General features: G+C 48.7%; 1 protein-coding gene across 2 annotated transcripts; it reads left to right on the forward strand.

Annotated features, from left to right (window-relative positions):
* Positions 1–20,390: 20,390 nt before the first annotated feature.
* On the forward strand, positions 20,391–80,176 carry ICE1 (interactor of little elongation complex ELL subunit 1). 2 transcript variants are annotated; one of them, XM_065905236.1, is made up of 19 exons: positions 20,391–20,691; positions 31,801–31,859; positions 32,545–32,579; positions 35,920–35,938; positions 36,717–36,828; positions 38,738–38,814; positions 39,747–39,784; positions 41,761–41,843; positions 42,057–42,096; positions 42,174–42,230; positions 48,971–49,057; positions 51,154–51,527; positions 53,944–58,554; positions 59,744–59,912; positions 65,115–65,275; positions 68,074–68,264; positions 70,060–70,166; positions 76,485–76,583; positions 78,944–80,176. In XM_065905236.1, the coding sequence occupies exons 1-19, from the start codon at positions 20,608–20,610 to the stop codon at positions 79,123–79,125; spliced, it is 6,585 nt and encodes a 2,194-aa protein (XP_065761308.1). In that variant the 5' UTR covers positions 20,391–20,607; the 3' UTR covers positions 79,126–80,176. The 2 variants fall into 2 exon arrangements, with proteins under 2 accessions (XP_065761308.1, XP_065761309.1); XM_065905237.1 differs by lacking the exons at positions 68,074–68,264; positions 70,060–70,166; positions 76,485–76,583; positions 78,944–80,176 and having other exon boundaries at positions 53,944–58,553; positions 59,742–59,912; positions 65,115–65,269.
* The last annotated feature ends 62,894 nt before the right edge of the window (positions 80,177–143,070 follow it).

A 143,070-nucleotide genomic window follows, 5' to 3' on the forward strand; every position in this document is an offset into this window, starting at 1 on the left:
CAAGGACTAAACCCGGGCCCCCTGCGTTGGGAGTATGGAGTCTTAGTCACTGGACCACCAGGAAGTGCCCAAGAATCACTGGGTATTTTAAACGAAAAGGGATTTAGTGCCACGGATCGTGTGCTTCCAGGAAGGTCAAAAGGAGAAAGGGTCTGTACACCGACTGGGCCCCCGGAATAACTCAAAGTCCTTTCTGTCTTGCAGTTCTGCTACAAAGAGGACTGGGGCAATTGCGATGGAATCGGCGGCTTCAGGAACCTGTGGCCTTCGCTGCGTTCCGGGCACCCTGGAACACCAGAAGACTCACCCTGCAGGAGCAGGAAGTGAGCGTCTAGACAGTGGACCAGGGCTGCAGAAGCCCGCATCGTGGTCCCGAGTGTCAGCTGACGTGGCCACGGCGGCGGCAAGGCAAGCTCTCTGCCCTCTGCCTGCCTTCTTCCTGGGAAGACAGCTGCTTCTCAGAAGCCAGTTTCACCCAGACCGTAACTGGAGAGGAGGCAGAGAAACGCCGTCCCAACCTCGGCCCCCTGGGAAGGCACAGCTGGGGTTCGGAATGGACGTTGAGAGCGGCACCCCGAAACGTGCCATGGCAACCCATTCCGGCAACCCTGGACCTGCGCCCACCACCCCACAATGAAACTTCTCAGCCACTGGAAGGACAAGAAAGCTCCTGCCCAACATAATGGGTTTATTCCTCATACAAATGAAAACTAACTCCATCTTCTCTGCACAAAAGGAGAGATCCACACTCTTGTCCATCAGCACGCCGGTCACAGGACCATGTCCTCAGCAGTCACAGTCGCCCCTTCTGCAACCGGAGGCTGAGACGCTGCCCATGGCCAACACAGCACGTGCAAAATAAAAAGAGAAGGGTCAGCAACAGAAAAGGGGCTCGGCTAAGCCACCTTTACAGAATAGGAAAGAAACATCGGCCATCGCCAAGGCGCTCACTCACGCAGGTGGGCACAAAGCCATAGATATTATACAATTATTTACAAATGACTTCCTTTTCTCCACTCAGAAAATACTGCAGCTATTTACCTGGTCAATCAAACCTTTACTCTTAGCAGACTTGAGCCCCTTGGGGTCCTGTTTCGGTCGGTCGATTGAATTTTCCGTTAGCCTTTGCCACTGGCTCAGCAGTTTTAAGAGCTATCTCTGAGGATAACTGGGTTTCAGCATTTCTTACCTGGGAGTGAAAACCTTTAAACAAGGAAACCTGAAAGTTGGGGGAGCAGGAAGCAATTTTGTGCGATGGTCATTATGGATAATAACAAAAGGACCCCGCCCTACCTCCAAGGGTCTGGGGTACCTGTATTTTTGCCTTTGGGGAAATAGCACCAAATATCAGTCAGCGTTTCAAAGCAAACACTGCATTCTACAGGGTATCACCCACTCTCACATTACTCCCGCTTCAGTAATGCCCCCTGATGGATGTCTTGTCTGGGTACTCAATAGACTATTCCAGCATTTTGAACATCCAGCTGCATGTGGATGTTTGGGTAGGAAGGGAAGACCACATAACCCCACAGGGATGCTGAAGTCAAATCTCGCCTCTGCACCCCAACACAGAAGTAAATCTTGGAGACAGAGATTTGGGAGAAATAGAAAATATAGCTTTATTGCTTTACCAGACAAAGGGGGTCACAGGGGACTAAAGCCCTGAAAACGGTGTGTCCCCACCAGAGGGGTGAGTGTGGGGTTTTATAGTAATGCTCCAAACAGGACAGGATCAGCTTGTGAGCATTCTTCTGATTGGCTGATGGTGAGGTAAGGATGAGTCAGCATCATCAACCTTCAGGTTCCAGCTGGTCTGGGGTCTGTGTACTTGTGGGCAGCATACCACAGTTAACTGTTAACTTCTCCCCCCTGAAGGGGTTTCCAGGTTATATAGAAGTTTTACAACAAGGGGCAGGCAGTCTGAACATCAGAAGCTTATTGTTAATTAAAGGAAACCAGACGTCTCAGGTTAAGGAAGTCAGAGCTTTTCTCTGTATGGGAAGATGCAAGAGTCTGGGCTCACTGAAACCAGTCCTTTGATCTGCACCTCAGCGATCCGGGGCCAAAACCCCATCCCGAGTTCCCTCAGGACTCCCTGTGGGGGTGGCAGCAATCACTGATGGCTCTTACATCCTTTGCTTTCTGATACTGCGGGCAAAACTTCATTTCTCACTCCCCATGGAATGACACTGTCTCTGACACTCAGCCCCGTCAGCTCTTGGCCGGCCAAGCCCACGGCAGGCTGACAGATCAGCTTTGTGAAAGAAAGCCCAGGCTATTATTCATCTTCATCCATGACACCACGGCCAACTTGCTGGTGGAAAACCAAGGTGGTGTGGGGAGAGGGTAACTGATCGTCACAGGTAGGTCATCTCGGCTACCTGGTTACTGAAAACTTTTGGGGAGCACTTATAAGAAGTAGATTCTGGAGAAGTGCCTCTGCTCCAGACCGCTTGTCACCAGGCCTCCAATCTTATTCCTTCCAAGTCCCTGAGCAGCCAAACTCCCGCGCCTTCCCATGGATCAGTTAAGGTCTACACCTGCGGCCATAGCTCCTTCCAATAAAAATGAGACGTTGCATGAGCTGCTTGATTTCCACCCCAGGGAGAAACTCCCTCTACCACACATCAACATGAACAAACCTGAGCGGAGATGTCATTCTGCAAAGATCTATCCCGGGCTGTTCCTGGCAGACCATGCCTGACCTTCTGTCAATTAGGCTTAATGTTTGTGCAATTTTAATTGACTTTCAAGGCCTGCTAATGCTCAAGCTCTCCAGTGTCATTTCCCTTTGACCCAGGGCTGCTCCGGAAGCCACACTTCATGACCGAATCAGTTAGATCATAAGGACATGCAGTGTCCCAGGATCTTTTCCGGGATCCTGTAGCAATGAAGAGATATTTTAGAAAAAAACATTGTGCTGAATCTCCTATGCTTTGACCACCTGATGTGATGAGCAATGAAAAAGACCCTGATGCTGGGAAAGATTGAGGGCAGGAGGAAAGGGGGGTGCAGAGGATGAGATGGTCGGATGGCATCACTGACTCAGTGGACATGTGTTTGAGCAAACTCCGGGAGATAGTGAGGGACAGGGAAGCCTGGCGTGCCGCCGTCCATGGGGTCACAAAGGGTCAGATACGACTCAGGGAGTGAACAACAATTTCCATAAAAGGCATTATGTTTTGTGCCAAAAGTCTAAGGGCGTCACCAGTTCCTCTAGGAAGTTCTGTGGTAGGTTTGACGACACATTTGGTCAGTCCTGCGTCTGCTAGGAAGCCAGGTATCAGAGCATCTTGCCTTCTCCCGCTTTGCATTCCTCTAAAGCTGGTGGTCTTTCAGATTTCTCAAATAAATGGGTCAAGGCTGCATTGAGGGGCCAAGGGGTCTGAAGCAGAGGCAATGACACAGAATATAAGGGAATCTACTCCTTACAAGTGCTCCCCAAAATACCCACATGTACTGTATTCTTCCTCAAAAAAAAAAAAAAAAAAAAAAAAAGAGTCTGACCAAGCCCTGAGCTGCTTTCTCCGTGGTAGAGTCTCAAACACCCACAAATCGTGCTCTACCCTCCCAAGTCGGGCTGTGTGTGGACCTGCGTTCACTGCTGGTGATGACCCCTGGAGCTTTTCATCAGGTCTATCTTGCCTGCTCTTACACTGGATAGGATATTTCTGGCTCCCCATGTTCAATGAGCACAATGCCATCAACAAATTGAATAAATATGGTACCCTAAGGGATGATGGCGGTGGTGGTGGTTTGGTTGCTAAGTCATGTCCAACTCATTGCGACCCCAAGGACTGTAGCCTGCCAGGCTCCTCTGTCCCTATAGGATGGTAAGACTCAAATTTCCTATGACTAACTGTCAACGTTTACACAGATCAAAAGTGAGAGACTAGAACATCTTATACATTTTGCTCAAACCAAAGATAAATTCCTTTTACTCTAGTTTATTTAGCATGTTGCCAAACTATTCCAGAACATACTACCCAGGCTTCTCATGTAATTAAATACAATCCTTCCTAGATATGTAACCCTTCCCTTCCCTTTACCTCTGGCTCAGACTGTAAAGAATCTGCCCGCAATGCAGGAGACACGGGGTTTGATCCCTGGGTTGGGAAGATCCCCTGGAAAAGGGAGTGGCAACCCACTCAAGCATTCTCACCTGGGGAATTCCATGGACAAAGGAGCCTGGAGAGCTATAGTCCATGGGGTCACAAAGAGTCCAACATGATTGAGTGACTAACACTTCCTAGATATCCAATAGGGATTGGCTCCAAGACCCCTCCCAGGATACAGGAGCACCTATGGATGTTCAAATCTCCTATGTAAAATGGTGTCGTGTTTGTCATATAAGCTCCAGACATCTTCCAGCATACTTTAAATCATCTCTAGATGTAATACTTAATACAATGTAAATAATTGTAAGTATAATGTAAATTCTATGCAACGAGCTCTAAACACAATGCAGATACTATGTACATAGCTCCCAGTGAATGGCACAAGTTTTGCTCTTTGGTAATTTCTAAAATTCTTTTCCAAATATTTTCAATTTGTGGTTGGTTGAATGCATGGATGTGAAACCCACAGATACAGAAGGCTGACTGTATAAACAAACGATAATTCTTTTGATCAGTATGTCTTCTCTTCCTGAGTCAGATTCTATTCTTTGCCTCTGAAGCATGTGGGGATCTGATTCTAATTACAAGTCTAGGGGTGATGAGGAGGTAGGAACAGGCAAGGAGAGACCCAGCATTCCCTTCCAGGAAACTATGTCAGATGTTGATAGATTGACCTCATCAGACAAAGACGAGAAAGTTCTCTTAGCAAGGAAATCTCTCAACCGATGTTCTCCAGTTCCTGTATTTCAAAGGAGCCCTGGCCAGGCTTTAAATTCAGCTGAATCTGCAAGTCAGCAATGAGAGTGATCATTCTGGCCATGTCCACGACTACCAGGAAGAAGCTCTATCTGTCAGACTTAGGAGCTCCTGGACGGCTGTGCCTACAGCCGAGAATGTAGAAACCCGGGCTTAACACTTTGTTTCTCTGAAATCTTCAGTGTAGCCACAAGCTGCCAGCGCACCCACCCACCTTATGCTCCTCATTTTGCCACGAGGTTGTAGCAGCCGCCTGGTCCACCCGTGTCTTGCTTTCAACAGGCTCTTGACTCCTGGACACTTTGGGTGAGAATTTATGTAGCTTTTCCTACTGTCTGCCACACAGGTCCAGTTTCTGTCACGGTGACTGAGTCCTCACTGCCCTCAAATTCCACTGACAGATCATCTCACCATCTCAGCCCCCCAGGGTCTGTTGCCTACGACGCTGGCTGCCCGCTTCTGGATGAGTGAGAATTAAATTGCAAGGAATGAAAGACACCACAACTATTTTAAGCGTGAAAGGATTTAAAACAACGAATCCATGGAGCTGTTGCCCACGAAATTGGAAAAGTGTCTCCAGGCTGGGTGGGCCTCCAGGAATGGCCCAGAGCACTGCAGGCCCAGACTCACCAGGAGCGGCCCCCGGGGCCCCGTGGGGAAGGTGCAGGGTCAGAGGGACCATGTCAGCCTGGCGTATCCCAAGACCTCTTATCCTAGCGGTCCAAAGATGTTCCAGCTGTCACTGCCGCAAAGGGTTCTCAACAGCTAAGAAACTAGTCATAGCATCCTGGAATACTGCTGGAGAAAAACAACAAAAACCTTACCCGGTCACAGCAGCAGAAACATGACCTCCCCTTTGCTTCCTTCTTCTGAAACACTTGTGACCACTTTTAACTGGCAGATGCTAACTCACATCCATCAGCCTAGCTGCAAGGATGTGCACACACAGTCGTATTAGCTTTCTAGACCCTCTAATCTGCGAAAGACACGCCAGGGAGATCAGGAGTGGGTTAGATTGCCAATCACCTCTTTCTATCACGTGAAGTCACCTTCAAGCAAACGGCAGCTACTCTCATTTTACGCAATCCATTTCCTTGCATGTGATTTAAATTTATTTACTATATGTATCATTTTTCTCTCCACTCCAGACAAAGATTTGCAAATGTGGGACCACTGGAGCATTTTGCTGTTTTCTTCTGTACTACTTCGTCTACAGTCTGATTAAAATCGCCATGATGTAATTTTGGTGTCCTGGTTTTATAGCTTCTTAATCTGAACAACTAATCATTGTTGGGCAGTCAGCTAAACAAGTGCTGAGCAAGCATTTTTGCTTATCCTTTAAAAATAATTGCCTGTAAAGGGCCAAGCCCTTGGTTTTTATTTGATGGTCATATAAGTCTCTTGAAATAAATATCCACGTATAACTCAATTTCCCAATGCTATTTGACCACTGGGCTTTTTCAGGACTTCCTTCTTTTTCTAGTATGGTTTCAATGACAGACACTCTTACCTCTTAACTCTCAATTACTTGAGCTCCTGGGACAAGGTAAGATGAGCCTGCATCTCCTTATCCCAGCACAGCACACAGTGTCTGCCACAGAGGAGGGTGGTGTCCCCTAAAATATAGCCAGTAAATGAACAGATGAAAAAAAATCTGCTTTCATAATCACCCTTTCAAATCTGGTTTCCTTTTACTAAAGTCCCTGCTATGTTAGTCACCTGAGGAATAAGAGGAGTCACTGCCCACCCAGGAGGGTACCTCCCAGTCCTGCCCACAAAGTAGGAACCCACAGAGGACAGTGCAGTCAGACAGAGTCCCCCGGAATCGCCACTTCTGCCGGAGGGGTGGACAGCCAGCATCCAGGCTTCTCAAATGCATAGAAGCACCTGAGTCCATTTCAGTATCTGGCCCCACACGCCATGGTCACTCGTTGGAAAAGACCCTGATGCTGGGAAAGACTGAGGGCGGGAGGAGAAGAAGCAACAGAGGGTGAGCTGGTTGGATGGCATCACTGACTCGATGGACATGAGTCTGAGCAAGCTCCAGGAGATGGTGAAGGACACGGAGGCCTGGTGGGCTGCCGTCCATGGGGTTGCAGAGTTGGACATGACTAGCGACTGAACACCACCACTCCCCAGGGGTGGGCGGCTGCCCGGCTGTCCAGCAAGGCGTGTGACCCGGACCTAAGCTTCTCCCAGCCACCGAGGCTGGTTCAGGTATGTGCACCTGACCTTAGGGAGCCAAGGTTTCGTCTGTAGGAGCAGGAACTTCACTCCTAGTGGAGGAGAATCCTGAGGACACATCCTACCGTGTGGCTGGGCGGGGAGGGCCTGTCTAATCACTGACGGAGTTAAAAGGTCGGATCTGCCAACCCTGGATCAGACCAGTTAACAGGAGCCAAGACATTCCTTTAAAAGTCAGATGAGATTACATTTTCTGTTCCTTACAACTGGATCATTCCTGAGTGGCAGAGCTACCTGGCTTTAGCAAGGCCTTGAATCATTTGGCTCAGATGGTAATGAATCTGCCTATTATGCAGGGGACCTGGTTTCCATCCCTGTGTTGGGAAGATCCTCTGGAAAAGGAAATGGCACCCCACTCCAGTATTGTTGCCCGGAGAATCCCATGGACAGAGGAGCCTGGCGGGCTACAGTCCATGCGGTTGGAAAGAGTCATACAGGACTGAGTGACTAATACTTTCAACACTTTCACTGAATCACTTTGCCTACTTGATTGTTTGTTTACTGTTGTTGAGTCGATAACTTGTGTCTGACTCTTTGCGACCCCATGGACTGCAGCACGCCAGGCTTTTGTCTTTCACTCTCTGAGTTTACTCAAACTCATGCCTACTGAGTCGGTGATGCCATCCAATCACCTCATCCTCTGTTGCCCCCCAACTCCTCCTGCCTTCAATCTTACCCAGCAATAGGGTCTTTTCAAGTGAGTCAGTTCTTCGTATCACATGGCCAAAGTATTGGAGCTTCAGCTTCAACATCAGTCCTTCCAATGAATATTCAGGGTTGATTTCCTTTAGGGTTCACTGGTGCAAGCTCCAGGAGTTGGTGATGGACAGGGAAACCTGGTGTGCTGCAGTCCATGGGGTCACAAAGAATCAGACACAGCTGAGAGACTGAATTGAACTGACTGGTTTGATCTCCTCGTAGTCCAAGAGATTGTTCACATTTTCTGCAAAGAAAAAGGAAGCATCATCCGTCTCCTTGCCTCTTGCCTTCCACAAAAACTGGACGTCCTAGTTCTTGAGAACAAAGATGGACTTGACAGCCTGCAACTTCTACTTCCAGAGTCAGATAGGATGTAATCTGTCTTCACAACAGCCCTTCTCAGATCTTACTTTTGAATTTTCAAATAAATTTCAACCTACACTTAAACAGATATTTAAATTTTTTCCTCAAAAGCTATAAAGTTCCTTACTGGCTACAAAAGTTCTTTTTTAACTAGCAATTGAAAATACAACAACCAATTCAATAGGATATGTCCTAGAGGCATTTGGAGTTCACTCTTTCCTATTTTTTTAAGGAAGAACATGTAGCTATTTTTTCACTCTAGTATATGTTGAATGATTATCTCCAAGACTTGGAGCATCTACCATATATCTGGAATGTATTGTTAAAGTTAGCAACATTTTTCTTTATGTCAGGGCTTGAGGATGAGGCCAAAGGAAAATTTCTGGCCAAAGAAGTTTGGTATCATTTTATCTAAAATTCAAACAATTGCTCAACACTTATTCTAAATGAAATATATATATATATACATATATATATATATATATTTTTTTTTTTTTTTCCCCTCCTTGGCAATCCTTTCCTGGATGGATAAATTACGGAATGTGCTATATTCTCATGATCTTAGAATAAAACCATCCCAAATCACAATCTGGACCCTCAGGTTCAGAAATAAGAAAGTTTTGAGAATCATGGCTTCTTAAGGCCAGTTTGTTGTAGCTGTTTAGTCGCCAAGTCGTGTTTGGCTCTTGGCGACTGACCCCACGAACTGTAGCCCACCAGGCTCCTCTGTCCACAGGATTTCCCAGACAAGAGTACTGGAGGGGGTAGCCATTTCCTTCTCCAGATCTTCCTAACCCAGGGATTAAACCCACGTCTCCTGCATGGGCAGGTGGATTCTTTATTGCTCAGCCACCAGGGAAGCCACTTAAAGGCCAGTAAGAAACTCAAAATATTACTTCTCAAAATCATTTTTGTCATTCAGGGGCCCAGATAATTTTATTGTGTGATCTCTCTTGTGAAAGCCATAAACAACTTCTTAAGTTACACGTGTCTTTAGAGGAACACATACTTGATTCTCTGCCCAAAGCTGATTACTCTTTCCCAAGTCAGGAAAGGATACCCAGTCTCCTAGGCTATTTCCATATGACAGCCAGAATGAAATGTTTTTAATGTAAATCTTATCAGGCCACTCCATTTCTTAAAACCTCTAATGGCTGCCTACTCAAAGCTATGGTTTTTCCAGTAGTCACAGGGGCGGGGGGGTGTGTGAGGGTTGGACCAAAAGAAAGTTGAGTGCTGAAGAATTGATACTTTTGGACTGTGGTGTTGGAGAAGGCTCTTGAGAGTCCCTTGGACTGCAAGGAGATCAAACCAGTCCAAACTAAAGGAGATCAGTCCTGAATATTCATTGGAAGGACTGATGCTGAAGCTGAAGCTCTAATACTTTGGCCACCTGATGTGAAGAACTCATTGGAAAAGACCCTGATCCTGGGAAAGATTGAAGGTGGGAGGAGAACGGGTTGACAGAGGATGAGACAGTTGGACGGCATCACCGACTTGATGGACTTGAGTTTGAGCAAGCTCTTGGAGTTGGTGGAGGACAGGGAGGCCTGGCGTGCTGCAGTCCATGGGGTTGCAAAGAGTCGGACACAACTGAACTGAATGACTGCCCATGGAGTGGGCTGCCATTCCCCACTCCAGGGGATCTTCCCCACCCAGGGATTGAATACGTGTCTTCTGAATTCCAGGCAGACTCTTTACCATCTGTGTTTTAAGAGGGCTTCTCAGGTGGGACAAGTGGTAAAGAGATCGCCTGCCAATGCAGGGGACCTAGGAGATGCAGGTTTGATCCCTGGGGTGGGAAAAACCCCTGGAGGACGGCATGGCAACCCACTCCAATATTCTTGCCTGGAGAATCCCATGGACAGATGAGCCTGGCAAGCTATAATCCACAGGGTCGCAAACAGTCGGACACAACTGACGCGACTTGATGGCTTTACCATCTGAGACACCAGGGAAGCCCAGTGGGTGACCACTGCACTTCAAATCTGACGCACTTCTGCCCTGGCTTACCAGACTCCGTATGGTCTGGTCTGGGCCCCTGCCCTCACTTCAGTTAAACAGTATTGCTGGCCCCGGCTCACTGCACTCCAGAGTCCCTGACTCGGAGACTTATTGTGAGTCCCACTGCCTGAAACTTCTTGCACATATATATACATATATATGTATATGTATACACACACATATATATGTTAAATTTTAACTTTTAGACATTTTAGGTTCTCTGCAAAATAGAGTGGTAAGTACAGATATATCCCCTGCCCCCCTGCCCCGCCCCCACACAGCCTCCCCCATTGCCAACATCTCCCTCCATGTGGTGCATTTGTTATAACTGATGAAGTCACAGTGATGAATCACCATCACCAAAAGTCCATAGTTCACATGAGTGTTCACTCTTGGTGATGAACAGTCTATGGATTTGGACAAACATAAGACATCTGACCATTATTATCCTATAACACAGAAAAATATTCTCACTGCTCTAAAAATTCTCTGTGCTCCACCTATTCACCTCCCCTCTCCCCAAGCCCCAGAAACACAATCTTTTCACTGTCTCCATGCATACAGGCTAAGTCACTTCTGTAGTGTCTCTTTGTGATCCTATGGCCATAACCAGCTGGGTTCCTCTGTTCATGGGATTCTCCAGGTAAGAATACTGGAGTGGGTTGCTATGCCCTCTTCCAGGGGATCTTCCCGACCCAGGGATCAACCCAGCATGTCTTAAGTTTCCTACATTGGCAGGATGGTTCTTTACCACTAGCACCACCTGGGAAGCCTTTATTGTCTGCATAGTTTGCCTTTTCTGGAATGTCGTAAGAGTCAGAATCATACAGGATTTAGCCCACTAATATTGGCTTATTTCACTTCGTAATGTGCACTTGTTTCCTCCATGTCTTTTCATAGACCCTGGTGCTGGGGAAGATTGAAGGCAAGAGGAGAAGGGGATGACAGAGGATGACATGGCTAGATGGCATCACTGACCTGATGGACATGAGTTTGAGCAAAGTCTAAGAGTTGGTGATGGGCAGGGAGGCCTGGTGTGCTGCAGTCCATGGGGTCTCAAAGAGTCGGACATGCCTGAGCAACTGAACTGAACTGATGTCTTTTCATGGCTTAAGGCACATTTTTTAGTACTGGATAGTATTCCATTGACTGGATGGAGCGCAGTTTATCTATTTGTGCACCTACTGAAGGTCATCTGAGTTGCTCTCCAGTCTCAGCAATTATGAACAAAGCTGTTACAAACACCCACATGCTGACATGCATTTTTCAGCTCATGTAGCTGAGTGTCATGGAGAACAACTGTGGAGTTCCTGGTTTTTAATCTGACTCACCTATATTTTTTAATCCAGATATTTGTTATTAGTTACTCATTTGTTAATTAGTGATTAGTTAACTGTTAACTGATCTCTTATTAATTCCTTCCACAACGAGACCTGTTGAATAACTGCACAAGCAAGGCATGCTCTAGGTGCTAGGGTCCCAGAATGAATACAAAGAGCTTCTCCTCCACGGCACGCCAGTTCCAGCCGACTGAACCCATCAGCACACAGGCAGGTCATGCCAGGTGGGGACGAGAGCTCGGAAGACTGTCAGCCACGCTGGTCTGGACAGCCTCCCCAGGCAGACCCTCTGCTTGGGGGAGCGGGGCTGCAGCAGAGAAGTGAATGAGGTAGGGGAGGGGGCCCACGGATGTTGAGGGGAAGAGCCTCTTGAAGGGGGTTGGAGGTGCCTGGAGCCGGTCGGGGCACGCCTGGGAGGGGCGGGGGACAGTGAGAACACAGACGCAGCAAGGTCGCCCGTGACTTCACTCTTTCCTGGTCCGCTGGGGAATCTGAGACGACTCTTGTGTCAAAGCACTGCTGGGATGAGCAAACAGGGACAGACGTGAGGGAGGGCGGAGGGCGCGACGGGAGCCTGGGATGCACACGCTTGGACTGCCCGGCTGCCCGCGAGCTGGACGTGCGGGAGAGAGGAGAGCAGGGAAGGGACTCCCCAGCTCTGGGCCTGTAAGTGAACACGCGGCAGGTAACCCGGCGGGATGGTCAGGACGCCTCTTCCCTGCTGCGGGAGAGCGCACAGAGCCGGGGGACCTGCTCCTGTGGAGTCCAGGCCAGTGGACCAGGCTGCGTGGAGCCAGCTGAGACTGGGAGCCAGCCAGACGGAGGGGTTCACCGCGCCGGGAGTGAACACAGAGGGAGGGGAGGAGGCGGACCGCTCCAGGTCTGCCCACACTGACCCTGCAAGGGGCAGCCCGGGGGGCCAGCGAGAGACTGCGGGGGAGCAGCCTATGGGCATCCAGGGGAGAGGGTGTCTGGACCCCGGTAAGACCCCAGGGAAGGGGGAAGGGAGACTGGGGGGGAGCGTCCAGGGGAGAGGGTGTCTGGGCCCCGGTAAGACGCCAGTGAAGGGGGAAACAGTGACAGTAGCTGCATTAAGGAAAGCAGTGCAGGCTGAGGACGCTGAGCTGAGACGCGCATCCTCTGTCTTAAAGAACTCGCTCCCTCACCTCCACGTTTTCCCTTCCAGCCACCAAGAAAATTAAAGATGCAACTTCCGTGAGGGAATGCAGCGGTTCTCAAAGAGGAGTGGTTTTGTACCTCCCACCTCCACCCGGGGGATGTGAGCAAGGTCTGGAGAGAGAGAGGTTTGGTTTTCCCAACAGCGACACAGGGTGAGGGGCTGCTGGCATCCGGAATACAGCCTGGGGGCTGCTCTTTAACATCCTGAGGTGCACAGGAAGGCCCCCACCGCCGCTCTCACAAATTACGCAGTCCCAGGGGTGCTGAAGTCAAAGCTCCAATACTTCGGCCACTTGATGCGAAGAGCCGACTCACTGGAAAAGACCCTGATGCTGGGAAAGAGTGAGGGCGGGAGGAGAAGGGAACGACAGAGGATGAGATGGTTGGATGGCATCACTGGCTCAATGGGCATGAGTTTGAGCGAACTCTGGGAGATGGTGATGGACAGGGAGGCCTGGTGTGCTGCAGTCCATAGGGTCACAGAGAGTTGGACACGACTCAGCAACTACACAAGAGAGCAGCTGGTGAGGCTGGAACCCCTGACATGGAGGGGAACTTGCAGCGTGTGAGGTTGGAGCCCAGGGCTCCTCAGAGCAGGGCCCCGGTGGGACCCAGGCCTAGAGGCAGGTTCACAGGGGCGTGAAGACACTTCCCAGGATGGGACCGAGGACAGCAAGGGGCAGTGTCATGTCAAACCTCGAGTGGGGCTCACCAGGCCTCATATTTAACAACCAACATGATGGTGAAGCAGTGTTGAACGCACATGCCAGTTTAGGAGAGGCTCCGGTTGTATTAGCAGGAATGGTCCCTTTAAATGGTGGCAAGGAAGGTGCTAAGAACACGGGGGTCACGGGCATCACAGGCATGACAGAAACAGGTCATTCCCAGAGTCGGTCCTCCGAGCGCTCAAGGATATAGGCCAGGCTGGCAGGGACCGTGAGGACCAAACCTCAGCTCAGAGCACAGGCTCCGAAGAGGGCGGGAGGGAAGGTGAGGCCCTAGGGAAGGCACCATCACTGTCTCCATAAACCAGTGGAACATGGTTTGCAGCAAATACTGGGGCAGAGGGTTTTATGTACCTGCTGGACCTACGGAGGTGCCGGCACGACTCCAGGGTGAGGACTGAGCCAGCAGCGGAGCTGTGAAGGGCCAGGGGGAGAAGGGAGGCGCCCGGCAGCACGTCCAGCTGGCAGGACAGCCTCCCTGGGCCCTGGGGATGCTGCGTCTCCGCACCAGCTTTGATTCCCATGAAGCTGAAAAAGGAAGCCTGTCTCAAAAGGAGCACCGCTACCCGCAGACCCTGTCCACCAGAGACCCTTCCCTGCTTCGGATCTGCCTGAAAGGATCAGGGGTCAGAAGGTGCCACGGGTGACCTGCAGTGACCTCTGTCTCCCTTTCTCACCGGGGGCCAGCCTTCTGTCACCGGAGCTGGGACCCGCCGGCAGCCTTGAAGGCCCAACAGGGAAGGCTATTCTTATCCAGAAATGCCCTGGTGGGCTTGCCCTGGTGACTCAGGTGGCAAAGAATCTGCCTGCAGTGCAGGAGACGCGGGTTCGACCCCCGGGCGGGGAAGATCCCCTGGAGGAGGAAATGGCACCCACTCCAGTGTTCCTGCCTGGAGAATCCCATGGACAGAGGAGCCTGGAGGGCTACAGTCCAGGGGGTCGCAGAGAATCGGACACGACTGAGCGACTAGCATGACAGAGAACGGCCTCAACAGAGCTCCCTCGCTCTTGGACTGAGCGGTGGCTCTGAGACAGATAGGTCCCCAGGCTTCTTCCAGGAGAGAGCGCTTTGCTTCAGGTGACACGTGGAGGGGCGGGCGGAGCAGAGCCCGGGGAAACAGCTGCCGCAGTCTGCCAGGTCTCCCCTCCACAGGCCTCCTCCGAGCCGTCCTCTCAGTGTGGCCCGGACCCCCGGGCTTCAGGGTTCATCTCTGCCGGGTCGGATTTGAGCCAGAGTCCTGTTCAGTCACTTGGACCAGGAGGCCCCACCCTGGGTATGGGACCCTGGAGACTTCCGGTCATGTTCCCCATCTTCCATGCCCCCTACGCGAGGTCTGACCACCCTGCCTGCCTGCAGCAAGAGTCCTGCCTGGATGGTTTAGCCAGGACCCTCGCCCCCACCCCCCGAGGCTGGATATTTTCTCTTAGAAACATTCCACCCCCTGACCACCCCCTCCCGCACCGCCCTGCACCGTGGCTGCAAATCTCCACCTTCCCTTGTGGTCGCTGGCGCGGAGCCCAAGCCCTCTCTCCCCCCGCAAAACCCCGGCAGGGCTCCCTACAGCTGTCACCAGGGCATAAATAAAGGCTTTGCTGTTCTTTGTCAAGTGTCGGAAATAAGTTTCTTTTCTTCGACAGTTAGAACAACATTTTGAGCCGTCCTTCAGAATTTTCCTGGGGTCACCGTGCAGTTATTCCAGGGCTCCGTGGACTCCTACAATCACAGCCATAGGAGACAGGAGTGACCCACAACATGGGTGGCTGAGACCATGTGCAACCAGGATCACGAAGGGCCTAGACAGACGGACGGACAGACAGGGAGGAGAGACCCCAGGCCTAGGATGAGAGTGTTTGGTGAAGCAAGAGGTCCACCCACAATGTCTCTGGACTGGTTGGACTCTGGTGTCTCTTAGCACAGGAGGGAGGACCACCTGGTGCGCTGAGTCTGGGAGCGGGAGGACACAGTTCTGCGCTCCAGGCTTGGGAGAAGGTGGACCACGGGGCAGGGAGGGGAGCTGGGGGCAGGTCTGGTTCGGGACAGGGAGGGGGCGGCCACTTTCTCAGCGTGCAACCCATGGTCAGACTGAGCCTCGTGCACAAGAGGCCCGCCCCTGTTTGAGGCTTTGCTGTTGCATCTTATAATTCATCAGAAGTTCTCAACAAGGGGTCTGGCATTTTCATCTTCTATCTGGTCCCCCAAACTGTGTAGATGATTCTGGGGCTGGAAGGGGCCAGAAGTTACTGGGTCTGCAGGGTAGGAACTTTCAGGAAGCAAATCCTGGAGACCACAGAAGAGTCCGCGGTGACCAGGCGTTACAGCTGCCAGATGTTCACAGAATACCCCACCCTCCCCTGGAGAGGGCTTTAGCAACCAGGAAGTCCTTTAAATTGCGCTTCATCTGTATCAGCTGTATCAGTTTTGCCTTCTATTCCAAATCACGCTTGTTTTAAAGCAAAAACCAGTTCTTCAGGTTTCTGTGTAAACTCGGTCTTCCAGGTTGATGCTCAGTGGCTCAGTCGTGTCTGACTCTGTGACCCCATGGACCGCACCACGCCAGGCCTCCCAGTCCTTCACCAACTCCCAGAGCTTGCTCAAACTCTTGTCCATCCCATCTCGTCCTCTGTCCCCTCCTCCTCCCACCTTCAATCTTTCCCAGCCTCAGGGTGTCTTCCAAAAACTGGTTCTTCAGGTTTCTGAGTAAACTCAATCTTCCGGGTCACACCCCTTGATTAAGGAGCTGGCGCTTTGGGACTTCTCTGGTCGTCCAAAGGTTACGAATCTGCCTTACAATGCAGGGGACACAGGTTTGCTCCCCGTCGGGAAGCTGACCCCACGTGCTGCAAAGCAAAGTAAATCTGCACACCAAAACTAAAGAATCTCTGCCCTGCAACAAAAGATCCTGCATGATGCAACAAAGATCTCCTGTGCTGCAATTAAGACCCAATGCTGCCAAATACATAAATAATTTAAAAAGAGAAGCAAAGGCATAAAGCCCACCACTGACCCCCAGGGAAAACTCAAACATCTCTCCCCTCCCCGAAGGGATTGTTCCAGAAGGGATTGTTGTTGTTCAATCATTCAGTCCTGTTTGACTCTCTACAACCCCATGGACTGCAGTACTGCTACCCGTTCTTTACCGTCTCCCCGAGTTTGCTCAACCCATATCCATTGAGTTGCTGATGCCGTCCAACCATCTCATCCTCTGTCGTCCCCTTCTCCTCCCGCCTTCAATCTTTCCCAGCATCAGGGTCTTTTCTGATGAGTCGGCTCTTTGCATCAGGTGGCCAGAGTATTGCGAGTAAGTCATAAACATGACTGGAAATTCCATTTGGGTCTAAAACACATACAGGGAAAGACAGACATCTTGTGGGCTTATGTCAGCATTACATCACAGATGCAGAAACTAACACAACTTAATTAGATAACACCACTGAACTGTAGACTGCTAGAGTTGCACATTATTCCATAACACACCTCTCAGGATTTTAAAAGACAGAAGAAATATAGTCTATTTTGCTTATGGGTAAATGCAGCAGGTGAAAAGAATAGCTCTCCATAAAGCAAAATATCAGAATATTCAAAGAACAAACAGCTTTCCATTTTGAGTTCTTGTATATAAGAACTTGAGTTCTTGATATAAGCCTTGACTTCTGGACAAAACCTGTTAGCCATTTCAGTGGAATCATGTTAATAAATTAAATAATCAACTTAATTAACCTTTAAATTATGTTATTCTTCAAGGCATTAACTTTGAGAAGTTACCAAGGATGTGGGGGGTGATGATGAGGGTGTGGGGCAAGAATTGAGATTATAGCTGGATTCTCTAAACAGCTGCCTGGACTCCAGGCACAGGGGTCCCCAAAATCAGAACCAGAATCTAGACATCACTTCAGGTCTTAGGACAGTCTGACAGAAAAACAATTTTCCTTGGAAGTGTGATCAAAATTTTTAAATTGCTTAAAAAAAAAAACCAAACCAAACCTCTTCTTTTTTTTTAAATTATTTTTTTAATGTGGGTTGGATGGAGATATCTATTCTCCAAACTAGGTAACACCATCAATAAACTGTGAATACCTCTTCACTGTATGGTAGAGCCTATGGGCTTGGCCCTGTCCTTTTCGTTTTACCCTTAAATTACAGCTACTCCTCTGCAAGGAAATAGCAGCTCAAACAGATCACTTGCTTGAGAGTTTAAAGCCGGGTGTGTGGTTCCAAAGCCATTGCTCCTCGTTTTCTGCAACGCAGACACATGCTCGTTTGTGTCCATCATAATGCTGCTGTTGCTCAGTCGCTAAGTCATGTCCGACTCTTTGCGACCCCTGGACTGCATCACGCTAGGCTTCCCTGTCCTTCACTATCTCCCCGAGTTTGCTCAAACTCATGTCTATTGAGTTGGTGATGCCATCCTACCATCTCATCCTCTGCTGCCCACTTCTCCTCCCGCCTTCAATCTTTCCGAGCATCAGGGTCTTTTCCAATGAGTGGACTCTTCACATCAGGTGGCTAAAGTATAACACAGTAGGTGTGGCCATTCTTATGGGAGAGGAAAAATGTCATTTCCAGCATTCTCTAACCAGTGGCCAACACCAATTTCCATTATGAACTACAACTACACTTGTTTTTGCACAGCCTGCCAGGTAAGAATGATTTTTACATCTGCAGATGGTTCCTCAAAAATAAAGAAAATAACATACGCAGTAAAGACCTGTATATTTCCAAAATCCTAAAATATTTACTGTGTGGTCATTTATGGAAAGTTTGCCCACACATTATACAAAACAGACTGCTGCTGTTTTTTGGGGTTTTTTTGTTTGTTTGTTTGTTTTTGCTGGTTTATTTTTTTGTTTATTCCCCCCACCACCTTTGACAATCTTATGAGAAAGGCAGAAGATGGAACAAATGCACTTCCACTTCTGAACGGAAGTACTCATTATTTTTCACTTTCAATTAGATGCAGCAAATCTGACTCACCCTGACATTCATGAAGCACCTACTGTGTACAGCACTTTGCAGCGTTTAAAAGGAAAACTCACGTCTAAGACATAAAGAACACCATTATCCAAGACAAAACGTGGCATTAATTTAAAAAAAAAGTGCTAAGGGACAAAAAGGGGCTTCCCTGATGGCTCAGCGATAAAGAATCTGCTTGCCAATGCAGGAGACACAGTTTCAACCCCTGGGTCAGGAGGATCCCCTGGAGAAGGAAACGACAACCCACTCCAGTACTCTTGCCTGGGCAACCCCATGGACAGAGGAGCCCGGTGGGCTACAGTCCATGGAATCACAAAGGAGTTAGGACACGACACAGTAAGTAAACAACAAGGGGACAAAACGGGGCACATATATTGTGGTCGTGGAGGTAAAACGAGCGGCCTGGAAGGACAGTAGGATTACCGAACGCCAAGCTGGGAGGAAGGGCGTCCAGGCAGCTGCAGGGGACAGGATGGCGACAGTGAGTTCCCAGTTCCAGCAAGGGTGGGGATGTCCTGCGGGCGGGTGGACAGTGCAGAGGGAGCCAAGGCTGGAGCATAAGCTGGTGCCTCCCCGACTAACGAAACCTGGGGGAAAAAAAAACAAACACCCTCATTTGGGGAACCTTAGGTAAAAAGTTACTGTTAAGACCCGTTTGGCCGAGGTTGGAAGGCAGACATGGAAAGTCATCAGGACCACAGGGGCTCCTCTGCCCTTTCTCGCTTCTCCTTTCACTTTTAACCCTGCTCCTGTTTTCTGCACATCCCACACTAGCCTCTCGGACGAGCACAGACGTGTCTTCAGTGCCAAGGACAGCCGATCTAGGCGACTGCTGGACACCCTGTCCCTGCACTTCACAGCCGGCTTCAACCGCTGAGCGTGTACACGCAAGGCCAGGGATGCCGGTGTTTGGAGAGGAACACAGACTGCTTTCTTGGAAGTGGCCGGGGTCGAGCTGGGGGCGGGGGGAGGTTCAGTTGCAATTTCCATCCTGAAGATTTAGGAAGGAGCTGGTAGGGTCTGGGACGCTTCCTTTAATGCATGCAGTTCTTGTATGGGACGCTAAGAATTCGGACTTCCTAACCAGACGTCGAGAAGCGACGTCTGAGGCTTCCGAGCAAGGTAACCGATGGCAACAAGCAGGGATTATCAAAAAGATTCTGGTGGCAGCGGATATTCGAGAAAACTTTGGTTCAAACAAGAGGATGAGGACTTGAGTGTATCCGGGAATTGCTGTAAAGTGAAGATTTTCTCTTTTTTTTTCCCCCCTTTTCATGAGATTTTAAAAAGATTTGGTAGTAGCCGGCCACTGACGGGAGGCGGGGTCGCCCAGGATTCGGCCATGCGCTGTGCTTGGCAGGGGGAAAAAAGAGGCCAAGGAGCGCGGGGCCCGACGGCACGTGGACACGGAAGGCGGGTGAGCTGCGGAGAAGACACGTCTAGGAAGAAGGACTGGTCAGCAGCGACGACAACAACGGACGAGGCGAACCATCCCCTCAGGCACGCCCGCGGCGGCCGGAAGAACTGCTCGGGGTCCGCCCGGCGCGCGGGGGCCGCCGGGAGATGTAGTCCCCGGGTCTGCGCCTGGGCCCGGGCGCACTCTGACCGAGCGCGCCGCTCCAGTTAAAACTCGTGCACCGGCCCGTCAGGGTGCGGGGTCCTTCAGGGCCGGGAGGCGCCTGCAGTGACGTCACCTCAGGTCACCTCCCCCTCGGCGACGGTTTTAGGTGTCTATGGAAAGCCGGCTACACAGCAAGCCGGCAAAGGAAGACTAAACCCTACACGGCGGAAGAAGGAGTCCGTCCGACGCCTCTCCGCCCTGCGCCGTTTCCTCGGGCCGTGTCCCCCCGCCGCCGCAGCGCGCCTCAGCGCCCCGTTTTCCCTCAGGCGGCGCGGTGGGCAGCCCAGCGCCGCGGCGAGGGGGCGGGGCGAGCTGAGGCGGGGCGGGGTCCTGGCTGGGCGGTGTCGCACGCTCGGGGGGCCGCGCCGGGTGTACCGTCCCTCTCTCCAGCGCCTGAGGTGGCTCTGGCTCGGAGAGCCGTTCGCCAGGCTCCACGGGGACCTCGGTGCACGGATGGACCCGCCCGGACCCGGAGGGAAGCGGCCCGGTAGGGCCGGGCGGCCCCGGCGGCGACAGCAGAGGCAGGACGGGGCCGAGGCCGCCGGCCCCTGAGGCGCGCGGGCTCCGCGGGCCCGGCGGCGGCACCATGATGCCGGGCGAGACCCACTCAGCGGCGCCGGGGACGGCGGCGGACCTCTCGCGCTGTCAGGGCTGCGCGTCCCTGCAGCAGGTGCGGTGTCTGTCCCTCAGGCCGAGGGCGCGGAGGGGCTGGGCCGGGCCGTGTGGGGCGCGGGGCGGGGGTGGGGGCAGAGGTAGGGCGGAAGCCCCCCTCCCCCTCCCAGTATTGGGAACGGCTAGGGCTTCCCTGGTGGTTCAGCTGGTGAAGAATCCGCCTGCAATGCAGGGGAAAGAGTCCCTGGTTCGATTCCTGGGTCGGGAAGATCCGCTGAAGGAGGGAAAGGCTACCCACTCCAGTATTCTTGGACTGCCCTGGTGGCTCAGCTGGTAAAGAATCCGCCTGCAATGCGGGAGACCTGGGTTCGATCCCTGGGTCGGGAAGATCCCCTGGAGAAGGGAAAGGCTACCCATTACTGTATTCTGGCCTGGAGGATCCCATGGACACAGGAGCCTGGCAGGCTACAGTCCATGGGCTTGCAACAGTTGGACACGTCTTAGCGACTTTCCGCTGCGTTCTTCAGGCTTAGAATCCGGGATTCATTTCCTAGGTGCAGCGCAAGTGGAGGGTTGGGGGGCCCTCCGGGGTTCCCTTCTCCAATCCCGATGTTTCCCCCAAGGCTGACTCCGAGAGAGATGAGTGGTGGCCAGAATGCCAAGGGAAGCTAATCTCTTCCAGGAGAAGGTGGTGGTGTTTTTTTTTTTTTTTTAACTGTGCAGGCCAGTCCTTCCGTATTTCTTGCTTGTGGGGGCGGGTGCTCATGTAGCCTGCGGGTTGGCCAGGAGGGTCATTCGTTCCCCGAAGGCACGCGGGCACTGCAGGTCTCTGAAGTGTGGCGTGAAGTGTGCGAGCCCCAGGCAGAAGAGGAGCCGCTGCCAGCGTCTGCCTCATGTCCTGCGGGGTGCTCCTCTCCAGCTGGACTTATCGCGGCCCTCTCGTGTCAGGAGTCTCTCTTTTTGCTGCTGTCGTCAGTATTTTTCAGTGGTAAAGTGGGGCCGTCCACCGCGTGCGCCTGTGTGCTCAGTGGCTCTGTCGCCTCCAACTCTTTGCGACTCCATGGGCTGTATGTATAGTCCTCCAGTCTCCTCTCTCTGTCCCTGGGATTTTTTTTCCAGGCAGGAATATACTGGAGCGGGTTGCCGTTTCTTTCTCCAGGGAATCTTCCCAACCCAGGGACCGAAGTTGAGTCTCCTGAGTTTGGCAGGTGGATTCTTTACCATCTGAGCCACCAGGGGAGCTCGTCCTCGTCCCGCACAGCACTGATGTGTGATTAAATCAGTCCTATCCTACCAGGTGTTCTGGGCACTGGGGAGCTAGTGGTGAATAGAGTAGTGAACTAAGCATCTTGTAGATCAGGTATATGTGTGCACGTAAGACTTTAGGAGGTTTGAAGTGTTAGGAAAATAAAGGAGTTGGAGTGGTGGTTTTGTCCCCACTGGGGCTGCCTGGAGGGCCGGTTGTCCTTGAGCTGGTGATATTCGGACATGTGAATGATGAGAAGCAAGACTGGAACAGGTGTGGGAGGAGCTTCCTAGGTAGAGGTTTGACAGGTGATTGGATTTTGGGGTGAAAAGGAGCGAGGTGTCTGAGGAGCTGGAGAAGCTTCAGTTGGTACAGAGGCAGAGCTCTGTGAAGCCACGAAGGAGTGTAGGCCCCGAGGCTGGCAGAGAAGCTGAGGGTTTGGGGTTTTGTCTTTTTATCAGCATCATCTATGAACTGATCCCAGACATTTTAAGGGCTGGGAGCAGGGAGGGAGAGAAGAAAGTCCTACTCTGGCACTCTGAAGTAGAGGGGGAACTAATGGAAAAGTCACTGTCTGAGCTGAGTTGTCTCATGGAGGTATTTGTAATGTGCTTTTGTTTTCCCCTCAAAACCCAGGTCCATGATTGAAGTTCTCTTGAATCTTTTGTAAGTTGTATTTATTTTTTGGGCTCTTTATTCATTCAGAAAATATTTTTTGATCCCCTGCTGTGTTTTAGGAAGTGCAGTTACAGCAGTGGGTGAAAAGGCAAGTATTCTTCATCTCTTAGAGCCTCTATGTTAGGAGGTCGGAGGAGGAGACAGTCAACAAGTTAGGTGAGAAGGTAATAAATGTGTTGGAAATAAATTGAACAGAGAAAGGAGGGAGGGGAATAAAAGGCTGAGGAAAGGGCCAGTGTCTGGTAGAATTTAAGTAGGGAGTCCTGGAGGCCTCAGGGAGGTTGTCTTTGGGCAGAGAGGGTGAGGATAAGCTCTGTAGACGTCTTTGGAGAGGAGCACCCCAGATGGCAGAGAGGTCAGCTGTGGTGGCCAGAGTCGCCCATGTGCTTGGGACGACATGGTGGAGGCATGGTAGCTGGGGTGGAGTGCGCGCTGGGGTCTTGGTCGGTTTTGGGCCGCCCTGGCTGGGTGACTTATAAGTGACAGGGATTCACTCCTCGCAGTCACAGTGGCCGGGAAGTTCAGGATCCAGGAACTGGCGGATTTGCTCTCTGATGAGAGCGGCATTCCTGGTTCGTGATCCTTCCTGCTGTGCCCTCACTTGGCAGTGCTCTGGGGTCTCCTTCCTAAGAGCACAGATTGCAGCCTGAAGGCTGTGCCGTTTTGACCTGTTCACCCAGCAGAGAGCCACCCTGCGGGTGCCTGTCCTGTTGCTAATTATATGTCAGCGCACGGATTTGGTGGGGGGCACAATGACCTATGGAATCTGGTGAAGTTAGAAGAGAGGCTGCCCGTGGGCACCTTTGGAGACCGTCGTAAGGATGTTGGCTCTTCTTCTGAAAGGACAGTGAGTCACAGGAGGCTTTTGTGTAGGAGGACGATGAGTGTAAATAACGCTGTCCAGCCGTGGGTCCAATTCTCCTTCAAAGAGCTGGTCTTCCTTCAGAGCAGCAACTGCATCCTCCTGGTGGCTTGGCCAGAAACTCGATGTCCCCCTTGGTTCCTCGCTTTTCTCTCTCACCCTGCATCCACCCCGTCAGCTTACTGTCTTCTCCTCCTGATCCCCCTGTTTCTCCCCGTCCCCACCGCTTCCACCCTCGTGTGAACCCCTGTGATCTCTGCCCCAGAGGCTGTTGCAGTCTCCTCCTGGGCACTTCCCTCCTTCCTGCCACACCGCATTCTTCTGTTGGTTCTCAAGCCAGCCAGCAGCCGTAGGGGTCGTCCTGTGAGGTCTCTAAGTACAGGAGTCTGCAGGCCTTTTCCGAAAGGGGCAGGATCATAAATAGTTAGGTGTTGTGGTCTCCTTCACTGACGTTCAGCTCAGCCTGTGTAGCGTAGAGACAGCCACGGGTAGCACCGGAGGGATGGGTGTGGCTGTGCTCAGGGGAACCCTTGTTTGCGGGATGGGACAGACACTGGTAGTGTGGACTGGAGCCCTGAGGGGTTTCAGCTGTGTTCACGTCTGGTTGTGGAGCCAGGCGCCTCCAGGTGCCACAGTCCCCTCTGGGGAAAAGCGAAGCGGCCAGGTCAGATGGGCTCTGAGTTCACTGTGAGAATCTTACTTGGGGAGAGGTGGGGACGGGAGAGGGGAGGAGCGTGTTCTGTCCACGTCTGCTGGTCACTAAGGTGGGTATGGAGTCATGAAACCAGGAGAAGCAGGCAGACGGAAGTACAAGAGGTCGCGTGTGGGAAATCAGGAGGGCTGAGAGCAGGCGTTTGCCAGTCAGTAGGCCCACGGTCGGCCCTGCGGAAAAGCAGCTTCTGCAGGATTGCGCAGTACCACAGCACGTGTGTGTCTCAGCTGCAGTTGTCTCAAAGAGGGGGTCTGTCGAGAGCACACCCTGCTGTGAGCTCTGATGCACCAAGGTCCTGGGTCTTGCAGAAGTTTACCGCGCACATCAGGGGTGTCTGCCTGCAGGAGCCCCTGAGCCAGCGCCGTGGCTCCCTCCGGAGCCCCGTGGAGGCCCGCGCTCTGTCCCCATGGGGCAGTGCTCTGCGTGGGCTGCACGTCCTCCTCCCCGTCTCACCCCTCCCGGCCCCTCTCTCTCTCTCTCTCTCTCTCTCTCTCTCTCTCTCTCTCTCTCTCTCTCTCTCTCTCTCTCTCTCTCTCTCGCCATGCCTCTGGCTTGCAGGATCTTAGTTCCCTGACCAGGAATTGACCCTGAGCCCTCAGCAGTGAAAGCCTGGAGTCTTAACCACTGGACTGCCAGGGAATTCCCTGTCCTCTTTCTCTTTCGCGGTGCAGAGATACACTGCTTTTGCTGCTTGATTTAGAAGTTTATAGATTGACCACGTTTTCCCCTAGTCTCTCACATCACCTCATCTGTTTTCTCATCCTTATTGGTTACAATGATTGATCACTGATCTGGAGCCCAGTGTTCATATGGGTTGTCGAACTTAGGAAATCCTAAACCTGTGTGGATCCCCACACTGGTGATAATTATGTACCGTTAAACAGATCTTAAGCTGAGAGGTTTTAAGTCAAGCTGGCATAAGCCCCTTTATTCTGGTAAAGGAGAGGGCCTCTCCACCCCCACCGCTTTTTTTTTTTTTTTAACCAATTTTAGTTATTGTAGAGCAAAACATTTTAACTCTCTGGAGAATCAAGATGAGAGTTTGAAGCACATAGTCATACTATTTAGCTTATGTAACTAGAATAGATTCAGAATAAATGGCGTCTGGCTGTCCTTGGAGCAGGTTTGAGCCAATTATTTATATAAATTTTTGTTGGACTTCCATTGATTATCACCAGTGGTTTCAGCTTCCGTTCTTTGCAACTTGAAACATACTTACCCCTAGACACACCGACATGTAAGTGGTTATCACGAATGCCCACGGAGTTAAAATTCATGCTGAGTGTTTTTGAGTGCCACCGTGTTTGTGATCCTGTGGTGTGTGTTGGAACAATGACCGTGAACAGAAAAGGCAAGGAGCGTGTGTTGTGGTTGAGGTTACAGATGAATCAGACAGCAATCACAGTGTTTGTGTCTTACAGTGAGTACTTACTGAGAAAATCTGAGTAAAAGGTGGAACCCACACAGTTCAGACCGTGTTGGTCAGAGGTCACCTGTCCTTTTCTAGGGGCCAGTCAGAGTACGCACCCTGGGAGCATCCAGGAGGGGAAGCTGAAGACTTCGCGGAGGAAGTGGCTCTAGGCCAGAAGAACCATTTGTGATAAACGAGAGGGAAGAGACGGAAGGGGAGCGGTGTGGGCAGAGGAGGTGTCACGGGCAGAGACTGGCAGCGGAGCGGAGTCTCTGAGTGATCAAGCCCAGAGCAGAGGGACGGGGAGGAAGAGGCCCGCGAGGCTGGAGTCTGCCCTCCCCGGAGCCAGGGTCACTCAGCGGTCCCGGCGGGTGCTCGCAGGTGGATGGGTAGGCCTTCCCACTGTGCTAGGGGGCATCACCTGGGGCCCTGGCTGACTGCTCAGGGGACACGCTCAGCCCTCATGGAGCTCGACCAGACTCCATTCAGCTGCAGACAGGAGGAGGAAACGGCTCGTCGGAGAGGATCTGAGCTGTTCATGTAACCAACTCACCCACAGCACAGCAATCAGAGAGATTTGTGGTTTTTAAAAAGAGTTTATTTTGAAATAGTTTAGAACTTCCAGGAAAGTCGCCAGAACAGTGCAGAGGAGGCTGATACTCTGTTCACCCCATTCACAGCTGGTCAAGATGTTTGCGTTCAGGTCCTTGTTGGCCTGCACACACTCACAGACACACTCCACACTCCGTGTGCTTCCTCGAGATCTGAGCGCTTTCCAGCAGAGCCTCAGCTCTCCCATCGGGCTGGAAGCCTTCGTGCCGCACTTCCCTCTTGCCTCTCTCTCTGGGTACGATTTCCCCCGGGTCAGTATCTGTAGACCCATCCGACGGGCCTACAATATGGCCAGGTGTAGCTTCCCCTTCCTGGTGCGAGATCCGGTCAGGGAGATGTCTTGTATGTCGTTTTTGTGTCTCTTCAGCCTTTTTCCTTTAGTCTCTCTCTCGTGTGTGGGGAAGTTCCAGTACAGCCTTGTATTCTCTGCGGAACACTTGGCCAGGTCTGGAGAGGCTTTGCTGGTTACCCTGTAGTAGCGATCCCCACCACCCCCCGGGTTTGGTGATCCCCAGGGAGGGCTGATCCAGGGCTAGGTTAGTGGTTTATTGCATTGAGAGCAGACCCAGGGAAGGCGAGCGAGGTGCCACGTGGAGGAAGCCAGCTGAGTGCTTGACTGGAGTTCCTGTAGCCCTGTGTTGTGATGGTGTCAAGTATTGTCCTGCAGGGCGGCTCCTTAGAGATTCCCAGCCCAGGGGCTGCTGTGGGCTGGCCACGTGGTCGCGCCTGCCTACGTGCCCAGGCCCCGGCTCCCGGGAGGAAAGCAGCTTTCAGCAGCACCCCTGTCGCACCGTTGGGCCACCGGGTGCCACTCTTACAGGTTCCGGGCATGGCGGGAACCCTCCAGAAAGCCTGGTTCCAGCCCTTGCGAGCAGGCCTTTCTGAGGACGGCAGCCTCAGGCCTTCCCTGTGGGCTCTGGTCTGCACCAGCTCCGTGGTGGACAGCCTCCTGCCGCGGGGTGAGGAGTGACCGCGGAAGTGGCAGGCCTCCACGGCGGGAAGGACGGCTCCGGAGTCAGACGAGAACCTTCCCGCCCCGAGAACGTCAGTGCTCACAGGCAGGTTCCTTAGCCCGCTGTCATTGGGTCTTTGCCTATTTGCTGGCTGTCCGCGTGTTGTACTTGGCGCGTTAGGAGGACCGCTTCCCTAACTCGGGGGCGGTCCGCTCTGCCCACCTCCCGCCCGGGCCCGCCCCGCGCTGTGTGCGCAGCCGCTGTGCTGAGGGAAGGCGGGGATCGGAGCTTGCTTCTCTTCCCTCCTCCTCGGCGGCTGTGGCCTGGCTGGCGTGAACCGCGGGGCTGTGGAGCACGGGGCTGCTCTGGGGCTGGCTCCGCGAGCGCGGGGCGAGCATGGAAGCAGAGGAAACGCAGGGGGAGTTAGGACGGCCGAGGGGACTGCGGGCAAGTGAGGTTTCCAGGGGTCGCCGTGGCAGAAGCCCCCGAAGGAGAGGAAGCTGTGCTGGGACAGAGAAGTGGGACAGAGACAGCGGGAATGGGGTTCCAGAAGGAGAGCAGGGCCGCGGAGGAAGAGCGGCTTCGGGACACCCCCGCCATCATCTCCCGGGAAGGGAGAGCTGCCGGGACCGCGTCCTGCCTGGAGGCTGGGCAGCCCGGGAGGGCCCGGCGTGCGCACGCGAGCGCGGGTCAGCCGGGGCCTGCGCCCTCCGCGCCACAGCACGGTCACGGTCCCAGACGCGTCAGCTAGAGGCCTTGGCCGCGGCCAGGGTCGGAGAAGCACCGGAGACTGTTCCATTAGGACACCGCAGAGACAGCAGCCAGCCGGGCCAGAGGAGGAGTTAGGGGCTGGGGCGCTGTGGCCACCGCGGCGCTGTCCTCACCCGGTGGGGGTGCTCCTTCCCCGGGTGGCGCTGTGTACTGTGGTTTTAGAGCGTGGTTTAGAAAGACAGCTAGACACACCGGATTTGTTAAGCCCCCAGCCCGCCTGTCCGCGTTCTCGAGAGACACCAGTTTTGTTCGCACCTTTGCATATTGTTAAATAATCGTGTGTATTGCTACTTTTTGTTTTTCAGTTTCAGACATATTTTTCCATTTCTGCCTTTAGAGGGTGAGGCTTGAGCTGTCTTTCTGCCTTGTACCCTCTATCCGGCTGCCGCGGCCCCCCCCCCACAGTGAAAAAAATCAATCGTCTCAGTGTAGTCGCCATGACCCTTAGGTCACTATTCAGAGTTGACATCATTATGACTGTCAGAGCCAAACTCTGGAGTAAATTGCAGTTATTTTTCCTTATCTGTGTGTTTTCTAATGGTTCTTCTGATTAATAGCTATATCCTTACTTAATTCAGTGGATTAATCTTGAAAATGTTAATACATCAGAGATGAACTTAAACGCTTTACATGGCTCCTTCTGTTTAATCCTGATAGCAAGCCAGATACATAACCTGCCCCAACCCCAAACACATACACGAAGTGTTTCAGTCTCCTTGTCTGTAAAATTGGAAATAGTACTGAGGCAGGGAAAGTTAAGTTGTCTTGCCCAATGCACCCTTCTGGAAAGTGGTGGAAGAGGAATTTAAACCTACCTGTGTCTCTCCAGAGAGCCTGAGGTTTCTGGAATGTGTCTGGCACAGTTCTGGACATTACAGAATGGCACTTGGAAGCAAGGCCGGGAAGATGAGATTGACTTGCAAAGAACTTGAAAGAGAATTGGGGGTGGGTGGGACGAGGTTATTTAAAAAATAATCCATCTCAGTGTGTGATGACGCCACGTTCCCTTGCAGCTCTCTGTCAGTTAGCTCATCTTGATGCCTTCGTCCCACCGGGTCTCCTGTGGTTTCATCCTCGGGAAAACCCCCTCTGAGCCCTCGGGCCTGCCCCAGCCAGCGCGCAGCTCCCTGCTGAGCTCTCCGGGACTCTGTTCCGTGCCTGCCTGGTCCTCTCCGTCATTTCATGGTTAGGGTGGGCTCTCTTCATGTCCTTGGCTGCCTCCCTGAGCAGGGGCGTCTGGGGAGTAAGTTTGAGGAGACTGCAAGTGTTAGAATGTCTGTTTTCCATCATGATTGATTGATAGCTTGTGCGGAATTTTACCTTGGAATTCATTTTCCCCCAACATGCTAAAGGCTTCCTTCCTCAGGTCTCTGGATGATTGTCGGAGTCGGAAGATATTCTGAGTCCAGGTTCTTTGTTTGTGACTTGTGTCATTTTGGTTTTCTCTCTCTCATGACTCTGACAGGATCCTTATTTTGCCTCAGGCTCTGAAATTCTGTGCTTCTGTTTCCTGCTTTGGATCCAGTTTGGATTTGTGTGCTAGGCCCTTTTAGTTTGGCAACTCTGGCTGCAGTTCTGGGTTTTTCTTCTTGAATTTCAGCGTTTAATGTTCTCCCTATCTTTTCCATTCTTTCCTGAGACTCTTACCAGGCAAGTGAGACCTCTTGCACTGAAACACTGATTGCTTTTACTTTTCTGAATTCTTTCCCATGTCTCTGCTTTTTGGGGGCAGAGGTTTGGAGGACATTTTTTTTCAGCTTTACCACCATATCTTTTGAGTCTTTTACTTTGCTTTCCTGTTTTTAATTTAGCTGTAACCGTTTTGTTGAAGTATAATTCACATACCCTGAGGTTCGTCCTTTTAATATGTACAGTTAGGTGGTTTTTAATATATTCACAGTTACGGAAACCCGGTTACCACTTGTTAAACACGTTTTTCCTGCACCTGTGCTCTCTCCAAGAGCCCATGAAGCATTAGCAGTCATCCCGCTTCCCCAGCCCCCAAGTCCCTGGTGATCTCTAGTCTACTTTCTGGCTTTGCCTGTTATGGACAGTTCACATGAATGAAGCATACAGCATTAGCCTTTTATAACTGGCTTCTTTCACTTAGCAGGTTTTCAGTGTTCATCCATGCTGTAGCGTGTGCCATTCATTTCTGCTCATTGTCAGATACTCATGTTGTATGACTGTGCCACATTTTATTTTTTACTTCATCAGATGATGGTTCATCCATTTATCAATTGATGTTTAGTTTATTTCTACGTTTTGGCTATTGTGAATAAATGCTGCTTTAAATGCCAACTTGTTTCAGTCGTGTCCAACTCTTTTGTGACCCTATGGATTGTAACATGCCAGGCTTCTCTGTCCATGGGATTCTCCAGGCAAGAATACTGGAGGGGGTTGCCATGTCCTCCTCTAGGATACGTTCTCTATCCAGGGATCAAACCATCAAACCCGAGTCTCCTGCATTAGTAGGCAAGTTCTTTACACCTAGCGCTACCTGGGAAGCACTTTAAATAAGAGTGTACAAACTTGGCATGGACATATGTTTTCACTTCTGGGTGTATACCTTGAAGTGGAATTGCTTAGTCATATAGTTACCTGTTCAACATTTTGAGGAGCTGTGAAATTATTTTCCACAGCAGCTGTACATTTCCTGTTCCACCAGCAGTGTTAGGAGAGTCCCAGCTTCTCTGCATGCTCACCAGCACTTGTTATTATCTGTCATTTTGATTTTAGCCATCCTAGTGGGTGTCTGTTTTTAACTGTTAATAGCTTTTAAAATTTTTTCTAAGAATGGCCAGAAGAAATAAGGGCAATTTCTCAACTTCACTCGTGAAGAAATATAAATGAAAAACACGGCTCTGAGATGATCGAGCTTCCAGCTATCACTAATGCAGGGAGCCTGTTTGGATTTGAAGATAGGTGTGTCTCCCAGTAAACTGGGCAAGAAAATATATTGCCCAGTGTATTGTTAACAATATGGTAAAGACTGAAAAGGACCCAACCTGGTCTTCAGTGGAGAATTGGTGAATTGAGTACATCCAAAGATCTTTTAAATATACATTGACAGTTCTGAAAGGATATATACAAAAAGTAAGAGTGACTTTTGACAGGTGGTGTGATTATAAGATGATACATACTTTTTGTTTTGATGTGTAGATTTTTTTCAATAAATGTTACGTGTATGACTGCAAAGAAAATGCACATGTTAGTATGAAGGGAAATTGTTCTGTAATTCTCAAAAGAAGATTAGATAGAAAAAGACATTTTGTGGATAACATGAAAAATAAGTTCTTATTACTGAAATCTTTATCAGTGAAAAAAGGAGACATTAAAGGAAAAAGTCACTTAAGAAAAATCTGTTCAATTTTAGGTATTAGGAGCATTTTGAACAGTCAATTTTTTCCATCAAATTGATAGCAATAATTTAGAGCCAAATTTGTAGCTGTCCCTAAAGTATAAAATAGATCCTTGTAAAAAGAAACTTCACTGACTTTTGGCCCTGTTTTAATATTCCTATTTGCCTTTGCCATGTTATTTTTCATTGTTTGGTGTTTTTAAGAATTTACATGTATTTTTGGATTAAGTCCTTTTGGAAATAACGCGGAGTGAAGTGTAGGCTGGTGGTTAATAGTAGTGAGTGAACTAAAACAGTGACTGCTTATTGAGCTGTCACAGTGAGAAAGCATGCAGTCAGAGCATCTTGCTCTCAGAGCGCTGCCATCCAGGCAGAGAAGGCGCTTCTGCGCGGTGCAGCGGGCCCGGGTCACACACAGTACCCCTGGGGCTCATATACAGCGTAGACATGTTTCTGTGTTTGTGTAATATAGTGAGCCATCTGTTTATATTTTATCATAAATGTTATAGAAAAGCTTATATTATAAAAACAAATAGCTAACTGCAGCTTTTTTTCTTCCAGAATTTGAATGAATACGTTGACGCATTAATTACCTTGAAGCAAAAAATTATTAACACAGAGTGAGTATGTTTTCATGCGTTTGGCCGAACTCCACGCACCTGACGTACACGCTGGAGCAGGTGGTGGTGGTAGCGCCCTGGGCTGAGGGTGGACCTGGGGTTGCTTGCCCGGGGCCTGAGTGCTGCTGCGGGGAGCGTGAGGTCCTCGGGCCTGGCCTGGCCTCTGGGGGGTCCGGGCGTGCATGCTTCTCTGGTGTGTGGCCACAGTGTGTGGCTTGCAGGGTCTTAGCTCGCTGGACCACCGGGCACTCCCAGTGCTCTCAGACCTTTCCGACAAAGCTCAGGGGCTAGCTAGGACATCATTTCTGCTCGGCTGGAAATGTTCAAAATTCTAAGAGCTTTAAAAATTCTTGAAAGCCTTCATAGCTTTAGGACTGGATAGATTTCCTTGTGGTAGTTCATGGTCACAGTGTGAGATTGTTTTTTTAATCCTTTAAAAATCACAGGAAGTTTTGGGCGAAGATAGTATTTACATCAAAGGAATTTTAAATTAAAAACTCAAATATATGCAGTGCTTTTACGGAATTTAAGGTGCTGTATCTGCATATGCACATGTATAATAGATTAAACATAAGTTTGTTGTAGGAAACCTAGGAAGGAGAGTTCCTTGTACATTTTCAAATATGTTTGAAACATAGTATGTTTTCCAGTTTGAAAAGTAACATAACTCTTTTCTTTGTTGCAGTAATTTGTTAACAGAATATCAGAAGAAATGTGATGATATCCTTTTACTGGCTTTTTCCTTTGAATTTTTAAGAATGTAAAAAATGTGAGAATTTTCATGATTATCCTTTGGGAAGTGGTATTTACAGATTCAAAGCAGGAAGTGCCTCTAATAAGTGCAGTGAGCAGCTGTCTTCTCCTCTAGACACATGCTAAATCAAGGCTGCTCGTCTCCTTGTTGTAGAATTTTTTTTTTTGAATGTTTTGTTTTTGTCATTAATTCTGATTCTCTGAAGTTTTGTAAGCTTTATCAAGAGTCGGTCTTTGTCATTTGCACTGAGGACAGCCCTGTGCTCTTTAGGTTTAGGAGTAACATGAAGCTGAGATGATGCTGTGAGATTTGGGAGTTTCTGTAAGAAGTGTACTATAGGAGTATCAGAGTGTTGGAAGGGTAGCTTTGGTTCCTTAGCTTTGTGATTTGTGGAGAGTAATAAATACCTGCCGAGGCATGGTGGACTTCTGTATCCCCTGGACAGTCCTGGGCTCTGAGTGCCCGCTTGTCTGGGAGCCGTCTGGCGCAAAGCGGCCTCTGTGTTTTCTTGAAAGGGGGGACTGTGCCCCGTTGCTCTGCCACAGCGTGTGCTAATACTTAAGCCTCTCCTATGACAAGGCACATCCGTGTTTTTAGGGATTCGCTGACCTGCAGCTCCAGCGTCAGTGTTGGGGCAAGCGCTGCGATTTAGGTTTTGCACTAACCCGAGACTGGTTTCAGTTTTGTTTCTGGCATTCCTAAACTCACATGTGATCATCAGTTACTGGTTTGTGTTGGCACCACCATACCTGATTTGTATCATTGGAGTAATAAAATCAAGGCATAGCATTCAATCTCTTTAGTATCTGAATTTTTACATTTAAAACAACAGGCCTCTGAAAATCTCCTCTTGTGTTTTATTTATAGAAACTGTCCGTCTATTTAACTATAAATCTATGTTACTTAAAGAGTAATATCTTTGGTTTTGAAAGCTGTGTGGAAACCATAAACACCTTTAATTAGCAAAATAGGGAAATAGGCAGTTAATTCCAGTCTGAGGCAAATATGTGCTCTTTGTATCCTTTCTGGAAGAAATGGTATCAACTTTTTGAGGTAATAACAAATGTCATCCAGCAGGGAAATTATTGAGCTAGTTTCCTAAACTTTATGAAATTTATTAGAATAGTCTATTAAAAATTGATAAAACTTATTCTTGAATTTCCCCTATAATGGGGTGATCTGCTTCAGCCTCAACTACGGGTAAATAGAGATTAAAAAATAAATAAGTAAACACACCTGACATTTGCTCACAGTGTGTATTCATTGTACCTCAAGTATGCGGTTGTTTACTCTGCAACCTGAGGTGCCAGTGCTGTAGGTTTAATATGGCATCTTATGTGACTTGATTCTGCGCTCTTTTTTTTTTTTTTAATTATTTTTTATTGAAGGATACTTGCTTTACAGAATTTTGCTGTTTTCTGTCATGCCTTTAATGTGAATCAGCCATAGGTGCACATGTATCCCCGCCCTTCTGAACCTCCCTCCCATCTCCCTCCCCATCCCACCCCTCTAGGTTGATACTGAGCCGCTGTTTGAGTTTCCTGAGCCTCATAGCAAACTCCCGCTGGCTGTCTATTTTACGTATGGTAATGTAGGTTTCCGTGTTACTCTTTCCATGCGTCTCGCCCTCTCCTCCCCTCTCCCCACGTCCATAAGTATTCTCTGTCTGATTCTCCATTGTTGCCCTGTAAATAACAATTCTTCAGTACTGTTTTTCTAGATTCCGTATATATGTTTTAGAATACAGTATTTATCTTTCTCTTTCTGACTCTACTTCACGCTGTATAATAGGTTCTAGGTTTATCCACCTCATTAGAACTCAGATGTGTTCCTTTTTATGGCTGAGTAATATTCCATTGCGTGTGTGTTCCACAACTTCTTTATCCATTCATCTGTCGACGGACATCTAAGTTGCTTCCATGTTCTAGCTATTGTAAATAGTGCTGCAGTGAACAGTGGGATACATGTGTCTCTTCCAATTTTGGTTTCCTCAGGGTATATGCCTAGGAGTGGGATTGCTGGGTCATGTCACCGTATGACCGAGTTTTTATTCCTAGTTTTTTAAGGAATCTCCATACCATCTTCCATAGTGGCTGTATCAATTTACATTCCCACCAGTAGTGCAAGAGTGTTCCCTCTTCTCCATATCCTCTCCAGCATTTATCGTTTGTAGACTTTTTGGTGATGGCCACTCTGACCAGTGTGAGGTGATATCTCATTGTAGTTTTGACTTGCATTTCTCTGATAATGAGCAATGTTGAGCATCTTTTCATGTGTTTGTTAGCCATCTGTATGTCTTCTTTAGAGAAACATCTGTTTAGGTCTTTCTCCCACGTTTTGATTGGCTTGTTTGTTTTTCTGGTATTGAGTTATATGAGCTGCTTGTATATTTTGCAGATTAGTCCTCTGTCAGTTGTTTGATTTGCTGTTATTTTCTCCCATTCTGAGGGTCGTCTTTTCACCTTGCTTAGTTTCCTTTCTGTACTCTTTTGTGTCATTCTTGTTTATTAGTTTCTCTTTTATAGGACAGAGGGTATATTTTATTTCATCGGAAATTTTTGTGAATTTTTCTTTCTTGCAAAGATTGCAGTAATTTAGGATGAATAAAATACACTTGGTTAGAAGTTTATGTTATCATAGAGGAGGGTAAAGACATGTTATGACCCACAGGTATTTCTGTATTGTGATATGAGAGTAGGGTTTTACAGGAGATGAAACTGCTGTCTTCGGTAATATTTTACTGGCAGCGTGATGGGAAATGAAGTTATCAAATTGTGCAGATTGTAAAAGTGAAAGGTTTTTTAGATTTTATGTTCTCCCTGTATTTCTCTTCTCAGATCCCCCACATTGTAGGCTGATTACCATCTGAGCCACCTGTGTTCATTAAACATATAGATACATGCATGTGTACGATTTTAGTAAGTATGTACCTCTTGTTTGCTGGAACTGTGCTCTGGACTCTGAGAAAGGAAAGGCAGGATGTGTGGGGATTCAGAGTCATTTTCATTAGTTGTTTATTCCTTTGTCTTTGCTTTTGTCTGGAATTTCATATTAATCATACAATTAATCAAGAATCTTTTAATTTAGAGAAGTATATGGTTTGACGGTAATGTTGTAAATTAGGAGTAGCTCAGTAAAAAGCTTTTTATTGTATGTTATAGGTGGAACTTTGGATCTTGTATTCTAGGAATTATGATCTTACCTGTATGTGTATTGAACACAGATTATTACAGTTTTAAAGGGAGTTTTATCTTCAGACCGGTACCTGTAGATAAAGTTTTCACAGTTTTCTTTAACAAGTTTTACAGCTGCAGTTTGCAAGAAGGTAAGCTACCTCTTTTCACAGTCAATTTGGGGTAGACATTTACTGGACTAGATTTCTACACAAATTCAACAAAGTGCCACATAGAATTGACCCATTATGTAGGCTTTTTTGAGTGCTCATAATAAAAGATGTACATTTTCCTTCCTGTTGTCTAAATGAATTCTTACTGAGGTCTCAAATTACGGCCTAAGGTTTGGTTTTTCAGTTACTTTTACTGACCGTGTGGCTTGAGATGAAGCTTATTGCTATCAGCTATTGTCTCTGTGAATTGGACAATTTAATGTGGTTGTTTACTGTGTATATTTTAAATAATTTAAAATAGCCTTACTTAGAATTTAGTAGTGTTGTATGCAACACTATTGATTACTCTTACCAATTAGAAGAAGGCAAACTGTGGTTATAAAATGAATCACAAAGCTGCTTGTCATTTAATTTAAATCAGTGGTGATACATTTATTATTGGAAGAGCCACATCACTTGACAGACAGTCCCAGTATTCTTGTGTTCTTCAAGGGATTGAGGGCCTCTGGTGTTTGCTTCTCAGATAGCTTTTGCTGTACTTTTATTAGAAATAGAGTCATGTCAAAGAAATATAAAGTGATATGTAAGTAATTTTCGTATTTTAAAATACCAAAATAAATAGAATGCATTTAAAAAGAGATTCTTACTTTCTTTTTTGTTTTTAGAAAAAAAGTTTGAAACTCACCAGTAGATATATTTAATAATTCTCCATAGGTACTTCTCATAATAACTTTAATAATATATTGTCCATTTTTAGAGAGAATAGTACTCTGCATCACCAAGTGGAGCAGATGCTTCAAAAAATTTCTCCTCTGCAAAAGTGTCAGGAAGAACTGGGATTTTTAAAAGCCGAATTAGAAGAGAAAAAGGTACCTAAACTAATTTTCCTACAAAGGTTTATCTTGAATAAAGTAAGATCTGCTTATTTACTATCATTGGGATAAGGGGACGTCATATATCTTAACAAAGGAGAGAGAAATGATAGTCAGGACTCTTAGGTGTACTGCTGTCCTTAGAGAACGTTGAACTAGTTGACTGATGCCTCATTCCTTCACAGTAATTATTAGTGATTAATGGAATGCTGTATTAGTTGCTTGTGCTTTTGGAGAGATTTAGTAGAAGAACCTTTTAGCTGTGAATTTGTATGACTTTGTGCCCTGCATTGCTTGCTTCTTCTGTTTTTCTTTCTGTCATTGTGGTGGCTCAGACAGTAAACAATCTACCTGCAATGTGGAAGACGTGGGTTTGATCCCTGGCTTGGTAAGATCCCCTGGAGGAGGGCATGGCAATCCACTCCAGTATTCTTGCCTGGAGAATCGTCATGGAGAAAGGAGCCTGGCGGGCTGCAGTCCATGGGGTCGCAAAGAGTCGGATACAACTGAGCGACTAAGCACAGCATATAAGTGTAAAATAGCATGCCAAAGTGCAGACTTAAACTTAGAAAAATGAGGTAAAAATAAGGTTCTCCGTTTCAAAACCCAGCTGCAATAAAACAATTTTAAGTGCTATAAACTTATTTTTTAATATAAAATTCATGTTACTCTTGCTGGAGCTCTAGAAGACAATTTATGGCTTTTACAGATTAAAAACTCTGAAGCTGATAGTTAGGTGTTTAGCATGAGACAAGTGGTAGCCACGCTGGTTCCTGTCTCGACCTGATAGCACTTGGCCTCTTGGTCTTCATGTTGTTCCATAAGGAAAACCGAGGTTTTCCTACTTCAACAGTGATTGATTTCCTGTTTGTTTAGAAAGTATTATATATTTATCTGTGTGGTGAAAGGTAAACAATCATGCTGAATTTTGTCTGTCTGATGACAAAGTAATGTCATCAGCCATTCCTGAGAAGAAACGTTAATACTGGAGTCTGAGTTGAATAATAAACCCTCAACAGTCAATTCTTCACTTTGACTTTCAAAGAATTCCTCAGCTTCTGAATCCTCAGGCCCCTTATCTGTAAACAGGGGTCATAAAGACTGTCTCTCTGAGCTCTGGCAGTTGAGGAACTGTGTGTATAGGTGAACTGTGTAATCAGGCTCAGTATGTTTCTTTCCCATTCCATGATGCCTGTAGGTATGCCTGTTGATTGGTGTGAACATACTCCCCCCAGTTATCAGTAAGTGTCATGATGGATATTTTTGCACAGTGGTAATAATTGTTGTTGTTGTTTAGTTGCTCAGTTGTATCTGACTCTTTGCAACCCCATAGACTGTTGCCAGGTTCCTCTATCCCTGGGATTTTACAGGCAAAAATACTGGAGTGTGTTGTCATTTCCTACTCCAGGGCATCTTCCTGACCCAGGGATCGAACCTGCATCTCCTGCATTGGCAGGTGAATTCTTTACCACTGAGCCACCTGGGGAAGCCCAGGGGTAATAGTAGTTTACATTTATTAAGCTCAAAGATTGCTCTAGGGTTGTTGAATTCTAATTGGTTGAGACAAAAATACTAACTATTCGATGTTATGAAGATTTGGATTTACCTTAAAATTAGCATATTTTAAATTTCATAGCTCTGTTTGACTAAACTGTTAATCATGTTACCTCTGTTGAGAGTTTGGTTATATCTGTTAATGTGTTCAATGAATTGTACTTTGGTTTCCTGCCTAAACATATTTATTCATTTGGTTAATTTCATACTATTAAATGATAATGATTTAGCTTATCAAGGTCAAAATGAGTTATCACTGATAGTCAGTGACTTTCACATTGGTGAATGTCAATCAATATGTAAATTTCAATATATTAAAAAAAATTTTCAATATATAAAATTTCTTTTCCAGAGTTCTCTAAAGTTGTATCAGGACACTCATTGGGAATATGCTCGTGTGAAAGAAGAATGCTTAAAAACTGATGCTCAGTATGTATTTAAAAATTACTGTGAAAATAAGGTGTTCAGCCTTGAAGCTGTCTAATGTTATATGAGTGGTGTTGTCTTCTTTCTGTCTTGGGTTTATTGGCCATAATTAGTTAATTAGCCTCTCAACCCTGGTTTCCACATGTCTGGAAATTTTATGTTGAAGGATTAATAGGACCAAATACCCCATCGTATGTTAAGCGCTTGCACAAAGAAGAAACTCCATAGCAGTTTTTTTGTCTGTCTGTATGTGTGTGTGTGCGTTACGTTTTCACAGAGAAAACATAATTGTCGTCTCCTTTTTTTGTACAAGTCCTTTAACACGTATTATGTGGAATGAGTGTCTTGGTCCATTAAGGCAAAGGGCTCTTCCAAAATGTCAGTTAACTGTTTTGAAGTCTAATACTATGTTCATATCATTTACAAAACTTGTGAACTATACATAAAGTTATTTCACAGTAACTCAAGAGACTTTCTCAGAGGGTTTCCTACCTTCTCTGACTCAGAAATCTTTCCTAAAACTGAAAAATGTAGTTTTCTAGCCACCGTCTCCTATAAAATGGTGGTATGACTGTTCCTACCAGACATGCTCCTTAAAGCAACCTCGCCTGATCAGGATGCCACCTGGACTCATCAGCTTGGCTTATGTGTCCACGCTCATCTAAGCGTCCCAGGCGTGGCGCTGCCTGAAAATCAGAATTTTAAATCCGTTTTCCACAGACTGCATGGAAACAACATACTGTTGTTTCTGTGGTTTGCTCTGCCTTTTGAACAGTTGGTGTTTTTAGTGGTTGGTGTGTGATGCTTGTCGTGGCTAACGGTTTGTTACATAAATCTTAGTACTTAAAAAAAAGTATCACAAATTGTGAAGTTGTAATATACTTTTTCCATTATAACTTTCCTACCCATGTTAATGTGTACAATTGTGTTATCAGGAAGAAGAAACTAGAAGCCAAAGTGAAGAAGCTGGAAGGTAATTGGCACCCTGTTACCCCACTAATGGAGGTCATCATCCTCGTAGAGGTGATTGGTGTCTATACAGGGCTGTAGTTCTCGGTCAGGCAGTCCAGTCCTGGTTTTTGACGACTTATCCCTGGGAGAGTGCGTGAAGGGTACCCTTAGGAAGAAGCGTGAGCACCGCGCTCCTCTCAGTTCCTGGACAGTCGTGGCCTGGAACGTACAGGTCCTTGACGTGTTCACCCAGAACATGGCCCACATGTTCTGTGTAAGCAGCAGCAGTCAGTCAAGGACTTAATTTTGAAAGTTGAATCTCACGGGGCCCTCTCATTTTTTTGGTGATGAAATCAGTGGTTAGTGGGGAAGGACACTCCTCTTAGTACTCAGGAAAGAGTATGTGGATGATCGTGACTCCCGTGGTGGAGAGATCTCTGTGAGGTCCCTGCATCGGAGCCCTGCAGACCCTCGCTGCCCCGGTCCTCCGCTCAGCCAGGCGTGGGCCTGGGCCGCCCTCTCCCTGCGGCCTCGCCGGCCCGCGTGGGCCCTGCTCCCACAGCGCTAGTGCTCCGCCGCAGAGAACGGCTGGTTTTAATTTATTTTTTTATTGAAGTATAGTTGATTTATAGCATTGTGTCAATCTCTGCCACACAGCACAGTGACTCACATAATATAAACATGCTTTTAGAAAGAAGATCCTTTATCTTCTTTTCCATTACGGGCCACACAGCAGGTTGAGTTTAGTCCCCTGTGCTGTGTGGTAGGACCTTGCTGGTGTCCATTCTGTGATATACCATTTGGCATTGCTAACCCCACACTCCCACTGCCTCTCTCTCCTCCCCCTTGGCAACCGGGAGTCCGTCAGAGAACAGTTTATTTTCATTTTTGAGTGTGAACTGAGAATTTGAATAGACGTTGCTGAATATGTTTCCAGTTGTTAACTTGCCTAAATTGAGCCCAGTTTTTCAGACTTAAGCTCTAAATATTTTGGTAACAACTTTTCCCCTGATTTGGTTGTTGCAAAAGCATTGTGGCAGTAAGTACAACATCAGTGTTCTTCCCAGTGTGACCTTCTGTTGCTAGTGTGTGGGGATACGTGTCTGTTTAAGGACGTGTTTTAAAGGGATCCAAAGTGCCTGTGAGAGTGTATGAAGCTATTACAACAAACTTCTTTTGAATCAAAAATATATTTTCCATGTGACAGAAACATGTTTCTAGTAAGTGATAGGACATAGAAATCAGGTGAAAAAATAGACAAGTTTGTTAGAGGAGTCAGGAGGGGACTGTCTCTATGGTGTTTATAGGATTTTACTTCTCATAGCAATTGTATGTGCACATATTCAGATGCAGTCAGTACTGGCCAGCTTCTTCATAGTGTAGTTGAACCCTTCGGTGCTTCAGAGCCTAAAACTCGAGTTAAGAATTTGCTCTCGGTCCACAGGGGAGCTGCACAAACATGTTAGAAGTACTTCTGTGATAAAGTTACGGCACTTGGGGTGAGTTGACTTGAGGCAGGGTGACTCCGGGCAGGCACGCACAGCGGTGTAGTAGACGCCAGGAAGGCTGTCCCTGCCCCTGGATGAAGAGCAGGGTCTGAACCACTGCTCAGCAGAACCTCACTTTCGAGTCTCTGGCGCTGGAGTGTTGCTGGCTGCTGAAGAGTGAGCACAGCACAGGCTCTCCTCTGTAGGTCTTGTGTGGTGGCCTTTTGCCTGACTGAAGGGTCTGGGTTGGCTTGTTTGGGGATTGGAAAGGTTTCTTAAGGCCTATGACAGTTCTTCATTTTTGTAGATAATAGTTTAATCAAAAGTGTTTCTGCCTTTATTCCTGACTCCGACAGAATACTGAAAGAACGGTAACTTTACAAAATCTGTTTCAAATTTGGGGAAAAATTGAGAAAAGCTCTCAGTAGGTTTTTTGAGTATTTCATCAACGGTACTTATAAATTTGGTAAATTATTTTTCTCTTTTACTTCACTGTACTCTTTAAATAAAGAGGCTGCTGTCAAGCAAACTCAGGACTTCAAGCAACTAAGGAATGAAAAGAAAATACTTGAAAAGGAATTTAAGAAGACACAGGTAATAGGTCACAGCAGTGCCGCCTATGTTCAGCTCTTCTCTCCGGCCTGTTCGTGTCCTCTCTCAGCGCGTGGGTCCCCATCATGCAGAGTTAGATGCTCCCAGAGACGTGGGGGCCGTGAGGGGCGCCTCTGGGCCGCCCCTGTACATCCCGTCCTACATAGCTGCCCTCCTGTATCCACTGTGATCCCTGCTTCTGTTTTGTTTTCACAGGAAAGACTTGACGAATTTTCTAAACAGAGAAATGAAAGGGGTGAGTATTCAGTTAATGCTTACTTAAAAATGCTGTTTCGACACACATTATTCTAACTGTTTTCCCCCACGTTTTAGAATTGAGACATATTGGAACACAAATTTCAAGTGATTCTTGCGGAAGCATCGATAAAAGTGAGTATATTACAAATTTAGTTTTAATCTCCGTGTATTTCTTTTAGTGGTTTGGGAGGTTGCTTGTTACTCTTACCTATGGGGTAAGGGATTCCAGGGCGTGTAAGTGATTTTTATTAGAAGAAACCATCTCCTGTTTCCTGTCATCATTAGATCTGTAACCTTGCTGTCTGGTAAAATAATCCAGTGAATGAAAGAGTCAAAAGGCTGGGAGAGGTATACTTTCCACACTTTGCAATAAATAAGTAGAGTTTCCTCGTTAGGTTACAGTCTATCAAGTTAATGCTTGGTTTCTTAGGTGCCAGTTACATAGATGTGGTTAAAGGCAGGCAGGGAGCCCATGGAGTCCGAGCCCCACAGGGTGTTTTTGGCAGACAGAAGACCTGGGGAAGCCTGGACGTCCCACGGAGGGTGCGGTGGTCCTCCGGGAGCAGGGTGCCCCGCGCCCCACTCGTTGCACGCTGGACCCGCTGCCGCATGACTGGAGGCGAGATACGAGAAGTGGGGCCCCCGGGGATCACATCACCACTTCCACCTGTTGCAGGACCTTTGGCCGTATGCTTCCCTTCTTTGTGGTTTCATTCTCAGTTCAGAAAAAGTTATGAATTTCTGCTCTGCTATCTCATACTTTTTTGGTAGAGATAAGTTCAAAATGGTAAGTAAATAATGGTATTTTCATGTCACCCATGTTTTTTCCAAATGGAAATCATTAAAAACACATTGTTTTGTTCAGGTATGTAGTATCTCTTCAGAAGTCTCCTTTACCTTTATTCCTTCCTTTAATTTTTTTTTATTTTTTTAGTCCACAGTTCAAGGCTTCAGGCTAGACTAACAGTTGACATGTTTCAGCTGCCTGGGGCCTGATTCCGTTTGTCACTATCACTGATATGTGATTCCATGTGTCTTTGGCTCCTCCTGCTCCGAGGTGTGGAGACTTTTGCATACTGTGCTGCTGAGGGAAAGCGAGGGCTGGGCAGCGCTTGGCTTTGCCCGCTGACGGCCAGCCCTTGAGTTTGGCCGTCTCAGTTTTAGGAGTCGGCCGTTATCAGGCCTTACTGTTTAAAATAGAACCCTCACCCCCTTCCGTCGTTGCTCGCTAGTCTCACGTTCTGATTTTTCGTCAAAGAGCTACTTACTAGTTTTACTAGAACTAGTAAAATCTTTTTTTTTTTTGTAACTATATCCTCTCTGTGAGGGAAAGGATATTGTTTATTTTACTTTTTCCAAATAAATGAAGTCTTTAGGAATCTGCTGATTATTGCGCTGTGGAGCTTGATGGGTTTAATTCCCAGTGCTTAAGTATGTCTTTAATACTTCCCTCTGTTAATACTGGACTTCTGAAGGACATTATGAGTTAGAAAGAGCATTGGGCCGGCTTCACTTTTGAAAAGACTGCCTGAGTTCTGTGTTGGCCTGGCTTTCTTTCACATTCCTTATCTAAAGATGGCAGAAGATTAAAAAAAAGAATAGTTAAAAAGTGCTAACAATGATTGAGGAAGGTATAAAGCAGATGGTGGCAATTGGTGATGAAATCCCAAGTCGCAGAGGAAGTAGCAGCCCTCCAAAAGCAGGCTTTGACTGCAGGAGCCTGGTGTCCCCAGCGGGCGTGGTGTGGGGCGAGGAGGCGCCGCGTGACTGACGGGTGGGAGGTCTGCCGCCGTCCGGCTGCACGCTGTCACGGGCTGTGACCCAGACTGGCCGCAGGCCGCGGCCCGAGTTTGGTCTTCTGGTGAGTTAGGAGACGCAGGACCCGGGACGGCTGTGGCTGTCAGAACACAGGGTTAATGGTGCCGCTTGGAAGGCTAGCTCCCCCCGTTTGCAGAAAGTGAGGCATGTGTACGCCATGCGGGTCCTCGCCATTCCCGCTCTGCTTGCCCTCCTGGTGGAGGCGTGTCCTGTAGGTTCATGACACGAGCACCTGCGTTTGTTGCCGGAGGAACAGCCCTGGGGATGGAGGCTGAAGAGATGTGCCCTGGCTGTGAGAGGTGCTCCTGTCCTGAGGAGGAGCAGGGACAGGAGAGAAAGACCCCAGGCACGAGGAGAGCAGTCCCTGAGGGAGCAGTGGTCGGCCGTGAACAGGGAGAGGACGCCTCCAGCTGAAGTCGTGTCCTCAGAGGCCACGGCTGTGACGTCTGAGGCAGAGTTCTCTGATACTAAAAACACGATCGTAGGAGTGAACCTGCTGGAAAGGCTGGGTTGCTGAGTGGGCAAATAGAAGATCGCTTTGATGAGCCGAGGGATTTAATCGTGGATATCTCTGAGTATGTGGTGTAAAAAGATAAGGAAATAAAAGGTGTTAGGGGAAATCTGAGACTTTGGAGCGTAGAGCCAGATGTTGTGATAGTCACCTAGGACTTCTCAGAGCGGAGAACAGAGCTACTCTTTCCAGAGAGAGTGTGATCAGGAAATGATAGACAAGTTCTAAGATCAGGACCTTGATGTGATAGTTACAGTAGAAAAGCCTGCCAACTGTAGAGCATGATTTTTATGTACAGTCTCCATCCCTGACTTGTTCAAAGGAAATACATTTAAAAACAAATGACACTGAAAGATTGAATAGAGGGGGGTGGATGTAGAAATTTCAGTTGAAGCAAATTCTGATTTGAAAGCAGTCATATAACACAAAGGGCTTCCCTCGTATTTCAGTTGGTAAAGAATCTGCCAGCAATGCAGGGGGCCTGGGTTCGATCCCTGGGTCAGGAAGATCCCCTGGAGAAGGAAATGGCAACCCACTCCAATATTCTTGCCTGGAGAATCCCATGGACACAGAGCCTGATGGGCTACAGTCCATGGAGTTGCGAGAGTTGGACATGGCTTAAAATGAAAAAGAATAATTCACACCTAGGAATGAATTTACTTGGATTAAAAGGAACTATCTAGAATGATCAGCAGTACAATTCATCAAGAAGATACTGCTCTTTTGATCTTTAGGCATAAAACTGCATTAGGTGAAACGCTTGGATATTCTAGGGGGAAGAGCCAAATCGGTCTACATAAGAGACTTCATTGTGTTTGTTAGAAATAGAGAGTAAAAGCAAGCAAAATGGGAGATGGAATGGGAATCATGATTGCAGGATGGATGATTTACATTTAACTCTTAAACCACATCCTGGGGATTCTTTAAACTACTTGTCAAAAATACCTAAAAGCTGACTATTTATTGAATAAAAAGCTACAATCTGAGATTAGGTTATAGATATTTCAAAAGATATTAATAAAAATCTTTCCTTCCTCCTTCCTGAAAAACTGATAACTGAATACACATAATAAACTGCTCTTGGATAACAGAAAAGATAAAAGCTGAAATACTAAACTGTTTTGGAAATAAAAATAAGGCAACATTTATTAAAATCTTTGAGATAGTGCCAGTGTTCAGTGAGTGATCCGTGGTCTTAAGCGATGTGGTGAGGATGTGTGAGGATAGACACAGGGCAGCCTCAGAGGAAGAGTCCCTGACACGCACCCTGGTGTGCCGCATTGCTTCAGCCTGTCTGCCTCTACCACCCCATGGGCTGTAGCTTGCCAGGCTCCTCTGTCTGTGGGATCTCCAGGCAAGAGGACTGGAGTGGCTTGCCGTGCCCTTTTCCAGGGTAGCTTCACCACACAGGGATCGAACCCACAGCCTTTTTAGGTCTCCTGCTTTCCCAGGTAAATTCTTTGCCGCTAGCGCCACTGGTAAGTGAAGTTAGGACGCAGGAATTACAGAAAATGAAGCAAGAATTCCAGAAAATGAATGATTTAAGAAGGTAGGAAAATACAACAGAAACGCAAGGAAAATAGAAGGAAGGAATTGATGAAGATGGAAACATGCGTGAATGAAACGGAAAACAGAGCGGTTACTTTGGGACCACTAAAATGAGTGGCTGGGTCTCTGCAACGCTGCTGAAGCTGACCACTCTGGCGAAGCTGATCAAGAAAGGAAGGCAGAAAAACCTAGTAGTACCAGGACTGAGAAACCTGTCGATTTGGAGAATTTCTGAATTTATAAATTTCAGATTTTGTCATGTTTATAAAATGGAGTGTTTTGTAGGCAAACACACTCAGGTTGACATAGACCAGTTGTTGGAATATCCTGAACAGAGAAATAAGCCATAAGAAAATTAAAAGTTAAAGATCTAATACTATGGAAGATCTAGATGGCTCACAGGTGAGCAGGTCTTCAGTGAAAACCTGATGTCTTTATTATTATTTTTGCTTTAGGGCTTAAAAACTACGGACTGCTTCCTATCTCATTGTTTTAGACTAGCATAACCGTGTACCAAAACTATATATGTGAAGATATGCTCACATATCTTTAAGACTCAGAGTTCTGTAACTTAGGAATAAAGCTGTGAAAATACTAAAATTTTAGGAACTCACATCTATTAGTAATTTAGAATATGGACAAATTATGACTTAGGATTTATCTCAGGACTACCACAACTGGATAAGAGGGACATGGTAGGATCATCTCAATTCAGCATCCATTCCTCATTTGAAAAACAAAAGACAAGATAATAGTAGGAGAAACACGCTGAGCTTGAGGAAGGTGAAGCAGAGAGCACAGGCGCTGCCGCCAGCACAGGCCAGCCTGCTCGTCGCCCGCGCGCTGCGCACCGAGCAGACTGGGCGCAGGCGCCGTCCGCGCTCCTGAGAGGTCGGGCTGCTCTCATTTTGGGTGAGGTGACGACTGTGTAGGGGCAGGAAAATCGTGTTGGAGCTCGGGCAGGCGCTGGCGCGCACCGTGAGGACGCGCGGTGGGCCGTCACTCGTCTGTCAGAGCAGGTGGGGTAACAGTGCGTCCTCAGATGGCCGCAGATCGGTCAGACGCGCGGGGAAGTGCCTGGAGGCCGCGTGCCTGCCTTTGTGAAGACAGCTCTAAAATGGCTGAACATGCACACAAATGCTGTGTTCCTGGATCCAAACAGTGAAGGCATAGAGATGGGGATTTTCCCCACATGAATTTATAAATGTACACTCTAACACTGGATGGGGAAGGCTTACCAGAAGGAATAGACCCCATATAGTAAATTAACCGAGCCAGAGTCATGCCAGCACAGATGCTAAAATACAGTTGCAAGGGTGTGTGCCGTTCGTGTGGACACTGACGAGTCAGTGGAGTAGGCAGGTCTAGAAAGCTGTCCTCAGAGGTGCCTGGCGTTTGATAAAGGAGACATTATCAGAAGGTCAGGGGAAGGTGTGTGGTTGAGCCAGATGGGGTTTTCACGAGTAAGTCCCGGTGCCACAGTGAAGGCTGTTTTCTGCTTGCTGGTTTTGGATAGCTCTCGTGTCAGACTGGAAGTAATGAAGGAGTGCCCAGTTGGAATAGGCACAGCTCTGGTTAATAGCTTCTAAGAATAGAGAAGGACCTTTTTTGTTTTTTTAAGGTTCCTTGTTTGCTGCTTTGGGTATTTGTAAAGCAGGGATTCTCGTCAGGTCGTTTAAGCAAAGGGGGGGTCACAGTATTTTGAAGCAGGCTTTTAGGTAGGTTAATCGCAATGTAGATAAACTACTTGATCATAGAATTTTGAAACTTAAATATGGATGCACGTCACACAGTGACTGGCTAGTTTGGGTCAGGAAAGGTCGGAAATGCCCAAATTTTCCAAGTTCTGTAAGTTTGCCCCATTTGTCCTGGTCCTCTTTCTGTGGACTTCATTAATAGAGTGATGCAGTTTGCCGTTAAATAGGGCTGTCCTGTTCCAAAATTTGTGATTCCTTGGAGATATTTTTATTATTGATCTTTTTAGCCTCTCTAGAACTAGTTTAAAGATTTCAGTGTTTTCAAGAAATGATTCTGTTTAATAATTTCTGTGACCTGAAATTATAAGTATTTAATACTATTTTCAGTTAAATTTTAAGTAGTGTGGCTTGTCTTTTTATGTGTATTTGACACAGACTATACATGTTTATATTTTGATGAATGCTTTTTGCTTGGAACATTTTGGGGAATTTGTATTTTTAGTGTCAAATTCACTTTAAAACCACAGTGTGATATTCTTAATGTTATATGACTTTCATTTAGTTACAATTGTCCTTTGCCTTTCAAATTGAACCAGTGATTCTTAACCACTTTAGGAATTCAGACCCTCTGAAAGAAATTTCCAGAAATCCCAAAGCCCTCGCTTCCCTTGCAGATGTGGAGGCTGCTTTCTGTGTGTCTAGGCGTGTGGGTGACTCTCTCTGCCTCTCCGTGTGTTTATACCCACGTTTGTCTCCTCTCATTTCCCTTTAAGACCGTTAAAGAATTTCCCAAGACCCGTGAAGCCGCTAAGTTAATTACTGCCTGGTCACCTCTGGTGGCTTTTCTGATGACCTCATGGAACTGAGCGGATACTGTTTCTTCTTTGTAGAATCCATGGAGCGGTGATACGTACTGGTCATTCTAGCTGGGCTTCCCCCCTGCGGTCCCCAATCACATGGCACTGTCTGTGGGAAATGCAGAGACCAGAGATTTATTTATCCTGTGCCTGCATTACGGTGGTGACGACCTTTACCAACAAGCACATCGGGTTTTCTGAGTCCCGCCCTGTGTGCACCGCATCCTCCAAACAAAACCCAGGCTTGTGTTCAGGCTTCAGTCAATAGGCCTTCGTATCGGTAGCCGGCTGAACTGTGTTCAGTGGTTGACGGAGGGGAAGGTGGTTTAAGTTAACTAGTTCTCTAATTCCCTGATAAATCCCGATTTCCCAGGAGTGTGTTTTGGCCTTGGGTCGAATGAGCTGAATGACATGACTCTAACACTTGACTCTCTTCCACAGGGAAGGTAAAGCTGCTTCTGAAGGAGCTCTGGCTGTGCATCAACACCACACACAGGCTCCCTGGTGAGGGCGGCAGATGCATCCCAGGTGAGGGGGAAGCTTCCAGAGCTTCATTTCATGCATCAGCAGTGGTGTTTACTGTGGACGTTGTACCGCTTTAGTTTTCAATCTCTGTAGACTCTCGCATCAAAAGAGTGTAATAAACTAAGGTGGACACTTGTAATCATACAAAGCTCTGTTCCTTGCATCGTGACTTCTGGTCTCACTGAATGCATCTGGCTTTGGATTTTGTAATAGCTGCTTCATCAGGGAACATCCATGGAAACTGGGAAGGACTCGTAGAGGGAGTGTGTGTGACTGGTTGCAGATGGAGACTGATTTTCCCCGTTTCCCTGCTCATGTCACCTTCCCTGGGTTCCTTTAATTGGGCTTCCTTGGTGGCTCAGATGGTAAAGAATCTGTCTGCAATGTACGAGACCTGGGTTTGATCCCTGGGTCAGGAAGATCCCCAGGAGAAGGGATTGGCTACCCGCTCCAGAATTCTTGCCAGGAGAATTCCATGGACGGAGGAGCGTGGTGGGCCCCAGTCCCTGGGGTTGCAAAGAGCTGGACATGACTGAGCGATGCTCCCCCTTTCTTTCTGCCTTTAGTTGCCCCTGGTCTGACAGTTACCTGTCCTGTCTCCTGAGCCTTCTGGAGGCTGCAGGTCGTTGGGCAGGAAGCCTGTGGGTGTGGCACACACTCCTGTGTTAGAGTGAGGCTGCGTGTTTGCCACCAGAGCTTGTAGTGTGTGCTGGGGAGAGGGCGCGTGGTCTGCCTTGTCCTGGGGCTGTTGACCTTGACCTCTTGTGGCAGCGGTGTCGGCCCAGTTCCTCCTGTGAGATTGCTGTTGCTGCTGCTCTCAGTGGCCACGCTGAGGGAGATGCCGCGCCGTGCCGCGCCCAGCGTCCCCTGCAGCCCTGGCCCCTGGTGTGAGCTCTGCTGACGCAGCTTGTGGGCTGCCGTTACTGCTTTGTTGAGTAGTGGTTTTTGTAATTCCCTCATTGTCCTGAAGGTATTAATTGCAATTTTTCTGTAAGAAAGAACTGTCATTTTTCTCCACTTACTCATTGATTCACTTATTTCTATCAATATGGTCTCATAGACACTTGTTTTATCCTGTGCGTTTTAATCCAGTACTTGTATTATTCCTCTTATTGCTCAGATTGCCCCAGGTGCAGTCACTGGGACCATCTGGGCCTCTTAGGCATGTTCATCTTTACATCTGGTTCTGCAAGCTGTCTCGGGCTCAGCTTTTTTCCCCCTCCCCAGCCCTGTAATCAGCCACTGCTCCACAGAGCCCTGAGGCTTTCTATGAAAGGTGTGTTTGTAGCTTTCATATATTTTTACAGCTTTCAAATATGACAAGTGGTTGTTTCCAGTTAATTTCCAGGACACAGTATTTTTCCTACAGTTAGCATTGCTGCGACTTACCAATATGAAAACCCACAGAGAACTGGCCTTTTATGGTAGCTCCCTGTTGTGTGACAGTGCAGAGCGTTTCTGTGACACAGTCAGGCTCCTTAGAGTGTTGTACAGATACTTCCATGGGGTGAAGGTGAAAGTCACTCTGTCATGTCCGACTCTGGGAATCCATGAACTATAGAGTCCATGGCATTCTCCAGGCCAGAACACTGGACTGGGTAGCCTTTCCCTTCTCCAGGGGATCTTCCCAACCCAGGGATCGAACCCAGGTCTCCTGCATTGTAGGCGGATTATTAACCAGCTGAGCCACAAGGGAAGCCCTACATGGAGTAGGCCTGGTATAAGTTGATTTTAGAAGAAGAAATGTTTCCTGTCGCCTTGTTGCAGAAGGCTGTTTCTCCCCAGGAGAAGGAGTGTGTCATCGAGGCCCGTCACCATGGCCACAGACAGAAGCCTTGGCGGGCACGCACTGCTGCCCGCTGACAAAGGCATCTCACCCCTCGCCCCGCCAGTCGTCTTTTTGTTGAGGGAAGCGTACTTTTGTGGAGTGTGTTTTAAGTCTTATAGGATATTCTTTAGACAGGGATCGTTGGCTTTTAAAAATGTTTCTACTTGGATTTAACACAAGCATTTTGAACTGTTAAAATAGGTGTTTGGTTTTTTTTTTCTTTTATTGATAACTGTAAATAATTTGATACTCACTTTTTTGTCCCCCGCAGGAAAGCCTGCCCAAGAAAACCTCAGATCCATCGAGTCCGGGGAAGATGGGATGCTCCCTGCAGCAGGTGGCAGCCCCGTCCGAACCTCTGCTATGCAGACATGCCTGGCAGAACTGTCCATGGAGATCGAGGGCGACTTCTCTGCCTGTGAGGACTTGGGCGGAGCAGCGGGTTGTGACAGCAGCCTCTCTGGGGAGGATCCGGCTCCTGAGGCTGTGGCATGGAGGGGCGCGGCTCAGGGACATGGTTTCGACGAGGACCTCCAGGCTGCAGTCGACTTCTTCAGGCGGCCCCCGCCCCTCCTGTCCCCGGTGCCCTCCCCGCCGCCCGTGTCGCCACCTCGTCTGGGCGGCTCACCTTCTCTGCTTGCACCTGTGAGTAGGCACTTTGTATGGGCCTCGCCAGGTGGCCACCTTGTCCACCCTGACGTGAGCGCCTTCCAGATAGTGTCAGGGCGGAACCCCAGGAGTTCTCGAGGCACGCCAGTGCCCCGGGGTCTGTATCTTACACATGCGCGCGTACACACACACACACACACACACACACACACACACACACACACACACACACACACACACACACACACACACACACACACACACACACACACACACACGTCATGGTCTTCGTTTTGTACTGGGGGTGCATTGTTACTGTTATCATCTGCAGCATATTTTAAGTCTCCTGTGGGGGACTGTGTGTTAGTTGCTTACTCTTACCTTTAGTTTTGGACACGTAACGGGCATGGAATGAGTGAGTTACACAGGTGTTTGTAGGCCTGAAGTGTTTCAGAGATGAAAAGTCCATGTATGGCATGCACGCCTGTTAACTTAGGTTGATGCATTCTCCACCTTCATGCAATGAATTCATCTCTTTGAGTACTTGCAGAGTGGTTTATGTGATTTCTTAGGAAGTTAATCTTTTTTTCTCTCTTTCCTTTTTATTGTTTAAATTGTGAAAGTGATAGGGATTGCAAAGAGTTGGACATGACTGAGCAACCTTCACTTCGCAACACACTCACTAGGAGACTAGGAAAAGACAGAACCAAATTCCATATAGAGGAAGTTAGTCTTGAGAGCAGATTTGTATACTTTTTGGCTTAAGGAAGAAAGAGATAAATGGCTCCTTTGAGTCACTTCATTTAGGAACCGTGATGCTTGTCTGTTACGTTCTGGACATGGTGCTAGACACCAGGAGCCCAGAGGTGACCAAGTCTGGTCACCCTTGCTTGGGTCTTGGGGGGTTGCCCATGAGGGGGCTGTGGTGGAATCTGCGTTGCTGGGGCTGGGCTGGGCGCTCACCCTGGCAGGAGGCCGGCGGAGGGCTGGTGGGAGAGGCCCCCAGATGCTGGCGTCCAGCCTGGCGTGGAGGCGGCATCGGGTGGAGGTGCTGTTCACAGAGGTGTGGAACTTGGGCCAACCTGACGCGGGGAGTGTTCACCCAGACCAGGGCCCAGGCCCATGTGTGTCTTAAGGGCTTCACGTGTTCTGACAGCAGTGGGGAGTTGTCGATGGGTCCAGAGAAGTGGACCCTAAAGGTGAAGTTCCACGTGAAAGTTTCCGTTGAGTCGCAGTGGGGATGGGGAGAAAATGGGGGAGTCCGGGGACAGGCAGGACCATGGACTGGAGTCTTGGGATCACCAGTGTTCTGCGTTCTTGACCCCTGGATCCAGTAGCTGCACTGGAGTTAACTGGTAGGCACTGGTTTAGAAAAGGTCTCCAGGCTGAGCGAGCAGCGAACCTGGTGAGATTTGCAGTGTGGCTGTGAGAGGAGCGGTCAGGCACGGTGTGGAAATAGCGCAGAGAACAAGAGCCTCGGCAGGAAGGCAGCGGAGGAAATGCTCCACAAGGGGTGGGAGGGCCTCCACCTCCCCCTCCCCCGGGGCGCCTGTGAGCCGGGGGTCCCGTCTGGGGCGTGGAGTGGGGCAGGCTGGGTGCAGCGGCCTGTGTGCAGCGGAGGCCTGGGGCCGGCGGCGTCTCCCTCAGCATGGGGAAGGGGAGGGCCGCGTCCTGGCAGAGTGCCGGTGAGGCCGGAAGGAAGAGGACAGAGGCTGGACGCGACGCCTGCAGTAGAGGAGAAGCAGGACGGGAGGGTGCCCTGGCACCCTCGGGAGGATGGGCTTTTCTGGCCGGAGCCCGTTTGGGTCGGGGTTGGTTACTCATCATCAGTCCGTCTGCCACGCAGGACCAAGGGCAGGCTCTCTGGGGCTGGGTGACGGAGGCAGGTCTAGACGAGGGGCTGGTCGGGGGTCGTGGAGAGCTTCTGGAGCAGATGTGGAGGTCATGGGCCACAGGGAAGGGGAGTGGTTCCTACACGGAGGGGAGCTTGAGGGTCCGGGGATAACTGCAGCTGGGGTGCAGCCTCGGTGAGAGGCGTGGGCATACGGGCCTGCAGAGCGGCCCCCAGAGCGCGAGCCGGGCCTGGGGGGGCGGGAGGGGCGAGTGGGGGCAGAGAGGACAGCTGGGCGGCTGCAGGCAGTGGGCCTTGCGAGTTGAGGAGGAGGACGGTTCAGAGTCAGCACAGAGCGAACCCTCAGCCGCGAGTGCATAACGCCTGGACGCCTCTCGGGGGGACGCGGTGTGCATGCGGGGAGCATGGGGGGCTTCTCTGAGGAGAGACGGGGAAGGCGCTGGCTCTCCAACCCCTGCCCACGCACCTGTGGAGCACCCGGGGTGGCCTGCCTTCCTCAAACGCCTCCGGAGCTTGTCCGCGTCCAGTGCGTAATCGGTAACTGTGTGTAGTTAGTTGAAGTTGTATTTAACTGACAGATACAATTCCTTTGTTTTTAAGGAGCCCTTCTTTGGAGAGGGTGCCGACTCCAGCGATTATGACTCGGCCCCACATAGGAATCCTGAGCCTGTGTCAGAAGACGATCCGCCTAAGGCCCAGGACCGCTGTGGCTCATCTGGAGAGAGGGAAGGAGCTGGAGCCTGGGAGGAGCGGTCCCATGCCTGCGAGGCTGCCCCGGCCCTCAGCGCGGGGACCACGCTTGGCTTTGGGACCTTCGCAACAACCCTGTGGGAGCCCACGGCCTCGTTTGCCTTCGCTCGCGAGCAGCTCTGGACCGTGTCCTCTGAGCTCAGGGCTGGGAGAGAGAAGGGCGTTGTGGACGAGCCGGGCAGACACAGAGAGGTCGGGGAGAAGGCCAGGTTGGTGCACGGCGCGTGGATACGTCCCAGAGCCACGGGCGGCGAGGCTGCCGAGACGCTGTCGGGCAGCCTGGCGCGAGAGGAGGGCGCGGCTCACGGTCGGTCAGACCAGCCTCCCCCTCCCCCAGACCTGCGGCCGCTCAGTGAGCCCAGGGCACCTGATGGGAAGACCCTGCTGTCCCCAGTGCTTGAATCACCTGAATCAGAGCTGGCCAGGTGGACGCTTAATGATGGAACTGCGTCTGAATCGGGGTGGCGGTCAACTTCTGGTCATTTCCAGGGACAGCCCAGAGCCTTGGAGAAGGAAAGAGGAGCCATGCAGAGGTGCGTTTCAGGAGCACCCCCTGCCCCGGGAGCTGCGGGACTCTGCCTGGGAGACGCGTGGTCTTGCTCCTTGGCCTCGGGCTCCTCCCCTCGCTGCGGCCGCCCCCCATCTCCCTCGGGACTGGAGGGTACCGCCATTCCCCCTGCCATTGGCCTTCCCCGCCCGCCTGGCTCAGAGCAGACGGCGCCCGCTGTCGCGGTGACCACGCTGGAGGTGCCCCGCGAGTCCCCAGGGTGCCCCTCGGAAGGGGGCCGTCTGGAGAGCAGCTTCCCCGCTCTGAGCCCCGTGTTGGGGGCGTCTGGTCCTTCTGGTCAGAGGAGCGGCCTGCTGGGATGCGCGGCCTTTGTGAAGGACTTGAACAGTGCCCGCTCGCTCCCGCAGCCTCTTTTCCCCCCACGGTTGGCGTTCCTCCCGCGGTCAGCGTTCCCGGGGGTCGCCGGCAGCGGGCTGGCTGCTAGGCAGGCGCTGAGGGTAGAGCTCGCACCTGCTGGGACGGGTTTCACAGCATCACCAGGGCCTCCATCCAGCTTGGTCAGGAGCGGCTTAGACTTTGGCAGAAGTGCTTCCTGGCACCACAGTGACCTCTTGCGGCGGGGCGGTGAGGAGAGGCTGAGCGCACAGCCCGATGATGCGCCGCGGACTGCGAGGTCCTCAGAGGGCAGCGGGTCGGCGTCCGCATTCGCCGGCGAGGACCACAGTCCCGCTGCGCCCCGGGCCCCGGCATCCGTGCTGCCCAACCAGGTGTCCGTGATCACGAAGCAGGCGCGGCCTGGCCCCGCGCAGCCTGCCCGCCTGGAGCCCCCGGGGCCGGCCGGGAGCGAGCCTGCCTCAGCGACCACTGGCGACGCCCAGGCCGGCTGGACGGCGTGTGGGGCGCAGCGTGGCGGAGAGAGGGGCGCCCCTGCGCAGAGCAGGGCCCGGAGCCCTGCCTCAGGAGCCCCCACCTCCTGGGGAAGATTAGACAGTGATGCTCCAAGCGGTTCTTACCCTGTAGAAAATTCCCATCATCCTACAGACTGTAAATTCTCTTTCTCTTCTGAGAGCGTCCTGGTCCCAAACCGAGAGGCCCTGACGGGCGCTGCGGTGCAACAAGAGGCTCAGAAGCGGAGCCCTGGCCTTCCAGCCCCAGACGCGCACACGGCCAGCCTGGACGTGGACAGACGTCCAGCCCCGGAGCTGACGCTCTCCAGAGGTTTTCCTGCTGGAGAGGAAGTCAGGTGCCCTGAGGCGTCTCTGGCCTTTTCACAGGCCCCGCCTGCCGTGCAGCGTGGCCTGAAGGAACGCCTGCAGCTGGAGCCTGAGAGTCCTGGCGGCGCGCCTCCTGCAGGCCTGGGCACCGCCGAGACTGCGTTTCCGCGAGCTGCCCCGTGCTGTTACAGCGGCATCCGGGAGGCGGGCGGAGGCGACACCGAGGTGGAGGAGAGCGAGGCGCCCAGCGGCAGCGAGGGGGAGACCGAGCCCGACCCCACCCCCGAGCCGGGCCTGCACGGTGCCCCCGGGGCCCCCAGGTGGGCCCTGGGGGCTGCAGAGTCCGGGCCTTCTGTCGAGGTGGGCTCCCTGACCTCAGCTCTGCAGGACTTCAACATCAGCACGCTCTCTGAGGTGGACAGACTGTCCACCTCCGAGGTCGTCACGTTTCTTGAAAGCTGTCAGCTGAGAGACTATAGTTCAGCGGACTCCGTTTCAGAATGTTCTAGCAAAGAAACCCTGAGTAGAGGAATGAATGAGGAATTGACGCACAGAGGACCATCAGGAGAAGGGTATGGGAGTCAGATCTGTGAAGAGGAAGCGCTGGAGACCTCTGAAGAGTGGGTGGAGTCGGAGGAGGACGACTGTCCTCTGCGGGGTCAGCTCCCTCGCTGCTCCCTGGAGACGCTCTCCGAGGTGCTCACCAGGCTCGGGCAGGAGCTGCAGGCCGGGCAGGAGGACAGCGGGGCGGAGAAGGCCGCGGGGCTGCTGCTCTTCAGGGGGCCTGAGCGCGCGACGGCAGGGCACCTCCAGCAGCAGCCTCCGCCTCTGAGCACGGCCACCGCCACCTCACCCGTGCCGACGGCCGGCCCTTACATGCGGGGCGTGTCCCCTGCACCTGCTGGACCTGGCCGCGAAAACACGCAGGGCGTGCCTGAGGGCCGCGTGGATGCGCTCGGGCCGGTGGGCAGTGGGGAGGAGGTCCCGTCAGAACCCACAGAGCCCTCGGTCCCGAGCGCTGACCCAGGAGCGGGTCCAGGAGAGGTGAGGCTTCAGTGTCAGATCTCCACGGTGACCTCTGAGGTCATCAACGTGCTCATCAACAAGGATCAGAACCTAGTCATTGAGAAGGGGGACAACTGGACCATCATCAATGGGGTGGCGCTCATGCCGGAGGTGGGCCAGGTTATCCTCTGTGACGCCCCGGAGGACGCCCCCCTTTCCGCCGATCCGGAAGAGCTGGCAGCTGGTCTCCTGTCGGTTCCTCCCGTGGAGAGGTCCCCAGAGGCTGGTCGCCCTGTCGCACCTCTTCAGGAGCCCCCGTGTGGCCGCAGTGCGGCTGGAGCCCAGGAGGGGATCTCGAGCAGTGGGCAGACTGGTAACTTTGATAAAAGTCGTTTGCGAAACAGACCCGTCAAACCCAGTGTGAGGATCAGCTCTGAGATATATGATCAGAACTTTGAGTCGCAGACTGCTCCGTTTGATCACACTTATTATAACTCGAAACTGGAGCCACTGGGCAAAAATAAGAATCGATCAAAGGTTTCAAATAGAGATCAGTCCAACAAGCCAGTCAAGACTCCACCATCGGGCCGAGTTGAAACCACTCAGCGTGAACTCTCTCCTTCGTTTTCAGGGGAAAGGGGTCATGGAAAACCCCAGAGAAGTCACACGCAAACCATCCTGGCCACTGCCGACACATCCACACCCGCAGATTGCTGTGTGGACACATTGAGCAAGATCCGGCAGGAGGTGGGGCCCCCACTGCCCCCGCTGCTGGCGCCCCTGATCGCCACGCCACCACGGATGTCCAGGCCAGCGTCTCCCCTCATCTCCAGCTCCAGCCCCTCCTCGCCCCTGTCCCCGCTCTGCCCTATGTCCCCGTCATCCGAGCCCCCGGCACCTCCTGTGACGTCCCCGCTTCCGGAGGAGCCAGGGCCCTGCTCTCCTTCGTGCGCCTCCCCGTCCCCATCGTCTGCGCCGGCTGAGGACAGGGTCTTGTCGTCCCCCCTGCAGTTCTGTGCGGCGACCCCAAAGCACGCCCTCCCAGTGCCTGGCCGCCTGCCCCCGCTCGCCGCCGCCCATCCTGCGGTGGCAGCACCCCCAGAGAACTCGGTGAAGATCCTGGACACCATGTACCCGGAGCTGTCCGCCCGGGCCCGCACCCTCAACATCCTTAAAGGGAACATCCAACTCACGCGAGGCCCGCCGGCCAACCGTAAGGGCCTGCCGGGGCCCGTGGGCGCCATCGCAGGCTTCCAAGCCATTGCTTCCAGCTCCACCGCCTTCGTGAAGGCAGGGGGCAGCTCCAGCGGCGACGGCAAGCAGGACAAGGCAGGAGGCCTGGGGCCTCCGCAGGACCCAGCTGGGAAAAGGACGCTGTCTGCAAGCACTCCGCGGAGCGCCAAGAGGCTGCGCCTGGACAGCGGGTCCCCAGAGCCAGAGCCCACCCCGAAGGGCGTGGGCTGCAGCCCCCAGAGGGACCCCCCCCAGGCTGCAGCCCTGAGCCCAGAGGAAGGCAGGCCTCCTCTCCCAACCTCGCTGTCGCCCCTCAACCCCGAAGAAACCGCGGAGACCCCTGACAGAGCCATCGCGGAGGCCCTGAGAAAGATCAGGGAGGCGGCCTTTGACCTGTTACCTGTCATCCGGAGTCACGTGTATGTGGGAAACATCTCCAAAAAGCCAGTCATGCGAGACCAGGAGAAGGAAGTTGTTTATGAGTTCAGCACCACAAAAAAGGTAGGTGGCTTCTCCGCCGGGAAAGCGTTGGGATTGCCCGTCCCCCTGCACAGGCTGCCTCCTGCCGGCGAGGGGGGGCCCCGAACAGAAGGTTATTGTCCGGGATGGACAGTCACCGTGTAAGTGTCGGGGCCTGTGCTTTACTTCTAGCCAGCAGTTTGTACATCTGAGAAGTGGTCAGATGTTGGGGACTTGGTAGTCTGTATTCACTAGATAAGTTACAGTTTTAAAGGGAAAAAAAGGTGCCCGTCAGGACTTACATTGTACAGTTCCCATTGATGCTGGCACATTTAAAGGCCCAAAATAGTTTTCTTCAGAGCATCAGTTGCTCTGTGATAGAGCCTTTCTGTCATTACTGTTACATACACATTTGAGAATTTTGAGAGAAAGTTAGTGTATGGGTCCCCCCCTCGCCCCCCACACTCAATACAGGTCACCAGTCAAATAGGAAAACATGCTTAGTTTCAAGAGGAGGTGGGGAGAGAAGTGTGTAGATTTACATACTGGATTTCTTAGGACTTTCCTAGGTTATTATCTTTTCCATGTTCATGTTGATAGTGGATGGGTGACTTCCAGTGTCCCTGGATTAACATTAGTGGTTATCTGTGAGTATAGGCCTGGAACCACAGTGGTATACATGTTTATTGTTCATTTCAGAAAGCATCAAGAGCAGTACAGGTAACTTTGGAAGGATGTTTATTTTCACGTGATTGAATGTATGAGGTTACTTAGTACTTCTTTTCCTGAGTAAGGAAACTGTTACCCAGTATTCTAAGAGCTAAACAGGGTAAGTGTGTAGAGTATATTGCATTTCAGAAAACAAAAATGACAGTAGAGTTAGAGTGGATTTCATACACACAGATTATTTTAGTAAAAGCCAAAACATCATAGCTTGTTCAAATGGCGGTAGTGACGGGCATCAGGAGTTGGACGGGCCGTGGGCCCCGTAGCCCGGCTGACCTCAGCCAAACTGCTGTCTGCCTGCCGGGGGCCCCTTTCTCTGCAGATCCTCCAAGCTTCCCTGCTGAGCGGGTTACCGCAGCGGCAGCTGGCCTCTGTCTGAGACAGTGCCGCTTTTATTTTCCCAGCTTTCCCAAAGACTTGACTTTGTAACTTGTAACTGTTCCGTAGTAGGCTAACGATAAATATCAACGTACATCGTCTTTTTGTTTTTTATCCCCCAATTCAGCATTTAGCAGAGAGCTTGCTTCACTGTATCCTCTCAGAGCTGAAAACTCAGAAGATGTCCGTGGAGCACAATTACATCCACGCGCTCTGCCGGGTGTACGTGGGGGTCTGCCGGCAGCTGGGCGACCTGGAGAGGGCGCGCCTCTTCTGCTACGGCCTGCTCAAGGAAGGTGCGCGTGGGTGGGGATCGCGCTCGCCTCCGAAACGGGCGCTTTCTCTTTGACCTGCTTACATGTGCGTCTGGGTTTCCAGCCGAGCTGTTGTGTTGTCTTTCGTGCATCGCCCTGGTTTTCAGTGGGAGGATTTGTGTGACTGACGCTCGCCTCGGTCAGCACGTACAGCCCTGCTGTGTGTGGGAGGGTCTCTCCCCACTGCGCCCTGCTGTTCCTCCTTGTGCAGCTGCTGTGGACTCAGACGTGGTCGGCACAGGAGGAAGGAGTCATTGTGATGCGGCTAACTGCGCTATGTCCCTGGCTGGAAGGAGCAGAAACTGGTGAATTCATAGGCTCACAAGACGTTTCAGGGAGACACAGGAAGGAGTGCTGCCCTTTGAATCTTTCCTTTCAGCACTGTGTCTTCAGTCTGCTGATGGGAGCAGACGGGCCTCATTCTTTACATCAGGTTGTTTAGATAGCAATGTGATACACAAGCGCAACTGAGTATTGTACCAGAGTCTGAGCTATTACAGAGACTGATAACCTTGTGTCACCATGATGTTTATGGGATTTTTGAATCAGGATGAGCCTGCCACGCATAGACTTGTGCGTGAGGCTGCCGCGTCCGTTGCCCACTTTGTTTTTCTTTTTTTTTTCAGTCGCTTATTAGCAAATAGTTACAGGGTGTACATAAGCGTGAAGGCTTTGATGGTGCCCAGACTCGGCCTTGGCAGTGTGCACGCGTGACCGTGACCTCACAGGAGCACATAGCAGGTTTATCGGTGGGGGGCGGCAGGGAGGAGAGCCCCAGGGCGGCCAGGCCCACCTGGGTCTCTGCTGCTTGCTCAGACGCACCCAGCCCGGTCTCCCCTCCGCACCTTTGTGCCCGTCTCTCTCCACTCTGTTTCGGTCACACTGCTCCTTGCCCTTGTTGTCTCTTCTCCGCTGGATCCGTCAGAGCGCCAGCTTTGTTCCCCTCGTCCCTGTTGCAGCCTCTGCTGGAGAATGGTGCTGTGTGCTCCCACTGAGTGTCTCTTGAATGAGTGAGAGGGACAGCGGAAGGTGGCTTTGAGAGAGTCTTAGGCCTGGGATGCTTTCCCTGTCAAAGCGACTTTTGAGCTTAGATGTGACGACAGAAGTAAGAGAGAGAATTCCAGGCAGAGGGAACAGCCTGAGATGTCCTCGGATGGGAGGAAGTGTGACCGGAGAAGCACAGTTTCCCAAGTAACAGATAAAGCAGCACAGAGAGTGTATGCTCCGGGTTTCTCTCCTCCTAAACACGTCGCAGTGTTAGATACAGCAGAACACAGACAGTGAAAGAGATGTGGTTTCATGCCGAACGGGATACAAATATTTATGTTGACTGGTGTAACCACTTGAAAACACTTAGTTTCTTATAAAATTAAACATTAATTTATCAGCATCATTGCTCAGTTGCTAGGTCGTGTCCAACACTCTTGGACCCCATGGGCTTCAGCACACCAGGCTTCCCTGTCCTTGACTATTGCCCAGAGTTTGCTCAGATTCATGTCCATTGAGTCAGGGATGCTATCTAGTACCACCTCATCCTCTGCCACTCCCTTCTCCTTTTGCGTTCAGTCTTTTCCAGCATCAGGTGCTTTTCCATTGAGTCACTTCTTCACATCAGGTGGCCAAAGAATTGGCCTTCAGTCAATGGATGGACATCAGTCCTTCCATTGAATATTCAGGGCTGATTTCATTTAGGATGGACTGGTTGGATCTCCTTGCAGTCCAGGGGACACTCAAGACTCTTCTCCAGCACCACAGTTTGAAAGCATCAATTCTTTTGGTGCTCAGCCTTCTTTATGGTCCAGCGCTCACATCCATACATGACTATTGGAAGAAACGGCTTTGACTATTACTGACCTTGGTTGGCCAAGTAATGTCTCTGCTTTTTAATACAGTCTAGGTTTGTTATAGTTTTCCTTCCAAGAAGCAGGTGTCTTTTAATTTCATGGCTGTAGTCACCATCTACAGTGATTTTGGAGCTAAAGAAAATAAAGTCTATCACTGTTTCCCCATCTATTTGCCATGAGTGATGGGACCAGATGCCACGATGTTAGTTTTTTGAATGTTGAGTTTTAAGCCAAGTTTTTCACTCTCCTCTTCACCCTCCTCAAGAGGCTCTTTAGTTCCTCTTTACTTTCTGCCATTAAAGTGGTATCATATGCATATCTGAGGTTGTTGATATGTCTCCTGGCAGTGTTAATTCCATACTGTGATTAATCCAGACGGGCATTCTGCATGTTGTACTCCACATAGAGGTTAAATAATCATGGTGACACTCTACAGCCTTCTCCTACCCCTTTCCCAATTGTGAACCAGTCCATTGTTCATGTAACGTTCTAATTCTTGACCCACATAACGTATTTTTCAGAAGGCAGATAAAGTGGTCTTGATATTCCCAACTCTCTAAGAATTTTCCAGTTTGTTGCAATCCACATAGTCAATGGCTTTAATGTAGTCAGTGAAGCAGAAGTAGATGTTTTTCTGGAATTCTGTTTCTCTAAAATCCACTGAATGTAGACAATTTGATTTGTGTTTCCTCTGCCTTTTCTCAACCCAGCTTGTACATCTGGAAGTTCACCATTCAGTTCACTTCAGTTCAGTCACTCAGTCATGTCTGACTCTTTCCCACCTCATGGACTGCAGCATGCCAGGCTTCCCTCTCCATCACCAACTCTTGAGCTTGCTTAAACTCGTGTCCATCGAGTCCGTGATTCCAGCCAACCGTCTCATCCTCTCTTGTCCCCTTCTCCTCCTGCCTTCAATCTTTCCCAGCATCAGGGTCTTTTCCAGTGAGTCAGTTCTTTGCATCAGATGGTCAAATTATTGGAGTTTCAGCTTCAGCATCAATCCTTCCAATGAATATTCAGGACTGATTTCCTTTTGAATTCACTTGTTTAGACTGGTTGTAAAGCCTAGCTTGAAGGATTTTGAGAGTAATCTTGCTAGCCTACTAAATCAGCGCAATTGTGTGGTAGTTTGACCATTGTTTGGCATTGCCGTTCTTTGGGATTGGAATGAAAGCTGACCTTTTCTAGTTCTGTGGCCACTGCTGAGTTTTCCAAATTGGCTGACATATGGAGTGCAGCACATCATTTTTTAGGATTTGAAATAGTTCAGTTGGAATTCCATCACCTCCACTAGCTTTGTCAGTAGTAATGCTTCCTAAGGCCCACTTGACTTCGTGCTCCAGGATGTCTGGTTCTAGGTCAGTGACCACACCATCGTGGTTATCCAGGTCATTAAGATCTTTTCATAGAGTTCTTCTGTGTATTCTGTCCACCTTGTCTTAATCTCTTTTGCTTCTGTGAGGTCCTTACTGTTTCTGTTCTTTATCGTGCCCATCCTTACGTGAAATGTTGATATCTCTAATTTTCTTGAAGAGATCTCTAGTCTTTCCCATTCTGTTGTTTTCCTCTGCTTCTTTGCATTGTTCGTTAAAGATGACCTCCTTATCTCTCCTTGCTATTCTCTGGAGCTCTGTATTTAGTTGAGTATATTTTTCCCTTTTCTCCTTTGCCTTTCTCTTCTCCTCTTTACTCAGCTGTTTGTAAAGCTTTCTCAGACAACCCCTTTGCCTTCTTGCATTTCTTTTTCTTTGGGATGGTTTTGGTCACCGCCTCCTGTACAGTGTTACAAACTGCCTTTTCAGGCAGTGTTGTCTACCAGATCTAATCTCTTGCATCTATTTGTCACTTCCACTGTATAATCATAAGGGATTTGACTTAGATCATACCTGAATGGCCTCCTGGTTTTCCCTGCTCTCTTCAATTTGAGCCTGAATTTTGCAATATAGAGCTGGTGATCTGAGCCACAGTCATCTTCAGGTCTTATTTTTACTGACCATATAGAGTTTCTCCATCTTCGGCTGCAGTATAATCAGTTTGATTTCGGTATTGACCATCTGGTGATGTCCATGTGTAGAGTCACCTCTTATGTTGTTGGAAGAGGGTGCTTTCTCTGACCAGTGCTTTCTCTTGGCAAAACTCTGTTAATGTTTGCACTCCTTCATTCTGTACTCCAAGGCCAAACTATCCTGTTGCTCCAGGTATCTCTTGACTTCCTACTTTTTCATTCCAGTCCCCTATGATGGAAAGGACATCTTCTTTGGTGTTAGTTCTAGAAGGTCTTGTAGGTCATCATAGAATCGTTCAACTTCAGTTTCCTTGGCATTAGTGGTTGGGGCATAGACTTGGATTACTGTGATGTTGAATGGTTTGCCTTAGAAATGAACCGAGATCGTTCTGTAGTTTTTGAGATTGCACCTAAGTACTGCATTTCGGATTCTTGTTGACTCCGTTTCTTCTAAGGGATTCTTGCCCGCAGTGGTAGATGTCATGGTCACCCGAGTTGAATTTGTCCATTCTGGTCCATTTTCGTTCACTGATTCCTAAGATGTCCATGTTCAGTCTTGCCATCTCCTGTTGAACATGTACAATTTGCTTTGATTCATGGACCTAACACTCCAGGTTCCTATGCAATACCGTTCTTTACAGCATTGAGCTTTCCTTTCACCACCAGACACTTCCACAGCTGAGTGCTGTTTCTGCTGGCCCAGCCTCTTCATCCTTTCTGGAGCTGTCAGTAATGGCCCTTCACTTTTCCCCAGTAGCATATTGGACACCTTCCGACCCGGGGCACCCATCTTCCGGCGGCATATCTTTTTGCTTTCTCATGCTGGTTGTGGGACTCTCTTGGCAGGAATCCTGGGGTGGGTCGCCCTTCCTTTCTGCAGTGGAGCATGGTCTGTACTCCACAGTGTGACCCCTCCGTCTTGGTGGCCCTGCACCTTCGCCACAACAAGGCTGTGATCCGTCGGGTGGCCTGAGAGGACACTCATCTAGCGGCAGGGTTCTGGGTGCGGGCTCTTGGGACGGGGAGTCTGCCTTCCCGCTTGTTTTAGAGTCTCTTGCTCTCCTCTACAGCGGCGTATACTCATGCTGTGTTTCACATTCGATTAAAGAAGCTGCCGAAGGGAAAAGTTGGCTGGAGGCTGCGGGAGGGCCGGGCGGGAGGGGCAGACGTGGACTGGAAGCAGCTAAGGCTGCGGCCTCACAGGGCTGCCTCCTCAGGTGTGGGCGGCACGGGGTGGGGGGTGGGGGCGGGGGCATTGGTTAAATATGGTCTCGCTTTGTAACGTACTCGCTTAATCAGCCAGGAAGGTTTGTCATCCTGTTTTCTTTCTCATAGATTTCCCAGAGTCTGAGAAGCTGACCTTGTTCATTGCAAACATGTGGCGTGATGTGTTTCTCTCTCAGTCTGTGATCAACAAGGCGATGCAGCTGGTCGCTAGGCAGCGCGCCAAGGGAGAAGTTCTGAACTGCTTGCGTGCCTTCCTCAATTGGGAGAAGGTGAGGTTTCTTTTTATTTTGTGCAATACCGCACACATAGACCTTATATAAATGTTTTATTTGGTTTTGTGTTAGTTCATGAGCATTTTAGAGCTATTATTCTTCATGTTAGATCCTTCAGAATACCATTTTAGTCTAAGCTTGTGCATTTTGTTCATTAAGTATGCATGAGACACTTGGGGAGAAGGTGTGGACCTCTGTGCCTGGTTCATTGGGCAGAGTTTATTTTGAGTACTAATTTGCCGCTGGTGAAATCCATACCCATGCTTACATAAGTAAGGGCCCCGAGAAGATGCATACCTCTGCTTCTACACGTGGTGCTTAGGTGAGAAAATTGAGATCAGAACTCCTTCCTTTGATGATTTTTCTGAATGTTAACTGTGTTCTTCTTCTCAATTGATGTAGTTTGTAGTTTTTTGGAGTATTGTGTGCTTTCTTTTATTGCTTTATTTTCTTTAGTGACTGATGTGCTAATATAATGTGTAGATTGGTGTTCTTTTCATAGATTTTCTCTAAAGGGAATCTCTGGGTGCTGAATGGATAGTGATAAACTATAAGAAGAGGTATTGAGGAGGCACTGCAGTCAGTGGCAGGTGGATTTTCGCTTTGCTTTGCCCTTTGTTAGGACTGTGTTACTGTCCCTTTAAAAAGAGTTCTGGCCTCTGCCTGTCGTCAGCGTTCATGTGCCGTCGTGCTCTCCTTGGTTCTTTCTGGTGTCAGTCAGACTCTAATTTCCTTATAAAACCAAAAGGAGAGGGCTGGGTGGATAAGGAGTTAGGGAAGTGTTAAACCGCAGGTCTGCAGTCAGCCCTCCGTCAGCCCACCGCGACAGCCCCGAGTGTGCTGCGTGAGGGCCCATCTGACTGCAGTCACTCGGCCGCAAGCAGAGCCCTCGCATCCGGCCTGCATTCTGCCCTCCGTCCGCGGTTACCTGCCGAGCAGGTGCTCCCTCCCCTGCTGACTCCTCCTCCTCCAGCCCATTCAGGCTGAAGCTAGATAGGACAGGGTGGTAAAAGCCATGATTAACGAAGAAGGGAGAATGTTAGTTAAGTGTATTTTATCTGTGTCATATCAAATAAAAATATAAACTCAAGGCTGTTAGAGAGAGAGAGAAATACCTGGGGGGGAAAATACCTTTATAGTCTAAGACTTCCATATTCTATTTTACAGAAGTCAACAGATGTGATACTTATAAGTAAAGAGACAGTAGAAATCAACAATACAAAAAGTAAAGTTGAATGAAGACTGCATTTTTCACGTCTGCGACATTTGCAAAAGCAGTCGTAAATTTGGCCACACAAGAACTTTAAGTTTTAAAAAGTAAATATTCTACACTCAAAATTGTCTGGTAATGATTTAGTAAAATTAGACATAGTTTAAAAAGTCTATAAAAATTCCCCAGAGATTGACATGCACAGTCCCTGGACAATCTGGGAATAAATAGAAACTCAAAGTAAAATCGCAGTATCAGGAATCCTTCATTACCAGAGACCTCTCGTTTTTGGAAGACTCACACTCATTGCGATAGTTTAAATGTCTTCAGTATTAAACACAGAAACAAAGTTCTTTAATAACCATCTTGAAAATTAAAAATTTGAGAAGGAATCTAGGAGAGAAAGAATGTGATTTAAAAGGTAACAGTAATAAAGTTGAGAATGAAAAAAAGAAAACACTACCTTTAAAAAATGCTAATAAAACAGATAGTTCAGATTACTATAAAAAGAGAAAAGCAAAAAGTATTCAAGATTTCAGGTTGAGAGGAGGTAGGAGTAGAGACAAAGGGTGAAAAATGAGAAGACTGCTGCCTGCAATGTCATAGAAGCAGCTCTGGACCTGGATGGTCTCTTAGCAGTATACACACGTCAAAGTTGGCTTTAGGGTCGAACACTGCAATAAACCAGTTTTCAGTTACAAAAGACTGAAAAGATGATTGAAAACTTAGTATACAAGAAGGGCGTATAGATGTCACCCAAACATTAAATCTTATTTTTAAAGAACCAGCTAATTCCAGTCTTTTTCAGGCATCAGAGATTGAAAGCTTCTTGTTCATTTTAAATCACAAAACCCAGTAAAAAATAACTGAAGTAAGAAAAGAACATTATAAATCCACTGCTGGGTATGAACCCAAGGGAATCCAAGTTTATGTCCACAAAAAGGCTTCTGCAGGAATGCCCAGAGCAGCGTTATTAACTGTAGCCTAAAGCTGTAAGTGAGCCACGTGTCTTCAGTAGGTGAAAGGACAAACCGTGGTATGGCCGGGTTCCTGCCGGCAGTGAGAAGGCGTGCTGAAACTCTTTCTACACTCAAGAACGTGGAAAGACACGCAGACGGCGTGCTTAGCTATACAGGGAGCTAGACGGAAGACTCTAGTACAGTCTCCTTCAGTTTTTTGAATTTTTGGGAAAAGCAGGTTGATACATATGGTCAGAAAGGTGGCAGAATGAGTTTATTAAAGAATTTTTAAAAATTTTTTTTATTTGTAACTTTAGTTCTCTGATTTGAGTTAATGAAACTTTGCGTTCCTACGTGGATTGCGGAGTCTTTTCTAGCCTGGCTGGCTTCTGCATTGTGCCTGCAGCTTTTTATCTGGCCTCTCTGCCGCTATTGTATAATCATTTAGGACAGCTGTTATGCCTAGATAAACACAGTTCCCTCTTCAAAACCCAGCTTTCAAAGGGTGTCTTTTAAAGTTACGTGATGATTGATCTGATGCTCATTATGTGCTTTAAGATCACCCATAGAAGATACTTTACATTTGAAACTCTAAATTCCCTTTTTTTTTTTCCTTTATTTGCTAGAATGCGCCTGTAGATGTTGGCTTCATGGTTTCTAAGCTGCTTTTGACCATACAGTTATGTCCAAAAACAGAATTTCAGCCCAGTGCCAGGTTTGGGGAAGATCTGAGTGATAGCACTTGGGAGTACGTATGCGCCATCGACCTGCTGTGCTGCCACCAGAAGTGGGTTTGGACGCACGACAACATCATCAGGTACTGGCTGCTCTGTTGACTCAGGCTGGGTTATTTGAATTGTCAAGTAGTCCGTTCAGCGATTGCCGAATTGTGGTTTGAATAATTTTTGCTTTTAAGGCAGCCAAACCATTTACAACACACATTTTGATTTGGATGCGAGTTAATAAAACTGCTCATAAAATGCCAGTGTCGCTGTGACATTCCCCCACTTTATTTTTTTACGGTACTTTTCACTAGTTTTCATTGTCTTCACTTATTACTGTCTCTTCCCCAATGGGAAGTGAATCTCATGAATGGGGGGGTCTTTGGATCCCTGGCCTCCCCAGCATGTGGAGACCTGTGCCTATGCGAGAGGCGCTCAGCGAGTACGTGTGGATGGAATGCGGCGATCACTGTCTTAACGTGCGGACACTGTGGAAAGGCCACAGGAACAGGGCTGTTCAGAATTCTGCACTGGCGGCTCTTCTCACTGGGGTTTCGGGAAAGGACGGGGTCTGAGGCGCTCAGGCATCTGTTTTGTGTAATGAACTAACTTCTCTGTGTATCAACTATGCAGCATCTTTGGAGAATGGAAAAATAGTCAGGTATTTATAATTGTCTGTGGTTAAATAGAACCTTAATTTTCTTACAACCCTGACTGAGAAAGGCTGGTTTAAAGGGGCTTATGACATTGACAGGAGTCCCCAAAGGATTGATTGTATGTATCTTGATATCCTGTGGAAACTTGTTCATGTTTTCCCTTAACACTGGGAAAAGATGATACATCTAAATGTTAAGCAATAGATAGTTGAATTCTGGGACGTCTATATAATGAGGTACAGCCACTTTAGAATTAAGAGCCGTACTACATAGATTTGTGTGTGTTGAGACGAAAGTGTTCTGTAGTCTGTTACTAAGAAAGTGCCAGGGCCGTCTGTTCCGTGCTGTGTAACAAGCGAGTGGCTACCCTGCGTCCCCTCTTCCTGGGAGCTGGGGGCAGGGCCCTTCTCCCCAGTGTAGGTGAGACCACCATGGACGGTGCCAGTGGAGGTGCTCTGTCCAGGGTCCCCGCACTAGTGGAGTGGACAGAGTGGCGAATAGCAGGATCTCTGCCTAAGCTGCTTGAGACCCTGATTCCTGAGCGCTCTGGTCATTCTGTCCGTGTTTTTTACATAAATGCAGGCATAGACGTGTGTGGCTGGAAATGCCCCAAATTAAAAGAATGATAGTTATCTGTGTTATTTGGGGTGCTTTTAATTTACATTTTCCTTTTGTTTGTCTGTATTAAACTTTTCTAGTGTTATAAATACTATGTAAGAAGTTAATACCTTTTTGGAAAGAGAAAGCAAAGAGGAATTGCCACTGTTTTTAGTCAGTAGAAAGTTTCTTTAATCCCTGTGAAGTGTGGTTCATTCCTCTGGTTTAGTTATTTTTATGAAATACAGCCTGTCCTTGCTTCTCCCCGGGAAACGAGGCTTCTAGAACACAGGCGCTCCTGATGTCTAGATGGTCCACATGAGAATCCAGACTCTGCTACTTCTAGTTCTGCAGCTTGGGGACGATACTGGGTACTTTGCCTTGGGAAAAGGGTTTAAACAAAATAAAGATGCCAGCACGGGTGTCTGCAGACTTTTTAAAGCCACTGTTAAGCCTGAGATCCTGAATTTTCAGTGTTTGTTCTGTTGTTAGCCAGAAATGCTACATCTTCCTCTTCTTCACTGATTGTCACTTATGCACTATTTTTAAAACAGGTTCATAATATTTGAGCCATGGTGGGCGTGCACACTTTCATACACATACATACATGTCTGTATTTGTCATTGTTATTTTGCAGCAAGGAACTGTGGCCTGTAATGGATAAGTGGATAAAGTACAGAAAAGGACATCCGAACATCGCCTACACTCCTGATATCATCATAGCATCAGTACTGAGGCTCATCGGTGAGTTGTCTCTTGTACTGAATTTGTTCTTATTATTGATGCTATGTTGGTGGGAGAGTAAGTGTGAAATAATGGCAAATGTTGACTGAAACTTCACTGTAACAACTGACTTTACAGCCATTAGAGCAGCTTTTGCACCAAATTAGTTTTCATTACTCATGCTCTTTATGCATTAGCATTTTATTCAACTTTGTCGGCGAGTCAAGATTTTTCTTGTTAGTATATTTTATTTATAATTGAACTCTTGATTCTCAGATACTAATTTTAATATACAGACACATACACATATCTACATATACATACCAGAATACATAAATTGCTGTAAGTTATAGTCTAATTTGATTTATAAAATAAGTTTATCTTCCCTACTTTCACCCCCCCCCGCCTTTTTTTTTTTTGTACTTGCTCAGTAAGGATAGCTATGTACTTCCATAATTGGAACTAGTTTTGTTTCTACAATTCTAAGCTGAATATACAGAAATTAAAATCATTGCTTAAAAATATTTTAAAGAAGATTGTTTTTAATCTTAGGTCTAAAAAGGACGTCAGTGACCTTTTAGTTCTGCTGCTCCCTTTGCACCTTACAAGTCTTTAGTTTTTACTTTGACTAATTTTTTTCCTTTTTTGCCACATCTCTGACAAATCTGTTCTCCATTCCCTGTGTTATTTCGTTATCAGTGATGAAATCTATTCATTATTAGAAGGCTGTCTTTTCTATGAACTGATTCTCTGCCGTGTATTCATCTCCCAGGAGCAGACAAAACTGGGTTCACCCCATTGCTGTGTCAGGGCCCTTTTGGTCATTGAAGGTAGTTATCATGACTATACAGACATCTTGGAGTGTGAAGTCAGTGGGCCTTAGGAAACATCACTGTGAACAAAGCTAGTGGAGGTGATGGAATTCCAGCTGCGCTATTGCAAATCCTCAAAGATGATGCTGTGAATGTGCTGCACTCAATATGCCAGGAAATTTGGGAAACTCAGCAGTGGCTACAGGACTGGAAAAGGTCAGTTTTCATTACAATCCCAAAGAAAGGCAGTGCCAAAGAATGTACAAACTACCACACAGTTGCACTCATTTCACACGCAAGGAGAATAATGCTCAGAATTCTCCAAGCTAGGCTTCAATAGTACATGAATCGAGAATTTCCAGATGGTCAGGCTGAATTTAGAAAAGGCAAAAGAACCAGGGATCAAATTGCCAGCATCCATTGGATCATAGAAAAAGCAAGAGAATTCCAGAAAAACATCTACTACTGCTTCATTGACTACGCTAAAGCCTTTGACTGTGTGGATTACAACAAACGAAAATTCTTAAAGAGATGGAAATACCAGACAACCTTAACCTGCCTCCTGAGAAATCGGTATGCTGGTCAAGAAGCAACAGTTACAACTGGACATGGAACAATGGACTGGTTCCAAATCGGGAAAGAAGTACATTTCAAGGCTGTATATTGTCACCCTGCTATTTAACTTATATGCAGAGTACATCATGAGAAATGCTCGGCTGGAGGAAGCACAAGCTGGAATCAAGATTGCAGGGAGAAATATCAATAACCTCAGATAACAGATGACACCACCCTGTGACAGAAAGTGAAGAGGAACTAAAGAGCCTCTTGATGAAGGTGAAAGAGGAGAGTGAAAAAACTGGCTTAAAACATTAAAAAAAACTAAGATCATGGCACCCAGTCCCATCACTTCATGGCAAATAGATGGAGAAACAGTGGAAACAGTGACAGATTTATTTTCTTGGGCTCCAAAGTCACTGCAGATGGGACTGCAGCCATGAAATTAAAAGACTCTTGCTCTTTGGAAGAAAAGCCATGACCAACCTAGACAGCATATTAAAAAGCAGAGACATTACATTGCCAACAAAGGTCTATCTAGTCAGAGCTATGATTTTCCCAGTTGTCATGTATGGATGTGAGAGTTGGACCATAAAGAAGGCTGAGTGTGAAGAATTGATGCTTTTGAACTGTGGTGTTGGAGAAGATTCTTGAGAGTCCCTTGGACTGCAAGGAGATCCAACCAGTAAATCCTAAAGGGAACCAGTCCTGAATATTCTTTGGAAGGGCTGATGCTGAAGCTGAAGCTCCAATACTTTGGCCACCTGATACTAAGAACTGACTCACTGGAAAAGACCCTGATGCTGGGAAAGATTGAAGGCGGGAGAAGAAGGGGATGACAGAGGAGGAAATGGCTGGATGGCATCACCAGTTCAATGGACATGAGTTTGAACAAGTTCCGGGAGATGGTGAAGGACAGGGAAGCCTGGCGTGCTGCAGTCCATGGGGTCAAAAAGAGTCTAAAGTGTCTCATTCTCTGTATCTTTGGCATTTAATTAAAATTCAAAGACAATACCATTTGAAATGAGGTTTAAGAATTTTTAAGTCATGTAAATCAGTCTTATAAGTAGATCACAGTAAGAAATATAATACCTCCGACTGATTTTGTTACTCTGTCTGCTAACATGCACTATGCACATTCACCTGCAAACATAGGAACGTTGTAAATAAATATATAAGCTGAGTCCTGACAACAGCCTGGTTTCAAAGTGGACATCTACTAATTTTCACTGGAGATAACCCAACATATACTTGGAGTTAAGTATAGAACAAGAAAGTGTGGCGGTGTGGGAGTGGAGATGGCTTCTTAGGGCAGGGCTCTCCTGCGCCCTGAGATCTGTCCCAGGCGGGGCCGCCAGGACACGGAAGGGCCCGCAGCTGCATTTCTAGCTGTCAGGTGATGGCATGAGTGTGTCTGGAAACCCTGGTTTCAGCAGCAGCTTCTCTTCTGGATTCAATAAGGAAGGTTTGTACCTCTTGAGAATTCTCTGTGCCTGGAGAATTCCATGCATAGAGGAGCCTGGCAGACTATAGTCCTTGGGGTCACAAAGAGTTGGGCACGACTGAGCAACTAACACTTTGAGAAAATAGTTTGTAAGATTTGATGATATATTATTTAGAGTAATATGTGTATATTTACATAATTAAGAGTGACATATAGTACAATTGTATATCTTATAGGAATAATTCGTGTCTGACTCTTTGTGACCCCATGAACTGTAGCCAACCCGGCTCCTCGGTCCATGGGGATTCTCCAGGCAGGAATACTGGGGTGGGTGTGCAGTGCCCTCCTCCAAGGGATCTTCCTGACCCAGGGATCGAACCCAGATCTCCTGCATTGCAGGTGGATTCTTTACCATCTGAGCACCAGGGAAGCCCATAGGAGTAATTAATAATGTATAATTAATATGTAGTTAACAGTACTGTATAGTAAAACGATGATGTAACTACATTTTCTTAAATGTAGTTCAAAGAAAGGCTAATTAGGAAGCAAGTGTCCTTTGGAAGATAGCAGAGACTGGCCTACCTAGCAGACGCTGCCTGGTCACAGGAGGACCAGGGCGGTGAAGCTCAGGTGCCTGGAAAGGCTGGTGTGCAGAGGGCAGGGGGCCGCGGGGCCGTCCCAGGAGAGCCTCGGCGAGCTTCATGCGGTGTCTGTTGGCACTGAAAGCCCCCCTTCCTTGCTTAGCGGCTTGCTTGTGGGGGTGGACTGGGGGTGGGCCCCGGTGAGGCCCAGTCTGAGGACGGGGCGGGATCCTGTGCGAGCTCTAGGGTGGGCCAGGGGCTGTCTTTCCCGCGTACTCATCTCAGGTGGAGTTTGAGCCATTTCTAAGAAGAAAGTGTTGGAGAAGCATCTTAAGTTACTGAAGCTGACATTTACTAAAGGATTTAGTGAATAATGAAGTTGGTCAGTATGACTTCATAATAATAAATGAAGTCCCACAGCAGGTGTTCATAAAAGACAGCAATCATCTGTATTCTTAACTTCAAATGTGTAAATCCCAGTGGGGTTTCTACTCCTTGGTAAATAAAGCAGGACAATCCAGGGCCATCTGGTGCTGGGTTGGGGTGTGAACACCGCCGTGGGCACGCCTAATTATTAGCCTGCCTGAACGCTGATGGAGCGCAGGGCCTCGCGTGGAGTGTTTGGATCACTCTGGAGGAGTGAAGAGTCTGGCAGAGCTGGGGTGTGGGGAGAGGTGAGCCTGTCTGAGGTCCTTGGTTGGAAGGGAGCAGAGCAGGGCCGGAAGTCAGCCTCCACTGGATGCAGAAGCGTATAAAGCCACATGGTACCACTTGCTGCCCCCAGAGAGTTCTGAGGTGGCCCGGCTGGGGTCAGCGGAGCCTCGAGCTCGGCCGGCACTGTCCTTCCCACCAGGGTTTGTGCGTAGACTGCAGGAGCCAGGCCTGCTTGATTTCTGTTCAGGGTCTTGCCAAGTCGTTCAGCTTTTCTGTGGATTGTCTTAATGAATGCATACTTTCCTTAACACAACCTGTGTGTAAAACCGTGACAGAGAGCCCTGGGTGACTGTCCAGCTCTGAGCCCTGCCCTGTAGACGGGCCACGTTCCCTATGACCCTCAGCTATCCCCAGGCCTCCCTGAGTGTGGAGAGTTGCCTTTGATCTGAGATCACCTCCATGTCTCTTACTTGAATTTCATTGTGGCCAAACTGCCTTGGACTCACCCACATTCCTTCTGTGGGGGGACTTTTCTTCCCCCGACGGAAAATCTCTTTAACAGATTTGTCTATCGTCTTTGTCAAGTCATCATATGTATAAGTAAGTGTTAAGTCCTGGACCACATATCTCAGACTCATGAGTTCCTCTTATTGTGTCTCTGATTTACTCTGGTAGATAGCTTCTAAACCCCAATTCATTAAGCATTTTTAACTGACAGAAAAGGATCCAGTATAACACAGTCAGGTGTTACCCGGTGGTGACGATGTAGTCGCTCAGTAGTGTCGGGCTCTTTGTGACCCCGTGGACTGTAGCCTGCCAGGCTGCTCTGTCCATGGGGTTTCTGGAATCCCAGAATACTGGAGTGGGTTGCCATTCTGTTCTCCAGGAAATCTTCCCAACCCAAGGGTTGAGCCTGCGTTTCCTGCCCTGGCAGGCGGGTTCTTCCCCACTGAGCTACCAGGCAGCCCCTGTGTTTGCTGGGAGCACAGCCACTCGGCCCCACAGCTCTGCGAGCCGCCCGCCGGACGCTCCTCAGAGGTGGTCTCCAGGGCAGGGCTGCGGACAGGCGCTTCGCACGTTGACCTAACGCAAGGAGGTGTTTAAGAGTGACAGTGCCTTGACCTTTCTCATCTCTGAACTACCTTACTTTTCATCCTCAGTGAAAGACTGCCTGAGAGATGATCCAGATGTTTATGGTTTCCTCCCCGGTTAGGCATTATCCGGGGAGTCCCTGGTAGAAGGAACTTCCTGGAGGGCTGTCGCAGCGTTCAGGGTGCATGTGGCCAGCACTGAGGACGCAAAGTGGCGAAGCTGCCGTAGCGCCCCGCCCCGCGTGTCTCCACCCGCAGGGCAGGTGGGCTGGTCCATGCACAGACCTGTGGGCCGCCTGTTGTGCTGAGAAAGCGTGTGGACACAGCGGTGCCTGTGCAGGGTAGCATGGTCACAAGAGCGCGGGAAGGGGCCTCGGGGACCCCCTCCCAAGTAAAGGGGCAGACCACGCGGCCTGGCCCTGGGGAGGGGGGATCCTGTTCTGCAGCAGGCGGGTGCCCCCAGGTGAGTGGCGCTCGGTGGGGAGAGTTGTCCTGGTGAGACCCCCTGGTGAGGCCCCCAGAGAGCTTTTGTCAGCCCAGGTTTTGTGTGTCATTGACCATAATAGAAATTAAAACGCATACTTTAAAAAAAACCTGGCTGTTCTTTTGAAATAAATTAAATGATACTAGTCATTGTAAATGGCATTTTTAATGAAAAACAGCTGTTTCAAAACAAAAATAGAATGGAACGGTGTCTTGTTGCACGCCTCTTTACTGTCTGGTTTCCCAGGCTGCTTTGCGTTCCCTTTCGGCTCTACGCTGTTCTGGTTGAGGTATTTGGAGAGAATCCGGTCTCATACAGATCTGTAGTTGATGAAAGGAGTATTTTAACAGCCTGTGGAAGTAACTCTGGGTGTACTTCTTTGACACTGGGCTTTCTGGGGGCTCAGTGGTAAAGACCTCGCCTGCAATGTAGGAGAGCCAGGTTCCATCCCCGGGTCGGGAAGATCCCCGGGAGGAGGGCATGGCAACCCACTCCAGTATCCTTGCCTGGAGAGGCCCACGGACAGAGGGGCCTGGCGGGCTGCAGTCCACAGGGTCACAGAGGGTCAGACACGGCTGAGCAGCAGCAGCAGCCCGGTTTCAGACCCTGAAGCTCAGCGCACATAATGTCGAACAAAAGAACACATAGGTTTTAAACTCTTAGGAAAAGTTAGCATTTAACCCAAGGTTGTTTACATTTTGTATTTGTTTCCCTCTAGGTCGTTTAGGTCAATTGGGTTTGAAGGAAGGGTTCCCGTCTGCAGTGAAGAACATCAGTACGGTGATTGGTATGTTTATCCAGCACGCCCAGGATGAAGGTACAGCTTCTGTTTATCATACTTACTTTCAGATCATTTGCGTTCCTCTCATCCAGTCTCTCTTGCATTCTTAACCGTGTGCCGTACTCTGCGCGTCTCCCGCCGTTCGGGCGTGATTTTGACGAGGCCACGCTCCGCCCGTGCTCTCAGCACCGGCGTTGGAACCTGTGTGGCCTTCCTGCAGTTTGCCTGGTTGCCACTCATGCCCTTGGGCAGCAAACACCTAAGAAGGAAGGGACCCTTCCCGACCTGGTGCTGGCATTCTGCCTCAGCAGCCGTCGGCACTGGCTTCACGCCGCCCTGTGACCCCCGCTGCCCCCACGTGCCTGGCCGAAGGTGTGTCCTGATGACAAGGGGGATCACACGTGTGAAGTGGTGGCTCCACCGCGGCCTGGTGTCCATACATAGTACCCGGGAGAACTCGGAGACTGGAAACCTCTGAGCCAGTCTTCGCGCTACCCATGTTCTTTAATTTGCATACCGCAAAGCATGTAATTTTATAGTCTTATTCTTTAGTGAGAAGAGCTTAAAACTCAGAAACTGACCCTTTGAAGCGGTGAGTCTGTCGTTTTTATTTGAATGCTATGCCATCAAGGGGTAATGCGTTTACACAGTTTACATCCTAGATGAGCTTAACCTCTAGGTTGTCCTCCTCTTTCAGTGTGAGGCTTGGCAGGTTGAGCTACTGAGAACTTCTTTCTCTTTGGTCTTAGGATAGCTGCTGCGATAATGCCCATGACAGTGTTCCCTTCCCGTCTAGACCATGTTCCCTTCCCATCTGGACCGTGTTCCCTTCCCGGCTGGACCAAGTGTTTTCTTCCCGTCTAGACCGTGTTCCCTTCCTGTCTAGACCATGTGTTGTCATCTTAGAGTTGCTGGAGAGTGGCTAATGGACTGTCCCCAGAGCCGTCAGCTCAGACGTTTCCTAGCAGGAGGAGGGTCGATGGGGACTCACTCGGGTCTGCCCCCCCAATGCACCACCGGTCCCCAGGACGGCCCTCCCGGGCGGCACTGACTGTGTTATGCTTAGGAAGCTGACGCCCCAGGAGAGACCCTGAGCTGGATGGTGCGGCAGCTCACAGCTAGGCCCGAGGCCAGAGCCGCGGCTCCGCGCGCGCTCCTGCTCGTCACCGTGGCGTTTACACCCGTGTGACTCCTTTGTCAGGCTCTTTGTTTTAGTCTTGTGTTCCCTTCTCTGATGACCGTGGAGCCAAACGGGAAAGTAACTAAAGCTGGTGCAGCACTACCTACAGCATCACCGTCTGAACGTGTGGGTTTGAGACGTTTGTTTTTAGACACTTGTTTGCCTTGTTGAGCTGCATCACTAACAGTGTATAGTTAATAATAAGGTTTAAAGAAGGGACTCCTAAATTTTTTAAACTAAATAATTTAAGTGAATTTAACTAAAATTAGAGAAGGAAATGGCAACCCACTCCAGTATTCTTGCCTGGAGAATCCCATGGACAGAGGAGCCTGGCGGGCTACAGTCCATGGGGTCACAGGAGTCAGACACGACTTAGCGACTAAATTGAACTAAATTAAACTTTAATTAAATAACTCCTAAATAAACTCGAGCCATTTGAATGAGAGCTCTTACATACCATAATCTCTAACCTGGTTCTAGTCTGCAGTTAAATGCCATGTCTGTGATCATGCGCTGTGGTCTTGTGTGTAAGAGTGTATATGTTGTACTGTATTGGGCTTCGCTGGTGATTCAGACAGTAAAGAGCGAGCAGGCAAAGCAGGAGACACAGGTTTGATCCCGGGTCAGGAAGATCCCCTGGAGAAGAGAATGGCAACCCACTCCAGTATTCTTGCCTAGGAATCCCATGGACAGAGGAGCCTGGTGGGTTACAGTCCATGGAGTTGCAAATAGTTGGACATGACCGAGGGGCACTTTCATACTAAAAAGCAGATTCTCATTTGCTCTCATTTCATGTTTTTCCTTTCCAAAGTCCATGTGTAAATACTTGCAGTGGGTTAAATGGAGTCGTTTATTTGACGGATGCTTTGGGATCCACATTCTCTTGAACCTTAAGTGCGGGATGTGGTCCTTCCAGAACTGCCGCTGGAGAGCTTGACTGAGGTCCGGGAGGGCCAGCACTCCCCGTGCGCCCTCCGCACCGCACGCCATCCCCGGGGTGCCGGCATCACCAGGGGCCTGTCCAGACTGGGCTGTGTTTTGTTTTTTCGTTTGTAGAAGGATTTACTGAGCTGTTTTTTCATTGTCGGTTTTGTTTTTATCATTAGCTTTCATTGCTGACAAAGTACATGAATAGTGATTCACTAGATTAACAGCATTGAGGTTGCGCCTAGCAGAGCTTCCCTCGTGTGATGACAGCTGTGCAAATGCTTTCCAGGTATCCCGTGGGGGGTCCAGCTGGCCGCTGTGTACGCCCTGTGCGACCTGAGCCCCAGCAACCCCGCGGAGATCTCCGAGATCCTGGAGGCCTGGCGCAGGGAGTCGGCGCGCAGCGTCCCCGCCGCGGTGCTCGGTGCCCTGGACGAGGTGGGCGCGCTGTGCGCGGAGGGGCGAGGCTGAGCGCTGCGCCGCCGAAGTGCCTTCACGCGTCTCGGGCCGCCGGGCGGCCGGCCTCCGGGCTGCGCGCCCCGGGCCAGGCCGAGACCCGGGCGGGCCGAGCCGCGCTCGCTCCCTCCCGGCTGTGGTGAGCACGACGTTCGCACTGGAGTGTTTGTGTCTTGGTCAAACAACAGAAACTTGAACCTAGCCCTTTTTTGCTGCAGAAAGTGGTTTTTTTTTTTTTTTTTGGTCGCTTTTTGAAACTGAGTGGCGTTTTGTAATGAAATTAATATAAAACCATTGTTTGGTTCCTGAGCCAGTTTTGGACCTTGTGCCCAAGTGACTGACCTGGAGGAAGCGCGGCTGAAGTGGAGGCCGAAGGTTCTGCCCGCGTCCCTGCCGGCAGGGGCCGCTCGTCCCCCGCAGGCGCGGCCGCCGCTGCTCAGGGTAGAGACCCGGGCGCGCCTCTCCCGCCGCTCAGCCCGGGAGGAGAGAGAAGGTCCAGGCTCCCGGGGTCTGCCCCCCGCCCAGCGCAGGCAGGCCCCCCGTGTGCCCTGTGTATGCGGACTGCCAGCAATGTGTCTCACATTTGATGATATTCCACTTTTCGGAATTTTAGTATTTGTACAGAGAAAAATGGGTTTAATAACTCACCTGGTCCTGATTTGTCCGCTAGTCATCATTTCTTAAAACTCTTGTATGTGTTTTTTTATAATAAAAAGTGAAAGTAAGCCATGCACATGAGTGTCCTGATGAGTACAGTGACCCTTGCCCACCTTCTGCTCCAGCCAAAGATGAAGTGAGCCCCGGGTGCTGACCAAGACGGAGCCGCCGCCCGGGAGCCTGCTCTGCGGACGCGGGCACAGACCCCGGGATGTGCCCGCTGCGCGTCCTCCAAGGCTTTCGGGGACGGGAGACCCCGCGCCAGCGCTGCCTGGCGCTCAGGGTTGGGTGTCTCCGTGTAGCTAGAGATGCTCCCCTTGAAAATTACCTCGGACAACTATTTTGTTATTCCTTCCCCCTGTTTTTAAAGGAATTATAACAGACGGAGATTTATAAAAAGAAACCTCTGCCTCGCCCTTGGGATGCTTTTTGTCTGTGTGTTCCTTCTTTCTCCCTCTGTCCCCAGAGCGCGTGGTCTGCCAGAGCCTGGCTGGGCGGAGCTGGTGAAGAAAGCGGCCAGGTTCTCAAAGACCTGTGTGATCTTTGGTTATGTGCAGCGAGAGGGACACGGGGGCTTGGAGCAGGGTGGCCCGCCCAGGAGGGTTCCCCCGAGGAGGTGACTGGTGAGTTGGGCCCTGCGAGGAGGGGCCCTGGGATGGTCCTGCTGGACAGGTGTGCTGGCTCGGAGAGGGGCAGGGCCCACCCTGCGTCAGCAGTGCTGTGTGTGATGCTCATTGTTCAGGAACACGGGTGCCCGCCCCTCCCTGGGACCTGGGCAGCCCTGGGCTCCGTCACACTCTGAGGGAGGTTTGAGCGGGTGTGACGGGGCAGGGGGTTGGCGCTGGTGGGCGCAGACCGCCAGCAGGGGGGTAGGCAGATGTCACACGGATCTTGGGGATGAAATCAGTGCTGAGTTTGGCGAGGGACAGAAAGGAGTTGGGGGTCCCACAGTTTTGAGCTGGGGACGGGGGCTCTGGGTTGGTGATAGGAGCCACGAATCCTGGGTGTGTGCTGGGATGCAGACATGCCCGTGGAGGCGGCTGGGAGCCTGTAAGAGGCAGGAGTCGAGCTGGGATGAGCTGAGGCGGACGTCAGAAGGGGGACAGAGCTCTGAGGGTGTTTAAGCGAGTGGTTGCCTAGGACAAGTCACTTGCCTCCCTCAGCGCCTCCTGTGATTTGAAGACGCCTGGGAGGGGACGGAGGAGGAGACGCCAGGCGGGTCAGGAGGGGGTGGCTGAGAAGCACGTTGGCACCTGCGCCCTGGCCCAAGTCAGGGGAGCGGGAGGGCAGGCAGCGGCCCCTGAGCTGCTGGAGGCCATAAGGTCCGCCGTCCCGGAGGAGCGGCATGGTGGGTGGATTCTGCAGCTTGTGGGGACGTGCTGAGCCTGGACGGTTGCAGACTAAAAGGGGATACGTGGGAGAGGGCAGGTCTGGGGACACAGTGTGGGGGCAAACTTGCCTGGTGTCACATGCTTCGTCATACGGCTCACAGTAAAGAGGGCTTCCCTGGTAGCTCAGCTGGTAAAGAATCCGCCTGCAATGCAGGAGACCCTGGTTCAATTCCTGGGTCGGGAAGATCCCCTGGAGAAGGGGTAGGCTATCCATCCAGTATTCTTGGACTCCCCTTATGGCTTAGCTGGTAAAGAATCTGTCTGCAATGCGGGAGACCTGGGTTGGGAAGATCCCCTGGAGACAGGAAAGGCTACCCACTCCAGTATTCCGGCCTGGAGAATTCCATGGACTGTGTAGTCAATGGGGTCACAAAGAGTCGGACACGACTGAGCGACTTTCACAGTAGGGAACCCGCCTGCCAATGCAGGAGATTCAGCTTCCGTCTCTGGTTAAAGAAGATCCCATGGGAGAGGGAAGGGCTACCCACTCCAGTATCCTTGCCTGGAGAGTCCCGTGGACAGAGGAGCCTGGCGGGCTGTATGGGCCGCGGGGTCACAGAGGCGGATGCGGCCGGGTGACTGGACCACCACCGCTCAGCTCGTGTTCTGACCCTCACAGTCCCATGTGCGCTCAGCTGGTGGGGGCAGGTGGCGCTGCCGTGGCTGCCCCTCTGCCCACCGGAGGCTGACATCACTCCTGATAGCACACACACCTGAGCGGGCCCATCGTGCCGCATCCCCCTGGAGGGCGAAGCAGTTTTAAACTTGGTAAGCTGATCGTTTCTGGTCCCTGGGCAGAACACGGCTGTAGAGTTTTATCACTTAAAAAAAAAATGGATGCACGCAAAAATGCAGGTAAACATTTGAACTTGGAGTGGGGTGGGGCTCTCGGCTGGACTGGGTCAGGGCCGGGAGGCGCAGGGGTGCTCGCCACCCCACCCCGGAGGCAGGCACCCGGCCGTCTGTGCCTGGAGCTATGTGCAGGACTCGGGAGCCCGAGGGGCGGGAGCGATCTGTTGTTTTTTTTTTTATTTTTATTTTTAATTAGAGGACAGTTACTCTCCAATACTGTCATGGTTTCTGCCATGCATCATGAGTGAATGATGTATGAATCAGTGGATCAGCCATAGGTACACATGTCCCCTCCCTCTTGAACCTCCCTCCCCCCTCCCTCCCCATCCCACCCCGCATACGCATGGCCAGTGCTCCTACTGGACTTGGCCCCAGGACTCATAGGGAGGCTCCAGCTTTTCATTCGGAGCTCAGAATCAGCCTGGAGGTGACACCTGAGGCTGTAATCCCCTCGCCCAGGAATGCTTGGTCACGTTGGTTTTTCACATGGGGTGAGAGCGTTAACTCACAAATTTCCTGTAGAAGTATGCAAGGGGGTCTGTGCCTGGCCTGGAAGGAGCAGCGTGTTGCCACTAGAGGGCGCTCCGGCCCCGCCGCGAACCGCAGGGCGCCAGACAGAGCTCCTAAGGCTGCGATCCGCTCTCGGGAAGACGTCTCTCCACATCTGCAGCCTTGAATGGAGGCGGTTTTCCTGCCTGCGCCCTTCTCTCCGGGAGTTAAGTGGGGAAAACGTGTGGAAAGAGTAACTTGTAAAATAGACGGTATTCAAAAGCATCAGACCCATGCTGAAGCTGAAGCTTCAGTACTTTGGCCGCCTGATGCAAAGAGCTGGCTCATTGGAAAAGACCCTGGTGCTGGGAAAGATTGAGCGCAGGAGGAGAAGGGGACGGCAGAGGATGAGATGGTTGGATGGCATCACCGACTCAATGGACATGAGTTTGAGTAAGCTCCAGGAGTAGTTGATGGACGGGGAGGCCTGGTATGCTGCAGTCCATGGGGTCGCAAAGAGTCAGACAAGACTTGTTTATTGAATAACAACAAGATCATGGTAATTCCCTCCTTCTCCAATCACCACCAAAAAAAAATAGAAGCAAATATTTGCCAGTTTGGTCAGATTCTTTCTTGGATGTTTTCTAATGATCCTAAAACAAAATCCTTTGACAAATATAAAGTGTGCCCGCTGGGCGGTGCTGATGGTGGCTGTGGTGGAGGGTCATGTGATGCGGCCCGTGACGTGTGTAAAGGTGGATAACTCCCCCGTCCACCCGGAGTGCGCTCCGTTCCTCTCCAGGAGCACGTCCTCTCGTGGGGAACCATGGTGCAGAGAGCCGTGACCCAGAATCTGGTCAACCTGTCTGATGAAGGCCAACCATGCCGCACAAGCCTCCCAGAGGAACGCTCTAGGAATTCAGGGGACTTTGGAAAGGAAGAGCCGTCCAGCTAATACCTCCCGCTTGCATTTCCTTCACTCGCCTGACGCTTTCTCAGAGAAATTCAGCGTGCTTGTTTTGATTGTGGAACAAGCAGGAAGTTCCTTTTCTTGCCTCTAAAGAGGGTTTTAAGGAAGCCATGCTTTCACAGCATGACGTTTCTGCCGTCATATGCTCGGATTGTTTTCATGAATCACAGAGCCGTCACGGTGTTGCAGTCAGCGTGTTCAGCACAGGAGAGGAGTTCTAACGATGTAGACAGAATGACTAGTGAAGAGTGGTGGTGAGGGATGCTTCAGTTCAGTTTTAGGCAAAGTTTGTTCAGCACAGAGAAAGTGCTTCTGACGACGTCGACAGAGACAGAATTACGAGTAAGAGTGGTGGTAAGGGATGCTTCAGTTCATTTTATGAAAATGGCAGCATCCTCTTGCTTTTACGAAGGACTCTGGGCTTTTGTGCCCGACTTGAGGACCAGGGCTCCCTGCCTGTGCCTGGATCCAGCCCTCCCAGGGGGACTCTGCCTCTCCCGCTGGGAAGGCTGATGCTACCTAGCACCTGCCGGAGGCTGTGCCCTGGGGCGTGGGAGAGGGGACGCCTGGCGGGCTGGTCCCCAGACCGGCGGTTCTCAGAGGTCACAGCCTCGCCCGGGACACGCTGGGCACCAGACCAGGCTGTCCAGTGTGCACCAGCCTCGGGAGGGGCATGCGGCCCGCAGCCCAGGAGCCCAGCCTGCCCTGGACACCCACAGCTCAGACTGCGGGCATCACCGCTGCCCCCCGTCCACGCTGCTTTCAGGTCAGAGCTCCGCTCTCCAGGCCGCCTCTGCCTGTCCCCCTTGTGATCCATTTCAGGGGCGGCGTGGGAGGAAAAGGGGGTGAGCACGGTGACCGCCTGCTGCCGTCGGAGATGAGTCTTTGTCGCAGTTCAGTCGCCCAGTCGTGTCTGACTCTTTGCGACCCCATGGACCGCAGCACGCCAGGCCTTCCTGTCCTTCACCTTCTCCTGGAGCTTGCTCAGACTCATGTCCATTGAGTTGGTGATGCCATCCAACCATCTCCTCCTCTGTTGTCCCCTTCTCCTCCTGCCCTCAGTCGTTCCCAGCATCAGGGTCTTTTCCAGTGAGTCAGCTTTTTGCATCAGATGGCCAAAGGTATTGAAGCTTCAGCATCAGTCCTTCCAATGAATATTCAGATTTGATTTCCTTTAGGATTGACTTTTTATTTCCTTGCAGTCCAAGGGACTCTCAAGAGTCTTCTCCAACACCACAGTTCAAAAGCGTCAATTCTTCAGCACTCAGCCAACTTTATGGTCCAACTCTCTCATCTGTACATGACTGCTGAAAAGACCATAATAATTATACAGATCTTTGTTGGCAAAGAGATGTGTCTGCTTTTTAATACACTGTCTAGGTTTGTCATAGCTTTTCTTCCAAGGAGCAAGTGTCCTTTAATTTTGTGGCTGCGGTGACCATCAGCATTGATTTTGGAGCCCAAGAAAATGAAATCTGACACTGTTTCCACATTTTCCCCATCTCTTTGCCTTGAAGTGATGGGAATGGATGCCATAATCTTCGCTTTTTTGAATGTTGACTTTTACACCAGCTTTTTCACTCTCCTCTTTCACCTTCATCAAGAGGCTCTTTAGTTCCTCTTCACTTTCTGCCACTGAGTGGTATCATCTGCATATCTAAGGTTGTTGATATTTCTCTTGGCAATCTTGATTCCAGCTTGAGAGGAATCTAGACTCTGCATATTTTCCTTTTTAAAAAACTCTGGGTTTTTTTGTGTTCATTCGTTGGGGGGTGGAGCGCAGGCCCTGGGTACATCGACTTCAGTAATTGTGGTTCCCGGGCCCCAGAGCACAGGCTCAGTAGTTGTGATACACGGGCTTAGCTGCTCCCTGGCCTGTGGGTTCCTCCTGGACCGAGGATCGAACCCATGTCTCCTGCGTTGGCAGGCAGATTCTTTGCCCCTGAGCCACCAGGGAAGCCCTCGTTTTTCATTCTTTATGTTATTTTTAAGAATATTTTTTCTAACGAAATATTTTTTCCCTAACAAATTGTCATTGATTGCTACTCAGAGACTATCTCACCCTAAACTGTGAGTGTTCAGGTGACAAAAATGAAAAGAAGAGGGAAAAAACGGTGGCTGAAGAAGTGAACTCTGACCCCACCATACCCTCAGCATTCAACAGAAGGCCGTCTCTTGATTGGCATGGTTTTATAAGTAAATTAGTATTATTAAATGTCCACTTGGGTAGTTTAAATTGTAATCCAGTGTGTTTCGTTTATTTTTCATCTTTTCTTGCTAGTTTTGTGTGCCTACAGTAAATTAACCATTGAAACAGCTGACACTTGACCCCATCACCCGGGTCCTGCAGTTCTAGGCAGCTGGTGAGCAGGCTCTGGATTTCCTTCCAGAGACCCCCGGCCTGGCTCCGGTGGAGGACTCGGGATGCCAGGGGCATTCCCTGCTGTGCTCTGCTCCGTCTGATGGCCTCGGAGTTAGCAGCTAGCTAGGCGCTGGCTCTGTCTTTACCTGGGGAAGTGGTCCCGGAGGGTGGAAGGCCCTGGAGGGAACAGAGCCCTGGGGCTACTGCCCCTGGCCCCCTGAGGAGAACAGAGCCCTGGGTGGCCTCCGCGGTGCCCTGCTCTCCACCGACTCCCCTGAGCCTGCAGCTCGGTGGGGGTGAGGCTGGGGCGGGGGGGCAGGCTGGTGTTGTCAAGTCTCCACCCAGCCATCACCCCAGGCGGCCTGAACACCTCAGCTCCCAACTCAGTGGGGTTTGCTTTATGGTTCCCTAAAGCCCAAGCCCACAGCAATCGTTACAGATTCTTAGAACCATCGTTAATAAAAATGCAGCAAAACCAGAAAGGAGGTGAAAGTGAAGTCGCTCAGTCCTGTCCGACTCTTTGCAAGCCCATGGACTGTGGCCCACCACGCTCCTCCGTCCATGGGATTTTCCGGGCAAGAGTAGTGCAGTGGGTGGCCATTCCCTTCTCCAGGGGATCTTCCCGACCCAGGGATGGAACCTGGGTCTCCTGCACTGCAGGCAGACTCTTTACCATCTGAGCCACCAGGAAGAAAGTAGGCAACCCTTGTGATTTTTGAGTAACAGTCCCATTTAAAGTTTGGGGACAGTTCTTCATAGAAAAGCTCCATGTGAGGTTTCCGGGGTTAGGGCGTACAGGCAATCACTGCGCCCGTGGTGAGGTCACCTTGTGTTCCTGGGGACGCGGAGATGCTGCCTGTCCATTTACACCCGTCTGCTCCCCCTGTTCTGAAGGCACCTTGGCCACACGGACTCTGGAGGGCCTGACGGTGGGGGCAACTGACAAGGCCCAACACGGGCAGTCAGCCCCGCCCCGGGCACCTCTCCCAGTTTGCCCCTCAGAGGCCAGGGACCCGCCCCACTTGCAATGGGCAAAGCCCCAGCTCGGCCTGCCCACCAGCCGCCTACCCATGATCAGGACTTTTCAACAGAAAATGACAGTCATTAGCAAGTGTTTGGACAACCCACGACTGACCCCAGAAGCATCCTCCATAGGAAACCATGGTAAATATCTGTGTGCTTCTGCAGAAGTGTCTCCTGACCCGTAGCCCTGTATGTTTTTCAACCTTTGCTTCAACTTTGGGGGGGAAGAAAAAAGTTTTCACAAAGAGGCATTTTGTTCTGTTAAGCGGAGCAAGCTGCAGGCTCTCACTCCCGACCAGGCAGAGGAAGGTCCAGGGGGCCTGGATCTCGGGCCCATCACTGAGATGCTTCCCCTCAGTCATCCCAAGGCCAGCAGGACTTCTAGTCTCCCACCACCCTCGGATATTAGAGAGAACCTGCCCGTGTAGGGTGTCTGCTCCCTCCGGAGTCTTGTTACTGTGGAAACATCTAGAAAAGCAGGGGTGGGTTCTGCGGTGGAGACAGCCTGCTCTGGGGTGATAGTATCTGCTCTAGAGCCGTGTCATCAGCCGAGGGAGAAAACCAAACCGGACCGTGCCCTGCCTTCAAATCCTGCCGGAGCGCTTGATGAAGTGTGGACCTCGCCTCCTGCTGGTCAGGTCATAGCTGTTCTTCTGCCGGAGACTCGCGGAACCTGGGTTGAACCGAAGGGCTGCCTGCAGGGTCAAGCCTCCTCCCTGAATATCTGCAACTGGAAAGCAGCCGTGACGTGCACATTGAAAATCTGTCTATTAAATCAGCAGTGGAGCAGAAAATAGAATTTTTAAAGCACTCACTCTTGACCTTTCCTATTCTGTATTTTTAAAGAGACTGAAATTTAGCTCCTACCATCTTGGCAGATCATCCAGAATAATATTTTTAATGTGTCTTCTGCTCATAAGCCTATTTGATTAGTGACAGGGAAATGAGTTTTCTGGATTTGGATGCACTTTTGCAGTGCGTGACTTTAATTTCTAAACAGATATTGGCATTGGAAAAACTAAGGTAAAATGAAAAATAATACAATTTCAGAAACTGTAGGTTTACTTCCTTTTTTTCTGGCTTTCTTTAGCTAAATATCACATTCTTAAAAACTTTTTCATTTTGTAGTGGAGTATCATGGCATCTGGTCCTATCATTTCATGGCAAATCAAAGGGAAATAAGTGGGAACAGTGACAGTTTTTTCTTTTCTTGGGTTCCAAAATTACTACAGATAGTGGCTGCAGCCATGAAACTAAAGGATGCTTGCTCCTTGGAAGTAAAGCTATGACAAACCTAGACAGTGTATTAAAAAGCAGAGACAGTACTTTGCCAACAAAGGTACAGTCAAAGCTATGGTTTTTGCAGTAGTCACGTGTGGATGGGAGTTGGACCATGAAGAAGACAGTGCTGAAGAATTGATGCTTTTGAACTGTGATGCTGGAGGACTCTTGAAAGTCTCTTGAACTGCAAGGAGATCAAACCAGTCAATCCTAAAGGAAATCAACCCTGAATACTCACTGGAAGGACTGATACTGAAGCTGTAGCTCCAATACTTTGTCAACCTGTTTCAAAGAGCTGATTCATTGGAAAAGACAGTAATGCTGGGAAAGATCGAAGGCAAGAGGAGAAGGGGGAGGCAGAGGATGAAATGGTTAGATAGCATCACTGACTCAATGGACGTGAATTTGACCAAACCCCAGGAAATAGTGAAGGACAAAGGAACCTGGCATGCAGCAGTCCATGGGGTCAAAAAGAGTTGGATACAATTCAGTAAATGAAAAACAACAATAGCTGGTTAATAGGGCTTCCCTGATGGCCAGTGGTAAAGAATTCACCTGCCAGTGCAGGAGACACAGGTGTGATCCCTGGGTCAGGAAGATCCACTGGAGAAGGAAATGGCAACTCACTCTGGTATCTATGCCTGGAGAATCCCATGGACAGAGGAGCCTGGTGGGCCTCAGCCCATGGGGTTGCAGAGTCAGCCATAAATGAGGGACTAAATAGCAACATTGCTGATTAGCAGTGTTGTGATAGTTTCAGGGGGACAGCAGAGGGACTCAGACACACCTACACTTGCATCCACTGTCCCCCAAACTCCCTCCCATCCAGGCTGCCACGTGACATTGAGCAGAGCTCCCCGTGCTGTATGGTAGGTCCTGTTGGTGATCCATGTTAAACATAGCAGGGTGCATATCCCCCTTTCAATGAACTTAAGAAAAGGGACATGTTATCATGAATGATTCCTTATTCACAGGTCGAGCTTTGCATTTTGTCCTTACTGGGCGTTCCTTTCCATTCAAATTCCACAATCTGACCAAGGGGCGAGAAAGGAGAGGGAGAACAAAATCAAGTAATGAAACCCCTGTGCCTGGCTAGAGTTGATACATGCGTATTTTTCTTTTTCATCTCATGGGAGAGTTTTCAATGGAAAAGACATTGATCTCATGGGTTGGTTCCCTTGCTTTAGCTAAAGCTGGGGTCTGCAGCCACCTAACCTTCCCAGCAGGTGGCGCTCTACACCTTGGTCTTGAGCCCAGAACCACCCACGCATCCACTCAAGACAGAAACACAGGTTTAGGAGAGAAAAGAAACCAGAGGGCATCAAGGCGTATTTCACATGCTCCTGGTGTCTTGCAAGGAAGATGTTTCCACGAGGCAAAGGCTGCGTCCGCTGGTTGTGGCCGGGCTTCCAGGGGGCCTGGGAAGGAGCCTCCAGCCCTCAGGTTTTAGGAGGGCCCTGGGCAAGTCCACCCTCCCCTGTTCCCCAATCACAGGGCGGCTCAGCCGATTGCTGACCCGGAGTCCCTCGGGTGGAGGCTGAGTGGGGAACGTCTGCTTCCCTTTTGTGGCATCGCGTGGCTGCTTGCACGCCTGGGCCTTGTCTCCTGTCTCAGGATAGCAATGATGAAACAAGCCAGGTATCCCATAGATGGCATTTTAGAGTCACCCAGGAAATGTCGGTGAGGTTGCAAAACTTTTTTTTTTTCCTATAGAAAATACAGCCAGTGCCGCTAAGAATGCTAGCGGAACCACTGATTGAAATTGCCCACCTTGACCGAGCACCGTAGTAGCCTCTTGCGTGAGTTATCTTAAAGGGGAGGTCCTGGTAGGGAACAGAACTAACGAGCTACCACCATCCGGAAGAATCCAGGGAAGATCAAGAGAAGAGAGTGGTTGCCGGCCCATGCGTCCTACCACCTTCCAGAATCCTCCTCGCTGGCGTCCATCTTGGCTGAGCCATGCGTGCCCCCCCAGGAAGGACCCCCAGTTGGAATGATTGGCCAGAGACAAGCCAGAAACGAGTCCCATCAGCGTAAACCCCCGGTAGCGAGCCACGTGGCAGAGCCCTCCTCCTGGGTTCCCTTCCCCAGCTGCTCTCCTCCCGGGGGCCCCTTCCCGATAGTGCCTTGCTTTGTCAGCTCGTGTGTCTCCTCCGATAATTCATTCCCGAGAGTTAGACTAGAGCCCACTCTCAGGCCCCAGAAGGCGTCCCCCTTCCTGCAACACGAATGTCCGCGCAGGTGAAGAGGATCTGAGCTCAGGAGACATTTGGCCGTGGAGACAGCTCTTCGGTTAGCTGAGAGCGCGTTTCACTCGGTAGTTCAGTAGCGATCCTGTTGCTCTGTTAGTTCCTTTCTTAGATCTTAATATATTCATTGGAAGGACTGATGCTGAAGCTGAGGCTCCCATACTTTGGCCACCTGATGCGAAGAGCTGACTCATTGGAAAAGACCCTGATGCTGGGAAAGGTGGAAGGCAAAAGGAGAAGGGGGCAGCAGAGGATGAGATGGTTGGATGGCATCACCGACTCGATGGACATGAATTTGGCAAACTGGGTGATGGTGGAGGACAGAGGAGTCAGCTGTGCTGCAGTCCTTGGAGTCGCAAAGAGTCAGATATGACTGAGCAACCGAACAACCTGTGAGATTACTTATAGGCAGAAGCGGAAAACAGAACATTTTAAGAATGTCACAGTTACTTCCACTTTATCAGATACATTTTACCCCAGACAGTCTCACACCATTTCTTCGTAATTCTAGCTCTGATTATGTGCTTCCCTTCTAAGTGAAGCTTGCACAGACTTATTCAACCATTTACAAAAAACCTGCAATCACAGTCAACACCAGACAATGTCTAGTCATTTAAGCCTGTATTTCTACCCAACAATTAATGTAAAATTAGAAATAATTGTTAAGCATTGTTCTTTAAATCATATGAGCTTGTTTGAAATTTAAAGCAGTAAGTTTGTAGTAATGAAATGTGGTAACATGTAGTAAAACTTTTAATGTAGTAAAAGTTTACCTGTTAAACTTAGTAATATCTATATTCATGCCAACATTTACAGTTACTAAGATAAAGACTAATATGAAAATCATTTTCACGTGATATTTTAAAAGTTGGAATGGCCCAGTGGCTTGAGGCAAGAGCAGGCTGCCCTCTTTGGAAGGTCTACACGGTGGATACCCAGAAGAGTGTGTAACTACCTTATCAGAGTTTTGAAATGGGTGCACGGTTGAGCCCACAGAAAATAAAGGAATCTCCTGAGAGTAAGAATGGACAAGGAAGCCGAAATCCATGGTGGGAAGGATCACTGGGCGTTGGCCTGGATGGGAACGGGGAATGGGTGGGAGGAAAGTGGTCTCAGAGGCAAATAAGATTGAAGTTTACAGGCCATGAGGAAGGTCAGCAAAGCAGAGTCCTGGGGCCAGAAGAGTGTGACATCCCTGACAGCCCCACCCCATAAACACAGAAGGCTTCAGGTCAAGACCAGGAAACATCCGCAGAAGGAGTGGTAGGAACAGGAAAGCGCCACCATCCTAGCTACAGGTGGAGCAGGGCCCCAGCCCCATCCCCGCTAACACTCACCGGGGTCTTACGTGAGAGTTTCTGCCCACAGGCCTGTCCTCACGGGAGCCTGGGCTGGAATGTACACCCTCTGTGAGGCCCCAATTCCAACACATCAGTTGACCATGCTCCCAGTTCAGTTCCACTAAAGCACCTGGAAAAGATCTTAAAACCCCATCTTTGAAGAATCCCCACAGATAAAAGTTCCAAGGAGCATGAATTCATACTCACTTCCACAAAAATACTAAAACAGATGAGAAAAAAAACAAAAAGAAAAAACTGCTCCATGAATGAGAATTTCCAGAAACAACCGCTATGTTTGAAGTCAGATCTATGGAGTTTATATGTTTTATTTACCAGGTTTAGAATACATAGAATAATTGTCTTCAATATGTTTTAAAAATAAGGGGAGTGTGAAAGTATGACAAAAGAAAAAGTAGATTATGAAAATTTATCAGACCGTAGATTTGAAGAACTAACAAACTTTGGAACTTCTGAAAACAAGAAGATATAAATACATACACATGTGCATATGTCCAAGTATCATATAAAACCAAGGGACAGGATAGAAGCTGACTAGTTACAGATGATGAGATGTTGGTAGAAGATCGTTTTGAATATAATAAGAAACAACTCAGAGACAAAACTGAGAGAAAATAGAGAGAAGGTAAGAGACATGGAAGACGGCTGCTTGGTTAGAAAGGGGAAAATGACGAGAGACTGTTGTTTTCAACCCAAACAAGATGCATAAGCCATAAAATCATAGTCTCTCTGAGCCAGTCAAAGCCGAGGATGCAGCTACGAAAAGAGGGGAGACCTGAGATGAGCGAGCCAGAGGCACCTTGGATTTCCAGCTGCCAAGGGCTGTGCATAAGCAAGAGACCCGGAACCTCCCACTCCCCAAGCACATCAGATTTTCCACGGACAGCAGCTGCAGGCAGAGCAGGAGACCTGAAAGGAGTCCCTCTGAAGTATTCTAGGGGGAGCGGGGTCTTCACAGGTGTCCAAAAGCCCAAAAAGCAATGACAACTACCGAACAACGTACAAAGATGTCAGTCGATGTGCAAACCAGAGAGATCCATAGAGACAGAGCTAACATGGTGTGGAAAACGTGAATCAGCTTGATAGTGTTCACACCTAGAGCACTGTAGAAGGTAAACTCCTGAGCCCAGCGCCCACCGTCACATCTGAAGCTTGGTATTGAACTGGAACAAATGATACTTGCCAAAAAGCTTGGACCAAACTTGAGCATAGAACAAATTTACTCAGTCGCTCCAAGCCAGTGACCTGACACAAGATAGAAAGCTCTTTTATGAAGGGAACTGTTATTTGCTTTAGACTCTGCTGTTCTAACATCTCATGAAGAAGAAAGAAAACAGTTAATAGAAGTAGAACTGTAGGTGACAAGATGTTGAAATTATTTGACAGGAGCTTTAAAATAACTAGAAACAAGTTAAATGATCTATCAGAAAAGTGTACAGAATAGATGAGGAGGTGGCGAATTTCAGCAAACACAAACCACAGAAGTGAATCAAGCAGAAATTCTAGAAATGAGAAATATACTATAAGAAATAAAAAACTTAAATTGGCTTTAATGGCATAATAGTTCAGCAGAGGAAATAATGAGTGAACCTGAGGACAGGTGAATTCAGAAAAAAATAGCAAATCAATAAATAAAAGAAATAAAGAAACAAATAAAAAAACAAAACAAAACAAAAACACCCAGAATAAATAAGAGCATCTTAATTTATGGGACAATATCAATTGGTCCAACATATCTGTAATTGGAGCCCAAGAAAGAGAAAAGAGAACAAGAAGAAATATTTAATATTTGCTAAGAATGGTATAAAATTGTTGGATGATGTCAACCCACACATCCAAAGAGCTCAGAAAACACCAATCAGGAAAAATAAAGCAGACACACACACACCCCTTACTCATACACAAACAAATGTCAAGTCCATATATATATAGTCCATATGTATATAGAAGTCCATATCTTACAAAAATAGCCTTAAAAATAAAGATAAACCAGTCTCTGATGGCTCAGCTGGTAAAGAATCTGCCTGCAAGGTGGGAGACCTGGGTTCGATCCCTGGGTTGGGAAGATCCCCTGGAGGAGGGAACGGCTACCTACTCCAGTATTCTGGCCTGGAGAATTCCATGGGCTGTATAGTCCACGGGGTTGCAAAGAGTTGGACACAACTGAGTGACTTTCACAGCACACAGCAATCTCAAACTGTGCTATCCTATAATTTCCTTCTTGAAATGGCAAAATTATAAAGAGGGGAGACAGGTTAGTGGTGACCCAAGGTCACTGATGGAGGCAGAGAGGAGAGAGGCCTCGGTAACTGGAGCAGCACTAGAGATCCTTGTAGGGATGGAATGCTATGCATCATGACTGCATCTGTGCCAGTAACTTGGGTTGTGATATTGAACTGGAGTATCGTGAGGTATCCTTGGAGGAAACTGAGTAAGGATGTGTGGAATCTCTATGTATTCCTTACTGCTTCGTGTGAATCTACTATTTTCCCAAAATAAGTAGATAAACTTTAAAAATTGGAGGCAAAATAAATCATTTTTAGGGATGAGACCTAAGAGAATTTCTCCCCATCAGAAGTTCTTTGCAAGAAATACCAAAACAATTTCTTCAGTTTAAAGAAAAATTATATCAGACTTAACCTTGAATCTATAGGTAGCCATGAAGAGCACCAGAAAAGGTACATATTTGTACAAATTTAAAAGATCTTGAGATTGCTGTGTGCTGTGAAAGTCAGTCAGTCATGTCTGACTCTTTGCAATCTCAGGGACTATATAGTACATGGGATTCTCCAGGCCAGAACACAGGAGTGGGTAGCCATTCCCTTCTCCAGGGGATCTTCCCAACCCAGGCATCAAACCCAGGTCTCCCACATTGCAGGTGGATTCTTTACCAGCTGAGCCAATTTTATCAAACTGTGTGTAGGTTTGAAATTGTATATGTGTGTATATATGTATATATACACACATATATATACATCCATTTATATATGAATAGCAAGTTTCATAATTTGAAACAATAGAAAAAGGAAGCAATCAAGAGAGGTGATACCATCCGGAGACGGGCGCATGTGCTATGCTATACACAGGAGGGCTGGGAAGGGCTGCTCTTCTGAAGCGGGAGGCGGAGAGTGACAAACCAACGTGGTTGGTAAGAGTGGTCCCATGCAGAGGAGTTCAAAAATGCAAGAAGAGGAGTTGTATTTTGTGAGGTCACCTAATGCTCCCAGGTGTATTAAAGAAGTTGTCAAACCTTGTGTTAATAGCTAAGTTGAGGAAAGATTTTATTGTTGCTATGTATCAATACCTTTAAGCAGGGTCTAAAATATGCCTATGTGAGGCCCATTAAAACAAAAGAAAAGAAAAACCTCAGTCACTAATTCGTTTCAAATGATAACCTACTTGAGATAAACTGTAGACCTAAATGTAAAACCTAAAACATACAAACCAAAAAATCATAGAAGAACATATTTGTTACCTTAGGGTAAGAAAAGGTTTCTTGTGAGACAAAAGTCATGATCAGGGAATGAAAAATAAGTTAGACTTCATCAAATACAAAAAAGAAATCTTCCTTATAAAACACTGTCGATATAATAAGCAAGCAAGTCACAGACTGTGAGGATGTGTTCATAAAACAAAATATTCCTATCCAACACCTACAAAGAGCTCCTGAAAATCAATAACAAGCAGACAGCTCAATTTTAAGAGGCAAAGGCAAACAGGCACCTCACGAAAGAAAATATGAAGTTGTCAATAAGCACATGAGAAACTCTTCAACTTCATTATTTACTAGGAAAGGGCATACTAAAAGCCCAATGAGATGTTACTGCATGCTCTGCTAGAAAGTCTACAACACAGGAGGGTGGCCGTAGCAAATCTGAAGGAACTCTGAGGAAGCCAGCACCTCACACGCTGTTGGCAGGAGCGTGAAAAGTACAGCCACTTTGACAAAGCGTTAAATCTACTTCTGTGTGTGTGTGTGCTAAGTCGCCTCAGTCATGAACAACGCTTTGTGACCCTGTGGACTGTATGCGACCCTATGGACCGTGGCCCACGAGGCTTCTCTGTCCATGGGATTCTTCAGGCAAGAATAGTACTAGCCACACCTAGGAAGCTGCCCCACTAATTCCACTCCTAGGTGTGTGTGCAAAAGAAATGTGTGTGTATGTCCATGCAAAGCGCTTTATAAGACTTGTATAATAGTGAAATCTTGACTGTTGATCAACACAGTGAATTGTTGCTATTGTTCGGTTGTTCAGTTGTGTCCGACTCTTTGTGACCCCATGGACTGCAGCACGCCTGGCTCCACTGTCCTTCACTTTCTCCTGGAGTTTGCTCAAACTCATGTCCATTGAGTTGGTGATGCCATCCAACCATCGCATCCTCTGTTGCCACCTTCTCCTCTTGCCCTCCATCTGATGGAAACGCATCAGTGTTTTCCAATGGATTGGCTCTTTGCATCAGGTGGCCAAAGTATTAGAGTTTCAGCTTCAGCAATATTCCTTCCAATGAATATTCAGGATTAATTTCCTTTAGGATTAACTGGTTTGATATCCTTGCTGTCCAAGGGATTCTCAAGAGTCTTCTCCAGCACCAAAGTTTGAAAGCTTCGATTCTTCAGCACTCAGCCTTCTTTATGGTCCAACACTCACACCCCTACATGACTCCTGGAAAAACCATAGGTTTGAATATACAGTTCTTAGTCGGCAAAGTGATATCTCTGCTTTTTAATATGCTGTCTAGGTTTATCATAGCTTTTTGTCCCAGGAGAAGGCATCATTTAATGGATAAGCTGTGCTTGTTCAAAATGAAGCAGGACAAAGCCTAGCACAGTTTTGCCAAGAGAACGCACTGGTCATAGCAAACACCCTCTTCCAACAACACAAGGGAAGACTCTACACATGGACATCACCAGATGGTCAACACCGAAATCAGATTGATTATATTGTTTGAAGCCAAAGATGGAGAAGTTCTATATAGTCAGCAAAAAGACCAGAAGCTGACTATGGCTCAGATCATAAACTCCTATAAGCCAAATAGACTTAAATTGAAGAAAGTAGGGAAAGCCACTAGACCATTCAGGTATGACCTAAATCATATCCCTTAGAATTATTCAGTGGACGTGAGAAATAGATTCAAGGGATTATATCTGACAGACAGAGTGCCTGAAGAACTATGGACGGAGGTTTGTGACCCTGTACGGGAGGCAGTTACCAAGACCATTCCCAAGAAAAAGAAATGCAAAAACGCAAAAGGACTGTCTGAGGAGGCCTCACAAAGAGCTGCGAAGAGAAGGGAAGTGAAAGGCAAAGGGGAGAAGGAAAGATATTCCCATTTGAATGCAGAGTTCCATAGAATAGCAAGGAGTGGTAGGAAAGCCTTCCTCAGCGATCAATGCAAAGAAATAGAAGAAAACAGAATGGGAAAGACTAGAGATCTCTTCAAGAAAATTAGAGATACCAAGGGAACATGTCATGCAAAGATGGGCTCAATAAAGGACAGAAACCGTATGGACCTAACAGAAGCAGAAGATATTGAGAAGAGGTGGCAAGAATACACAGAAGAACTATACAAAAAAAGTTCTTAATGACCTAGATAATCACAATGGTGTGATCACTCACCTAGAGCCAGACATCCTAAAATGTGAAGTCAAGTGGGCCATAGGAAGGATCTCTACGAACAAAGCTAGTGGAGGTGATGGAATTCCAGTTGAGCCATTTCAAATCCTAAAAGATGATGCTGTGAAAGTGCTGCACTCAATATGCCAGCAAATATGGAAAACTCAGCAGTGGCCACAGGACTGGAAAAGGTCAGTTTTCATTCCAATCCCAAAGAAGGACATGCCAAAGGATGTTCAAACTACCACACAATTGCACTCATCTCACATGCTACTAAAGTAATGCTCAAAATTCTTCAAGTCCAGGCTTCAACAGTATATGAACAGTGAACTTCCAGATGTTCAAGCTGGATTTAGAAAAGGCAGAGGAACCAGAGGTCAAATTACAACATCCGTTGGATCATAGAAAAAGCAAGAGTTCCAGAAAAAATCTACTTCTGTTTTATTGATTACACCAAAGCCTTTGACTCTGTGGATCACAACAAACTGGAAAATTCTTAAAGAGATGGGAATACCAGACCACCTTAACCTGCCTCTTGAGAAACCTGTATGCAGGTCAAGAAGCAACAGTTAGAACTGGACATGGAACAATGGACTGGTTCCAAATTGGGAAATGAGTAAGTCAAGGCTGTATACTGTCACCCTGCTATTTAACATATATGCAGGGTACATCATGCAAAGGCTGAATGAAGGACAAACTGGAATCAAGACTGCCGGGAGAAATATCAATAACCTCAGATACCCAGATGACACCACCCTTATGGCAGAAAGCAAAGAGGAACTGAAGAACATCTTGATGAAAGTGAAAGAGGAGAGTGAAAAAGCTGGCTTAAAACTCAGCATTCAGAAAACTAAGATCATGGCATCTGGTCCCATCACTCCATGGCAAATAGATGGGGAAACAATGGAAACAGTGAGAGAATTTATTTCCTTGGGCTCCAAAATCACTGGAGATGGTGACTTCAGTCGTGAAATTAAAAGATGCTTACTCCTTGGAAAAGGAACTGTGACCAACCTAGACAGCATATTATAAAGCAGAAACATTACTTTGCCAATGAAGGTCTGTCTAGTCAAAGCTATGGTTTTTCCAATAGTCATGTATGGATGTGAGAGTTGGACTATAAAGAAAGCTGAGCACCAAAGAATTGATATTTTTGAACTGTGGTGTTGGAGAAGACCCTTGAGAGTCACTTGGACTGCAAGGAGATCCAACTAGTTCGTCCTATGGGAGATTAGTCCTGAGTGTTCATTGGAAGGACTGATGTTGAAGCTGAATCTCCAATACTTTGGCCACCTGATATGAAGAATTGACTCATTGGAAAAGATCCGGATACTGGGAAAGATTGAAGGCGAGAGGAGAAGGGGACAATAGAGGATGAGATGGCTGGATGGCATCACCGCCTCGATGGACATGAGTTTGGGTAAACTCCGGGAGATGGTGATGGACAGGGAGGCCTGGTGTGCTGCAGTCCATGGGTGGCAAAGAGTCGGACATGACTGATCAACTGAACTGAACTGAACTGTGCTTGTTCATACCAAAAAAAATGGAATCAATTACTGATAGACAAGCAATAGATATTTCTCAGAGTAATAGACTGACTGGGATAAACCAAACACAGACATACATATTACATAATTTAATAGGTACCACAGTCATGAATAAGCCACAGAGGCCCAGGGTTTCTGGGTGGGAGGGGGTGCTGAGAAGGGGGTGTGGCTGCTGCTGAAAGTGTTCTGTGCCTTCATAATATTCATAGAAACCTTGTCGAATAGTTCACCTGATGCCTGAGCACATCAATGTGTGTAAATTATATTCAAAAATTATCTTACTTGTGTGAATTTGGGGCATTTTGCCATGCCTAGAGAGAACAGACCTGGTGCCTGAAGCTGCCTTCACAAGGAAGTTTCTAGAGGGGGACAGAAGCCGATCTTGAGAACATCACAGAGCAACCAACTCCTTCTGCTCCTCCCTCTGGGATCTCCCGTCATCCCAGTTCTCTCTGGCCGTGGACAGCCAGGTCCAAGATCCAAGAGCACAGCTGGCCTCTGGGAAAAGATGCCTGTTCATCCCAGGGACGTTCCAGGAAGACGGAAACTGGTGCTGTCTGGGGCTGTTATCGTTAGGTGTCGGTGTGGCCCGGCTCTGCTGCCCTGTTCTTTGATCAAGCATCTCAGTCCACGTGTTGCTGTGAAGGGCCTTTCTAGATGTGATTAACATCTGCGATTAATTGACTTTAAAGGTGATTACACTTAATAGTCTGGGTAGGCCTCATCCAAAACCTAATAGTGTGGGTAGACCTCATCCAATCAGTCAAAGTTCCCAAGACCAAAGCCTGAAATTTCCCAAACAAGAAGCAATTCTGCCTCAAGACAGCGTTAGAAACTCTTCCTTATGTTCCAGCTGGTGGCCCTGGGGGATTCAGCCTGGAGATTGTTGTGTTAGCTCTTACCTGAACTCCCAGCCTGCTCCGTGGGCTTCAGACTTCCTGGCCCCATAATCACGTGAGACAGCTCCTTAAAATAAATCCCTGTCTCTATATAGCTATATCTATACCCAGAGATGAAGAGAATTGAATCTGTATCAAGCATCTTTTCTGACCACAACAGTAAGAGATTAGATATCAATTAATCAATTAAGGAAAAAAAAACTAAAAAACACAGACATGGAGGCTAAGCAATGCCGTTCTAAATAACCAAGAGACCACTGAAGAAATCAAAGAGGAAATTAAAAAAACCTAGAAACAAATGGCAATGAAAACATGGTGACCCGAATCTATGGGACACAGCAACAGCAGTTCTAATAAAAAAATTTGCAGGAATACAATCCCACCTCAAGAAACAAGAGAACTCTCAAGTGAACAACCTAACTTTATACATAAAGCAATTAGAAAAAGAACAATGACAGCAGCAGTGACAAAAAACACCCAAAGTTAGTAGAAGGAAAGGAAGCATAAAGATCAGAGCAGGAATAAATGAAAAAGAAATGAAGAGAACAGTAGCAAAGATCAAATATCCATAGAGAGGTACGGGTCACATGCAGTGGTGGTTTAGTCGCCCAGGCGTGTCTGACTCTTGCAACCCCAAGGATTGTAGCTGTCAGGCTCCTCTGTCCCCGATATCCTCCAAGCAGATACTGGAGTGGGTTGCCATTTCCTTCTCCAGGGGATCTTCCTGACCTGGGGATCAAACCTGCATCTCCTGCATTGCAGGTGGATTCTTTACCGCTGAGCCACCAGAGATCCCCACAGATTATACAGAGATATGTGTGGATGGGGCTTCCCGGGCGGCGCTGCTACTGCTCCTGCTGCTGCTAAGTCACTTCAGGAGGCGCTAGTGGTGGGGAAAAAAAGAAAAAAAAAACCTGCCTGCCAATGCAGGGACATAAGAGATACGGGTTTGATCCTTGGTTTGGGAAGTGCCCCTGGAGGACGGCATGGGAACCCCCTTCGCTATTCTTGCGAGGTGAATCCCATGCACAGAGGAGCCTGGTGGGTTACATTCAAAGGTTCGCAAGGAGTCGAACATGAGCAAAGCAACTTAGCTCACATGCATGCATATATAGATATTTGATACAGAGATCTATACATATATCTATATATCCAGAAATACATATATATATATAAACATATAAAAAGAGAGGTCATATTTATAATCCTACTTATCTCTCCATCCATCATCCATCCATCATCCATCCTTCAGCATAGCATGGTCTTCCAGAGACTCAGAACCACGTTCCATGACAAATGTGTCCTATACTGTGTGTCTCTGGAGAACCCAGACTAATCCCCGACTGTATTTCCCTCCACACCAGCCCCACAGCCTGAGTCAGAGGAAGCAGGTGGCCCAGGGTGAAAGGTCATTTATTTGGAAGGAAACATTCCTGGAGTGATGGATGAGGGTGTCTGCCAGCTGGCATGTTTGGGGACAAGGACATTCATATTTCTGAATCCAGATTGCCTAGAACAGGGCGCTGAGTGCTCATCACATAATTCTTCCTGATGTACCTGTTCATTATTTGCCCCATGAAAAATAGTGGTCAGGTGCAAAATTGTTAAACCACAATCTATTCTCCAGGGGGTTGTGGGCTTTTTAATCAAAACGTGCCTCTTTCTGCTGACTGTTACGCTGTGAGGGCTCCAGTGTGAACTCAGCAGTGGGTGAAGGTCAGCTTCTCAGAGTCACTGTGGGATTAACTGCTTGAGTGTGACTGGGACCCCAGGGTGAAGGGAGCAGGGGACTTTGTCCACCCCTCCTGGACCACACCCATAGGACCACACAATGCCGGAAGGAGGCAGCCCCACCCCTCACCCCACTGCCTGGGGTGTACTAAGCCCTCTGCTTCTCTGTCCCAGGATCAGCAGCTCCTTTCTGTAGTTACGTGGCTGTCTTTGAAACCATGGCACCCTCTGTCTCTTATGTGGTGTGTGGTACAGACCCTAGGATCCCACCGTGGGTCTCAGCAGCAGCCTGAGCTCCTCAATGTATCAGAGGGGGTGGGATTGTCTTGCATCCACGGCTTCCAAACTGGGAGAGGATGCAAGCTGCAGAGCAGAAAGCCTGAGGCGGGGGCTTGAGCAGGAGGCTGCCCTCATCAGGGCCTTCCCGTATACCCTGATGTCCGCTCCCCACTCCCACCTCCCCTGCTGACCACCAGGCGGGGATGCCCATGGTCCCGCCCTGTGCCCCTTCCGCCTCTTCAGAGGCACAGACTGGCCCCCGGTGGGGCTGACACCCCAGCCTCAGAGCTTTTGTTCAGGGAGCCTGCAGCCTCGTTCTGGACCTGGATCATTCATGTGTTCAGTTGGCTGCCTCCTCCATCACCTGCTCTGGTTTATCTGTCACTCTGGATGACTGGGGGGCCCAGGGAAGGCTATGTCACTAGCCCATTGCATCTCCAGCCTCATCCTTCCAGCCCCCATCCCCGCTCACTTGTCCTAAACGCCCTGCTGGGCGTGCTCCATCCAGCTTTATCACCCAGGGAGTCCCTTCCCCCTCTGTCTCTTGGACAAGCACTAAGATGCCCAGTCCACTGCTGAAGTGTGCCCTCTCTGCCGCTTCCTTCTCTCCCTGCCCCGAGGAGGTTGTCTCCTGTCCTGCCCCAGACCCTGCACTTGGCCCCCCAGCTCTGGCCTGGAGACCCTCACCTGCTTCCCTCCCGGACCTGCTGCTCTCCTGAAGCATCAGCTGGATTGTTCCCCAGGTGTGCGCCCGGGGAGGCCCAGGACCTGAGTAGGGCACCGCTTTCTCCAATAATGGTTCCAAATTTTCTGCAAGATGTGCCCTTTGGCTGGCTTCCTTTGGTGAAGATAGCGTCCTCTAATGCTGAACAAGAAAGTGGTTGGTGGGCTGCACACTTCGTGCGGTCCTTCTGCTGCACATCAACCTTATGGGAAGCAGGTGAGGGGCTCCAAACTCAAGTGCGGTGCCATCCTCAAAGCCAACGTTCATCTGGTTTTTCTTTTTTCTTTTTTGTGGGGGCGGTGGGGATCAGAAAGTTGCTTGCAAAATCACCATCACAAAGAACCCAATACAATACAGTTGAATAACTTCAGTTTTGTAACACAAATCAAAACGCTGCAAGTGTTTCAGAAACAACCACCAACTTCCAAGGATAAGTGATTATCAGGATGGGTGCTCATGCATTTTTAAGGATCTTGCAGAATAATGTTTTGGTGTATGCTCTACAGCCCATTCATTTTGTTCCTTCCGAACCTCAGTTCCCAGTGCGGTCCAAGTGCTTGTAGGGGATGTCACAGGAATAATTCTCCCCACAGCTGGAAACATGCATTAGGGGGTTGCCACATGTTACAAAACTATGTTGAAATAATGACAGCTTATGTTACACGACGATTGTAAAGACAGATTGACGGAAAGAGCAGCTGTCATCTGTAAACCCCTTCCCTGTGCTGGTCTGTCTTCCTCTGTCACTAATCACGCAGAGAGAGTAAGGAGGTGCCACCCAAGGCCAGATCTCCAAGTACGAAGTCCTCCGCAGTTCCTGACCTCACTGCATTGTTGACCTGGGATAAACCTCTTCAAATCCCTCTGTCTCCCTCTCCTCATCTGGGTAACAGGTGACCCCAGGGTTTCTCTCATAGGTTGTTTGAGGACCAGAGGTGGTGACTGTGAGTCTTAGGACAATATCTGTCGACGGTCAATGCCCAATAAATGAGTAGGCAGGTGGGTGTGATTTCCTTCTCCACATGTTTGATTTCGCGCTCACAACAAGCATGCAAGATAGATCTTTCAATCTCCATCTGAACACTCGAAAGCAACCCTGTGTTCCCAGAAAGCAGAGCCTGAGGAAAGGATGACGTGCCGGTGCCGTACGGGTCACAGGCCCCAGGGCTGCCTGTTTCGTTTGCTCCTTTGCCACCACAGCCTGGGCAGCTTAAGCACAGGCCTTAATTTCTCCCAGTTCCAGAGATCAGGGTGTCTGCAGACTGGGCAAGGGCCACTTCCTTCCTGGTTTGCAGAAGGTGGTCTTCTCACTGTGTCCTCGCGTGGCAGAGAAAGTGAGAGAGACAGGAAGCGAGGTCTGGGGTCTCTTCTTTGAAGGACACTAACCCCATCACAGAGACCTGGATGCTGGGAAAGACTGAAGGCAAAAGGAGAATGAGGAGGCAGAGGATGAGATGGCTGGATAGCATCACCGACATGAATTTGAGCAAGCTCTGAGAGATAGTGGAGGACAGAGATGGGGTCAAGAGGAGTCGGACACGACTGAGCAACTGAATAACAATTGACATGAAAACAGCTGTACATATTTAGTGTACACAACTTGATGAGTTTGAAGTGTACAAACACCCATGGAACCGTCATTGTCATCTGTGTGCAAAGATACCCATCGCCTCCCAAAGTCTGCTCTGCTCTTCTCCTCTTACCCTTCTCCTCCTCCTTCGTAATATAATTTGTCTGTGTGTGATAAAAGCACTTAACATAAGATCTATCCTCTCGGCACATTTCTAAGTACGTAGTACAGTAGTGCTAACTCTAGCCAGCTATGCCGTACAGAGGATCGCTAGGACTCATTCATCGTATAACTGAAACTTTGTACCTTTTGATCAATTTCTCCCCATTTCTCGCTTCCCCCAGCCCCTGGCAGCCAGCTACCTACTCTCGGTCTCCATGAATTTGACCTCTTTAGGTTCTCAATACCAGGAATACCACATGATATTTGTTTTTCTGTGTCTGCCTTACTGCACTGAATGTAATGTCCTCTGGGTGCACGCGTATTGTCGCGGACGGCATCTCCTCAGCTTGCGTTCCGTAACTGAACAAACTGCTCCATGTTTGGTTTCCGAGTGTGAAATGTAACAAGATGGAGATCAGGAATGGCAGACACAGTTCATTTAATTGGGATTTTATAGGATGGGAAGAGAGAAAGCATTTGAACTGTAACAGCAAAGGTGACAGACAACATCTCCCACCTCCCTGTGCTCCACGCACTGCTCGGAGGCTGGGGGATCTCTGGTTCTCCCTTTCCGCCTGTGGGGTGGGTGCCTTAGGTCAGGAAATTGAGGCACAGGGAAGCTAAGTAGCCTGCCCGCGGTCACATCACCCTAGAACCGCGGTCACTTACCCAGAACACCAGGCTTCAGGGGCTCAGGCTTGATCACTCAATGTGTTGACGTATATGAGGTTCCCCCTATGGGCCCTGGGCCAGCACCAGGCTTCACAAGCACTGCATGGACCCGGGTCATGGTGCCAGCCTGGGCAGGGCTTTTAGGATCCCAGTTCTGTGGATGATACAGCTACTTACATGCTGTTTCTCTGAGCACCGTGTCATAAACCTCTGGTCTCCATTCAGTCGATCCCCACCAGCGATGCCGGCAGAGGCTGCGGGCAGGGCCTGGCCAGCACCAGTCGTCCACCAGCCCTTCTCTAGGTGGAAGCTGGCATTCGACTGGTAGAAGCACTGGTGTTTCCTGCGGCTGTTCAGGGTCAGAGCATCAGTCCTGTAGGACCAGCGTCCGTTCTCATTGGTGATGTCAGCATGACAGTGATGGAGCTTTTCCAATATGACATCTCTCGTCGTGAAGGTGACCTGGTGACCGACGTCACACACAGCCTGTCCTCAGTAGCTGCAGATTCTGTGTTTGCGCATTCACCCACTTGCTAGCATTTATCTGTGGCCCCGGGTGAGTAGTCTCAGCGCTTTTATGCATTTATCTGTGTAACCCAGGGCAGTGGGGAATGAGTTCCTGACACACACGGTCCCAGCGGAGGGGGAACCAAGGCATTCTCCCTCCTGGTCTCGGCTGTCACGCTCGGCCTTTTCAGTCTGCTTAGTGACACATTTTCCCCATTTTTAGGCTTCTGGTTGATAACTTTACTGTTTAAAATTTCCCTCAAGCATCATGCTGAAATGCTGCCCAGGATCCTAAGAACAAGAGGTTATGAAGATACATGTGTTAGCTGAGCTTCACTCAGACACGAGCTCCAGAGATGGTGGCTTGAGTTCAATGTTAATAACTCAACCATTTATTTAAACAGAAGCACACACAATGCAGGTCTGGTTTCAATCTGCTGACAAAGTCGTGTTGGTGAGAGGCTCTCAGGACCCTGGCCACATATTTCCCCAGGTGCACTGACCTGGCATGAACCCGGGGTTCAAACGTGAAACAAGCCACCGAGGATCTCGCCGCCTGGACCAGGGCTTGCTGAACTGGGCTCCTGGGCCAAACCAGTGCAGAGCACACACTACAGTCCATAGGGTTGCAGAGTCGAGCAAGACTGAGGCGACTTAACGCACACACACAAGTGTAACGTGGGCGCTGGTTGGTTACATCCTGTGAAATAGGATGGAGTGGGTGCCCTCACGCCGAGGTCTGAGACAATGGAGTTAAACGTGCATGGTTGCTCCTGCCTGTGAGTGCCTGTTCAGTTCGCTCAGTCGTGTCCGACTCTTTGTGACCCCATGGACTCTAGCCCGCCAGGCTCCTCTGTCCATGGGATTCTCCAGGCAAGAATACTGGGGTGGGTTGCCATGCCCTCCTCCAGGAAATCTTCCCCACCCAGGGACTGAACCCACATCTCCTGCAATGGCAGGCGGGTTCTTTACCACCGAGATGCCTGGAGAGCCCTTTCTCTCTGTGAACCAGTATCAGAGCGAACATGGGCGCCAGAGGCTCACCCCACACGGAGCTGACAGGCTGCAGGTGTCTGCTTCCTTTCCTGGTTCTCCCCGCTCCCGCCCCGGGGTAATGCAGGGCTGTGTCTTAGTCAGTAAGGATCGTCTCACAACCCTACCGGCTAGTTGCTCCTTTATTTTACAGGGGAGGAAACAGGCTCTTGTGCAAGAGGCGTGCAGACACAGGCCCTCCTGCCGGCCGCAGGGCCAGGCTCCGCCACCTGCAGTGTGACCCCCAGGGAGCATGGACTCAACCGCTCTGTGCACTGGTTTCTTCACTGTGAAGTCAGGGCCGTGAGGATTGTCAGGAGGACAAGGTGAATCCACTCAGGAACAGTGCTGGCAGCGAGTGTTAGTGTTAGCCACTCTGTCCTGTCCGACTCTTTACGACCCCACGGACTGCAGCCCGCCAGGCTCCTCTGTCCATGAGATTCTCCAGGCAAGAACACTGGAGTGGGTTGCCATGCCCTCCTCCAGGGGAATCTTCCCCGCCCAGGGATCGAACCCAGGTGTCCTGCACTGCAGGTGGATTCTTACCGCCTGAGCGACCAGGGAAGCCCAAGTGTTAAGCAATTAAATTCCTGTTACCGGTGGAGGGCGATGCTGGAGCCTGATTCCAAAGCCCTCAGGCCCCTCCTGCCTCTGCGTCCACCTCCCCAGTGGAGCCGGGGCTCGTCTGTGGGGTGCTGACCTTGACCCCTCCTTCCCTGCACAGACAGGAAGTGCCCAGGGCTAGGTCCTGCCACCCCTCCTCCGAATCACCGTGACCCTGGAGACGTGGCCAGGTTCCGGGTCTGGAGCTTCCTGGCTCCGGGCTGGAGCTGCGCTGAGGGGTAACTCACACCCGGGGCCTCGGGATCAGGCTGGAGGCACGCCCGCCTTGTGGCTTCCTGCTTCTCCAGCCGGGACCTCACCCCATTCATTTCCCGCCCACACCCCGTCCCATTCAGGCCTCTGTCCCTCTTCTCGGGTCTGCTCCTGCGGACCCTGCTGACCGGGAACATCGCTGAAGGCCGCGCGCTCCCAGAAGAAGACCCGGGATGGACCCACGCTGCCCGCTGGCCTGGTCCGGCTGCCCCCTTCCCGCCGCATCCCATTCTCCAGCCTCGCTTGTGAAGCTTGACTGAGCTGCAGAGACTGGTCCCCTGGGGGCCGCCGCGGGCAAGCAGCGCCCCGCCGCGTGAGAAGAGCCACCTGCTGGGCTCTCCCAAGGCCCTCAGGAGAAACCCTCGCCTCCCGAGAGGGGGTGTCAGCCGCATGGAGGGAGAGCAGGTTGGGAAACAGCAGTCCTCTCTGCCAGGCGCCTCTGGGCATGAGAGGGGGCCTTGCTGCTCCCGTGGAGTGCTGGTGTAAGCCGGGGCGGGGGCTTCTCCAGAGAGTGGTGTTCCGGGAGGCCCCCAGACCCGGAGACCCTGCAGACACGGGCCCTTCTGCTCTTCACTGGCCTGTGGTAGGTCCGCTCCTGGAAACGCAGGTGGCGGAGCTCACGGGGGAGCGGAGCGCCTGCTGACTGTGGACCGTGCGTGAGGGAAACGGCTGCCCACTCCAGGGTTCGCGCCTGGAGCCTCCTGGACAGAGGAGCTTGGCGGGTCACAGCCCGTGCGGCCACGCAGAGTCGGACACGAGTCACTCAGAGCGAGAGGGGCAGGGCAGGGCGGGGCAGCCGGCACCTGGGGGTCCTCAGGCTCGGCCCAGACCCCTCTGAAGGGGGAGGTGAGGTCGGCGTGTGCTGGTGGTCTGAGGGTCCAGGTGTGGGGTCTGAGGGTCCAGGTGTGGTGGGGTGTGAGGGCCCAGGTGTGATGAGGTCTGAGGTCCAGGTGCAGTGGGGTCTGGGGAGTCAGGTGTGGTGAGGTCTGAGGCCCCAGGTGTGATGAGGTCTGAGGGTCCAGGTGTGATGGGGTCTGAGGGCCCAGGTGTGATGAGGTCTGAGGGCCCAGGTGTGGTATCTGAGGTCCAGGTGTGGTGAGGTCTGAGGTCCAGGTGTGATGAGGTCTGAGGGTCCAGGTGTGATGAGGTCTGAGGGCCCAGGTGTGGGATCTGAGGTCTAGGTGTGGTGGGGTCTGAACACCCAAGTGTGGTGGGATCTGAGGGCCCAGGTGTGATGAGGTCTGAGGGTCCAGGTGTGATGAGGTCTGAGGTCCAGGTGCAGTGGGGTCTGGGGAGTCAGGTGTGGTGAGGTCTGAGGTCCAGGTGTGGGGTCTGAGGGCCAGGTGTGATGAGGTCTGAGGGTCCAGGTGTGATGAGGTCTGAGGGTTCAGGTGTGGGGTCTGAGGACCCAGGTGTGGGGTCTGAACACCCAGATGTGGTGGGGTCTGAGGGCCCAGGTGTGGTGGGGTCTGAACACCCAGATGCGGTGGGGTCTGAGGTCCAGGTGTGGTGGGGTCTAAGGGCCCAGGTGTGGGATCTGAGGTCCAGGTGCAGTGGGGTCTGAGGTCCAGGTGTGAGGTCTGAGGGCCAGGTGTGATGAGGTCTGAGGTCCAGGTGTGGGGTCTGAGGGCCCAGGTGTGGGATCTGAGGTCCAGGTGTGGTGGGGTCTGAACACCCAGGTGCGGTGGGGTCTGAGGTCCAGGTGTGAGGTCTGAGGGCCAGGTGTGATGAGGTCTGAGGGCCCAGGTGTGGGATCTGAGGTCCAGGTGTGGTGGGGTCTGAACACCCAGGTGCGGTGGGGTCTGAGGTCCAGGTGTGGTGGGGTCTAAGAGCCCAGGTGTGGGATCTGAGGTCCAGGTGCGGTGGGGTCTGAGGTCCAGGTGTGACGTCTGAGGGCCAGGTGTGATGAGGTCTGAGGTCCAGGTGTGGGGTCTGAGGGCCCAGGTGTGGGATCTGAGGTCCAGGTGTGGTGGGGTCTGAACACCCAGGTGCGGTGGGGTCTGAGGTCCAGGTGTGAGGTCTGAGGGCCAGGTGTGATGAGGTCTGAGGGCCCAGGGGTGGGATCTGAGGTCCAGGTGCGGTGGGGTCTGAGTTCCAGGTGTGATGAGGTCTGAACACCCAGGTGCGGTGGGGTCTGAGGTTGAGGTACGATAGAAAAACATTGGTTTTAAGTTGCATCAAATGGCAATTGTATAGCTTCTCCCCTCAGCACTGAGCTCCCCACATGTAGGCAAGCGGTTGCATTTATTTAGCACCAGTTTTTGAAAAAAAAAACGGGGATGCTAATAGCTTTTTGTCAGAATTGCTGTGATACTGTAGTGGGATATAACTAGGGAATCACCTGAGCATGTTGCAGTCAGTGTACAAATGTAAGTGATCACACCTGACATGCAAATATCACTTATACCATGAAGTGGAGTGTTTAGTTTGCCTGTTTCCTGGCTCAGCAGGGAATAAAATATTGGTTTGCTTGCACATGTGACGCGTATGTGCCAAGCCCTTGAGTGTGGTCTGGGGGAAACATGTTTTTTTCTGCAAGTCCAGCAGCCTGCAGTGTCCTGAGTTACACGGGTCCTGATGCTAGTCCAGAGCAGAGTTTAAATGAAACCGACTGTTTTAAATGTCATTCTCTTCTTGTTTAGAAGACTTAATTGTGGTTTATCTCATATTGTTTGTAGAAAACCGGGTAGCTGATGATATCAGTTGCAATTGTGTGATGCATTTTTAAGCAGATATTTATTTACATAATATCCTGCTGCCAAAAACAGGCTCACCCACACCAGATGTTTTTATCACCAGCCTTGGTATCTGGGAAGAAAAAAATAAAACAGTGCAACAAGCTGACCGTTAAACAGCAGGATTTCAAAAAATACACCGTCTGAAAAGACTGTTTGGAATTTTCTTATTCATTTCTTAGTTCAAGGAGAGCTACATTTAACTGAGACAAGATGGATTGTTAGTTGTTTCAGAAAATAGCAGAAAGGGTATTTGAATCAAATGCACTCCCATTCCAAATATCATTTGGAATATTTTGAATATTGAAAATATTTTTCCTATTGCTGTTTATCTAAAGCTAGTGTTCTATCCTCTTGCTTTTCTCTGATGATACCGTGGGGTGGTAAACAAGGTGGACATTTTATCATAACGACACTGCTGATCAAAACTTTTTTTCTTATTCTCTGAAATACTCTGTATTTGGGTTTCTCCAATGCCTTGGTCTGATTCTCAGACACAGATGAAAACCCCATGGAGACCTGTCCGCTACGTGACCCTGGGGAGCTCTGACAGAGCCTCAGAGTTTTACTCAGCACAGTGACCCACACAGATGCTTGGAGTTCATCTTTCTCTGTGGTTTCCTCTTTATTCATGCATCTGTTCTTGCCATGGTCTGAGGGTCCCTTCTGCTACCTTCTTCCATCTCCTTTTGTACCATCTTTCTCTCTCTCTGCCCACCTTGGGCTCAGCAATCCTTCTTTTGCTTTTTCTCTTCTAAACCAGATTCTGTCTGTTTTTGTACCTCGTTCTGTGACGTACCTACGATTCTAGCTGTCCTTGTCATCCCACCTCTACATAAATTTGTGAAATAAACAAAACCGTGAATTTTACGCTTCAAATTAGTGTTTTTTCTTAATTATAAAACTTAATTTAACTGGAGAGGGCAGAGCAGCACAGGCATGCTCATAGATTATTGGTGTCACTCTAAATTATTATAACTCTGAAAATAAATTTGCCAGTATGTCTCCAGAGCCTAAAGTCGTTAATCCTCTTTAACCCAGTAATTGAACTTCTGAAATTCTACCCTTCAAAACGAACCTGAAACTCAAGCATAAAATCACATACAAAGATGTTTATGATGGCGTATTTATAATGGAAATGAATGGAAATATCCCATGATAGTAAAATATCCCATGATAGTAAAATACATTTTGGGAATAAATACAAGAAAATATTATGATAAGAATAGCATTAGTGTAAAGTTGGGTGTGTGTTAAGATGGAAAGTTTGTATTGGGATTGGCAGAGAAGTCACAGTCGGGTTGTGTGTATGTGTATGTGTATGCATGCGTGCTCATTCATGTCCGACTCTTTGCAGCCCTACAGGCTGTAGCCCTCCAGGCTCCATGGGATTCTCCAGGCAAGAATACTGGAGGGGGTTGCCATTTCCTCCTCCAGGGGATCTCCCTGACCCAGGAATTGAACCCACATTTCCCGCGTCTCCTGCATTGGCAGGGGGATTCTTTACCCCTGAGCCAGCTGGGAAGCCCGTAGTCAGGATAGAAGTAGGTTGAGAGGTGGGACTCAGGACAAGTTTGAGCGACATGGGCAGAAGTAATGGTGGGCGTTCTGGTTGAACGCTGCATAACAAGTGACCCCAGGCTTTGTGGGGGTAAGACAGCAATCGTTACTATGTTCACAAATGGTCAGGAAACTGTATGGAACACAGAAAGGAGGCCTGGGGTCGCATTCGGAAAGACTTGAATGGCTGGGCTGGCCTGAGGCTGGGGACTGGAACTGTCTGGTTGCTTCCTCACCCGGACAAGTGTTACCTGGGCTGATGGCTTGAAGGATGGGCTCCCTGGGACGGTTGAGCGGTGTGTCCAATGTGGCTTCTCCCCCTGCCTGGGCTTCTCACTGCGTGGGACTGGCTTCGGGGGACCACATGGTAACAGCTTGGCTTTTAAGACCTTGTTCCAGAAGACACAGGGTCCCTTCCACCATGCTGCTTGACCGAAGCCATCGCAAGCCTGCCCTGACTTGAGAGGAAAGGACACAGTCTCAGTCCCTTGATGGGGTGAAAGTCAAGGAAGTCGTGACCTTTTTCCTTTTGCCCACAGGGACCTGAGCACCAAGGCATAGCAGATGGAGGAGATGTCACTCCTAAGAGTGTCCATGGTCAGAGGCTTCAGGAATTAATAACGCAGAAGACCCTCACCTCTGCCTGGAGTGGACTAGTTCAGCCTCCAGACAAGCAGAGGGGCTCTCATCTCCAGGAGAGTCAAGGAATAAGACGGGCCGTAGTCCCCGTGGGATAGTTTAAAAACAGTTTATTTAACGGTGGAAGGAATTACATCAAATTCTTGATTTCTGTGTTCATTTGTAGAAGCTCTATTTGCTGTTTTACTAACCTTTGAAAATTTATAAGCAGAAATTAAAATCCACGCCATGAGTCCCAAGCTAAATTGGTTTATTATCAAATGCTCATTATATATAATCCTAGGAAGGTTTCAGGAAATGGACATGAATACATTATAGACTGGGCTTGTTCATACCCACCTCCTCATCCAGGAAAAAGAAAACCACAGAGAGTCAGAGTTAATCCTTAAAACTGAGAGAGATATTCTCTTTTTTTGGTTTCTTAAATTTGAAAGTAAATTTTATATACTTATAAAAATTCTTTCAGTAATCATGCCGAACGTTTACATCCAAGTCTCCTGACTCAATGATCTCCCATTGTATTTTCTTTGTGTCTCTCCAATGGCAAGTATCATATCCTGTCTTAGATTTTAGTTATTTATACTTTAATCTAATGGGCTTCCCTGGAGGCTCAGTGGTAAAGAATCTACCTGCAATTTAGGAGCCACAGGGGATGTAGGTTTGATCCCGAGGTTAGGAAGATCCTCTGGAGGAGGGCATGGCCACCCATTCCAGTGTTCTTGCCTGAATCTTATGGACAGAGGAACCTGGCGGGCTGAAGCCCATAGCATCACAAAGAATCAGACACGACTTTTAAGCGACTTAGCACATATGCACGCATACATTAATCTAACCCATGCTAGACTACATTCTAGTATATTCTATGCATTTAGCATGTGACTCAAATATATGCCCTTAATTTAGTTAAACGGCTCTTTTCCTGGTTTGTTTTTGGGAATGCATAGAAATTAGCAGTGAGGATTTTCAATCTCTTTTACATTTCCTTTTATGTTGGGGCATCAGCTACAGCTGACCTTTATTTATTTATTTAATTGAAGGGTAATCGCTTTACAGAATTTTCTGTCAAATGTCAACATAAATCAGCCCTACAATTGACCTTTGAATAATGTGGGGGTTAGGGGCATCAGCCCCCAGTGCAGTAAAAAAATTCACATATAACTTCGCAGTTGGCCCTTTGTATATACAGTTCTATGCCAGTGAATTCAACCAGCCATGGATTGTGTAGTACTGTAATACATATTTACTGAAAAAAAAATCTGTATATAAGTTCAAATACTATTCCATTTGCAAAGAAGTTCATATTCATGATCGTTCATAATTTTCATCCTCTAGTTATGTTTTGTCTCACGTCTTAACACGAATGGGCAGGATAGCTTGCTACTCTTTAGGGAGCATTGATTGTGTTTCCGAGAGCAATGTTATAAATATTGTTGCATCGCCCACGTTTTAACCTGGCCACCAAGTGTTCGACTGTCTTCCTAGCAGCAGCGAGAAAATCACATAAAAATGGGAGCGATGTGTCAGATCCTGTTACCTTCTAAAATGCTGCTCTCTCACCTGAAAAATGGGGTTGATGCTGCCTGTCCTGCCTACATCATGAGGTTGTTTTAGGAACAAGTGAGAAAACGCTGATGTTCCCTGACACGCGGGGGAATGTGTGGGATGGCTGTCATTGTGCAACTCTGTAACGAGAGAGGGCGCAAACACAGCACCAGCCTGGCCGCTCGCCCCACCCCGCACTCTGGCTGGTACTTCTTAGAGTCGGGCGCTTTGTCATCGGCCTTGATTCAGCCTCAGGATCTTTCTCAGCACCGCTGACGGCCCCTGAGATAAACCTGTCTTAGGGCGTGTGGTGTCTGAGTGAGCAGAAATACTCCCTGGGCACAGAGCTTGCCCCTCTCCCACGTCCGTGAACACACCTCTGATCGTTCATACGGGGCGGCTCCCCTCCCCGCCCCTCCACTTCTGACAACCAGCTGCCCTTCCTCACCTGATTGCCCTTCCAGCAGGTTGCTTGATGGGGTCCCGGGAGCGACCAGGCTCGGGGGGGCTGTGTGCTGGTCAACCCTGAGCAAGCCTTCCATTCACACCCATCAGTGACTCTGTGCTCCAGGCCGCATCTGGAGAGGACATGGTAATAAATGAGCCTCTGAAGGGTGACTTGCTTGATTGCATTTCTCTCATCTGTCATCTTACTTTCTTAATTAAAGGTTTTGGTTTTTTTTTTCCCTGAAAACCCATTATTAATTTTCAGGTTAGGTTAAGTTTGAAACACCTCATTCTGCTCCAACCACCACTTGACGCTAATAATTAAATGTTTGTTTTAATATGTGTGTGTGTGCGTGTGTGCATGCATGCTTGGTCATGTCTGACTCTTTGCCACCCCATGGACTATATATAGCCCACCAGACTCCTCTGTCCACGGGATTCTCCAGGTAGGAATACCGGAGTGGGTTGCCATGTCCTTCTCCAGGGGAATCTTCCTGACGAAGGGATTCAACCCATGTCGCCTGCATCTCCTAGACTTGCAGACGGATTCCTTACCCCTAAGCCACCTGGGAAGCCAATGCCTTGCTGAGAGCTGGATGATCTCTAAGAAGGAATGTGGAGCACGTGGAAAGGTCCCCACAGCTCAGCTCCGACCCGGGCAGCTGACCCAGCTCCGCTCCCATCCTGGCCGGACAGCCCTGCCCTGGTCCCACCGGCTCAGGCTGGGGACACGTGGGGTCTGGGACCGCTGTCACCCAGAGGGACCCCTGGGGGCTGTCAGCATTCTAGATGGCTGACTTTTGCTTATGGATCTACATATTTGCTCCCAGAAGTCCAAAGTTGGGTCTGTGTAGCCTGTGGCCTGATCCTGTTAAAGCCCCACTGTGCTTTCTCTTTAAGTTAAGGGCTCTGGTGAACTCTGACCTCCCAGGAGGTGGGCCCCCTGATGCAGACGGGCATCTGTGTCTTCTGAGGGGCCGAGGGAGGTCTGGGTTCTCTCCACTGTCGTGAAGGAGCTGATAACCGCAGTCCTCATCTGGAAGACCAGTGGAGGCCCCCAGGAGGCGCTGACCTGGCATCAAGCGGAGGAGGCTGTGGGCACAGCCCTGGTCTGGGGCAGGTTCGGGGTCGAGGAGAAACAGGCTGCCCTTCAGCTCGCCCCGCCCAGTGCCCACACCCCGTGAAGGGCTGCATCTGCCCACCTGGGAACCACAAGTCACCCCAGACGAGGGAGGGAGGTGGGTGGGCGGGCAGACATTCAGAGCTGACCGTGCTCACTGGGTTCTGGGGCCCAGGGACAGCTCTCCTGCCAGTTTGTGTTGGGGGAAGGGCTAAGAGGACTTCCTGCAGACTGGCCTTGCCCTTGGTCTAGAAAGATGAAACTGATGCCGAAAGCTCAGCTTCTCTGCGCACCAGTGCTGAACCGAATCTCAGAGACAGAGTTTTGGGTGAAGTAGAAAACGAGAGGTTTATTACTTTGTCAGGCGAAGCGGGGCACACAGAGGGCTAATGCCCTCGATACCAAGCGTCCCCACTTGGGAAAGATAGTGATAAGTTTTGTATTGACAGTAAATGAGGGTGTGATCAGCTCATGAACATTCTTCTGATGGTTGGTGGTGAGGTAAGTAGGGGTCAGCGCCATCAGCCTTCAGGTTTAACTGGTCTGGACTCTACCTGCTTGTGGGCAGCGTATCATCATTAATCCTTGACTTCTCCCACCTGGAAGGGTTTTGTGTATCTACAAAACAGCCCAAAGATATTGTTGTGTGTATCCATTGATGGGGAAATAAGACCCTGCCCCAAGGCTGCTCTTGACTGTTCCTCCCTGGTTTCACTTTCCCTCCCTTTCCTAATTGGGCTTCCCTGGTAGCTCAGAGAGTAAAGAATCTGCCTGCAATGCAGGAAACCCAGGTTTGATCCCTGGGTCAGGAAGATCCCCTGGAGAAGGGAATGAACGACAAGGAAGGGATTTTGAGAAGGGATCCCCTGGAGAAATCTCCAGTATTCTTGCCTGGAGAATCCCTTGGACAGAGGGAGCCTGGTGGGTTACTGTCCATGAGTTCACAGAGTCGGACATGACTGAGCAACTAACACTTTGACTTTCCCTTCCCTAATTAACAACTGCTTGAGTCTGTCCATTGGAACCCAGGGAAGGTCATGGAGGCTAAATGAAGACTATTTTCTAATAAAGAAATGGGGGAGACAGAAAGCCCTTGTGCCTGGTAGCCCCACTGGGCCCTGCAGAGTATAAACAGTTAGCCAGGAGACAAGGCAGAAAAAAGAATTCTAGTGTTCTCCCCCTAGCGAGAAGGGAAGAAAAATGAAAAGTAAAAGTGCCAAATAAAACATGCCACTCTGAGCCACGGTCCCCACGTTGTCCTGTATCACTGATGTAAATTTTGGGTGCTGAGCAAAGTAGGAGAAAGGACCAGGAGGAAGGGCCCAGGTTTGGGAGAACACTTCCAACTGGGCTCAGAAACTCGGGGGCTTTCTGTAGAGTCTGCAGAACTCAGTGGGGGCCCAGCAGTTGTGGGCGGTGAGCGGGTCTCTGTCTGGAGAGACGGTCCCTGGAGGTAATGCCCAGACAAGTGACTGACCAGAAGGAGGGAGGGCCTGGGGATCCGTGCGGAGCTCAGGTCATAGGGGACCTGTGGAAGGGAGAGTGAGGTCCAGACATAGGTGCAGGATGGCCCTAACCCATTGCCTGATGAGAGGAGAGAGACAGGGATGGAGCGGCACGCCAGGGGGCCTCTGTGGTGACAGGAAAAGGTCACCGGGATGCAGCTGCAAGCCAAGGGATGCTGGGCACAGTAGGCAACTCCAGAACCCAGGGGCAGGCATCGGACTCTGCCCCTGAGCCCTCGGGGACCAGCTGACCCCCTGGCTTCAGACTTCTGGCCTCCAGAGCTGCAAGGGAAGACCATCCTGCTGATTTAAGCTGCAAAGTCTGCAGCACCATTACTGCAGCCCTGGGGACCCGACACACCCCCCTGAAGAGGCAAAGGATGGACATTCACGGTGGAAGGGGCGAGGATGAAGCAGGCCTTGTGTATGTCGGAGGACCCTCGGTGAAGCTCAGGCAGAGCTTCCTCCTGGTGAGGAAGGGGATGCATGGAGCAGAGGACGCTGGGGCAGTCTCAAGCACCAGGCGGGAATTCCAGACTATCAGCTGAAAAACCCCAAAGGCATCCCAGGCCTTTGAAAATGCAGGTTGGATGATGAAAGAGAGAGTGTTTTTCTCTAAGCCTGCTCAAGAGTGAAAGGAACGCCATCCAGCCTGGAGGATGGACAGAGCGTGCGGAAGGAAACGGCGTCTGTCAGAACTCCCTGCCTTGGAGGGATCGCTTCAGGCCGGCAGTGCTTAATCTACTCCAGGAGCTTCTGCCCTTCCTAGACGTAAAGAGTACTCCAATGTGGGGCCACAGCCAGTCTCTGAACCCCAACACAGAATTAAATCTCAGAGACAAGAGTTTTGGGTGGAGTAGAAAACAAGAGCTTTATTGCTTTGCCTTTTCATACAGGTCATTGGGTTCGCGAGGTCTGTCTAGTCAAAGTCATGGTTTCTCCCGTAGTCATGTATGGATGTGAGAGCTGCGCCATAAAGAAGGCTGAGAGTTGAAGAATTGATGCTTTCGAATTGTGGTGATGGAGAAGGCTCTTGAGAGTCCCTTGGACTGCAAGGGGATCAAACCAGTCAATCCTGAGATGCGTGTGAAAGAAATGAATTCAGTGAGGCTAGAGTCTTGCATCTTCACTAAATTCCTTAGCTTGATCTCTGGTTCTCCTTGTTGTTCAGTCACCAAATCATGTCTGACTCTTCGTGACCCACGGACTGCAGCATGCCAGGCTTCCTTGTCGTTCATCCTCTCCTGGAGCTTGATCAAACTCATGTCATTGAGTTGGTGATGTCATCCAACCATCTCGTCCTCTGTCGGTTTTCCTTACTACTTAATAATAATCTTTGGTGTTCAGACTGCCTGCCCCCTTTGTTGCAAGATATAATCTGACTTCCTTCCCTGCCTCTTTGGATCAGTTTTCCCAGAGCTACTGAGATGCTGTCTCTAGGACTCAGAGTCCTTAACATTCTTATCAAATAGAATAACTCTCTACTTTCAGGTTGTGACTGACTTTTCAGTTGACAAGGACAGTAGTCATTGGGCTGGAACCCAACCTAATCCAGAATGACTTCTTCTTAGCTCACCGTATCTGCAGAGGCCCCTTTTCTCAAATAAAGTCACAGTAGGGGATTCAGGATAGATGGGGGTCTTGGGGAGACATTTTCCTACCTACTCTATACCTTATAAATATTTATCTTCTCAAACTCAGACCCCAAGTTCTGATGCCCCTCAGCTGTGTTCTTCTCTGACTGACTTATTCTTTTTGTCATGAATACTTCCTTGACATAGTAATAGGTTTTATGGCACGAGTCATTTGAAAATAGTAGAACGATTAAAGAGATGGCAAAGTTATGTCTGCACTCATACAAACCAGTTTTAAACAAAACAACTCTTTGTTAAACAAAAGAGTTATAAAACTTGTTGAATAAAAGAGTTTTAAAACCCTTTGTTTTAAACAAAGAGCGATTTGCAAATGTTTTTTGTTTCCTCACCTAGTTGGCTGAAAAAACCTTATTAGAAATCCAGAGACAAGTATGTTTTCCACACGTTATCTGTCTTCTATAAAATCATGCGACCTGAATATTTTAAGAACACAAGTGCTTTTCTTTGGCAACGTCACCTAACAGATCATCTCTCTCGCCTGGTTGGCATGAAAAGTTGTGCTGGGTCCTGTCCGCTCCAGCCTGGGAAGGAGCTGTTCTCTGGGCATTTGTCTTCTCAGGCTTCTCCCTAAGATATCATAGACGTGGATGTGTTTCTGACTGGTCTTCAGGCCTTGCCTCGACTCGCCATTGTGGCTGCGTGGAGTACACCAGCTGGCATGCGACTTCTCCTTTAATTGTGGCGTGAAGTCTCCTGACATTGAGTAAATGGACACTTACACCTCCTCAGACACGGGCTCTGCTCCTCTATTCATCTTTTGTGCCCTCACATTTTGTTCATTGTCTTGGCTTCTCATGTCTAAGTTGTGAAATCAAATTTGCCTCTTAGCAGTGTCAGACTTGGTGGTCTTAAACTCTGGAGAGTTCAACTCTGACTCTTGAACACCAGCATCGCCAATTCCAAGGGCCTGTGTTTTGCAGTGGTTCCTGAGTCACAGAGAAATTATTCTTTTTCTTTCTTTTCTTTCCTGATTCAGAAAGACAGGCCTATTCGAGTGTTTTATCATGACATTAGGAACATATAGATTGCTTTTCAGTAGAGTTCTCTTTTCAAAGGAATGTTAGATTAAGGTGCACACATCTGCCATCTGTAAAAGGCCTTGAGGATACATCTTTTCAATAAAGAGATTGTCTTTTTAGTTGCTTTGATTAAAAGCAGCAGCATTCCCTGCTGCCAAATAACTCACCTGGGTTTCATCTCATCGCTATAAATAAGCAGAACAGGCATGCATCACAATGAGCTTCATTCAGAACATCAAGGCAGAAGAGTCTCAGAAAGGCTCTTTGAGGCCACAAGTCCCTGCACTTTCAAGATCACAGGCAGCCAGTTTCTTAATATCTTTATTTTCAGCCATCCAGTCACACTGCCTCCTGGGACCGGGGCCCTGGTGCTGTGTCCATTGAGCTCAAGGCCGTGCATCCTGGGTTCTGTCCCACACAGTGCACAGTTGGCTGTTGACATGTATCGCTGCCATTTTCGTGTGGTCAGAGAGGGAGAACACACTACTTTACCAGTGCTTCTGTGATGGCCACAGGCAGGGACATCTAGATCCACAGGTCTGGAGTGGAGCATCAGGAGCATGGGAGGTGAAACACGAAGAAGGCAGAGGCAATCTACCAGCTCTGGGATGAAGATGATGGTAGTGATGATGGTATTATTGTTGATGACAATGATACTAAAGATGATGGTTATGACGGTGGTGCTGCTGCTGATAACAGTGATGAAGATGGTGTTGATGCAGTGATAACACTGGCGGTGATGGTGATGATGATGATGGGGGTGCTGATGGACGACAGCAGTGACAATGATAGCGATGATGATGATAATGAGGGCAATAATGATGACAGTGGTGATGGTGATAATGGTGGTGATGATAACAGTGATGGTGATGACAATGGTGATGATGGTATTAATGTTGACAATGATAGCAATGATGGTGGTGATGATGGCATTAATGTTGATGACAATGATAGCAAAGATGATGGTGATGACAGTGGTGCTGCTGCTAAGAATAATGAAGATGGTGTTGATGCAGTGATAATACTGACAGTGATGGTGATGATGATGATGGGGGCACTGATGGATGGCAACAGTGATATGACAGTGATGATGATGGTGATGGTGATGAGGGCAATAATGATGATGGTGGTGATGGTGATAATGGTGGTGATGATGATGGTGATGATAACAGTGATGGTGATGACAATGGTGATGGTATCGATGGTGATGAGGACAATGATGTCAGTGATGCTGGTGGTGATGCCTATCATTTATAGAGAATACTCTGTTTCAGTCACCTACGTCTAAATTAATCTAACTTAAGCCTCAGGCTCTAGGGTAGAGTTCCTATTATTAGCCTGGTTTGGTGGGCTTGGAAATTCTCCTTAATGAAGTGTTACTCCTCTTGTTTGGGATGATTCTTCTGGAAAAGCCATGATATGCATTTTTGGAAGGGCCCTCATATGGACCTATCCTTATACGTGTGGAATTGAAGTCAGGATGTGCTCCTGTCACTAATCCTATGAGGTACAGAGGTTGAGACTAAAGACAAAACTATTAAGAGGACGTTGAGGGATGGATGGATGAAAAGGGCTTAGTACACTAGCCTTTACCAGAATATCACAGGGTTTTATGCCATCCACGATTAGACGGGCTCGCTCAGAGTTATTTTGAGGATGTGGACTGACGCAGGAATCATTGCTGATCATGATTTTAATGTTACCTGAATTGGACAGAGCTTCTCCTGACAGACCACAGAGAGAGGTCCAAGCTCAGGGCATTTATTCTCCAGAATAGACCAGCAGAACCAGGTTTACATACTTACTCTGAGAAGCCTGGAGCTATAAGATGTACTGGTACTCCTCATGGTCTTTCTGAAGACCCCTCAATCACTCTAGATCTCAGAAATGCCTCATCTAAAGCAACTGCTGAGGGACATTTGACCCACATGATTCTTTACCAGATTTGAGTTCTGTGGTTCATTCACTCCCAACACCAATGGGAGTTCTGATGAAACAACCATTTACACTTCATTTAAAATCTATATGAAAAAGGCCTTGGAATTGTAATGTTTCATGCTTACTTTATAGAATAATAAAATAATCTATATTTTACCTTCTAAATCTTCTAAAAAAACTTAGTTTAATGGCTGCATTGAGTCTAAACTGCAGGTGTTTTGATTTCAAATTTCATGTTCTTTTGTCTACTTCATGAAAAAAATTAATATATTCACATTTGTTCAGTCACCAGGTTGTGTTCAACTCTTTGTGACCCCATGGACTGCAGCATGCCAAGCTTCCCTGTCCTTCTCGCAGAGTTTGCTCAAACTTATGTCCATCAAGTCAGTGATGCCATCCACCCATCTCATCCTCTGTCGTCCCCTTCTCCTCCCACCTTCAGTCTTTCCCAGCGTCAGAGTCTTTTCCAGTGAGTCAGCTCTTAGCATCAGGTGGCCAAAGTATTGGAGGCTGCCTTCCAAGGAGCAAGTGACTTTTAATTTAATGGCTGCAGTCACCATCCACAGTGATTTTGGAGCCCATGAAAATAAATTCTGCCTCTCATATATATTCATACCATAGTTCAAGATGACTTGTTCATAACATAGTTCAAGATGACCTTCTCTAGCAGAGGTCAAGATAAAGAGTCCAGTTTTATGAGGGACCTGGGATCCTCTTACCAGATGCTGGCCCCTGGGCCATAAGACACACCTGTTCTGCAACCTACAAGGTCCTGTAGCTGAATCTGGCTTCTGCACCCCAACACTGAGTTAAATCTTGGAGACAGCATTTTGGGTGAAGTAGAGAAGAATAGCTATTCTGCTTTGTCAGACACAGGGGGCCACAGTGGTCTGACGCCCTCAAACTGTGTCCCCACCTGGAGGGGGTAGTGGGAGGTTTCATAGTGGTGGTTCTCAGAGGGTGTGATCAGCTCATGGACATTCTTCTGATTGGTTGGTGGTGAGGTAAGTGGGCGTCAGCATCAATCTTCAGGTTCCAGCTGGTCTGGGGTCTACAGGTTTGTGGGCAGCACACATTTAACTTCTCATCTGGTGGAGGTTTCAGTATCTGCAAAGCAGCTCAAAGACATTACCACATACGTCCCTTGAGGGAGACCCAGGACCGGACCCGAAGGGTGCACTGCTGTGTCTTTGGGCTCAACTGTTGTGTCTTTGTCTCTGCAGCCCTCCCTCCTCTAGTTAGCCACTGCCTGAACCTGCACAGTGAAACTCAAGGAAGATCATGGAGGCTGAATGAAGCCTGTTTCCTGTAAGCAAGAAATGGGGGACACAGAAAGGCTTTGTGCCCAAGAATCCCACAGGGTCCTGCTCTGTGCTAGTCCTAGCGGCTGATTGAATAAAGGACCTGTTTTTTCAGAGGCTTCCCTGGTGTGGACCTGCCTTCTACTCCCAAAGAATAGCTATATTCTCTTTTGCTTTCATTAAATGCTCAAGATTCTGTTTATTTATGGCATAAACCTTTGTGTCTTTTAGAGTACCAAATACTGGTAACTGTAAACAGAACCTGTTTTGAATCACATATCAACATCTGATCTAAAGGGTAGGTTAGAGACTTCCAAGGAACATATTGCCAGCTTTAGCTATCAAATTTTAAAGTTCTTGTGCTTTCAAGTTTGACATTTGAAAGCACACAATTCCCCCTTTTAAATAAAAGATAACACATGTCCATAAAATGTAAAAGTCACAGATGTGCAGCCAATGAATTGTTACCAGTTGAATACCCGCATGTTATTAATATCCAGGTCAAGATACAGAACACTGCCAGGCATCCAAAAGCACCATTCATGTTACCTCTTGATCACAACCAACCACCGTGAGACTTTGATATCTTAGATCAGTTTTGTCTGCTTTTGAGTTTATGTAAGTGGAATCACATAGTGTAATTGTTTTATTACTTTCCCCCTCCACTCAACTTATATTTGTGAGATTCAGCTGTGTTGTGGTATGTGTATGTAGTTTGCTCATTTTCATTGCTTTATGAAGTTTCATTGTATTAATATGCTACCATTTATTTATACATTTTGCTATTGATGGCTATTAGAGTTACTTCCAGTTTGGGGCTTTTATGAACAAGGCTGCACAAGTATTATGATTCCTGGCTTTGGATACAAACCAAAGAATACCATGGCTGGGACATAGGACAAGCATTTGTTCAAAAGACACAGGCATTTCCAAGCAACATGCTTGTTACTGTCAATCCATGAATTTGTCTGTTTTGGAGGGTATATCATGGTGCTCCATTGTAGTACTAAAATACATATTTTTGTAGATGTCTAATAAGATTAAATGCATTTTCATGTGCTTATTAACCCTTGCGGTATGCTCTTGTGTGACATTGCCTGTTCAAATCTCCTCTGTTTTTTCTTCCTATGGGAGTTTTCCTTGTTATCCTCTAGGAATGCAGGATGGAGGTCACTAGCAGTTAGATACGCTATAAATAGAATATGCGATATAATACTGTGAGGAGCTTATGTGATAATACTTCCTTTGGGATTGACAGATCAAACCAGTCAGTCCTAAAGGAAATAAATCCTGAATATTCATTGGAAGGACTGATGCTGAAACTGAAGCTCCAATACTCTGGCCACCTGATTTGAAGAACTAACTCACTGGGAAAAACTTTGATGCTGGGAAAGATTGAAGGCAGGAGGAGAAGGGGACGACAGAGGATGAGATGGCTGGATGGCATCATGACTCAATGGACATGAGTTTGAGGGAACTCTGGAAGATGGTGAAGGAAGGGAAGCCTGGCGTCCTGCAGTCCACCAGGTCTCAAAGAGTTGGGCACGACTGAGGGAACAACAACAACGAAGATAGTACTCTAGCCTTATTGAAACTGAAACCATGCAACTCAGATTGGAGCTTGAACCCACGTGCCAAGACTCAAACCCAGCCAAAACCCAGACTGGGACTCAAACTCATGGCCTTTTAACTGAGATCACACATCTGATTTTAAGACGTCGTGAAGCTCAGGTTTTCATGTCTCATTGTAGAAATGATTCAGTGAGAGACACAGTGAAAGATAAGAAGTAGAATTATTTAGAGGGAAACACACTCCACAGACAGAGTGTGGGCCACCTTGGAAGGCAAGGGCCCTGAAATATGATGTGGTTAGTTTTCATGGGCTGGGTAAATTCTTAGGCTGATGAGTGGGAGGATTATTCCAACTATTTGAGGGCAGGGACAGAGATTTCTGGGAATTGGGCCACCACCCACTTTTTGACATTTTATGATTGGTCTCAGAATTGTCTGGGCACCTGTGGGTATGTCATTTCCCTAATATATTGCAATGAGGCCACAATGAGGCTCAAGGTCCCCTGGAAGCTGAATCCTCTGCCATTCTTGGCCCTAGCTAGTTCTAGCCAGTTTTTGTCATGTCCCATGGCTATGTCATTCTTTTAAAGGTTATGCCCTGGTCCCTTCCCTCCTGTTTCGTTATTACCCCCTTAGTTGTATCTTTTTTGATGAAAGCACTTTCTTAAGTTAACATCTCTTTTTATCACTCTTTTGTTTTTATTTTTTCCTACTTTCTTCTGTGTTATTTTCCAGAACCTTTATAATCTTGTATTACACAGGTATGACTGTAATCACCTGGAATTGATTTTATTGTATTGTGTCAGACAGGGGTTAAAATTCACTGTTTTTCATGTGTCTCCACCCAATGAACTCATTTATTGAAAAGACCATTATTCCCCCCTGCCCCGACTCTTAGTATCATTCTGTTATCAAGCAAATGAACCTACTTAGCTGCCAATGTGAAATAATTTTCCAAAGATAGTCATTCCATTTTTAAAAAATTTGTTTATCCTTCTGTCAATACCAGTGTGTCTTAATTATGATCACTTTACAGTAAGTCTTGATGTCTGGAAGAGAAGGTTTCCTTTCTTATTTTTCTTCTTAAGAGTGTCTTTTTTATTGGACTGGTTAAATATTTATAAATCATTCTATTCCCTGCCCATATTAGCTTCATAGGTGTGTAATCTTTTTAAGCTTGCAATTACCCTAGGGAATGCAACAGACAGTCTTGATTTACAAAGACTAATAGAAATCAGGCCTTTTACTTATCTCTACCCAATGGAGGAAATTGAGAATGCCTTCACTCTATGCAGTCTCCTCTTTCCGTATGAGTTTGGGCTTCCCCGGTGGCTCAGCAGTTAAGCATCCTCCTGCCAATGCAGGAGATACGGGTTTGATCCTTGGGTTGGGAAAACCCCCTGGAGAAGGAAATGCAACCCACTCCAGTGTTCTTGCCTGGAGAATTCCATGGACAGAGGAGCCTGGTGGGCTACAGTCTGTGGGGTCACGAAGAGTCGGACACGACTGGGTGACTAAACAACAACAAACCATATGAGTTATCATCGTCACTGGTTTGCATTCTGCATTATTGCTGTTTTGTACAGACTATTCTGCTTAGATTTATTCACACGTTTAAGCTTCACTCTCACTTCTTTCGGTTTTCATCTGGAGTCCTCTTCCTTCCACTTGAAGAACTGCCCTTAGCATCTCCACTATTGTGGTTCTTGTGTTGAATATTCTCTTCGTTTTAATCTAAGATGGTTCCATTTTGATTTCATTTTTGAGATACACTTTTCTAGAATTAAAAGAAACTTAAGTTCTTGTATTTGCTTTGTTGTTATTTGAAGATGTAATTTTATTTCCTCCTGGATTCATAACTCCTAGCAAGCAGTCAGCTTTAATTCTTGCTCTTGTTCAGTCACTAGGTAGTGTCTGACTCTGCAACCCCATGGACTGTGGCACACCAGGCCTCCCTGTCCTTCACCATCTCCCAGAGTTTGCTCAAACTCATGTCCATGGAGGCGGTGATGCCATCCAACCATCTCATCCTCTGTCACTCCCTTCTCCTCCTGCCCTCAATCTTTCCCAGCATCAGGGTCTTTTCCAATGAGTTAACTCTTCATATCAGGTGGCCAAAGGATTGGAACTTCAGCATCAGTTCTTCCAGTGAATACTCAGGGTTTATTTCCTCTAGCATTGACTGATTTGACCTCCTTATTGTCCAGGGGACTCTCAAGAGTCTTCTCCAGCACCACAGTTTGAAAGCATCAATTCTTCAGCCCGCAGCTTTCTTAATGGTCCAACTCTCACATCCATACATGACTACTGGAAAACTCATAGCTTTGACTATACGGACCCTTGTTGGCAAAGTGATATCTCTGCTTTTTAATATGTTGTCTAGGTTTGCCGCTTGTTCTTCTTCCAAGGAGCAAGCATCTTTTAACTCTTATGACATCACTTTGACAGTAATTTGTCTTTCCTCTATCTGCTTTCTTTGTTTTTAATATTTTTCTATTTTGTGCCTAGGTGTGGTGTTTTTGCATTTATCCTGTTTGAAGTTTGTAAAGCTTATAGAATATGTAGCTGTAGGTATTTCATTAGTTTTGGAAAATTGCCATCATTTCTTCTGCCTCCTTACTGTTTCCTTGTGTTCCTGGGATTTCAATTGTAGGTGATTTAGACTATATTACCACACCCCTGCATCTTTTATGTTCTTTCTACTGTAAGTCTGGATAATTCTTTCTGTCCTACCTTTCAGTCTACTAATTTCATCTTCAACTTTCTGTGACTTTGTGTCAAATCCATTACCAAGGCATCATTGTGGTTTTCCACGTCTAGAATGCCCAGCTGCGTTTTAAAAATAATTTCTAGTTCTTTACAAGATTCTGGACCAAAATCTTTCCCAGTTCTTTATAAAAATTCTGTCTAGCCTTTTTTTTCCCCCTTAAACATCTTAAGCCTTGTTATTTTAAAGCCTGTGTCTGAATCTCTTGTAAGTCAACTGTTCCTCTTTGTTTTAAATAATGTTTTCTTTACTCCCTAATGAATGGTCATTTTTTACCAGGTGCATGTGTTGTATTTGAAAAGTCAGAGGACTTCCCTGGTGGCTCAGTGGTAAAGAAACTGCCAGCAATGCAGGAGACACGAGTTTGATCCCTGGGTCAGGAAGATCCCCTGGAGAAAGAAGGGAATGGCAACCCACTCTAATATTCTTGCCTGGAGAATTCCATGGACAGAGGAGCCTGGGGGCTGCAGTCCATGGGGCTGCAAAGAGTCAGACATGACTGAGCGGCTAACACTTTCACTTTCAGAGATAATTTTTCGCCTCCTACACAGGCTGTGGTCTACTTCTGGAAGGTGATTAGACCAGGGGGCTTAGAAAGCTGGGATTACCCTGTCTCTCTGAGGGACGAGCACGGCCCAGATCTTGACTGCAGCTCATCTCCGAGGGTCTACCTACTTCTGGTTCCTCCTTGTTCCTTAGTTTACCCTCTAACGTTCGCACTCAGTTTAGCAGCCCCGCCTCCCTGCTGGGCCGCCCTGAGTTCTGGCTTCTGTCCCCACGCTGGGCAGCTGGCAAAGGTTCTGCCCGCCTCTTCCTGTTCCGCAGCTCCTTTCAGCCGAAGAAGGGCATCTAGGGTAAAATGGCCACAGATGCCAGACTCACTCTTTGATTTTTTTCATGAAACCTTGTTCTGTAATTTTTTTCTATTGCTGTATTAATTTCCTGACATCTTTAACTACATCTCAACAATAATTTCTCAGCTCTTCCGGGGGTTTTCACTGGGAAGGATTAGTCTGGTTCAGGTGGAGCTGGAACTTGCCTATAGAGCAGTATTCTCATCATATATTAGAGAGATCTGTTTCACAGGAATTTTGCACGCAATGTGTGAGAAAGTAATTAAATCTACCCACCAAGCTAATATCCTTTCTCACCAACCTCTTCGCCACTGCTGTGATTATGTTAAAAAAAAGACAGCTCTTTCTCGGCACGGCAGCCCTTTTGCTCTGAGGCGTTCAGGGCACTTGGATGTCCCGCCGCCCTAGCTGTGTTTTGTGATAATGGTCTGTGAAGTCAGCATAACGCAGCGTGGACCCCCGGCTGCCCCTCCCATGTCCCCACCTGCCCTGTAAACCCTGCAGGCTCTGCTTTGCTTCCTTGAAGCTCAGATATAACTGTTAAAACCATTCAACACCACTGCTGGAGTGGGAAAGCAGCCACAGACAATACATGGACCCAGGGAAGTAGCTGTGTTCCAATAAAGCTTTGTTTGCAAAGGGGGGTGGGGTGGGGGTGGATGGATCTAGTTCAGGGGCCACAATTAGCTCGTCCCCGATCCAGCACCCCATTCCTGAGGATGGAGGGAGTGAGCTGCCATGCCTTCATCTCCTGACTGTGGGAACACACATTACATGCACATGAATGCAGCGTAAACTCCAGAATACCGATAGATACTTAATATCCAGCCAACACCGGCGTAGGCTTGAGAGTGTCAGGCTCTTATTCACTTAAATCTTCCTTGGAACAAACGTGTTTTTCCTCTAGTAGATAGAGACCTTGTTCAGCCTTGCTTTTGACTTCTAGAACACGAAATAACTTCCGTAGGGCTCCAAGTGTACTTATTTTCAAGGTGATTGGTCCTTCAGCTGCTCAGCATAAATTCTCACTCAACATAGAGAGAAGGTGGGGGCTAAGTGCCTTCTCGTCTGGCAACCACGGCAGCTGCCGTCACGAGAAGGAGACCCCGAATCTGAGTTACAGAAAGTGAAGCGAAATGAGGCAGGCCACCCAGGGGACATGAGTGTCCGGGACGGAAGGGGCGTTGGAACAGCCAGAGAGACAAAAAACACTGGATCCTCGCCGGCTCCTCCTAAAGAAAGCAAACTTCAGGGTTCACATCAGGCTGTGAAACTCAGGTGGCACCTTAGTGGCTTTTGAACACACAGGATGAGAAGTATTTAACCTGGTTCAGCTGTTGGAGTCAATGAAGAAAGAGATTAATAGAAGAAAGATGTTATTTTGCTTTCTGGGTATGAGAAAACCAGCCAGCATCCAACTTCGCATTTTCCCCAGTCCAGATTGGCCTGACGCGCGTCTCCTGATGAGCCCTTTAGGCAGGAAAGGATGGGTCACTGCTTCCAGCGAGCTCATGTTGCCTTGTTCTCAGCGACAAAAAGAGGCTTGGAATGGGAGTGTGGGCACCGCTGGGAGGAACAGAGGCCGTCTCTGAAAGCAATCAGCATTCGTCAGAGGAAGAACGCACGCAGCCCTCACCCCGGCTGGGGACCACCTTTCCAGCTGTCTTCACGATCCCATTTCATCTGCCTTTGTTCTCGGGGGCTCTCTGACGTGAGGCACAGAGTTGTTTCCATGGCAGGACCGACAGTGGCATAGCCTTCCTGCGGACACGCTGCTCATTTGAGAGGCTTTGCAAGCGCCTTGAGGAGCAGGGGGAACGTGTGCCTTTCATGTGCCCCAGTTTGAAGGTGGGATCTGTGTCTTGTCCAGAGGTGTTGGAGAGATCTCTGGCGAAGGGTGACCTCAGAAACAAAACAGTTTAACTCGTGTTGGGAGATGCAAGAATTTTGATGACGCTTACAGCCTTGGACCAGACTCAAGGCTTGTGTCTGCTTGTGTCTGCTTCCTGTGAAGGAAGGACTGCAGGCCCTGCCAGAACACATGGCCGAGAACAGAGAGTGGAGAAGAGTCAGCTTGCCCTCTCCCTCTGCCCGCTCCACTCCCCTGCTGGTGCCACACGCTGGCTGCACCCAGGGGGGAAGCCAGGCCACCTGGAAGCCCCATCAAAGCAGCCCAGAGGGCCTGGTGATGGGGGAGCAAGTGGAGACCAGCACAGGCGTGGCCGTTAGACTCCAGCTGGCCAGAGGCCTGGCACACGCGTCCTTCTGCTCTTCCTCTTGGCAACCCATGAACCCGGTCTCTCTGCCAGGTGCCTGGGAGGGCGTGAGCTGCAGCTCAGCTCCGCCATAGAAAGAAACATCTGCAGCCTTTAAAGCAGCAGAGCTTGCAGGATGCCTGTGGCCACATCCACCAAACGACGGGACTGTTTGAAACCCGTAGCTCCCGCTTCGCCAGCTCAGAATTACTGGACCCGGAAGAGGGAGAACCGTGGAAGGCTGATGCCCCCAGGGTGCCTCTCCTTTCTCTCTGCCGTCCAGGGTTTTGCCCAGTAACTGGCATGTAGTGAGTGCATCAGAGCTTTTTGAGCATGTAACAGAATGAATAAATTCCATTCAATGCATAAATAGGTGAAGAAATCAAGGCACAATGTTGGAATGTGACTCTTTACATTAATTAATAATAGAGTCAGAGTGTGTGTCTGCGCCCCCCCAGTGCTGAAAGTTGCCTCTCTTAACCCCCCATCACCATGGAATCAAAGAATTGTTGGGGTGGCTGAAACCCCAGGATTGGTGGTTGAGTCAGGGAGGCAGTTTTATTCACAGACATGTGACAGCGAAGAAGAAAGCGAGGAGTGAGCTGTGTTCTGTATTTGCATAGCTTTGTCATCGCTGTGACATTTGTATCTGTAACCACTTGGCACAGAGACCCCTCAGGGCCAAGAAGAGAAATGCGCCCCCAGTGGGAATTAGTATGTGCTCTTTAGAAAGAAAGTAGGCAGGATGTGGGCTGAATATGTCTGAGTATGTATTGCACTCACATGTGTGTCTATAGTCAGGGGGTTGAATTACATCCCTTCTGAATTCATAAGCTTCTGTCCTAACCCACAGAGCTCAGAATGTGCGCTTGTTTGGAAAAAGGGTCCTTGCAGGTGTATTTAGTGAAGATAGGATCCCCCTAGGGGTTCCCTCGTGGCTCAGATGGTAAAGAATCTGCCTGAAATAGTCAGAAGATCTCTTGGAGAAGGGAATGGCTACCCACTCCAGTATTCTTGCCTGGAGAATTCCATGGACAGAGGAGCTAGACAGGCTACAATCCATGGGGTCACAAAGAGTTGGACACGACTGAGCGCCTAATGCACATACGCAAGGTTCCTATGGAGTGGGTGGGCCTGGAATCCAATATGACTCCTGTCCTTGTTTGAATGCAGATAGGCACCCAGGGAGAAGGCCGTGTGAAGATGCAAGCAGAGATCAGGAAAATGCCTCTAGAAGCCAGGAAAAAACAAAGATGTCCAGCAAACCCCCGGAAGCCAGAGGAGAGGCCTGGAGCTGATCCTCCCGCCCAACCTCAGAAGATAGGAACCAGCGCCCCGACACCTTGATCGTGGGCTTTCGGCCTCCAGGCTGTGAGAGAACACACCTCTGCCTGCCTGTGGTTCTCTGCATGACAGTCCTGGCTGACTAGTGCAGGCACACTATGCATTTTATATATACATCCCTCTTTGGATGTGTTTGCTGTTGTTCATTAGCTAAGTCGTGTCCAACTCTTGGCGACCCTGTGGACTGCAGGACACCAGGCTTTCCTGTCCTTCACCATCTCCCAGAGCTTGCTCAAACTCATGTCTATCGAGTCAGTGATGCCATCCAACCATCTCATCCTCTGTTGTCCCCTTTTCTTCTTGCCTTCAATCCTTCCCATCATCAAGGTCTTTTCTAATGAGTTGGCTTTTTGCATCGTGGGGTCAAAGTATTGGAGCTTCAGCTTCAGCATCAGTCCTTTGAATCAATATTCAGGTTTGATTTCCTCTAGGATTGACTGGTTTGGTCTCCTTGCAGTCTAAGGGACTCTCAAGAGCCTTCTCCAGCATGGCAGTTCAAAAGCATCAACTCAAAACAAAAAAAACAAAAGCATCAAGTCTTCAGTGCTCAGCCTTCTTTATGGACCAGCTCTCACATCCGTACTTGACTACTGGAAAAACCATAGCTTTGGCTATAGGAACCTTTGTCAGCAAAGTGATGTTTCTGCTTTTTATTATGTTGTCTAGGTTTGTCATAGCATTTTGTCCCAGGAGCAAGTGTCTTTTAATTTATATATGTACATGTTTATACGTATATAAATAGGTCATGCATGAGAATCAGACACACGCAGACATGTTGAGGGAGTCTTCCCACATAGGAAGGTCCCACAGCGTCCCCGTTTCACCCCAAGTCCTGGCGGTCCTCCTGTTCTCCCTCCCCGAGGCAGAGCAGCAACCTTGGATTCCTAGGCAGCCCCAGCCTTCGCCCAAACCCTGCCCTCTTCCTGCGTCTGCCTTGCGTGCACCCTCCCAACAGACTCGAGTGTTGGGAGAGCCCTGGTGGGCTGACCATGCCTCCAGCAAGGGCCTCCTTGAGGGCACTGCTGTGGTCCTGTCCTCTCCCTGGAGGAAATCCTGTGACTCCAGCTCTGCCAGGAGAGAGGTGGGTGTTTACTGCAGCTATTCACAATAGCCAGGGCATACAACCTCATCCGTGCATCGACGGATGAATGGGTAAAGAAGCCACGGTACATATACACAAGGGAATAGTACTCAGCCATAAAAAGAATGAAATGGTGCCATTTGCAGCAACGTGGATGGGCCTAGATATCATCACACTGAGTGAAGTAAGGCAGACACAGAAAGGCAGTATTATGATATCACTGAAACGTGGGACCTAAGGAATGACATGAATGAACTTACTTACAAAACAGAAACAGACCCATAGACACAGATACAAACTTATGGTTAGCAAAAGAGGAATAGGGAGAGGGGCAAATTAGGAGTTTGGGATTAAGATACACACACTATTACACATAAAGCAGGTAGCCAAAAGCACATACCGTGTAGCATAGGAGACTCTGCTCAATGGTCTACAATAACCTCTTTGGGAAATAATCTGAAATACATACACATGACCATCTCATTGTTCCCCTGAAACCAACGCAGCATAGTAAAGCCGCTGTGTGTGCTGGGTCACTAGAGTCGTGTCCAGCTCTCTGCAACTCCACGGCTCCTCTGTGCATGGGATTCTCCAGGCAAGATTACTGGAGTGGGTTTGCGTGCCCTCCTCCAGGGGAGCTTCCCGGCCTAGGGATCGAACCTGCGTCTCCTCTGTCTCCTGCACTGGCAGGCAGGTTCTTTACCACTAATGCCACCTGAAACATGACATTGTAAAACAACTATACCCCAATATAAAGTAACAATTCAATGTACAAAGCTAAATAGATGAGGTTCCTAAGGAGGAAGTAGCAAGACTTGGGGAGAAGTTTCCTGTGGGCATGTGGGTGTGGACAGACAGCAGAGGGCGTGTGTAGGACGAGGGCTCACTCTCAAGCACAGGGGCCCGGGCATTTAATAAAATGAAGGCCCACGGCTTTGTTTCTGTGACCGTATGACACTGAACAGTCCGGACGGGTAGGTGGCCCTCTGTATCCCCTCCACGTGTCTCCAGGCAAGTATCGGGTCCACGCCTCGGGAGCCTGGAAAGCAATTCATAGCTTTCAGAACTTTGTAAATTAGTCAGTTTATTTTTGTTTTCAATTTTATTAAAGCCTTATGCTGTTGTTTGAACACTGAAAACAAAACCCATTTCAGCACCTAAAACAATCTTAAAATGGAAATTGTTTTTTGCTTCATGGTTGGAAAGCTTCAAGTTGGCCAGGGTGATTTTAAACCCTGATACAGATCAAGGAAGAAAACATTCAAGTCTGCTGTTAAAAACAAGACAACAGGCCCCAAAGGGAGTTGCTTAAGCTAAGCCCCAAACAGAGACAATTTAATTACAATTTTGTCTCTCCCAGAAATGGAAGCTTAAACCAGGAGTCTCCTGATCAGCGCTGGTTAGGGAATCTGCCTGGTGGAGCCTCACATCCCCTCAAGGAAAGTAACCTGGCAACAACCCACCTGCTTTCTCTTTCTTTTTTCCCCAGAATAACATCTCTGTTTCCATTCCTTCCACCTATGAAAGTGTCTCATTCTGTACAGCTCCTCAGAGCTCCTGCCTTTCTGCTCGATTGGAGGCTGCCTGATTCAAACCAATTTTTGCTCAAACTCTCAAAAATTTTAAGATGCTTCAGTTCATCTTTTAACACTGCCAAAGGCCAAGAGCATGTCCACAGGCAATATGAGGGACAGAAATGAGCAGGAACAACATTGTCCAAAGTCTGACCGTCTGGACGCACCTGTCCTCCTCTGCAAAGAGCACCTTGGGCTGGACGCTTCCAGCCCTGCAGTATCTCTGACCCTATGAATTTGATCGTGGGATTGACAAGTAGCTGGAACATTCTGGAAGGCTGACGTCGGCCCTTCTCGGTGACATGAGAAAAGAAAGGAGATTCTGGAGTGTGTGGGTGAAGGTCAGGGTCAATCAATCACAGGAGGGTGAGAGCTAAGCTTGCCTCGAATAAATGAAGCAATGGTCAGAGCTGCACCACCCCTCATGGGAAGTTCCTCCGAGCCCCTTCAACCTTCTTTTGTTGAGAATCTCCTGCTTTCAGAGTGGTTGCGCCTTTCTCCTTCCTGTCCTGTCTGCACGCCCTCGGGGTCCCCAGCGTGATTTCAGCCTGTGTGGGAAGCACACTGCGTTTAGGGAACTTGGCGGCTGATCTCTCATCCCAGATCTTGCCCTCTTTGCTAAGTGTTGTGCAGACTTCACAGATGACATCTCTGTCTTCTCCCCAGGACCATCCAGAGACAAGGTTTGACTCCAGGGTTGGGGACGCATAGATGCCGGTGGTGGAGCTCTGCTTTGGAGGGAAGATCTCAGCGCCCTGATGGACAGGAAGCTTGTGCCAAAGGCTGGTGTTGACCGTAATTGCATTCAACTCTCTCTGAGTCACAGAGAAATGAAACCGCATGGAACAATTAAATATGGGGATGGCAGAACAATGCACCTGGCTAATGAGCAGGGAATGACTTATGTTCAGCATCGTGTATTCATTTATCCTGCCCCAGAGTCATGCAGCCCAGCACCCACGGGAACGCACTATTTAATTTACCATCCGCAGACACCTGGCGCAGTGATAATTTTTGCTGTTTCTTGGCTTTATTTTTCTGTAGTCAATAGATTTTGAATGTTTTTTCATACTTAACTTCCTTTTCACGCAAAGGAATACATTTCATCAGATTTCCCAAGTGAAAGTCCTTCAAAATATTTTTTGATATTGTGATAAAATTCATATAATATGAAATTCACATTTAAACAACTTAAAGGTAAACATTACAGTATATTCAAAATGTTGTGCAGTCATCACCCCTACCTAGTTCCATGTTTTCATCACCACAAACGGCAGTCACTAAGATATTTCTACCTCAATGCATTTGCTTATTCTAGACATCCCACATAAGTAAAATTATATATAACACGTGCCCTTTTGTGTCTGGTTTCTTTCATTTAGCATAATATTTTCAAAACTCTTCTATGTTGGAGCATATGTGAGTACTTTTTCATTCCTTTTTATGGCCAAATTATATGGGTTTACTGAGTTTGTTTATCCATCCATCAGTTAGTTGATGAATTGTTGAGTTGTTTCCACTTTTTGGCTATGTGGTAAGCAAAAGCAAGTTTTTTTTAAAGGTCTTTTTCTTTGTTGTTTTTGCCACAGATTTTTTTAAAAATGCATCACTCATTCTTATTCTAGGTTCATACTGGAATCCACTTCCTCTATAGCCAGGTGTCTGGAGTTAAAGAGTGGCCTTCATTTTCCTTTTCGACAGTCAGGACTAGATAAGACTTCCAGAAGGTTCTGTGATGTCCTGCAAGACTTTAGGCCTCTGGAATGTAGGATGTAGGTAAGAATGCCAGGCTTTGGGATTCCCGCTGAAAAATGGACTCTCGGGACTCTGCTGCAGTTAACTCTCCGCAGAACGTCTCCACCTCCCACCCCCTGCTGTTCACACATTCTGGAGCCCGCCCTGCTTCACAGCCCTGTGTAATTACAGCCCCGAACATGAAGACACTGCCTCATCAGTAGATGAAGACGGCAGCAGGGCATCACCAACACGCACCCCTGTTTGCACACGAATGTTTGCGGGAGAGAGGGCAGACCCCAGGCTTTGACTGTGAACCAGCTCCCGTCTCAGAGGTGGCAGAGGACGGCTCTGGTTTTTTCCGTGTCTTTCACTGAGTCATGGTTTCTCAGCCTCTGCTCTGCCTGCTTTGTGGCCCAGATTGTTGTCCGAGGGCCTGGGCACTGAAGGATGATCAGCTGTGTCCCGGCCTCTGCCCATTAGATGCAAATAGCACCGCGCTGCCTCTGCCATCGTGAGCATCAGAAGCGTCTCTAGACATTGCTAAATGTTCCCGGGGAGGCAGGCTCGCTCTGTTTGAGAACCACTGGGTCAGAGCAAATAAACAGACTCATTATTCCCAAGACCTCCAGGCCTTTTCCTTGGAGGGAAGGAAGGGACAGAGAGGGGTCCAGGAAATTACAGGCAAAGGGAAGGGTCATCTGAAGAGAGGAAGTCAAACCAGGGCAGATATGTGTTTGTTTAGGTTCCAAGGATCGTCTTATCAGGGGACACTTTTTAACGGAGTGGCTGATCACAGACTCAGGGATCATTGCTCCCAAATTACCCCTCTGTCACTGCTCATTACAACAGCTCCCATTTGAAAGCTAGTTCTGTTTTCTGCTCTCTTTGAAGAGACTAGTGAATGAGGTCACAAAGATTAATGGCTACTGAAAGCTACTCTGTTCTGAAATTTCTCAAAGGAAAACGAATCACCATGTTTTGTGAATGCAAACCCCTAAAATACAGATACTGGAAGTGGTTGGTTGTGGCCAATCAGTTGGTTCTTTAGGGAAGTCCTCGGAGTCAGACACGACTGAGTGACTTTCACTTTGGATTAACTTTCATGTCCTGGACTCAAAATGTCTTTGGAGGATAAACACGGGATACCAGCAAACTCTTTTAACCCACAGTATTAAAAAGTGTCCTCAAAATCCTGGATGTGTCACCTCTGCCTCATTTTCCGTGTTGAGTCAGCATGGTTCTCCTCTGTAGAGCTAGGTTTTTTGTGAGTCCCTTGGAAGTTCCCTCATCACTGGTTGAGTTTGTCATGCTCCTCCTGAGTGTGGGCTTCTGAGACTTAAACCAGCTCACTCTAAACTCTTCCCATTGCCCAGCTGCCATTTTCCTGACACCCACGGGATAGCTGTGTCATTCACTTACAGAATGAAGACCTGCTCCTGTCCCAACCTTCTGTTTCCCCTACTCTGTCCAGAGATCCTTTCCACTTTGCTTCCTTCCAAGTTTAAACATGGCCTCTACTCCAAGCCTCTGCCACTCCCTTCCGCTCTGCTTCCCATCTGGGTGCCTCCTTGTACTTTAGCCTTTTTAGCTGATGAGGCGACAGAAGTCAGAGACCGGCTTCCACTTAGCTCTGTGACTTCTGCTCAGACCACAGGTGGCTCCCTCGTCACTGACTCAGCTGACCTGGAGGACGCAGGCTACCTGCCCCGAGGCATCATAGGAGGACGTGGGATGACTGTGAAAGTGCTCGGTGAAGTAAAAGTGCAAAGCAGAGTCGATCTATATTGCTTTGTACTTACCTTGTTCCCTGAGCTTGTCTCAGACCACTTCTCCTATTACTCTGTCTAGGAGATCAGTCCTGAATATTCATTGGAAGGACTGATGCTAAAGCTGAAACTCCAATACTTCGGCCACCTGATGCGAAGAGCTGACTCATTGGGAAAGACCCTGATGCTGGGAAAGACTGAAGGTGGGAGGAGAAGGGGACGACAGAGGATGAGATGGTTGGATGGCATCACTGACTCAATGGACATGAGTTTGGGTGAACTCTGGGAGTTGGTGATGGACAGGGAGGCCTGGCGTGCTGTGGTTCATGGGCCACAGAGTCAGACACGACCGAGCGACTGCACTGAACTGAACTGAGCCCTTTTCATTATCTTGCTTGCTTCTGGGGTCTTTTACATTTCTGCTTATTTCCAGTTTCTCTTCTGTGTGACATTCTTTAAGGTGTATGGAAACAAATGCAAACTCCAGAAACCCGGGGATGTCCCTGGTGCTGACTGACGCCCCTCGTACTGATGGCTTGGAGACAAAAGTGTCCATGTGACTCAGGTGGATGGTCCTTCTTTTGGATGGAAAGCTTCCCTTCAGATACAGCTCACCTGGACATCTGGCAGGATGATCACACCAAGAAAATATACCAAGCTGTCCACCTCTGCCCTAATCTCTGCTCTCATTTTCCTGTATTCCTTTTCTAGGGGATGGATGGGTTTCTCTGGTGGCTCACTGGCAAAGAATCTGCCTGCCGATGCAGAAGACATGGGTTCAATCCCTGGTGCAGAGAGATCCCCTGGAGGAGGAGACGGCAACCCACTCCAGTATTCTTGCCTGGGAAATCCCAGGGACAGAGGAGCCTGGTTGGCTACAGTTCACAAGGTTGCACAAAGTTAGAGACAACTTAGCAACGGAACAGATAACAGGGAATGGATATGAGCAGAGAGAGAGATCAAGACAGGAAGAAAAGGAGAGACTCGATCCTGTGTGGCCCAGAGAGGGCAGCGTCTAGCCTTGACGTGGCCAAGTGGACTCCGGTACCCACTCGGAATGGCGGCTCTGGCTTCCTGGAACGCTGTGAAGAAACACCGGTTCACTCAGGAGGCGTTTGCTTCCTGATCAGTGATGTCTGAGCAGGTGTTGAGCTGGAGAGTGGTGGCATGCACCCTGGAATTCTAGTCTCCATACTCAAGCCAGCCTTGTTCAATTTCCTCTTCAGAGTTGTTCATGATTCGATTACATAAGAAGCTTCCTGGCACGTTTATTCTTTTGTCCCTTAATGCTTAAAAAGAATACTTTAACGCGTTTTTAGTCGGTGAAAAGACCTCGGTGAGAAAACGCTGTTGGCATCCTCTGAGTTGCAGCATGTGTCTCAGAATCAGAGATATTTAAAGCTGCGATGTTTGACTGCCTTTCACATGCTGCCCAGTCGCTGTCCCAGTTGCTTTTCTTTTTCTCCACATGCTTGTCAGCAACCATGGATCTGAGTTCTTTGGCAAAGGAAGCTGTTTCCATCTCAGTAAAACTTCACAGCCCATGCGACTCTGATGCTGTGAAGCCACAGAGCGGGAATTTCCAGAATTGCTTTTTCTCAGAGTGTAGAGAGAGAGGGCAGACTCCTGTGTGCAACGAGGCATTCTTCCTCTCTGTCCCGCCTTTCCTGCCCTGTGGGCTTGAACGGTCTTGTTTACCAGCATAATTCAGTTGAGATGAGTCATTGTATTTGTGCTGAATAGTTTTGACCGTTCATTGCCAATCTATCATCTCTATTCTCAGGCTGTTACTGAGCGATGAGATTGTTCAGTTGAGATAAACGATGCCAACCATCATCTCAACTGTATTCAGTGGAGTCGATAGGCAAGAGGCAATCAGGTCATTTCTTGCTGGATCATCACATGAGGAATGGGGTTTTCAGGCTTTTTCAAGGGAGCTCATCTTTTTAATCTCTGGACCAAAGAAGGAAAAAGGAAGTGTCACATTTTCAAATTTGAAATTAATTTTAAAACTGAGATGAAGGAGAGTTGATCTTCAACAAAGTTGGAGATGGAAGATGAGATCCCTCTCCTTTGGGTCTCTTTGGGGCCAAAAGATAGTGGAATACAGAAACTGAGTTGGAATTTGATAATCACTACTCAAAGTTTGGGAATTTCGTGTATCTTTGTACCCAGGGATTCCACTACTAATATGTTATTCTGAGAAATAGCAGGCTTTTTAGTACGTTTAATAGTAGGTTTAGAGGGTTTAATAGTAGGTTGTTTCATTCGTTGGGCTTCCCTGGTGGCTCAGATGGTAAAGAATCCACCTGCAATGCAGGAGACCGGGGTTCAATCCCTGGGTCGGGAAGATCCCCTGGAGAAGGGAATGGCCGCCCACTCCAGTGTTCTTGCCTGGAGAATCCCGTGGACAGAGGAGCCTGGCAGCTATAATCCATGAGGTTGCAAGAGGGGGACGGGACTTAGTGACTAAACAACAATAACTTCATTCGTTAAGCTACTGGTACGTGTGTATGCATGCTCAGTCGCTTCTGTCAAGTTCAACTTTTTGTGACCCTATGGGCTGCAGCCTGCCAGGCTCCTCCGTCCATGGGATTCTCCAGGCAAGAAGACTGAGGTGGGTTGGCATGCCCTTCTCCAGGGAATCTTTCTGACCCAGGGTTTGATCTCCTTTTTCCTGCATTGTAGGCAGATTCTTCACTGACTGAGCCATCAGGGAACACCATTATTATGGTGTTCTTGATTATAAAAAAAATATGGACAATGTAAACATGACAATGTTGACTCATTATGATGTTATAGAAAATATTTAGTATTGCAGAAATTATTGTGTTTCTTAAGTAAAACCAAAGTTTAAAAAGCAACATATGCAGATACAGTAATCAAAATGTCATGGTGCTGGCATAAAGATGGATATATAGACCAGTGGAATAGATTTGAGAATCTTGAAATAAATGCATACATTTATGTCCAATTGGTTTTTCAGCAAGGCTTCCCTGGGGGCTCAGATGATAAAGAATCTGCCTGCAAGGAGGGAGACCTGGGTTCAGTCCCTGGGTTGGGAAGATCCCCTGGAGGAGGGCATGGCAACCCACTCCAGTATTCTTACCTGGAGAATCCCCATGGACAGAGGAGCCTGGCGGGATGCAGTCGATGGGGTTGCCCAGAGTTAGACATGGCTGAGCGACTAAGGCAGCTGAGACCATTCAATGTGGGAGAAAGAAGTCTCTTCACCAAGTTTTGCTGGGAGCCCTCAGCCCTGCGAAGTTGGGGCACTGGGGTGATCTTAGTGAGGGAAGGGCGTCTGAGCTGGTGTAATATAAGGAAATGAACCATAAAACAGGGCTCGTACCAATCCTCCCCGCCACACGTGAGAGTTCGTGCGGATGTGCAGTTAGTGCTAAATCTTGAAAAATAATGGCTATAAAGACTTTCCAGTGGGGTTTCCTTGCCTGGAAGGCTCCACCACAACCCTCAGGTTCATGCTGCGATATTTTAATAATTCATTTCTTTTTTAAAAATTATTAATGTATCTGACTGCACCAGATCTTAGTTGTGGCACCCGGGATCTTTGATCTTGGTGTGGCGTGTGGAGTCTTTTTAGTTGCCGCACGAGGGATCTAGTTCCCTGACCAGGGATCAAACCCGGGCCCGCTGCATTGGGAGCACAGAATCTCAGGCACTGGACTGCAAGTGAAGTGCCCTTGCTGGCATGTTGAAGCCTCCTTAGTTAGGGCCCCTGGAACACTGACCCCAGCTCTCATTATGGTGTTAGTTATGTATCGTTGTTGTTCAGTCGCTCAGTCGTGTCCGACTCTTGTGACCCCCATGGGCTGCAGGACATCAAGCTTCCCGGTCCTTCACTCTCTCCTGGGGTTTGCTCAAACAGATGCTGAGTTTTCCTCAATGAATTCTCTTCTGTTGAAATAGAAGCTCCATGCGCTCAAGCTCAACAGACAAGTTGTTCACTCTTTTCCCCGACTTTCTGGCTCAGCGCAGAGGAGCAGTGGATAGACATATCTGAATGAAGGAGGAGGATGAGATGAAGCTAGTTAGGTAACTATTGCTAGGCAACAGGCTTCCGAGTCACTGATGCTCTTAGACCATCCCTCACAAAGAAGACCTGAGAATTTCAGCAGGTGGTGGGTCAGGGTGGTGCTGTGGGTGGGCAGGCAGGGGACCCCACAGCCCTTTCAGAGACTACGGGCCCCTTTTCTGATGCTTCTGTGCTTTTGTCCGCCTCTTCTCTCCACTCTGGCCGTTTGTGCGTCCCTGCTTTCTCAGACCTGCTTTCTCAGCCCCTGCTTTCCCAGCAGACATCCCCCAAGCCCGCTGGGATGCCTGTACACGGTCAGGCAGGGTCCTTCACACAGAGAGAATGACAGGAAGGGATGTGATTCTGCCTTTTCCTTTATTGCTTTGTGTTGAGAGGTGGAGTATTTCCTGTCATATCAGTAAATGAAGATATCGGTGGTCACACTCTTCGGTGGTTCCAGCCCCCTAGGGCAACCACGGAGAATGATACCTGTGATCTCAGAGCCATCCGCTACACTGGGCACCGAGGCGCTCAGGATGTAAAAAAACTCGGGCTACTGGCCGAGGATAGCTGAGATGCACACTAAGGGAATGGTTTCAGTGAGCCCAGACTCCTGCATCGTCCCCTACCCAGAAAAGCGCTAAATTCCATAACTTGAAATATCTGGTTTTCCTTAGTCAACAATAATCATTTGATGTTCAGACTACCTGCCTCTTGTTGCAAAACTTCTAGATAACCTGATTCCTCCCTCAGCCGCTTTGGAGCAGTTCTCCTAGGGTCACTTGAGATGTGAGCCTAGGCCCAGGCATGAGGTCCTAAAAATTCCCACCAAATAAAACATAACTCTCAACCATCAGGTTGTGGCTATTTTTTAAGTTTGACAATATATACTCGATATCAGGCAGAATATGGAAAATAACCCAAAGCAGAATCTTCAGTCTGAGCTCTGTCCCTCCAAACACGAGGGCCGTGACTTAAATTTCTAGCCTCATGTGACCACATGGCTTCTCAAGGTGACTAAAGACTGAATCAGCATCTTTCATGAGACAGCCTGGGATTCTGAATTTGTAAACTTTCCCAAGAGACTTTCATGATCAGACCAGTCTAGGAAAGTTTCCTTAAATGGACAGTGTGAGTAGCAAACTGTTTTAGAACCTTAGAAGCTGCTGCTTCCAGAGGAATCCTGTGGTGGGTAAGGAACCTACTGAAGCATCATCTTCTGTCTCAGCTTTCTCCAGATCCTTCCTTTTCAGGACCCCTTGGACTA

Source organism: Muntiacus reevesi, chromosome 14 (assembly GCF_963930625.1).
Source record: "Muntiacus reevesi chromosome 14, mMunRee1.1, whole genome shotgun sequence".
Classification (NCBI taxonomy): domain Eukaryota; kingdom Metazoa; phylum Chordata; class Mammalia; order Artiodactyla; family Cervidae; genus Muntiacus; species Muntiacus reevesi.

Coding starts and splice junctions, on each gene's coding strand:
- ICE1 (XM_065905236.1), top strand. CDS start 20,608: ATGATGCCGGGCGAGACCCACTCAGCGGCGCCGGGGACGGCGGCGGAC. Junction 51,528..53,943: donor CACCTTCTCTGCTTGCACCT/GTGAGTAGGCAC, acceptor TTTGTTTTTAAG/GAGCCCTTCTTTGGAGAGGG. Junction 68,265..70,059: donor ACGCACGACAACATCATCAG/GTACTGGCTGCT, acceptor GTTATTTTGCAG/CAAGGAACTGTGGCCTGTAA.